Source organism: Schistocerca nitens, chromosome 3, assembly GCF_023898315.1.
Source record: "Schistocerca nitens isolate TAMUIC-IGC-003100 chromosome 3, iqSchNite1.1, whole genome shotgun sequence".
Taxonomy (NCBI): domain Eukaryota; kingdom Metazoa; phylum Arthropoda; class Insecta; order Orthoptera; family Acrididae; genus Schistocerca; species Schistocerca nitens.
Genome location: NC_064616.1, coordinates 77,720,979 through 77,865,157, shown reverse-complemented (window position 1 = coordinate 77,865,157; position 144,179 = coordinate 77,720,979). Strand labels below are relative to the sequence as shown.

The 144,179-nt window shown below is 39.9% G+C and overlaps 1 protein-coding gene across 1 annotated transcript; it reads left to right on the top strand.

Annotated features, from left to right (window-relative positions):
* Positions 1-28,474: 28,474 nt before the first annotated feature.
* On the top strand, positions 28,475-99,797 carry LOC126248039 (uncharacterized). The gene is made up of 5 exons (XM_049948660.1): positions 28,475-28,836; positions 29,614-29,730; positions 42,562-42,631; positions 94,898-94,972; positions 95,095-99,797. The coding sequence occupies exons 2-5, from the start codon at positions 29,614-29,616 to the stop codon at positions 98,241-98,243; spliced, it is 3,411 nt and encodes a 1,136-aa protein (XP_049804617.1). The 5' UTR covers positions 28,475-28,836; the 3' UTR covers positions 98,244-99,797.
* Positions 99,798-144,179: the final 44,382 nt, after the last annotated feature.

The window sequence follows — 144,179 nt, the reverse complement described above, 5'->3', positions numbered from 1 at the left end:
GCATCAATTAAACAATCAGAGGAAAACGAAATCTTAAGACAGCCACCAGAACAAGTACAAATAGAACACGAAGTGACACACATGTTAGATATAGAAGAAAAATTTCAGCTGACATATATAGAATACAAAGACACAAATACAGACATTAGACCATTCTTGCAAAGACCGCCAAATAACCCACAAGTCGAAACAACAATTAAAACTATCAACACAATCATACACAACATAATAAATGAAAACACAACTATGGAAGAGTTACAACTACTGGATTATATAGGAGCACTCACTACACTAAATATACACACCAGGCAGAGATCAGAACCAATCAACACACAGAAGAAACCCACAAAACCAGCATGGCAACACAGGCTACAGATCAGAATAGAAAAACTGAGAAAGGACATCGGACAGCTAACGCAATTTATAAGAAATGAAATGTCAGAAAAAAAACCAAAAAGGTTAGGTAAAATCTCACAACAAGAAGCGATAGAGCAATTAGATGAAATGAAACAGAAATTAAAAGCATTGGCCAAACGACTTAGAAGATACAAAAAAAGTGAAAATAGAAGGAAACAAAACCAAACATTCAATACAAACTAAAAGAAATTTTACCAGACAATAGATAACACACACATTAAAATAGACAATCCACCAAACATAACAGACATGGAACACTTCTGGAGCAACATATGGTCAAACCCGGTACAACATAACAGGCATGCACGGTGGATACAAGCAGAAACAGGCACATACAAGTTGATACCAGAAATGCCTGAAGTAAAAATTTTGCAACATGAAGTCACCCAAGCAATTAATTCTGCTCACAATTGGAAAGCCCCTGGAAAAGATAAAATAGCAAATTTCTGGCTAAAGAAGTTCACCTCAACACATTCACATCTAACTAAATTATTTAACAGTTACATTGCAGACCCATACACATTCCCTGATACACTTACACATGGAATAACTTATCTGAAACCTAAAGATCAAGCAGACACAGCAAACCCAGCAAAATATCGCCCCATAACATGCCTACCAACAATATACAAAATATTAACTTCAGTCATTACACAGAAATTAATGACACATACAACACAGAACAAAATTATAAATGAAGAACAAAAAGGCTGCTGCAAAGGAGCACGAGGATGTAAAGAGCAACTGATAATAGATGCAGAGGTGACATATCAAGCTAAAACTTAACAAAGGTCACTACACTATGCATACATTGATTACCAAAAAGCTTTTGATAGTGTACCCCACTCATGGTTACTACAAATATTGGAAATATACAAAGTAGATCCTAAATTGATACAGTTCCTAAACATAGTAATGAAAAATTGGAAAACTACACTTAATATCCAAACAAATTCAAATAATATCACATCACAGCCAATACAGATTAAGCGTGGAATATACCAAGGAGACTCATTAAGTCCTTTCTGGTTCTGCCTTGTCCTGAACCCACTATCCAACATGCTAAATAATACAAATTATGGATACAATATTACTGGAACATACCCACACAAAATCACACATTTGCTATACATGGATGATCTAAAACTACTGGCAGCAACAAATCAACAACTCAACCAATTACTAAAGATAACAGAAGTATTCAGCAATGATATAAATATGGCTTTTGGAACAGAAAAATGTAAGAAAAATAGCATAGTCAAGGGAAAACACACTAAACAAGAAGATTACATACTGGATAACCACAGCGACTGCTTAGAAGCGATGGAAAAAACAGATGCCTATAAATATCTAGGATACAGACAAAAAATAGGAATAGATAATACAAATACTAAAGAAGAACTAAAAGAAAAATATAGACAAAGACTAACAAAAATACTGAAAACAGAATTGACAGCAAGAAACAAGACAAAAGCTATAAATACTTATGCTATACCAATATTGACCTACTCATTTGGAGTAGTGAAATGGAGTAACACAGACCTAGAAGCGCTCAATACACTTACACTATCACAATGCCACAAATATAGAATACATCACATACATTCAGCAACAGAAAGATTCACATTAAGCAGAAAGGAAGGAGGAAGGGGATTTATCGACATAAAAAACCTACATTATGGACAGGTAGACAATTTAAGAAAATTCTTTGTAGAACGAGCAGAAACTAGCAAAATACACAAAGCAATCACTCATATAAATACATCGGCTACACCACTGCAATTTCATAACCACTTCTACAACCCTTTAGATCACATAACATCAACAGACACGAAGAAAATAAATTGGAAAAAGAAAACACTATATGGCAAGCACCCGTATCATTTAACACAGCCACACATCGATCAAGATGCATCCAACACATGGCTAAGAAAAGGCAATATATACAGTGAGACGGAAGGATTCATGATTGCAATACAGGATCAAACAATAAACACCAGATATTACAGCAAGCATATTATTAAAGATCCCAATACCACAACAGATAAATGCAGACTTTGCAAACAACAAATAGAAACAGTAGATCACATCACAAGCTGATGTACAATACTAGCAAATACAGAATACCCCAGAAGACATGACAATGTAACAAAAATAATACATCAACAGCTTGCCTTACAACATAAACTTATAAAACAACACGTTCCCACATACAAGTATGCACCACAAAGTGTACTGGAGAATGATGAATTCAAATTATGCTGGAACAGAACCATTATAACAGATAAAACAACACCACATAACAAACCTGACATACTCACCAATAAAGAGAGGAAATTAACACAACTAATCGAAATATCCATACCCAATACAACAAATATACAGAAGAAAACAGGAGAAAAAATTGAAAAATACATCCAACTGGCTGAGGAAGTCAAGGATATGTGGCATCAGGATAAAGTTGACATTATACCAATTATACTATAAACTACAGGAGTCATTCCACACAATATCCACCAGTACATCAATGCAATACAGCTACATCCAAACTTATATATACAACTACAGAAATCAGTAATTATTGATACATGTTCAATTACCCGAAAGTTCCTAAATGCAATATAACACATACCATACAGTTAAATGGAAGTGACGCTTGATCAAGGTCCGCGTCACTTTCCATTTTTAACCAGACTTAACGTCTGAGAAAGTAAAGAATAACAGTAATAATATGGTGGTGTTTAGAGTACAAATTAATTTGCAATATGAATGGAAAATGACTCGTTCCACATCATGACGATTTATCGTGCAAAATGATCTATGCAACATGAAAGTAACTAACTAACTAAGTACTAGATGTGAACATGAACGTAACGCTAACTCACTTTCACGAAACTTTGTTACTTCCTTGGATCATTTCTCTTACAGTTAGCTGTTAGTTCACAAAACAAGCTGCAAATGTCAGCGCTGTGGAGATTTCCTTCCACAACATTCCATTGAACAAGCTATACTGCTATTGGCTTGTGACAGAAGTAAAGGTCTGCCATACTGGAATTACATGATTTCTCCATAATCAATAGTTTTCAGTTTCCTTCACCTTTTTATCGATTTTTGCTGCTTTCCAGATGAGTACAATTTTAAAATAGTCTCAATATTACGTGTCCTAAGCCATAATTTGAAGGTATGGCGTATCAGGGAAGGATAGGCAGCCGGGTGGAACTATTATCGAAATGAAATATGATTCGAAAGCAAAATCATGTATGGTATTGAGGTATACCATACTATAGGATAGCTTCTCTGTACCTTCCCCTGTCCACTATACAACATCCCTATAACTGAGTAAAGAAACATTTTATGTTCGTTTACGAATATTACTCTATGCATTACGGTATGTCTAAAGTCACATTTCCACTCTCAATATAATGTTCCCTAAAGGTTCTGTCTTCTGGAATATTACTCTTATTTTCAGTGAATTTAACTGACCGCTAGAAATGTACTATTTATGGTTTATGTAAAATGTAACAGCCTAACCTTACTATTAAATAGATTATGCAAAAAGTTACAATTATATCCATGTAAGGTTAGCATGATTAAATTAACATAATTATTTAATAACACTTCGATTTCTAAAATATAAGTAAAAAACTTAACATGAAATATCAGGTCAGGTGAACAGGGCAAACAACACAATCTTTCACGCTAAGTACTGCAATTCCCTTGTTGCTATCAGTGTGACGAAAAGTTTTAAAAATTCCACATATTATATTCATCTTTTAAACCTCAAGTAAACATAGAAATTCTCGGCGACTGGTCAGTGACCCCAGGACACACAGCAACCACGTATTGTTATACCACTGAAAACAAGTCGAACTTACGTATTAGATATATTCGTGGGCATTCACAGAAATTTTTCCAGAAGGAGGTGTGGGTGGGCGGTGGGGGAGAGGGCAAGACTTCATATCTCCCGTTTTTTATATGAATAATCTGGACATTTTCGACACATATCATGTCAGAAGAGCTAAATAGTGCAGGCAGCGCAAAAAACCTATTATATCACAGAGAATTGACGATTATCCACTCAATATATGAATGAAAACTCTGTACCCCAATTCCTGTTGTGTGGGAGGCACTACAAATTTAACGCTGAGACGCTTTAAAGACGAAAGCATTAAAAGTGTTCAAGGTTTTAGTAATCATTCTCATGTTCAAACCAGGTTTTTTGTTTCAAGTTTGAGTGATCTCAGACGCCATAGTTCCACTCCACAGATATCGATAGAAGTTGATGTAAGTTGTCTGTACTACACCAAGCTGTGACCTCAGTAGAATCTGAGGTGTAGAGAAACCAGGAAAGAGACCTATGTCGCCACATTGAGAGGGGACGAAGCGTGTGCACAGAATAATGCGGCCGGTAGATGCGCAATCGGCAGGGCATTGGTGGGGAGAGCGGTAGTGGCGTGGCTTGCAGGTGGGTCCTATGCCAAGCGCTGGAGTGCAAGTGGTTAGTTTCTAAAAGTATTTCACTGAAAATGCAACAAAAGCAGCGATGTATTTTCGCCTGACTTGTTAAACATTTGTAACTTTCAGAGAAACGTCGCTAGTGGCGAATTTTAAGTAAAACCTACAATTCTCTTGTTGCCATGTTAAAATTTGCTTATTTTGTCACAATGCAGCAGAGTTTACAAATGGCTCTGAGCACTATGGGACTCAACTGCTGAGGTCATAAGTCCCCTAGAACTTAGAACTACTTAAACCTAACTAACCTAAGGGCATCACACACATCCATGCCCGAGGCAGGATTCGAACCCGCGACCGTAGCGGTCGCGCGGTTCCGGACTGTAGCGCCTAGAACCGCTTGGCCACTCCGGCCGGCAGGAGAGCTTACACGAAGTCACCTTACTGACATGTTATGCAGATGCAGTTGCGAGGGAATCCTGAAACAGTGGTTTATTAAGTGAAGAACGAAGGAGTAACGTCAATAGCTTATGAAAAATCACATTCTCGGAACAAAAATAAAGGTGTAGTGTCTTCATTTATGTTGCTACAAAACCCACAGCATTTCTCGTTTCACCAGCTATTGATGACCCTTAAAAATTACATTCTTTGATCGAAAAAGTCTGTAGTTAATTGAATAACACAGAAGACAATGAAATTGTGCATAATAGCCATATGGCAAAATACTCTCCTCTTTGGGTGCTATCATTTGTCAAAATATCATTTCGATATCTCAAACTGTTTATGAAATACGAGGAATGTTGTGGATATTTCATTCTGGCTAAATCGCTGGCGCGCGCGATATGCACCAAAATGAAAATCATAGCAACCCCTATTTTTCATTGTAAACTTTTTCGAATTTTGCGTGTGTCTTATGTAGGTGCAAATATCACAATAATTATAACCAATAACAAAATTATGGGCACATCATCATGAATCTGACGTATAAAGCTAAAAGTAACGCAAAAATGATTTTTTTAAATCGAATACTATCTGTAAAATCGTTTGAGAAAGAATGCAAGGCATGCGTCTCGATTTTGTCATCACTACGCGTTGCTGACAGGCCAAAAGTTGACAGACAGCGTTAGCTTCCCATTCCAAACAAATAAAGAAATTCGCCCAAGGCTTTAAACGAAAATTTGTCACTGCACATCAGTCACTGTATCCTGTGCAGACTCTAAGCTAGGGGATGTTATCTGTCTGCTACGCAGTGATGCCACTTTAGGTATGCATTCACACAGATAATCAGCAGCTGTGGTGTAAGTTACACTCGGAAGTAACAGGGTTGTGTGAAAGCATATTTTCACGTAGAAGAAGGTGTAATTATATGAATGGTGAACACTAACTTCACTTAACGAAGGTTTATTCAACACATGCACATACAAGTGCACGGAGCCGGCCGGAGTGGCCGTGCGGTTCTAGGCGCTACAGTCTGGAACCACGATACCGCTACGGTCGCAGATTCGAATCCTGCCTCGGGCATGGATGTGTGTGATGTCCTTAGGTTAGTTAGGTTTAAGTAGTTCTAAGTTCTAGGGGACTGATGACCTCAGAAGTTGAGTCCCATAGTGCTCAGAGCCATTTGAACCATTTTGAACAAGTGCACGGAGCGAACTGTCTCCAGCCAGAACACATACGTTATATATACAGCTACAGAACATTCCAGTGCAATGATTCTTGACATTTGTGGATACTTCCAGAATGTACTCGAACCGAATAACGAAATTAAAATTGTACAGCATAGGGAACTTTTGAACTCACGACCCTTGATGCAACAGTTTAGTACCATAACCGCTACACCACGGTGCTAATTGGCTTCTTCTCTAACAGTGCTCCCTCCTTAAGAGAACAGCGTCTCGGTGTTACGTCGTCCTAGTCTGGGAACGAGTCACTGGTCCTGTCCGACTCCCAACGACTGGTTCTCGCCCTGGCGGTGACCTTCTTAGAACTTCTTTTCCCGGTACGTTCACCTTTCGGCTTGTTGCCTGTCTCTGGAGTTTCGAATTTGTCCTGGGTTGCAGGATCCTTATAGGGCTTCATTCGAAGGACGAGGACCGTATCTCTGATCTTTCGTCGTCTTGTGTCGGGATCGAAATCTTCAACTTCATACGCAACATCAGACAACTGTTTTTCAACCTCATAAGGTCCAAAGTAGCGTCTGCGGAGCTTCTCAGAGAGACCAACCTTTAGAATAGGAGTGAGGAATCAGACGAGGTCGCCAGTCTGGTAGACAACAGGGCGGTGGCTCGAGTCATACCTTCGACGATCGCTTTCTTGAGCCTGCAGCGTTCGGAGTCGAGGTACCTGCCGAGCTTCCTCCGCTCTGGTTAACACCTGGCCGATGTAGTCGTCGTCCACGTCATCAGGATGTAACGGAAGCATAGTGTACATCGTCGTAGTCACCTCACGCTCATGCACCAGGAAAAATGGCGTAAATCCTGTTTTGTATTGTTTGGCGGTGTTGTAGGCAAACGTCACGAAAGGTAGCACCTCATCCCAGTTACTCTGCTCAACATTGACTAACATTGATAGCATGTCAGCCAAGGTCTTATTAAGGCGTTCATTATGCCTGTTAGTTTGCAGATGGTAGGCAGTAATCATGTGATGAGTAATGTTGCACAGACGGTTAATCTCTGTCACAAAATTCGATTGAGAAACTTTCCCCCGATCCGTAATTAACGACTTTGGGGCACCTTCTTTTAACACAATGTCTTCCACAATGAATATGGCTACCTCGGATGCTACGGCTGTTTTCACGGCTTTTGTAATGGCATAGCGCATCAGATAATCAGTGCAAACAATAATCCATCTATTGCCACATTAGACGTTGGAAATCGTCTGAGGAGGACAATCCCAATACGATGGAAAGGCGTTTCGGCTGGTGGAATTGGTATGAGTGAGCCAGGTGCTTTCTGAGGAACTGCCGTTCTCCTCTGGCAATCTCAACGGTGTGACACATAGTGATGGACACTCCGAAATACACCTGGCCAGAAAAATCTCTTGCGAATTCTGTCGTATGTCTTAATAAATCCTAATTGTCCAGCCTCAAGTGTGTCATGGAATTTCTGTAGAACATGTAAGCACATGTGTTTACAAATCTTTCCAAACAGATCGAAGTTTTTCTTGCAAAGTAAACCATTAACTACCTTGATTTGTTCTTTCACATCCTATGATTGATTTGAGGCAAGCATAATTTGAGATATCTTGACGTCCTGGAGTGCAGCCAGACTGTCACTATCTTCATCAAAGTCTTGATGGTCTTGTACAGGGTTTCTTGAGAGACAGTTGGCATCTTGGTGTTTTCTTCCACTTCTCTACACTATGGTAATGTCATACTCTTGAAGACGTAGTGGCCACCTGGTGACTGGTCCTGTTGGGTCTTTAAGACCTGTCAACCAACAAAGTGAATGATGGTCTGTAACAACTGTGAATGGCCTTCCATAGAGATACTGTCGAAACCTGCACATGGCCCAGATCACAGCAAGACATTCTCTTTCTGTAGTTAAATAGTTTCTCTCGGCTTTTGTAAGTGTCCTCGAAGCATAGGCTACAACCTTCTCTTTTCCATCCGAAATTTGCACCAGAACAGCACCGATCGCATGCCCGCTGGCATCTGTGTGTAGTTCTGTAGGTGCTCTCTCATCATACAGACCAAGTACAGGGTCAGTCGTCAGAGCTTTATGCAGCGCATCGAAGGAATCCTATTGAGCAGCACCCCAGATAAATTCAGCATCAGCTTTTAACAACACTTGGTGTGGCCTGGCTTTGATACAAAAGTCTTTGATAAAGCGATGGTAATAAGAACATGATTCGAAGAACCTTCTGACATCTCTAATACCTTTAGGAATAGGAAATTCTGTTCTAGATCTCACCTTTTCTGGATCTGACCGCATACCTTCGTTTGACGTAAGGTGTCCATGTATTTTTATTTCTTTTGCTCCAAAGAGACACTTTCTTGGATTAAGTTTCAGTCCGCCTTATTAGAGACACTTAAGAAAGTCCTTCAGTCTTTTTATATGTTCATCAAATGTCTCTAAGAACACTATAATGTCAGCAAATAACAGAGACACATCGTCCACGTCAGGTGCCTTAGAATATTATCCATCATCCGATCAAAAGTTGCTGGTGCATTACACAAACCAAACGGCATTACCTTAAACTCATACAGCCCCTCAGAGGTGATGAATGCAGTTTTCTCACGATAAGCCTCATCTACTTCGATTTGCCAGTATCCCGAGTACATGTCGACAGTTGAGAAAAACTTAGCCCCCTTCAGACAATCTAGTGTATCGTCAATTCGTGGAAGATGGTAAGTTATCTTATTAAGCTTCCTGTAATCAACACAAAAGCGCCAACAGCCATCCTTCTTCCTGACGAGGACCATTGGTGACGACCATGAGCTCTGCGAAGGGTGAATGATGTCATTGTTCATCATTTTCTCTACCACGTCGCGAATTATTTGACGTTCCGTTGCTGACACAGGGTATGCTCTCTGGCTTATTGGTTGATGGTCTCCAGTGCTAATCCGGTGCTTCACCATCGATTTGTCTAATTTGCTCTTCGCCTGTGGATTGAAGCATTCAGAGAACTCTTGAAGAATGGCAAGTAGCTAATTATGTTGTTCCTTAGTGAGATCGGGTGATAGTCGAGCTAGAAGATCTCGACTCGTAGTGGTAGCGCTAATTTCGCCCACAGACTCGGCATGGGAGGTTTCTATGACGCTCAGCTGTTCTTCAATTAACGGCTCAGCGTTTTCTACGCACATGCTTCTTGGAAGGATCTGCAGTTCTCGGCGACAGTTAACTATCCACAATTCACCGAATCCGTTCTTAAACGAGACGACAGAGGCTGGGATGACCAAGTTATGCTTCAGTGGTATGCTTCTCTTACATAGCACTACAAGATCCATGGAATGCTGCATGGCATGACACATGACAGTTACCTTTCTAGCGCTGACTGCAGGAATGATCACTTTTTCCAGCACACATGGCCTCCACACACTCGGATGAGTATCTTCTTACCCACAGTATCTCATCTCGTCTATCATAATCTTCGCGTGACCACAATCAATAATTGCCAGAGAAGCTTTAAAAAATTCCCATCCGAGAATGACATCATAACTACACTCTCGTAAGACAATGAATTCTAATGGCTGTGTATGACCACTTATACCCACACGAATGACACATCTTCCTGTAGGTTTTACACATTGCCCATTAGCCACCTTCAGCAGAGATGTTTTGTTGTCGACGAATACGGTTTTCTGCAACTGGTGACGGTACTTCTCCGAAATGACTGAATATGATGCTCCATAGTCCACAAGGTCTGGTCGACCATCCATGAGGATATCGACATAGTTTCCTATCATTTTTGTAGTAATCGACGACGGAGGATTTTTCTATTAGGCGGCCTCACCTCCAAGAAAGGTTGCAGCCTTTAATTTTCCAGGTTGCGGCGGCTAGGTGATCGGCTGGAGCTTCTAAACGGCGATGAAGACCTTGATCAGTTTGTTGGGGAGCTTCCTCTCCAGCGGCTAGGTTCTCGACCATAGCATACCACATGTCCCAGTCGTCCGCAGTGGAAAGATACCGGTTGGTTATCCTGGATCCTCCAGACGTCAGTCTTCCTTGATGCCCAAACCGGTTCCTTATGCGGCATTGTAGGAATGTAATTGCGCCTGCGTCTCGACTTTTTCACCATTTTAAAAGGAAATGAAGGACAAGAGATTGGGTTCATTGTCTGTTCCACGTTCTCCCTTATGAACTCTTGAAGCGTCTCGGTTTTTTGCTAGCCGTGCAATCCAAGTGCCCTCTGAACTTCCTCTCTCGCTATCTGACGATGAACACTTGCGAAATCAGTTGCTTCCTCCATCACAGACACCGATGCGACGTTTGGAAGCCGTTCAAACTTCTTGCGTGTAATTTTTTTGATGCATTGTCTCGATATACTGGTACCATTTTATGAAGTCGTCTGTTGTCGAAACCTCCTTCAGGAGTAGGGCTTGATACATGTCCTCAGCAACACCCTTCTTGAGAGGTGCAACCTATTCTTCCTCCTTCATTTTAGGATCCACTATTTTACACAGGTCCAAGATGTCTTGAATGCAGGATACTGTAGTTTCTCCTGGACACTGTGCTGTGCACTTTAGATTATCTTCAGCCTTGCAGTTCTGTAGTTGTGTGTCACCGAAACACTTGCGCAGTTCCGCCTGGAATACTTCTAAGGTTGTGAACTTCTCCTTGTTGCTCTCATAACATTGCTTGGCAGTGCCCTCCAAGTAGAAAAATACGTTAGCCAAACAGACGGTGTCATCCCATTTCTTAAATTTGGCTATACGCTCATATACCTTCAACCACTTGTTTTGATCATGGCTCGAACTCGGGTTTCTCGCAACGTAAACGGCGGCTCTGTCGTGGCCTGATGTGAGCCACTGAGTCGTCTATAATGTGCGTTATCACAAGTTACAATACCCAGCGTCTCCACCAGAATAATGTCACGTAGAAGAAGGTGTAATTAGATGAAAGACGAGCACTAACTTCACTTAATGAAGGTTTATTCAGCACTTGCACATACAAGAGCGGGGAGCGAGCTGCCTCCTGCCAGAACACATATACACTCCTGGAAATTGAAATAAGAACACCGTGAATTCATTGTCCCAGGTAGAGGAAACTTTATTGACACATTCCTGGGGTCAGATACATCACATGATCACACTGACAGAACCACAGGCACATAGACACAGGCAACAGAGCATGCACAATGTCGGCACTAGTACAGTGTATATCCACCTTTCGCAGCAATGCAGGCTGCTATTCTCCCATGGAGACGATCGTAGAGATGCTGGATGTAGTCCTGTGGAACGGCTTGCCATGCCATTTCCACCTGGCGCCTCAGTTGGACCAGCGTTCATGCTGGACGTGCAGACCGCGTGAGACGACGCTTCATCCAGTCCCAAACATGCTCAATGGGGGACAGATCCGGAGATCTTGCTGGCCAGGGTAGTTGACTTACACCTTCTAGAGCACGTTGGGTGGCACGGGATACATGCGGACGTGCATTGTCCTGTTGGAACAGCAAGTTCCCTTGCCGGTCTAGGAATGGTAGAACGATGGGTTCGATGACGGTTTGGATGTACCGTGCACTATTCAGTGTCCCCTCCACGATCACCAGTGGTGTACGGCCAGTGTAGGAGATCGCTCCCCACACCATGATGCCGGGTGTTGGCCCTGTGTGCCTCGGTCGTATGCAGTCCTGATTGTGGCGCTCACCTGCACGGCGCCAAACACGCATACGACCATCATTGGCACCAAGGCAGAAGCGACTCTCATCGCTGAAGACGACACGTCTCCATTCGTCCCTCCATTCACGCCTGTCGCGACACCACTGCAGGCGGGCTGCACGATGTTGGGGCGTGAGCGGAAGACGGCCTAACGGTGTGCGGGACCGTAGCCCAGCTTCATGGAGACGGTTGCGAATGGTCCTCGCCGATACCCCAGGAGCAACAGTGTCCCTAATTTGCTGGGAAGTGGAGGTGCGGTCCCCTACGGCACTGCGTAGGATCCTACGGTCTTGGCGTGCATCCGTGCGTCGCTGCGGTCCGGTCCCAGGTCGACGGGCACGTGCACCTTCCGCCGACCACTGGCGACAACATCGATGTACTGTGGAGACCTCACGCCCCACGTGTTGAGCAATTCGGCGGTACGTCCACCCGGCCTCCCGCATGCCCACTATACGCCCTCGCTCAAAGTCCGTCAACTGCACATACGGTTCACGTCCACGCTGTCGCGGCATGCTACCAGTGTTAAAGACTGCGATGGAGCTCCGTATGCCACGGCAAACTGGCTGACACTGACGGCGGCGGTGCACAAATGCTGCGCAGCTAGCGCCATTCGACGGCCAACACCGCGGTTCCTGGTGTGTCCGGTGTGCCGTGCGTGTGATCATTGCTTGTACAGCCCTCTCGCAGTGTCCGGAGCAAGTATGGTGGGTCTGACACACCGGTGTCAATGTGTTCTTTTTTCCATTTCCAGGAGTGTAGTATATATACAGCTACAGAACATTCCAGTACAATGATTCTTGACATTTGTGGATACTTCTAGAATGTACTCAAACCGAATATAGAAATTAAAATTCTACAGACCAGGTGAATTTTGAACTCACGATTCTTCATGCAACTGTTTAGTATCATAACCACTACACCACAGTGCTACTTGGCTTCTTCTGCGACAATCTCATAGAGTTGTTCATGTTCAAATACACTCGTTACACTAATTACTTTTGTGTTGACACACACAACATGCATTCGCCATGCTACTATAGTTCAAAAAATGGTTCAAATGGCTCTGAGCACTATGGGACTCAACTGCTGAGGTCATAAGTCCCCTAGAACTTAGAACTACTTAAACCTAACTAACCTAAGGACAACACACACATCCATGCCCGAGGCAGGATTCGAACCTGCGACCGTAGCGGTCGCGCGGTTCCAGACTGTAGCGCCTAGAAACGCTCGGCCACCAGCGGCCGGCGCTACTATAGTGGTACCACAGTTACATCACTGGAGTGGGCAGCAGTCGAAATGTAAAGATAGTCACCACAAAGTGTATTGACAACAAGTAGAGAGCCAAAGCTCAGCTTATCATTGCAATTTACTCTATTGTGCCACTTCTCATGGCTGCCAAACTTTGCAATCTAACACTCATTGCAGTCATTGTAAGGTTTCAATGGGCAAAATTTAATTTAATATTCGTTATAACTAATAACTGCAATATTTCAGTGTGAGCGACTTTAAACACACTTTAAAAAACAGAAAGCAGCTTCAGTTTTCGAGAGGGGTTGAAACCTCATCCCACCCACCGTATCCTGTATCTATACCCCTGCTAACAAATATTAAGAACAGTTTATTTTTACACAATCCTGTGCACTAGACCCAGTAATACTGAGGAAATGTTACTTGCATCTTACATCAGTGCTGGAATGAACCTTCAAAAAATTATTTGTGTATCAAAGAAGTTTTTTTAATACATACCACACAGTAATATTAAAATTATATTCCACAGTTCTGGAAACAGCAACGATATTTTGTAATTTGCAACCAACTGCAATGTGGTTAAGCTAATAATTATTCTGCTGCAGGCAATAAATAGCATTTTTTTAGAGATATAGTACATTGTGGAATAGTCTCTGAACAGTGGTGCTACGTTTTGTGGTACATTGGTCAGAAAATTTGTAGCCCATGATGCATAATTTATGGTAAGATGTTGTCATGTATTGGACATATTAAAATACTGTACCATAACTTTACATGCTGAAAACTCCCGGAAATGGTGTTAACCCCCAAGCCAGGGTAATATCAGTGGCCCCCAAAAGTTATTATTTTGTTGTTTTGGTTAAGTTCAGTCAATGTTATTTTTGCAGCAGTATCTTAAACTGTCCCCCACCTCAATAACATAAAGCAGAAGAATTCCTACTAAACGATCAGTTTGGCTTCAAACAAAGATATCCAAAGACACTCCAACTGTTGTGGCTTTCTAAAGAAGCCACAGAGATCGTACTCTGCCAGAAACTCCTTGGGATGTTATCCTCTGAAGTATACGTTCCTTGAATGAGGATGTGCGTTTTACACCTAAGGACTCTTCACGTCTGATAAATGGCAAAGACCTATCTCACAACAGACAATCTAATGTTAACTTGTTAAACAATTATCTTTTGTGTACCACAAGTCTGTGTTGGAACTGATTATTCTCACCCTGCACTCCAGCGACCATGTTATCCTGGTGCTTTCCTGTAGTTACTTTCTAGAACATAAACCTCGATATGCGCAAATCTTCTGCACATACATTGATGAGGTGAGCAGAAAATGGTCATCTGACATGAACAGGCTAAATGCTGTAGGAAATAATACTCTGCCTACCTCCACCTTAAGTAAACTATATCAGAATAACTGATGAAATTGTAGAAGTCAAGAAAATACCATAGAGCACAACTGCATATTCCAGCAAGTCAGTTGAAAGCTTCAGCATAACTTGGGGGTGGGGGGGGGGGATATGTCTAACAACATAAAAATTCCAAATTCATCAGTTTTGACAAATGATGTGCATACTGACTATTCAACAAGTAGAGCTTCCATGCCTTCCACATACACTGCTGCACTAACTTGTTCAGCACCTAGAGAATTCGATGCACCAAAATTAAGAAAATAAACTAAACCATCTCATAAGTATAACTAGGTAAAACAACATTTTCCACCTACAACCACGGAATGGCCACAAATGAGTACTGTAAAACACTTATTGAAAGAACCTTTAGAATATTTTGAACTACATTTTGACAGAAGAAAAATAGCTAAAAACACTTCATTTTCTCTTCATAGAAATTTCCAATTCTGTTCATCTTCACAGCATATTGATTGGTGTATTTCGCCATCATCCTAATTAAGCATGATGGTGAAACACACAAACCAATATGCTGTGAAGAGGAATAGACTTGGAGATTGCTCTGTAGAGAAAATGAAGTGTTTATTAGCTTTTTCCCTTTTTAGTGGTTATGTTGTCTTATGAAGGAAGACATGTATGTACGCAACATTTTTAGCCTCTAATGCAATATCCAAGGGTCGCTTCAAGTTCGTTACGTCAAATATTCACGTTTGCAACAACGATAAACTTAATGTTCATGACAGATTTTCTAAGGTTCGCCCCCTTTATAAGCATGAAAAATGAAGAGAACGTGCGTCTCACATGCAAAACCATTCAGTTGACGAAAATATGGTTTCTTATTTTGGGTGGCATGGGGCAAAACCACTACTTCGAGGCAAACCTATAAGATATGGGTTTAAGTTATGCTATGGAGTGCCAAGTAATGGATATCTGACATAGCTCGAACATCGGGATATATATATATATATATATATATATATATATATATATATATATATATATATATATATATATATATCCCGTGTGGGGTTGTTGCTACCCCCATCGGGCGCCTCCCCGGGTGGCGGATAGGGGAAAGCTTCCTAGATATAGGTGGTACTGGGGAAATGAAATGCCCAGGGCGGACCAAAAACCAATAAACCCAGTGGTGTCTGTTCAGCATCTGGCGGCCAGTGGCCAGCCTCTGTTCCTCTAGTTGAGGCGGCTGCACAAAATCTTCTCGAACTCAAAAATCGAGTCGTATACCTGTGGTCTCAACAGAGATCACCACAAAAACTAAAATTCAACTTGAACGCATGACGGAAAAGACGACCACAGAGTCACTACCCCAGGCACCAGTCGATAGACTGGATTCACCTGATCATCGGATTCTGGGGGATCAGGGACACCATGTGGAGAAGAATCGGAGCTTCTCAAAAACTCCTCACACTCTCAAAACGAAACGTAAAAAATTTATTGGTACAATTAATGTGAACACCCTCACTAAAACAGGCAAATTAAATCAACTTACCAACGCAATGGGAAAATTTAACCTGAAAATCACTGCACTGCAAGAGACAAGATTCACAGATGAAGGACACTTTAACACAGAGAACTACAGGATCTACAGGGGCAAACCTGCCATAAAAGTAAGAGACAAACTACCAGTTTTCGGAACAGGATTTGCCGTACACACTTCCGTACTCGACTCAGTTATTGACTTCACATCTCCCAATGAAAGAGTCTCCATCAGTAAAATCAGCTAATAAAGCATACACTCTGATCAATGTGCACGCCCCCACAAATCACCACAATAAAATCTACCCCGAAACAGTGGACAATTTCTGGGAAACACTAGAAGAAACAACAAATAAAGTACCTAGGCACCATGTGAAAATCTTAGTAGGCGATTTTAATGCACAATTAGGGAGGGAAAAAAATTTCAGAGTTAGCACTGGACCCCACACCAAACACAAACGTACCAACAAGAATGGTGAAAAACTAATCGACTTCTGCAGAAACTTTGGACTTAAAATAATGAGTACCCTGTTTCAAAAACCAGCACATAAATTAACCACATGGAGATCACCCAGTCTTAGACAGGGTGAATACCAAATAGACCATGTCGCAATTTCCAAAGAAAACATAAATGAAATTCAAAACATCAGAACCCGCAAAGGTGTCTTTGAATCAGATCATCATCTTCTCCAAATAAAAACAAAATTCCAACCCAACAGAGTGCTAAAAAGGCCACCCAAAAGTACCAAACCAGATCCGGAATATCTGCAACTCAACAAAGAAAAAAATCATCATGCAAATTAATCAAGAAAAATCAACAGACTGGATGAAACTAACAGAGAAAATTCAGGAAGCCCTCAAATTAGGACAACCCCCTCACAACAGGAAACATCACTGGTGGAATGCAACCTGTGATGAGGCAGTCGACAACCGAATAACTGCATGGAAAAAATTTAGCAGGCACAAAACTGAAGAAAACTGGGAGAACTTTCTTAAAACTCAAAAACAAACTTCAAAAATAATTAGAAAAGAAAAACGGGGATATGACAACAACAGACTCTCTGAAATCCAGCAGGATTTCAACAAAAATAATACAAGAAATTTTTATAAGACTTTCAGAGAAAACTTACAGGGATACCAAACGCCTAGCTTGTGCTTCAAGAAACCCGATGGCTCTTTGGAAACCAACACAAAAAATAACTGCAAAATCTTAGCCCAATATTTCAGTTCCCTCCTCAACTGCGAACCACCCCAAGAAAAACTTGTCTTCTCTTCTCCAGTATTCACACACCCAGACTCACATGCCCTGGATCTTGAAGAAATTATGGAGATCGTCAAGCAGTTGAAAAATAACAAAGCACCAGGAGAGGATGGGATCATTGCTGAGCTCTGGAAACTAAATGATCATATACTTATGCAGAAATTACACCATATAATGTCAGACATATGGATAACGGAGCAGATACCAGAGGACTGGAAATGCGCTCTAATTCACCCGCTATGCAAAAAGGGTGACAAGACAGACGTGAACAATTACAGAGGCATTTCCCTGCTCCCAGTCGCTTACAAAATCCTTTCCAAAGCGCTTTTAAACAGGATAGAATCCCAAGCAGATACACTAATTGGTGAATACCAGGCCGGAATCAGAAAAGGACGCTCATGTGCGGAACAGATCTGGTGCTTAAAGACAATATTACAATTGACGAAATGCAGAAACACAGTAGTTACATTCATCGACTTCAGGAAAGCATATGATTCAGTGGACCGTGGAACCCTGTTTAAAATCATGGAAGAATTTGGGACCGACCGAAAGACACGAAAAATCACAGAACAGACACTTAGAGGAACAACGGCCAAAGTGAAATTCACGGGCGAAGTATCAGAACCCTTCAAAATCAAATCTGGAGTCCGACAGGGGGACGGACTATCCCCAATCCTTTTCAATATTGTTCTAGAAAAGATAATCAGGGAATGGGAACCTCACGTAAAGGGTATCCAAATTGGTATCAAGAAAGAGAACCGAATTAAAGTCAAGTGCCTTGCTTTCGCTGACGATATTGCAATTATCACCAATAACAGAACAGAAGCGATTCACGCAGTGGAAAAACTACATGAAATTTCACAAAACACCGGACTACAGATATCTTATGAAAAAAAACAATATATGGAAGGGCAGCCGGAAAATAAATCCCCTTTAATAACATAATATAGTAAAATTGCACAAGTCTGCCATTTTAAATACCTCGGTGAAACTATACAGTCCTCAGGATTAAACCGAATTGCCAATGAACAAAGAATCACCAAGCTCCAGAAGACCTACAAGCTAACATGGACGCATTACAACAAGAAGTGCATTTCGACAGACGCAAAATTAAGGCACTATACAACAGTGATTCTTCCAGGAGCAATCTATGCAGCTGAAACAATGGTGATTGATTGTTATTCAAAAATTAAGGAAATAGAAAAGCAGGAAAGAAAAATTCTCAGGAAAATTTACGGTCCAATCAACAAAAATGGCATTTGGATGAAGAGATCACAAAACGAACTCTATAGAAAGATCAACGTAGTAACAGATGAAATCAGAAAGCGCCGAGCCAAATTTTATACACACATCTACAGGATGGAAGACTCCAGAAAAGCAAAGAAATTATTCAATATTATAACAAGGAATAAATGTGGCACAGAATGGCTGAAAGAAGTCCAGAGGGATCTACAGCAGATCAACATAAAAATCTCGAAGATCGCACCGAGTGCCGGCATAAAATCACAAGTGTGAAGTTTGGGGAAAGAACATCGCGTCAGCCTGGTAGACTCATTTACCACTACAATAAGTTTATGGGTGGATCTAATAAAGTTGGCCAAAATAATTTACTCTATAGACTACCTGTCAGCGTATAATGCTCTTTTGCAAGCTTGCGCCAAGCATAACATTCTCACAAACTAGCGTTACCCACTGGGAGGAATTTTAGTTGTTTGACTGTGTGTTTACCTAATGGATAGAGGGTATCGAACAGTAATTTCATATATATGGCAATCAATAGAAAACTTAACAGGCTTTACTTTGGGGGTAATGAAAGTAGAAGCGTGCATACAAATGAAACGGTCGTCAGCCTAATTAGGCATAATAATTTGAAACATTATGTTCAAGGAAATTGAATATGAGTAGCTAAAGTGACTTTCATTTACACTCCCTTTGATTAGTGCACTGGATACATATGACTACAGGGCGAACTAAGTTGTAGGTAGCAGTAGTTACCTTTTACACAAATCAGTAATCATAGGAAGATAAATGGTACCGAGCAAGGTGGCGCAGTGGTTAGCACACTGGACTCGCATTCGGGAGGACGACGGTTCAATCCCGTCTCCGGCCATCCTGATTTAGGTTTTCCGTGATTTCCCTAAATCGCTTCAGGCAAATGCCGGGATGGTTCCTTTGAAAGGGCACGGCCTATTTCCTTCCCCATCCTTCCCTCACCCGGGCTTGCACTCCGTCTCTAATGACCTCGTTGTCGACGGGACGTTAAACACTAATCTCCTCCTCCATAAATGGTACTTCCCTCTTAATAATAATAGTTACTATTGCTCAAAAATGGTTCAAATGGCTCTGAGCATTATGGGACTCAACTGCTGTGGTCATAAGTCCCCTAGAACTTAGAACTACTTAAACCTAACTAACCTAAGGACAGCACACAACACCCAGCCATCACGAGGCAGAGAAAATCCCTGACCCCGCCGGCAATCGAACCCGGGAACCCGGGCGTGGGAAACGAGAACGCTACCGCACGACCACGAGATGCGGGCAGTTACTATTGCAATCATTAATCAATACAGCACTGCGGTGTTACTATATGAAACACTGGACTAAAGTTGGGCATGAAAAGAGTTCTGACTTAACTAACATATAAATACCACAAATGAAATTAAATAATGCTACATATACTCTTTTTATAATCTCATTTATGGGAATGCATCGGATTGCTTTAGTAACAACAAATATCCCAATTATCTGTCTAATATGAGAAAAACTGCAATGGCCCCATAAACTGATACTGTTTCTCCAGGAAATTTTGTGATTATTTCAAAACCAAAGTGCAATTGACTATTACTGATTCATAACCTCACTTGGAATAGTTTATATTTTCCTCCTTTAAAGCAAATTACTCAAATAAAAAGCTCAATCAACCTAAGAAAATGCTAACAATCAGTGCTAAATTACGTTTCATGTAAGTTCAAGTTATGTGCCTTTTTCATCACCTGAGAAGCAGGTATTTTAGATAAAAACATTTACACCCTTTGGCACTGAACTTTTGGCCATTTAATACGAAACCAAATCACTATTTAGTTAGAAACAGGATAGTCGGTTTCTGCACATTTAGGATGGGATCCTGCATCGGTTCATGATTAGGATAACTTTAAGGTTCAAACACAGATTTATAGCACTTGAATTATTATTGAAAAAACACTCACACAAATATACTGGTCCATGCTATAATAAATATCACTGTTACTGAAATTGGCGGAGCAGTGGCGAAATAGTGGTGGCAAGCAACGTGGCAGCTAACTGCTCTCACACTCTTGATGTTGAAGTATCTTTACAATTTCTTCTTGGCGACGGATTTTTCTTGTTTTAGAGCCATTCCATAATACCAAGAGCACCATGAAACAGCCGAAACCACATCCGAGGCAAATTTCCATATAAATGGTTTCCAAATGATTCACTTGGCACCCTCGATGTTTATCGTACAATGGCTAGTCACTGACTGCATAGTGTTCTCACCAAGTAGCCGCCCAGATCGACCGCCAAAACCACCTTTTACCGTGCGCCAAGCCACTTCCGTAGTGGGGGAGGGGGGGGGGGGAAGGGGGGGAGGGGGGGAAGGGGGGGGAGGGGGGGGCTCCCTACAGCTATTAAACTTTACAAGACAAGTTCCATAAACATGAACCAGCTTCCAAAATATAAATTTTCCAATGTGAACAGACATATATCATGAAATTTCACCATTTTTAAACATCCTTTAGCATTTGAGATACATATATTACAAACTTTAACTTTCCTCTCACAAATCAATGACCTTAAATAGTAAAGAACAACCACTTCATAATCACAGATTTAGTTACATAGTATAACCTACTTACAATCGATATTGGTGTTAAAAGTGGTAAGAAATGGTACTTCCCCATTATTGTACTTTTTGTCAAAGTAGCTGAGCACAATGCATGGCAGGCTACAGGGAGGATGGTGATAAATTGGACCACAAAGCATTTCGCCGAAGAATCGTCACTGTAGTTCTGGAATCAAACTGCAGTGCTGGTATGTAAAGAGGAAGGCCACCTAAAATCGCAAAAATGATTCTAAATGTGAAAAGGTGGAACATTATGTCACAGATTTGCCTCTAGGTCCCATTCTGGAAAAAAATAAACAGTGTCACTATCTCCAATGTTGAAAAATCTGAACACTGTGCATTAAATGTAGTGTACCACTTGAAGTTTCTTGTCTCATACTGTCCTGTATCAAATAGTCAGACAGTGTTAATCTGATGCTTGAATAGAGACATTGTGTTAAGTGAACGTTAATTCAACTGAAGTCCTTCCAGAAGGATGGGTTATTTTTCAAAGCTATGCAAGCAAAAAGTGAAAAACTATTATATACACTTAACTTTTATTGTAACTGATGAATAAAAGTTTTCGTTAAAACGCAAATAAAAAATAATTCAGCCTTAACTAAGTTGATGTGACCAGTGCCTATGTTCGATGTCAAAATGCAGTAACCACTTACAGACTGCAGTTGGCAGCACTAGCAGTGAAAGATATAGAAATAATGTCAGTGGGCTGTGGAAAAAATTGGGGTCGTTGTCATAATTTGTAAGCAGAGTGATTTATCTGATGACTAAAAGGGGATGATCGTTGGTATTCAGCCCAAGGGTGGAAGGATTTGCGAAATGGTTGAGTTTATAAACCGTTCATGTGTTGCAGTGGTTGAAGTATACCATTCATGGCAAAATGGTGCTATTCAAAACTGGCGCTGAAGAAACTGTGATGCACAATGGGCCATAGGTGATATGGTTGAATGAAGTTTGTGGAGTTGTGTGTGGGCAAATAGAAGTGCAACCATTGAGCAACTGACCACCCAGATGGACCAAGAGGCTACTGACAGCGTCTCCTCAAAGAGCATTCAGCGAACATCTCTGCATATAGGCCTCCACAGAATATGCCTGATTCACGCACCCATGCTGACTGCTGTTCATCGGCGATGACTGCAACTGTGCGTTCACTGGGTGCCAACAGGTGGCCTTTTCTGATGAATCACTTTCTATGCTCCATCAGACAGATAGCTGTTGGCGTGTACGACGTGAAACGTCTGAAAGCAAACACCATGCAACAACTGGTCAGAGGAGGGAGTGTCATGGTCTGGGGAATATTTTTATGGTATTCCCTCCTCGTCATTCTGGAAGACGCAATGGAGCAACAGAAGTAGGTATCTATCCTTGGGGACCATATCAACCACCACATGCAGTTTGGTTTTCCTCAACGCAATGGCATCTACCAGCAGGACACTGCAATGTGTAACACAGATCACATTGTATGTGTGTCGTTCGAAGAGCACCAGGATGAGTTTACTGTACTCCCCTGGCCACCAAACTCCTTGGATTCAAACTCAATCGAAAAGCTGTGGGACCACCTCAATTGGGCTGTTCCCACTATGGTTCCTGATCCAAGAAACCTAGCGCAACTGCCCAGAGCACTGGCGTCAGCATGGATCCACACCCCTGTTGGTACCTTTCAGAACCTCATCGACTCTCCTGCACGTCTCACAGTGGTCTGCACTGCAAAATATGGTTATTCAGGCTTTTGACAGATGGCCACATTAACATGAGTGGACAGCGTAATATTACTCCCTAATGGAGAATGTTAATCAAATAAAAAACTTGAGGTTGTATAGTGTGTTTGTATCTATAAAATTAAACTATACATAAATGGTGATTGGAAACCTTACAAAGTTGGCTAGAATACATTAACTGGCAAAAGGCTGTGGTTCAGCTATTGAGTAACTATGCTCCAGAAAATTTTATTCGAAACCCCGACTTCCTGGTAGTATTGCTTCATGCTGACTGGTGTTAATAAGTGTAACAAAGTATAGAGTTGTTCCACAGACAGTTCAAAGCTACCATCTGAATCTATGTATTATTGACTATTGCTTTATCTTTCAATGAATCTCTAATTATACAGTACAAGCTGTGAAATGTTATCATTGCAAAATCTGAGTTTACAATTGTATGATATTTGAATCTCTTCCAAAATTTCATTTTATTGCACCTGTTCTCCAGTATATAAATGCTAAACTATAGTCACCTACATTTAGCATTCGTGTATATCACTCTTTCAATGATGTTATAATACATCATAATTGAATTTTCTAAATGGGTCAGTAGTTCATCAGTTTTATTAAACAATTATCTAATATTTTAATGTAATACATTAATTTAACACTTTCATTATGTATTTAATTATAGTTCCCAACTGCCAAAACCACACCTGGGAATAGCATCAATAAAAATCAAACCTATATATCTTTTTCTCTCACAACACAAAAGAGTCTTACCATGTCTGAAATTTAATTCATATACACGTCTTCCATTTGGCAATCAGTTACTCTAGGTCCCTGCATACACGTCTGCCTAGCCATCAAATTGTATAACACTGTACAAAAAGAAATTCAGCAGCTTTTTAAAAACTACGACTTGTGCAATACCCACAGGCACCGACGCAATAGGCCTGAGGGGGCCCGAACCCCATAAAAAATTCGTTTATGTAAGAGAATTATTAGTTATATTATGTTTTGTAAAATCACAAAATTATGTTGGAATTTTTTATTTTCCGTTTTTTGACAATAGTTACCTTTTAAAATATATTCAGTAATGAGTTAAAACAAATAATTATTATGGTAGTAAGCAGGTTAACTGAAAATGAGTGACGTGAATCATGATAGCGTTACAGTGGTGCGAGCACACTTAGAATTTGTCCCGGTGGGCGAACCTTCGGGGGAGGTCGGGCAACGGCATGTCAGTGTTGCTTCTGTGGCGACATCAAAAGGACTGGAACAGAAGCACCTGGAACACTCTGCCTCACGTTGCCTTGACCCATTAAGACATAATGATGCCGTGACTATATAAAACCCACCCTGCTGTCGCAGTTATTGAGTGTGGGTAGTTTTGTTCAGTGCATGCTGCAGACATGTTTAGTGTTCCAACTTTAGTGTCTAGTGGATTATTTTATATGACTACATTTTATTCGTTTACTTTAGTCTCTTAGTGTATTGTGAATTAAGTTTGCAGTGGATAAATTTGTTACCAAAAAGGCATGCTTGGAAGTTGATGACACTGCAAGTCAACCTCCAACAATTATTGTGTCATCAATTGCTTCGTCGTCTTCAGACGAGAACCATTCACAGCTGAAACCTGAACAGTCTGGTAAGGGAAGATCATTTCAGAAGTTTTGGTTGATCAGATATGCATGGTATAATATGAAGCATCTACCGAAAATGTGCTTTGCAAAGCCTGCAAAAAGGCAGATGTTAAAAATCTATTAGAATTTTCTTCAAAAAAAAGAAGATGTATTTACTTCAGTACAGTTTTCTAACTGGAAAAATGCTTTGGAAAATTTCCGTCTTCATGAAAATATATTTATGCATAAAGAAGGTGTTCTGAAACTAAATTCAATCAGTAATCTAAGTGTGGCCTCCCAATTGAATGAACAGTTAGATAGTGATATGAAGAAAGACCGTTTAGCTCTTAAGACAATTTTTACTACCGTGTAATTTCTATGCCGACAAGAACTAGCAGTTAGAGGACACAGAGATGTAAACTCAATTTTTTTTCAATTGTTGAAACTCCAAAAGAATGATATACCTGATTTCAAAGATTGGTTAGGACATTCGGGGTATAAGTGGACGTCCCATGATATTCAAAACGACATCATTGATCTACTAGGAAAGTCTGTGTTGAGAAAGGTATTGGCTTCAATCAAGAAGACAGAATATTTTTCTATTATGGTTGACAAAACAAGTGATTCTTCGATTCACAAACAAGTGTCGTTTTGTATTCGTACTGTCGATGATTCCTTAATCATCAATGAAGACTTTATTGGCTTATACAAGACCACGAACACTGAATTACAAACTCTGTTTAGGATTTTAAAAGACGTTTTTGCCCGTCTTGATTTGTCAATGGATAACTTAAGAGGACAGTGCTATGATGGTGCCTCGAATATGAGAGGCAACTTCAAAGGACTAAAAAAGTTAAGTTTGGATATAGAACCAAAAGCACGTTATGTGCACTGCACTGCTGACAGTTTAGACTTGGCAGTTGTAGACAGTCTCTGCACGTCTTACGTCTATGAGGATATTATGGCTTTAGCCAGGGACTTAATAAACACCGTAAGGGAATCCAACAAAAGGATGGGACTTTTCAAAAGAATATGCTGTGAGAGCAACAACGATCAAGGTGGACGATGAGCCCTTCGCTCAACTTGATGGACTATGTGAGCTTCTAATATCTTGACAATATTGAAAAACTTTGAAGAACTTCTAGAGTTTTTTGAAACATGTTCTGCAGAGGACAAAACAGAGGCACGTTACAAATGTGCAGGCTACCTTGAGTCAATGTTACAATTCAAGACTTATTTGTTTTTATGTCTTTATTGCCATGCAATGAACCCAGTACAGGGTGTCAATGAAAAAATTCAATGCCCTCATGTAAGTGTTGCCGATCTGGAAAAAATATATCAGGGCCTGATTTGTATATTGAATGGAAGGTGGATAGTTTTGAACACTTTTGGGAATTGTGTTTAGAAGAAAAACCTTCACAAGTTGATGATCCTATGCTTCATCGAAATCAAAGTATACTGAAGAAGTATGACAACAACGAAGCCAGCTCACCACACTCTTTCAAAATCCCAAAGGAATACTACAAAGCTACTTACATTGAAGTTTGTGAAATGGTGGAATCTTGAATTACTGAGCGGTTTGCTTCAACTGGACTCATACAGGTCATTGCAGTTGATCAAGAGTGCTTGCTTTTAGTAAACAGAGGTTGAAACAAATTTGGAAAGATCAACTGAGTTTTTCAAAAATGATCTAGACATTGAGAGACTGTTCTTACACTTCAATATTTTAGCCGATATTGCTAATGAGAAACAACAGGTCTTAAAAAAGATGTGTGATGTAAGAAAGTACATTACACAAGAGCCTGCAATTGGAGAAACGTTATTGCTAATGAGAAACAACAGGTCTTAAAAAAGATGTGTGATGTAAGAAAGTACATTACACAAGAGCCTGCAATTGGAGAAACGTTATGTGAAGTAGTAAAGTGCACTAAGGTTCTCCAAGTAGCTCCAATCATGAGTCCGCAGCTCATTGTCTTGTGGTCACTTTCTCGCTTCCCGAGCACGGGGCTCCAGGTTCGATTCCCAGCGGAGTCAGGGATTTTCACCTGCCTCTAGATGATTGGGTGTTTGTGTTGTGGACATCATTTCATGATCATTCATGAAAGTGCCGAGATTGGTCTGAGCAATGGTTGGGAATTCGTACTGGCGCTGATGACTGTACAGTTGAGCGCCTCGCAAACCAAATATAATCATCATCATCATCCAATCACAACACCAACAGCAGAACGGTCATTTAGCGCCCTTAGACATCTGAAGTCATATCTCTGATCAACAATAGGACAGAAGCGATTGCACAATTTGGCTGTTCTTCATGCCCACCGAGATGTTTTGGATGAATTGGATATCCGACCAGTCATCAACTTCTTCATATTCAGTAATCTAGTCAGATGGTCGACATTTGCACTTTTCTAAAGACGCTCTAGCCCTAACAATGGCATTTAGAGCAATATTAAAATAGTTATAAAATATAGAATTAAATACATACATAATGTTAAATTTTCAGTTTCGAAATATTGGTACTAGTATAGTACTATATTACTACATTACTATAGTACTGTATTTGTTATTTTCAAAAACTTAAATTTTTTTTAGTTTGTAAGATCCAATTAAAACCCGCTATTTACATACTTTTTGACTGAAAGTTTTAGGCATACTGTATTACCTTTATTAACTGTATTAAAGCATTAACTATGAGATATTGTTTTTATTTAATGAACCCCGAGCCTCATTCAAAGTAAGCTTAAATTAGCTCTTTCATTTATTAATCAAAGCGCTATTACTGTGTGACAGAAATATTTTATGTTTTATTCTTTTAATGATAGTTTAGGATTTATTTAAATATAATTTCAGTATTTACAGAGCTATATATTCACTGCTCTGTAATAGTCTATAAGCATGATTATTACCGTAAGTTAAATTAGCTTGCTACGAAAATACCGTGCGTGTTTATGTTTTGTTTCACTTTCGAAAGCCAAAAAATGTGTCAGGCTTGCAGAGTTTCCCGGAGTGTCGAGTTATCAAGAGTCCAGTTTTCGGGGTTCTAATGTTGATCATATGACTCTAAAATGCTTTAAAAACTTTAAAACTCACTATTTTTCATGTGAAATTTAGAAAACTTTCTGGGGCAGGACCCCCACTATGCCTCTTCCCCCTCCCCCTCCCCCAATATTTTTTATAAGTCGGCGCCGCTCATGATACCGTTTTCTTACGTTGTGGCTTGCCTGTAGTAGCACAAGGCGCACGCATCTAAATTCGTCTCATTTGCAAAAGCACTTGAATTAGTTTTACTAGGCCTAAGAATATGGAAACAAACATTTTGATTATGACACACTGTGGGGGGGGGGGGTGGTTCGACAAAATGATTCAACTACACACCTGTATATTCCCATTTGAGTGGGAAGAAACGGTCGGTAGCACATGGATTAATTTTGTTGTCATCGATGTGCATTTGTTGCCCGTGTGTGAAATTATTGAATACTGAACAAAATTCGACAAAAATTTCTGTTTCAACTCGTAACAGAAAGTCCGGTTTCATACACGATGCAAGATATGCAATTGCTAAAATAAATCTGTTCATTTCCGTGTTTCTTGACATGTTGTCGTGAGAGGGCTGCGATTCGGTTTTTAGTTGTCTCTGATCTTACACGCCCCATCGTACTTGTTGCAACCCTGTAGGTTATCGGCGGAGGGTAGACATTGTTGGTAGATTTTGATACCTGTGGCCGTGTTGTGTGAATGTGTGGCTACGCGAACCGCATAAACGAGTGAAAATGTTAGTTCAATACGTGTAGCCACTTATATGTGTTTATATACAAGTATGTTGAGAAAGCAGAACTGAGGAGGGTCGTAATAATACTTAGTGTATGTTACCAATGTACGATTTAAGCATTTTACGACTGATGACAATGTTATTAAATTATCGGACTTCATTGTGCCAGTTTTAATTATGTACTGCTACAGTTATTGTTGAAATTATAGTGCATCCACGTATAAATACTATTTGTGCCGCGTTCTATCCTACCAATAAAATCTTTTAAGCTGCATGCAGTTTTAAAAGGTGAGTGAAAAGATGTTATTTGTATAAGATTAGTATTTTCTATAGGGAGTAGAATCTAGGTAGAGTGTTTGGTAGTGATGCTTTTAGTTTTCATTTATACAGTTACTTTGTTCATGTATCCATTGCGGGACATGTTGTTTTAGTTGGGTAATTTTCAGCCCTGTCTCAAAAATAACATACCATCAATAACTTATAAAAAAAAGTCGTATGTGTGAATGTGAGGAAATTCTAACCTCAATGTCGAGTACGTGATTACTCGTATGTAGTGAATTCAATACAACCAGTGATTGATTTCAGAAGCTAACGTAAATTACACTTATCTTAGGTGCTAATGCTTTTCAGAGCTTTGCTTGCATGTAGGTTAGAGTACTTCAGAATCCCAGTGTTTTTTTTTTTTTTATCTGCCTCGCGTATTGTTAATGGGGCCATTGGATTTATATTTGTTCTGTCAAGTCGCATTTATTGTTAAATATTCTATCGTTAAGGAAGGAATTAGCAGCTCATGTAAGGACTTTTAGTCACTTTAAATAGTATCAGTTTTTGTTTTCTATGAAAGACGTTATACCTGCCATGTACATGTACAAATACATGATAGATGCCAAACGTAGTGCGGTAATTGAAGGCATTGTGGAATTATATTTACTTCAGTGTTTTACTAACGCATGAAGCTTGTGGAACATGGATTCTGCGGAAATGGAATATTAGGAACGATCTCATATGTTCAATATATCACATACATATGTTTGTGAAGTTGAGTTAGTTTTGTTTCATTTACAGATGGATTTGGGAGACTACGGATTGTGCCCAGTCTGCCTTGAGAATGGAGTCACCACTAAATTACTTTTTTTCCATCTGAACTTATCAGAGGCATGCTTAATGTGCCCGGATCCAAAAGTGAGTTATGTCATATATAACTGTTAGTTCCAGTAATGTATATCTATAAACTGTGAGTAACTAGTACCTGAAAGATAGCATTCCTTTACAATTATTACTGTCACAGGCTATGTGTATAGAAATGTCTCTTCTTAATAACAGTGTCAAAGAAAGCATTTGCATCCTGAACTCGAATTTGTTACGTAATTTACTAAACATTTAATAACTCTGTAAACACTGCTTTAATGCTGTTGCTATGACAGTGTCTTCTGCACCTTAGCAGCTGTGAAACTATCACTCTTAATGAAGAGTAGGTGGCGGGGGGGGGGGGGGTGGATGGCAGTGACACATGTATGCCATCTCACTTGAACACCCTCCCCCACCCTTAAACGCCTACTCATTCTAAGTGTGATAGTTCTACAATTGGTAGATGCAGAAGCGCTGTCAAAGTAACAGTGTTTCAGTTGTGTGTGCCACAAAGTTATTAAGTATTTAGTAATTAATGTAGCAAATTCCAATATAAAGTGTTTGGGGCATACATAAGTGTGCTTTATTGATTTTAACTTCTTTCGGTTTTAACTATGTGAAACTAGCCTTTGAATTCGTTTCATAAACTGTATTTCAAACTTACAGAAGCTTGAGTATTGTGTGTCAGTTAATTTTCATCACATTTTTACACCAACAGAAGTTGAAGTTTTGTGGTTTAATATGGTTTTTCTGATTAGTAGTATTTTAGCATGAAGCAGAGTGATATAATATGACTTGAAAGGTATAACATTAGTATAGAAAGGAGTCAGGTACATGGGTGCACATATATTCAACAACTTATCAGATGTGTAAAATCCCATGTAAATAATGTGGTGTTCAACTGAATTAATGAACTTAGTTGGACAACTCTTCCTACCCTATTGAAGAGAATCTTTAGCAAGCTCTAAAATTAAGGATTTTGGTTAAATTTTTTAGTTTATAGCTAGACTTATTTCTATTTCCCAGAGACCACTCTTAGTGGGATCTATGGAATATGACCAATGTAATGTATGTAAATTGCAGTTTAATTTCTCCATTCTATTTTAAAATGTGAGTTCTATTAATGACAAACTAATTTATAAGAAATTTGGTTAAAAATGCATGCTTTTTCGAAAAATGGTTTTAGAAGTGTCCGCCTGTGTGTTTGCTTATTTATTAATTTGCTTAGTGGATGCACTGAGAATGGATACATATTAGCAGCAGTTAATCTTGTGGAGTATAAACTGCAGCCTACTGCAATGTTATGTTGTTGGGACACCACCCTGAGCAGGTGCTCAGGATGTTTAATATTAAACTTCCAAATATTGTTGCTGCTTAAATGCCCTTTTAAACTGTCAATCACTGATCTGAGTGCAAATTTAAAGCTGAAATAGTTATTTTGCAGATCATAGTGTGTGTACAGTGCCTGCTGGTAGAAAGCATGATAGCCAACAATTATTGTTCCTTCAAGTATCTTGTGAGGTGGCAGTTAATCAAAACAAAGCTCATGGGGTAAATAAATGAGTAAATGGAAGTACTGCTATCAAATTTTGAATAATTATTTTTCTTGCAGTTCGTTTGTTATGTTATGTGAATTCTGCGATACCTACTGGTAGGGTCACAAATGAGAACTTTCAATTTTTGCCAAATTTGTTAGTGCTCTGGTTGACTGAATGCTTACCTGAGATTAGGAAAATGACTTATTTCTTAAGATTAAAATAGGGAGTCTGCAAGAAAGTGAGAATTATTGAGAAATTGGAGATGTTCACTTCACATTATATTGTATGTGTGGAAATGAGTTTACTGTGGCCCACACACTGGATTAAAAAGTTGTTCAGAAATACTATTTCTTTGAAGATATTTAAGAACTTGTCATAGTTTCTGTAATTTCATTTATAATTAAGAAATCGTGAGTAATTGTAAATGTTATGAATTTGGCTTTTTACCTACAGCACTGCACCAATGCTGACTTGTTCATTGTATCAAAATGATGCAGCTGTTCTGAGGTTGGAAATAGTGCTAGAATTGATTCAGGTGTGTTTGTGCTTTCCCTAGAAATTAATATTGACAGAGGAAAGTGACACTGATTTCCACTGCAGTTGAAATTACATTCATAGCTTACATAGTGTTTGTGACAATTATTGATAATATTGTAATTTCTTTGAAAGAAAATATAAAAATGTGCTAAAGGCGTATGTTTGAATTGCACCTATTATGCGGTACTTACTTTTAGGAGTGGGATTGAATTTCTCACCTGATCATCTTCCCTTAGATTATTGTGTTTCAAAATCAGTATAAGTAAATTAAACAAGGACATAATAATTCCCTGGTCTATTCTTATCCAGTTCTGCATGTGCTTAGCTAAAATGGCCTTAATTAAAACTAAGTCACATGTTCAGGCTGGTGGTTCTTCTGGAAAACCTAGAATTCCCAGGGAATTGCATTTCATCTGGAATAATCAGGGAATTTCAAGAATTTAATTGAAATGAGTTTTGTAAATCACAAATTCCAAGATACATAATATTTCAAAGTGCATTAATTATCTGAATATTGTTCATTATACATTATTGATGTTTAAAGAATGTGGTTATACTACTGCTTGTGCGAAAGCTCAGTTGAGAAGAAAGGAAATCATTTATTGTGATATACCCCCCCCCCCTTTCCCCTGCCATCCACTTGCCATTAATTTATCAGGAGCTTCCTAACACCACCTTCCTTCTCACACCTGCTTAGTGTTGGGAACAATTCTGAAATCTTGCATTGCTATACTAGTGTAGAGACTTGCTATTGCCATTCTCGTAAGTGTATGTGGATGGTTGTGTGTGGTATGTGGATGGTTGTGTGTAGTTTCCTGATGGTTGTGTGTAGTACGCGGATGGTTGTAATGAGTGCTTGTCCTGTGCTTATGCATAACTAATGAGTATGGAATGAAAAGAAAGGAAAGGGCAGTGAAATATGGTACAAGTGTGCACAACTTCTCTATGCAGTTGTTCTGAGATTGGAAAGAGTGCTATAACTGGGTTGTTGACAAAGTTGACACCCTTATCCTGGGGAGTGACTACAAAGTGTGGCATAACCTCATCAGATGAGTTAAACATAGACATTTCTTAGTTAACCTGGAATATTAGCAGAAGGTTCTGTGTTCCAGAAGATTATACTATCACTTCTCTTCATGCTACGGCCAAGTACTGCCAATAAAAATATTTTCCATCTGCAGGAGTTGAGCAGGCTAATCATGGATTGAGGGCTTGCTCTGCTATAGAGGCAGCAATAACTGCAATTTTGACAAGATAAGCACCCAGTTTTTGTTTGCAGGTTCCTTTTAACATAGTTAACATGAATAGCGAAATCCTGTTTTTGCAGCAGGAGTAAGAATTTAATTTGTATCTTTCTTTCATAGGTGGTAGTGATGTATGAGTAAGAAATTGGTTACCATGAGAAAGAAGTTTTACAACCATGTTTTTATAGGTGTTCAGGAAAAGTACCAGGCAAAACTAATAGAATATATCTCCATTCAAACTGATAATGGACTGGTAATATAACACTGATGAAACTGGATACTCTAAGAATCAGAATTTTCCACAAATTTGGTGGAAGACAGAGTAATGAGGAAACTGCTTGATTGTAGCCTAAAGAAATCATAATTTGTAAACAGTGGTGAAGTTAAAAGTATTATGTGATTTGCGAACCTTGCAGGACCAAGAGATTTATCAGATTAGGTTTTTGACTGGATCCAAAGCTTGATTAATTTGATATCAGTAAATAAAATTTTCAGCATTTATTGGTAACAATAAACCACATGTGATATGATTAACATTACTGTGAGAACTTTTGGAATAATGAAAGTGGTTCAGTACTGAACCTTACTATTCAGTCAGATAAAACTGACAAGTGCAGTTTGGACTTCTAGTAAAAGGGTGGTGCAGTCGGTGATAAAAGTGGCAGCAGAGGTCCACCTCCCCCTTTTTTTCCCCCTGTGTGTTACAAATGCTACTACATTGGAGAAACTGCTTTCAGTAAACCTATGCGCAAATTCAAATTCACCTGATTGTTGCTGTTGTTACATGAGATTAATGTTTGGGGAATATAAAAGAAAAAGAAACTAGGGTTCAACACATGTTGCATGACTGTTTTTGGAAAGTACAAGGTGTACAACTTTGTTTCCACAGTTTTTTCTCCAGAATTTGAGGCTTTAATGAAACAAATTGGTTACACATGTATCATTCAAAGTATTTTCCATCCCTGCCTGCTACTTTCTCCCATTTTCCAGACAGTGTACGAATCCCGCATCGAAAAAAAAAATTGTTCATCTTCTGAAGCAATCCACGAATTGATCCAATTTGTGACTTCTTCATGACATCGGAAGTGTTGGTCAACCAGGCCATTGATCTAAACAGGTGACAGTCAGAGGGAGCAATGTCTGGAGAATATGGCGGGTGGGGTAGGACTTCCCATTTTAATGTTTCCAAGTACATTTTGACCTCTTTTGCAACGTGGGGTCGAGCGTTGTGCTGCAAAATCACTTTATCGTGCCTCTTGCTGTATTGCGGTGGCCGTATCTTTTAATGCTCTCCTCAAATGCATTAATTGCATTCGATGATGAGCACCTGTGATTGTTTCACTTGGTTTTAACACCTCATAGTACATGATGCCGAGCTGGTCCCACCAAATGCAGAGCATGATCTTGGAGCTATGAATATTTGATTTGGCTGTTGATGTGGAAGCTTGGCCGGGATATCCCCCTGATTTTTTGTGTTTAGGGTTATCGTAATGAATCCATTTTTTGTCCCCGGTCACAATGCGATGCAGAAATCCCTTCCATTTTTGCCTCTGAAGCAACTGTTCACAAACACACAAATGCAGTTCAACGTCTCTTGGTTTCAGCTCACACGGGACCCAAGTTTGTTCTTTCTGAATCATGCCCATAGCCTTGAGATGTTTTGAAATGGCTTGCTGTGTCACTCCCACTATTTGTGTCAATTCTTCTTGAGCTTGACGTGAGTCTTCACTCAGCAATGTCTCCAATTCTGCATCTTCGAAAATATTCTCTCTTCCACCACTATGCTGGTCTAAGATGTTAAAATCACCGTTTTTGAAGTGTTGAAACCACTCACAACACGTTCTTTCACTAATAGCATCCTTACCATACGTACTTGAGAGCATTCGATGAGACTCGGCTGCTGTTTTCTTCATATTGAAACAAAACAGTAACACCTCCCACAAGTGATGAGAATTAGGCTTGTAAACTGATATTTTCAATTAAGAACAACTTTATGATGCAGACACAAATCAACTAATGTTTCAATGAGGTTATGTTGACCGAGGTCCAAGCTGACTGCCTGCCGTCTGTGATCTGTTTCTTTCGACCGCTACTTACCGTTGTGGCCACCTATCGTTAAACGGCGGAAGCAAACTTGTACACCTTGTATGTTCTCCGCATTTAAAAATAACCCCATTCATGCGTACTGCCTCTCTTCTAACAACTGCCACTGAAGTTGGGTGAGCATCATCATGGTGCTCAAACATTTATTAAATTAAAGGAATGTATGAAAAAGCACACAACTGTCCTTCAAATGTTCTGATTTAGATTTTCCATGATTTCCCTAAATCATGGAATAGGCATGGCTGACTTCCTTCCCTGTCCTTGACACAATCTGAGCTTGTGCTCCATCTCTAATGACCTAAATCCCAGTCTTCCTCCCTTCTTCAAATCTGCTATACATGGTGCTCTGAAATTCTCCTTACAAACTTTTAGGACTTGTAGACGTTACTGAGTAGAAAATATTTTGATTTGGAACCCATGTCTGGAAATGTACCATTTCCATGCTACAGCTATTTGAAGACAGTTTGGTAACGCAACCACTTTTAAATTTGTTAGGCATAACTCAGTACATGACTTTTTTCACAATTCCACTCATTAATAACTGAAAAAACAAAAAGGAAACTTAATCAGTTTCCACAAACACTGTTGTTTACTATAAACGTGTTTTGTCCTTTTCAAATGAGGGTAGCATTCTGATCCACTAAAGTAAGGTTCGTTATGGTGACCACCAGGTTCTGTGCACAGATTCTATCAATGAAAGATGATGTTCACACACTATCACACTTGGTGTCTCTGCAACCTGTCCTGTAGTGACCACAATTCATGTCACCACATCTTCTTCTGTCTCTACAGGAGTCTCATAAACTAAACTCTTCATTTGACCCCAGAGGAAAAAGTCCAATGGAGTCATATCCGTAGATAGAGGAGGCTGTGTGATTGGATTACCTTGGCCTTTCCGAACATGGGTTCCAATTCAAAATATTGTCTACTCGGTCCCCTCTAAAATTCCTAGAAGCTTGTAAGGGGCGATTTAAAGCACCATGTATGATCTAATAATCCTCCCTGGTAAGAGCCCCAGGCTTAACGATTAATACTACAGAACTGATTGAATGATGGTTGTTAATACAGGTTCTTGTTCCACCTTAAATCATGCCAGACTCAGATTCTTAAATATTTTATTGGTTCAGTAATGCAGGTCTTATTGCAACTTCCCTGTGCACTACAATCATATAGCTTTCCTGTAAGCTCATATTTTTTGACTAAGTAACATTATAGATATTTATTAAATTCTGTCAGGAATTTAAGAAACAAGACTCGGAACGTAGCAGCTGCTGCCTACTGCCTCATGAGTCATGTGGATGGTTGTCTTGAGCTTAATTCATGTGACATCAGCTGTTGAAATAGATGTTGGTTCCTACATATGAGATTTTCTCCCTCCTGAAAGGTCATTACATCTACATCTACATGGATACTCTGCAAATCACATTTAAATGCCTGGCAGAGGGTTCATTATATGTGGCTACAAACACTATTCATGAGCACTTATGACCTCAGCTGTTTTGTGCTCTAAAGCAACAACATAAGAACAAACACTATTCCAATATGCAACAACAGACTGCAATCAGCGATAGGCGTATTGTTATGTTCATCTGTCAGAGGATCTTTCATGTAAGTAGGAATGACTTGTGACTTTATCTGTCTCCTCACCTCAGAACTTGCATAGATAATAAGAGATTTGGGTTCCAGTTGTTAAGATTAAGTACATAAGGAGAACATAATAGTATTTTATGCTCACCTTAAACTTGCGTAACGGCTGCATGTTAGTCACACGTACAACCCTCGAGTTTTGTCTTGAACTATCTTGCCCATCAGCCGTGTGTGTGTGCTCCAGTGTAGAGAACTTGTGCAGTCATGGAATAGAAGCACATGCAAACACCAATAATTGCACATTATGTCATAGGGTACCTATTTGGCTGCTGTTCTCTACAATCTAATAAAGTACTTCTAATGAAGTATTTAAATACACCAAACCTTCCAGTAGCTATAAAACAAGCAACTAAAAGGGAGCTGTTGATATCTCCTCCTCCTCCTCCTTTGCCAGTTTTACTAAAAAACAAAAAAACAGGTTTTGAGTAGCTTCTGTTTAACCATTCGGATTTAAGTTATCCATGATTTCCCACCAATCAATAGAGGAAAATGTCAGGACTCTTTTTAAAAGCACTACAGCCCATTTCCTTTCCTGTCCTTGTCCTATCAGAGCTTTTGATGAACTTACCACTGATGGGTCATTGAACTCCAATATTCTTTCCTTATTTCCTTCCTTTCCATTGCAGAAGTGAAGGTGATTGGAAGAAAAAGCAAAGGAAATAAAAACTATTGGAACACAGGGTCACAAAGCACCTATGAATTTAGTGGGAGCATTCCTGGCAAGAAAATGCTTTAGAACCAGCAAATGTCATCTGCTTAGCACACTCCACCCCATTTCACCCTTGCCCACAGCTTTCCAGTACATTTGAAAAATTTGGGGAAAGACCTTAGCAATAGATATTCTGCAAGCTCTGTAGAAATGCTGATAGATTTGGGACTCCCTGTGAAATTAGATCTTGTAGTGCTGGTAAGAAACATACTTAAAATGTGATGATATTGAGTGTGAAGTGACTTTTCACGAATGACACTGTATATCAGTTCATTTTTGTAACAAGATTTGATGGCTGTTATAGAAATCTGGCCCACCTAATATTTGGGCCTTTCATGTGCACTTCGGTAAACTAGTGCACTGTGACTGTAACTGGCGTACCTTTATCTTCGTAGTAAGTTCTCAGGTATTTGCTGGGGCATTTAGTAAAGTTCCATTAAGAGAGACTTGGCCTTTGTTGCATGGTTATCATTTTCTTCAGTTTATAGATTTTGACTATTCTATGTACTGCTTGGTGGTGTGACGGAATTAATGCTGCCTGGTATGCCAAAATTTGTATGACTGCCCAGATATTAATCAAAATTGCAGTTGATCATAACCAGCATGTTTTTTTACTGTTGATTATTGCAGTCATATTATGAGATTGAAACACCACAAGATAAGCGTATATGTCCAGGAACTGCAACTTTGAATAATATTTTTTCAGTACATTATGAGATTAATTGAAGTTGGAAGTTAATTATTTTCTGTCAAGGTAGGCGGTGTCATAACCTGCTTTGCAGAGGTGGTGCAAGGACATTTTTCCGCATAAGCAAATTATGATGACCCCCTGCACACATTAAAGTGACAGTTTTTGCTACAAATTGTGACACACACACACACACACACACACACACACACACACACACACACACACACTTTATACAAATATTGAACACACTCATCTCAATGCCCCAAGCAGCTGCTACTGTGACATGTCCTGTGTAGAAATCTTAGTTCTGGTGTCTCTGGTGCCCCTCTTAGGTTTGGTACTCCAAGCAACGGCTTGTTACTTGGGCCTTAAATTGGTCCAGGTGCATTGTTAGTGGCTCAAGGCATAGATGGACCACTCATTATTTGCTGTGGCATGTTGGAGTTACTTGGTTGTAGGTATAAAGAGGATCCTCCTGTCCTTTGTAAGTTAGTGGTGATGTTTGGCAAAGATTTTACGTAAAAGAGAGGTGACTCGTTGTTCTGTGCATTTGGGGATGTGTGGTTAACACCCAATTGTCAAATTAATACCCTAATCGTCCTCCCTTTCAACTAAATTTCGATGGACTGGAACAGTTGTGATCCACTTTCAGAAATTGTAAAGCATATTTCAAATTGTAATACTGAAACTGTTAACCAGGGTGGCTACTTAGGAAAGACTGAATGTAATTTATATTTCAGGGATTTTATTTTTGTTTGAAATAAGTGATGGTTTAGAATGGATAATCTGTCTGCTGTGAAAGCTTTATTGTACACCTCATCATAGGTCAATTTTTCATGTTATGACAAATGCACCTACTGATTGGATAATTCACTATAGGTGATCCCTGTTCTGTATTAACTAGCTTGCTTGTGAAATAAAATGTCTCTGACTGATACTTTGTATCTGTCAGCAAGGCAGACACTTCATCATTGTTTCAACTGGCATTAGTTTTCTGCTTTATTACTCAGTGGTAAATATTGTGAACAGATTAAAAGTTTTTCCATGGTTACTCACCTCCATTTCTTGTAGCTAATCAGTTTGTAGAAACAGTGCTAATTTGTCATTTTTGGATGTACTAATTTGATGGAAAAGATGAATTTTTCAGACCATTCTAATTACTGCAAGGTCACGTATATGTAATTATACTTGGTGGCATCAAGCTGCCCCCTCAAAGAAATAGCGTTCTTACAAGGGAACTGTAAGAACTCGCCCGAAAATTTTTTTATACAGGAAGAATACGTCTAAAGAAACACAATGTCAAAATTTTATCTAAGACACAGAGTAAGTATAATTAGAAACTGTTGAAAATTGCCAGATTCCTAGTTTGCAAGGCATCTGGAGAAATGTATACCTTTGCTGTTGCTGTAGCAGATAGCACATGCGCAACATGGGAGGTACATATCCTTGACTGATGGCACATCAGTAAACAGATAACATGGCACTGTGATCATAATTTGTGAAGCAAATTTTGATTTTGGTTGATAGTTTATCAGAATCAGTTTTTCACAGTTACTGTGCGCTCGCATTTGCAATTCATTTCGTATCCATAATAATCAGCAGTTGCCTTTGTGGTATTGCTAAGTGTTAACAATGGAAATAAAACAACTAATTTTCTTCATGATTTCTTTGTTCATGCTTGCTAATAGCATCTATGTTTGTGCAGGTTTCAGAGTTTCTCAGTAATGGGGAATCCAGTTAGTGTTTACGACCTTGCAAAGATGAAATATGAAGTATGTGATATGCAACCGAAATCGTCTACGTCTCCAAAAGACCTAGATATGTATTATTTGTTAGTTAATTTCTTGGGCTTTCATTTAAATGATAGCGACATTTTGTTAGACATTGTGGAAACATTAGAACAAACAGGCACTAACTGATGATTCTGTGAATCGTGGTACAAATGGTGATTGTTGTGCAGATTAAAGTCTAGAACAAAAATAGAGAACCTTTCAAGCCTAAAGAAAACATATACAGTATTAGCTTTGTGTGAAAGAAAAGGCTATAATAGTTTTAGGGAACCAAAGAGAGAGAAAGCGCTTATACATAAACAGTGTACAAAGCTAGTGTCGTTTTGCAAAATCAGAACATGAGTTTTACAATGGAAGAAAGATTTACACAAAGTACGAAATATGTGCCTGAATGAAACTTGCAAAAGTGTAAAATAAACTATTTGCAAGATTTAGAGCTGCCCATGAAAGTCGGTGCATCGTTACCAAAGAAGATATCAGAGACTGGGTGCCCTTAATTGCAAGTGAGATGAGCATTACCGATTTCCAGGCTGCTTAGACCTGTTCAGACAGATTCAGGAAATTATATGGAAAAGGAAGTCACAAAATTATGAAGTTTACCTGGAATAAACATATAGAAGAGATGTCATTAATAGGTAATTCTATAGAAAAATTTGTAGCTGATTTGAAGACAGAGGTTCTTGTTATTCACTAAAATGCTGTGTGAAAGCCAGTCAGTCAGGTTTCGTTCAAATCACACTTAGTCATTTAAAGTGAAAAAGGGGGGGAGAGAGGGGGGGGGGGGAAGGAAAAACACACACACACACACACACACACACACACACACACACACACACACACACTTGCGCAGCCAATGAATGCTACGGCACATTCGTATACCTCAGTGGATACTTAAGGGACATAATGATGCATTGGTCTTTAGGATGACGACAAAAAGACTGTTAATGTAATTCAGATTCCAACCAGAAATGAAAGTATGTGTCAGCCCCCTGACAAGAAAAATTTTCAACAGTCTAAAGCAATTTTCACAAAATTGTTGGGTGATATAGTTTCATTAGTTCTTTGTCATTCCAGGTTTAGCAGTGGAACAATATTGTTAAACTTCTGTCACTTCTGCATTGTCAGTTTGTATCACCAATGTTATGAATTTGATGAAGTGTGCCTGGTATGTGCACAATATGCAGAACAATGGCCACAACCATTTCTTCCAGGTAAAATTAGTAATTACTGTGAAGTGCCTGAGTGCATTAATTTTTCTTTTATCAAATGTGCCTGGTATAGGCAAAATGTTTATTTTCATCATACAATAGACACTTTGCATTCTCGCGACAACTAGAGAGAATAACGAAGTGTTTCGGAGATACTTCAGGAACTCAAATGCGAATCCCTGGAGGGAAGATGACGTTCTTTTTGAGAAACACTATTGAGAAAATTTAGAGAACTGGCATTTGAAGCTGACTGCTGAATGAGTCTACTGCCACCAACATATATTACACATAAAGACCACAAGGATAAGATACAAGAAATTAGGGATCGCACAGAGGCATGTAGGTAGTCATTTTTCCGTCACTCTCTTTGCGAGTGGAACAGGAAAGGAAATGACTAGTACGCTCCTCCACACGCCGTATGGTGGTTTGCAGAGTATCTATGTAGGTGTAGAATAAAGAAGGAACTGTTTCATTGTCAGCAAAACATGCATTATTCAAAAATTATCATAAGAACTGTGCAACAGGAATTGTTATAAAATATTCAATGTCAACAAATTAAAGTCCCCTTTCCTTTCTTTCCTTTGATAGTCTGTTGTGTAACAAATTACAGCTGCAACAGTTTAGCTGTTGATATGAAGTGCAAGTTATTAAAAAATTAATGATTTGATACTCTTTTGTTATGTTTAAGTGCTTAAAATTCATGTGTGTGCACATTGGACTTCACTGCTGTGTCAGCTGATGGACAACATGAGATAGCACTTGGAAGTGCAATGTAGTACACAAAATTTTGTAATTATATGCTAATGGGCAGTTATTTTTATTATTTCTTGTAAATTATAAAACAATCCCACGCCTTCCTTATGGCATTCTTTTCGATCTTACTATCACGTAAAAGTAATGACTTGGACAGATTTTAATTGTGGATATTGGTGTTTTTTGTCTTTTACCTCAGAGAAGTTAACTGTCGAGTGGAGCTGACAGTTAGGGCTTCAGATGAATGCACTTTCATGCATGTTTCAGATTACAAAGAGTCTATGCCAACTACACCCTCCCACCCCTACCCCATCCCTGCCCCCCTCAGGTTCCTCATTGTCTTTCCATCAGTGTATGTGCATATTCTACAGTGGGGTACAGTGAACATTGTCATATGTAATGGTGTCATTCATAGTAAATTTTTTGGTGTAAAAATTCATTGGTTTCTTAACTGATACATATGGAAGTAATTCACTGAAAAGGTGAGCAGTATCTGATTAAAAACTGTGCTCTACATGGGCAACGATAAAGTCCAGACTCTCCCTTTGTTTGACACACATTGATTCCATAATGATAAATGGCACCTGCAGTCTGTAAGTTAATATTTTGGAACTTTTTAAAAATTATGGAATACATTACTTCATGTTATATCTGTTGGCTTTCAGTGCCCTTATCCACTGGTAGAGAATGGCGTGGAAGTAATTGTTCAAACAGGGAGGGAGAATCCAGCTTCAGGTATGTTGTGTGCAAAATATTATTATTTCTTCTTGTTTATACCCATCTTCCACAGTTACAGTTTACAATGATGAGGTTAAGAAATTCATTTGCATGCGCACAAATGTTTCAATATTTATGTCAAAGTATTGTGTGTTGTATTCTAAAATTTTGCAGAGTATTATTTCTTAATTTTATCTTAATAATAAGTACGCTGCCTTTAGTGTAATATGGTAAAATTACATTTTTTTTTAATATTGCAGAACATGATTTGGTACAAAAAGTGAAACTTGTCTCCTGATAAGGAATAATTAATCAGTTACATGCAGACAATTTTCCTAACCTCACATAGATATTAATGTGCCAATTTGCGAGAGACTACCTTCATTCTTTCTGTAACATACGACCAAAGCTTTTCTGTCGCTGTTAAGTTGTTTTGGAGCCACATATTAAGCTCTTATTTCTGACATTAATGTTAGTCCCTTTAATAGGAAAGTAGGCTTCAAAGGCTGTAGTTATTAGCTGTCTCTAATCGCATTAACAGTTAGTTGTACTTCTATTGCAAAGAAATGGGTTTTGTAAGGTAAGTTCCTAACTCTTTTAAGACTCATAGCTGTATATTGTCATTTTAAATTTCAATCAAATTCTGCCATAGCATATAATTCCTTTTAGCAGCTAAGGTATCGAAGTCCCTACAAGGAAAAAAAATTATCTCCAAATTTTACTTTTTTCTTTTGAATTAACATCTTTTATATGAACAGCTGGGTAGTATAGGTAGCTGACTTGCAGAATAATGGCCTGTGTACTGACAATAGATAACTATGAAAAAATAAAATTTGTCTACATGAACATGTCTCCTGATAAGGAATAATTAATCAGTTACATGCAGACAATTTTCCTAACCTCACATAGATATTAATGTGCCAATTTGCAAGAGACTACCTTCATTCTTTCATATTAAGCTCTTATTTCTGACATTAATGTTAGTCCCTTTAATAGGAAAGTAGGCTTCAAAGGCTGTAGTTATTAGCTGTCTCTAATCGCATTAACAGTTAGTTGTACTTCTATTGCAAAGAAATGGGTTTTGTAAGGTAAGTTCCTAACTCTTTTAACTCCAGTGTGACTGGAAGCCAGAAATAGTGATGTTTTCTGCTTGTTTCCTAATATACAGACTATATGTTCACTTAATTATATTTTTGTACCAGCTTCTGAATTTATAGATAACATATTCACTTCTATTCCCACACGTAATTTTAGAGTGTTAATAGCACAAAATTTGGCAATGGGTATAAGCTGCTCTGGTGGTGTTTCTCAACTTTAGAACTACGCAGGAACCAAATATACAGACTCACTAATACATTACTCAAATGGCAAGATGCAAACTACTCAGATTTAGAAAAACCTTCAAAAGAATAGTGTATGGCTGCAAAACAAGTTGCAGTATTGCTACTGGTGATCCACTTATAGTGAATACAACTTGTTTTTTGCCTCGTCTTAATTCGTTTCATGTACAGTACTTGTTACTGCATTTGTGGCGGAAGGTTTCTGTGGTGCTAATCGTGCATTAATTGTAAATAAATGGCCTGTACCCAATGAGGTATCACATGTCTGTACTTCAAATTTCCTTTATCACTCAAAATTTGTATATTGTGCAACCACATATGTAGTCTGCATGCTGGTCCAGGAATTGCAGCCTTACTCATTTCAGTGTAACAACAAAAGTGGTGGAACTGTTGGGCTCCATTAAGTGGGAATTTTCAAACAGAAGAATATCAGCCTTTTCCTCATTTAAAAATACTTCTAATTCCCTGGGGAAGTGCCAAAAAGTGTTTTGGTTCCACAGTTCACTTGTTTGACAGTGAATTAAATCAACTTTTCAACAGTAGACTGCATGCCAGTTTTTAAAATTGATCAGTTTTAATAGCAAATATAGTGAACCAGTGTCTGTGTAAGCAGTTGTTCAGTATGCTTAAAAGTATTAATACCAGTATGCAAGAAATTGGAGACTGCACACCACATTGCCTAATGACAGATACTTGAGAGATGAATACTTTGTCTTAAAAGATGCCTCAGATGTGGCCAACTGACTTGGCTTATTTGGCAGGTCACTTATGTATAACCTAAAATGTAAGATTCTAAGATATTTTGCCTTGTCACCCCTCCGCTTTTGAGAAAAAGACCCCTAAAGTTCATGACATGCAACTGACTCAAAATTGGTGAGCTCAAGAGATAACTGAAAATTGAACGTTGGGGCCAGCAAACATATATTTTCATTGAAATTGAGGAAAGAATCTTTGGGTTACTGCTTATGTAACTGTATGGTAAATGCCGTTGAACGAAAGTGGCACTGGCATAGTGCCCAAGGCACCTGGCGGGGAAGAAGAGAAGCTGTTTTCACTTCCAAATGCATTTTGCAGTTTCTTTTTTTTTTTCTGTTTCAAAATTGGTAGGCATAGGAGGTCACTAAGGCTAGTAAATCAATAAGCAATAATAACAAGGAGGAAAATAAATTTCTCAAATAACTTGGTTTAGTAAAAAATTAAAAATTAAATCATGGTTGCCTTATAATGGCTCTTTCACTTACTGTGTTACATGTCCTCAATTTCCTTCAAACAACTAGATGGATGGTGCTTGTGATAGAAACATTCAAAGCAAATATACTTGCAGCACAAAGAGCATCTAAGGAATGTAATCTTTAACTACATTTGGCAGAAAACAGACTTGATTAATATTTAAAAAATATTTCTTTCTTGGGAATTAATTGTGGTGTATATCACATACATGATAACATTGCCTGAGAAATCAGTGCTGAAAGTTGAACACACATTATACTGTGAATCATTATTATATCTGCGCAGTTCTGCAATTCGTGCTAGTTTCCAGGAGCAGATTGCAATTTTGAAGCCTTGAAATAAAGTTTATGACTTGGCTGTAATAGTAAACAACATACGTTTGGCGCACAGGTGTATGGTTTTGCGGTATCACTTCTACCGTGTAAATCTGTTGACCCTTGCCATTGATGAATGTGCTGTCATACATAACTGTATTAGTTTGTGCATCCCAGGAATCCAATATCGGACAAAATAATTGGCAACTTACGGTTTTAAGAAGGGGGAGGAGGGTGGGGATGGGGAGGAACTGCAGAAAGCATTTGGGACTAGCACAGAGGTTCTCTGTTCAGCTGCCAGATGCCTTGGTTCTACACCAGTGGCACTGCCTTGGTTGCTACACCAGTGGCACTTTCATTGTACAGGGTTTACCTTGTGATATGCATCAGACCTAAAAGTTTCTTCCCTTGATGTCTTTGAAAATATGTGTTAACGAACCCCATAAATAATGATGAAAAATTGCCACTTTTCAATTATATGTCAATCCCGTCAGTTTTAAGTTGTTTCTGTATCATGAACATTAGGGGTCATTTTCTCAAAAACAGTGGGGTGTTCAACCAAAATATCTTAGGAGCTTTCATTTTAGGTTTTACTCGAGCGACCTGCCAAATATGAGTTAAATTGGATGGCCACGTCTGATTCCTTCCCCTTGTTAGTGTAAAACAGCCCACAGAATATTATAATATAAACATTTAAATATGCAAACACAGTTGATATTTTCAACCTCCAGATTAATCAAATATAGAACAGAATTTTCGAACAAGATGTGAATGAAGACAGACAGCATTTATTTTGTTATTACTGTAGTTGTTATCAATATGAACAATGGTACTGTTTTAATCTTTTCTTCCTTACTCTGTTCCTGAGAGGCAACATCCTACCTTATTAAACCAGCATGTAACATTTTTCAACCAAATTGCGTAAAGCAACACTGTCTTTTAGAATGGAAAATAGAAAACTTAAAATTGTGATTGTTCATAGGTTTTGCTTCACTCTTGAAACCACATGCAGTTTGTTCAAATTAAAAAGAATCCTAGGAAATTATTGCTGTGTAAGCATTTTCTGTATATGGTTTGACCTGTTCCTACATATTCTAGTGAACAACTGGAACATCGCCTACCAGTTTTGTTGTAGCTGTTGAGCAGTCAGTATCAAGAAATACTGCAACAACCTTTTGCTGGACAATTTTTCTCAACGAATGTTGTAGGACCAGGGCTTTCAGGAAATGTCTCAAACACCTACAGGGGCTGAACAAAAATATGAAAACACTCAGAAATGTGTGCTTAAACATAAATGCACATGCTAATCAGCCTGCAGGTTACACTGTTATTTGATCGCGAACAGCACGTGTGCACTATCATCAATATGTTTCAAGTGTCAATTCTGGTCAGAACAGTGTAGTTGTCAGATCATTACTTCAGTACGTGGGAAAATTATTGGTGTGTGTGTGTGTGTGTGTGTGTGTGTGTGTGTGTGTGTGTGTGTGTGTGTGTGTGTGTATGGTGGGTGCTTCTATAACCAAAGTAGCCGAAGTGTTTGGCATTTCAAGAGGCACCAATTGAATATTTATACTGCATACAGGGAAAGTGGAAAAACATCAGCCACTAAGGCACCAACATGGATGAAAGTGTTTGTTGGCTGATTGTGATGGATGTCATCATTGAAGAGGATTGTGACAAAATATGAGGATGGCAGCTGCAAAAGTCACGTAACTTGAGTGTTAAACAGTTGTGAACCATGTCGGTGCGAAAATGACCTGAAGGGAGCTCCAGAAGCTGGGAATTGCAGGGCAAGCTGGAATTACAAAATTGCACACCAGTGACGCATATGCTCGTAACAGGAAAATGTGGTACCAAAGCTTTAAAACCTGCACTGTGAAGTAATGGAAACAGTCGTTTAGTTAGATGAGCCTTCTTTCACACATTTCCAACTTGACAGAGTTTACATCCCAAGAGTAAAATATGGTGGGGGTTGGGTGATGGTATGGGCAGCCATATTGTGATATTTCATGGGCCCCATGGTTATCCTGTGAGGTCACATTACTACCAAGAATTATGTGGCCATTTTGGCTCATTTTCTTGAGGACCATCCTATAGTACAGTGTTTGTTCCCTGGGGTTGTGATATTAAGTGGCCCATGATAGTCTAATTATTCCTAGGGATTGGTTGACATCTACCTTTGTTACATTACCCAAAAAGGCTAATGCCAAAACTTGTAATGATCACCGTACAATAAGCTTAATGAGTCACACCTTAAAGATATTTCTAAAAGTTATACACCAACGAATATACAAAAAAGTAGAAGAAGGTATAAGTGAAACACAATTGGGTTTTAGAAGTTCCCTCGGTACAAGAGAAGCATTGTTTGCTTTTAACATATTAGCGCAACGATGTATGGAGGTTAACCAGCCACTATATGTGTGCTTTCTGGATTATAATAAAGCATTTGACAAAGTTCGTCATGATCATCTCATAGAATTGTTAGAAAAGAAAACACTTGATAAGAAAGACATCCGCATTATATACAACCTCTACTACAATCAAACCGCAACCGTGAAGGTAGAAAATGAATTATCGAATGATATAGAAATAAAGAGGGGTGTGAGACAAGGTTGCGTTCTCTCACCCTTATTGTTTAATATGTATTCAGAAGACATAATCCAGACAGCTCTATCAGATGAAATAGCTGGCATTAAAGTGAATGGGCTAAACATTAACAATGTTAGGTTTGCTGATGACACTGTACTACTAGCTGGAAACCTCAAAGATCTACAATTACTTCTTGACAAAGTCGCAGAAAAAAGTGAAGAATTTGGCTTGACTCTTAACGTAAGCAAGACTAAGTTCATGGTGATATCTAAAACACACCAACAAGAAAATCTTACAAGCAATAGGGAAAGAGTCGATCAAGTACGTAAATTTAAATATCTCGGAACAATTGTAAATGAGGAGATTGAAAGCTCAGAAGAAATTAAATCGAGAATAGGACAGGCCAGAAGTATCTTTAATAAGATGAAAAATGCATTCTGTTCGAGAGACATTTGTTTAAACACAAAAATGAGGTTGCTAAGATGCTATGTATTCTCAAAATTATTATACGGAATGGAAGCGTGGACATTTAAAAAGAAGGACATGAACAGTTTAGAAGCTTTTGAACTGTGGGCATATAGAAGAATACTTAGAATTAGTTGGGTGTCGAGGATTACTAATCAAGATGTCCTAAGAAGAATGGGAAAGGAAAAAGAATTAATTAAAACTATTAAAGTAAGGAAGCTACAATATTTAGGCCATGTTATTAGGGGAGTAAATTACAAAATATTGCGAATAATACTAGAAGGGAAAATTTGTGGGAAGAGAACGAGGGGTAGAAGACGGACATCCTGGATTGACAATCTAAAAAATTGGTACAACTGTTCAACGTCAGAACTCCTTAGATCGGCCAAATCAAGATCAGAAATTGCCATGATGACAGCCAACCTTCTTAGAGGAGACGGCACATGAAGAAGAAGAATGATAGTCTAAAATGTAGGTACACTTCTGACATGACTTACAAGATGCAAAGTACCAACTTTGCTGGTAGCCAGTTCCAGTGTATGATTGCTGTAACATTACTGTGATTTTCTATGAAACTGAACAGCCACCTGTTGGGTATCAGTACTTAGACCTCCTGTCTGTGCCAAGACACTAATTCATGTATCTACTATCACAGTACCATCAACTACTTGCTCTCTGAAGAATAATTAAAGTGTCACATTAGTTTGTACACTGTTAACCATTCCATGGTACAGGGTGTGGTAGATAAGTAATGAGACTGGCCGCCGCGCGGCGCCCCAGTCGCTCGCAGGGCGGTCTCCACCTGTACGTCATGTGGTGGGGGATCTGAGCTAACAATAGAACCGGTTCGCAGTCGCGTCGGAGCTCTGGTGCAGTGAGGGTCGAGCTTCGCGTATTACGTTGTTTGTGTGCCCGTGACACTTGTGAAAACGCTGAAGATGGATCGCTCGATAGAACAGCAGTATGCAATCAAATTTTGCTTTCGCTTGGGCAAAACTGCTTCGGAAACTTTTGCTATGATTACGGAGGCCTGCAAAGAAGACTCCCTATCAAGAGCTCAAGTGTTCCGGTGGTTTAATGAATTTAAAAACGGGAGGGAATCCGTTGAAGACATGGAACGATCTGGACGCCCTTCAACGAGTCGTGTGGATGAAACGGTGGCCAAAGTGAAAGAACTGGACTCCGACCGTCGTTTAAGTCTCAAAATGATCGCCGATGAGGTCTCCGTGAATAAATTTACGGTTCACCAAATTGTTACGCAAGATTTGATGATGAGGAAAGTTTGCGCAAAATTGGTTTCCGAGTGCTCACCGCCGAACAAAAGCAACGAGTGGACGTTTGCCGTGAGATGTTGAATGATTTGGAAAATAATCCACACTTTTTAGACAACGTAGTAACAGGCGACGAATCGTGGACATTCCAGTACGACCCGGAGATGAAAGCCCAGAGCTCGGAGTGGCACACACCGGCATCCCCGCGGCCGAAGAAAGCAAGAATGTCAAAGTCCCGCATCAAGACAATGCTGATTCGACAAGCGGGGGTTAATTCACAAAGAGTTTGTCCCTCAGGGGAAGACTGTCAATGCCGAATTCTACAAAGAAGTCCTTCAGCGATTGCACAGAGCCGTCAAACGGAAGCGACAGGACCTTGCTCAACGCTGGCGTCTCCACCACGACAACGCTTCGGCGCACACAGCGTTCCTCGTGACCTCCTACTTGACCCGAATTGGAGTTGAAGTTTTGCCACAGCCACCATACAGCCCTGACTTGAGGCCACCTGATTTCTTCCTATTTCCGAAGGTCAAAAGATGCCTGAAGGGTCATCGTTTCGACGATATTCCGAACATCCAACGTGCTGTCTTGAAGGCACTATCTGGGATAACTCAAACGGACTACAGTGGGGCCTATGAAGCTTGGAAAACGCGCTGGCAACGTTGTGTCGACGCCCAAGGCGAGTACTTTGAAGAATATTAACATTTTGTACAAATTGGATCAATAAATTTGTTTTTCTAGACTGAGTCTCATTACTTATCTACCACACCCTGTATTCTCATTTAATGGAGTGGGGAGAGGGTGAGTAAAGAAAACCATCTACCATATTTACCTGATTATAAGATTATATAAGATATATTATAAGATTATAAGATTTTTTTTTCCAAATTCCTCATTCAAAAAATACGGAATCATCTTATATTTGCAGATTAAACTATTGCTGCTGAGGTCAACGTTCTTACATTGTTTCATAGATTAATATAGGGGTCGTCTTACATTTACAGATGCAGCTTTGGCTATTGACGTTTTGTATAAATTTATTTTGAACAATCCCAAGGGGTAGGGCATATCAAACAATACTTACATTCATCGGCCACACTTAGATGATTCACGGTCATCTCCTCTGTTGTGGTTCCCATTTGATGGTGGTCCACATTTTGCTGGACTGTCCAAATCTAGCTGCCCTACAGCAGACTCTTGATCTTCCTGACCTGCTACCCCTGGTATCAGGAGATGATGCCTCAGCGGCTGACTTAGTTTTACATTTTATTCATGAAGGGGGTTTTTACCACTCTCTTTAACTTAACCTTAGCAGTCCATTGAGGGGTTAGCAGAACACACTGTTGCCTCCTCTGCCCAGATTGGGCTGCGGTTGCCTGAGCTTGGTGGTCCACCCCGGCCCTCACCCATCCTGCTCTTTCACTCTTCCTCCCACCCTCTCATATGGTCTAATCGACTTGTTCATCTTATGTCTATCTGTGGTTCTTTTGCTGTGTCTATGCTGGTAGTCTTTCGTAGGCCATTTATGAGTGGGGCACATCTGGTAAGTGGTAGAAGGGGGGGGGGGGGAGTATATCCCCTCATTGCATTCTGCTTGTGGGGGCTCTGGCTGCTCCCTAGATAGGGCAGCTTGCCTGCCTTTGTCTCTATATCTCCTTTTTTTTCTTTTTTGTCCCTTACCTGGTCTTTGTTGACCTTTGGTAGACCTTGGGGTATCCTCCCTCTGGGTTATATGTGGTAGACCATCCCCGATACAGTCATGTAGACCTGTGTGTTCAAGGAAAAGGGACTGATGACATAGTAGTTTGGTCCCTTTAATCATCCAACCAACCAGGCAACCAACCAATACTTGTATTCGAATAGGATTGAGATTTCCCGATACACCGAAGTGCTCGGTACAGTATCAATCTTCCAAGAACAATCATGTGACATTTGTCTCACAGCATTAGTGCAAGGAATACGCGAGAAATAATAAACTAGCAACAACTACTACTTAATGCTCTGCTTAAAAATTGACAGTTTTGTGAAACATGGAAAGAAGTAACATTAAATTCCGACAACTTACTAACTTTTGTTGTATTTGAACAGGATTCGATAAATGATGTCATACATGTATTGGTACAGAATACATATGTTTTATGTTGCTTTTTAGGTGAAGGTAACTTTCAAAGGTGAAAATCTTGTCCATCAAAAACCATTACTTGATTCTGTCATTTTATTTGATTATGAGAAATTGATTTACCAAGTGGGTCGCATATGAGAAATTCGGTCAACGTACACGTTAGAATACCACAGAAAATTGTTACCAGCTGTTAATCTACTTTATAGCAAGATGGCGACATTCAGATGAAATGAGAAGGAAAGTTAATCTAGAAGAAATGGCTAACAAACTAAATAAATCATATTAAACTGACTGTAATTATTGCAAGAATAAATTACAGTGGAAAGACCCGCTATGGAGACGGTATGAACAAATGTCACTACATTGTAGGATGAGCAAAAGATCGATAATTGAACTGAATAGTGATTTCAGTCTTTTATTTATGCATTAGTTGCTGTTTGTACATAAAATTTGCACCTTGGAAGATATTGCTATCCACGTTTCCATGTTTCAATGTTGCTCAAGCATTGCACTACAGAAAGTTGGAAGGGGGACAGCAACCTAGCTTGGCTGAGAACTACGAACAGCACGGAGAGAGGAGTGTTGAGCAGGCAGAAATTTCGTTGTGCAGCCAACCATGGGAATGTATACAGCGTACTTTGGCTTTTTATGAACATCTACTGTATTTATAAACTCCAGTTTGCCTGAATCGAACTGACTTCGAAATTGGACAAATACTCAATAATAGCATACATGTCTGCAGGAGACGCTAAAGTCTGCATGGGGTCCAGTGGCATACTTATGTGTTTCGTACAGCAATGTTGTTGTCACTCACCATGAGGTATGAAAGAAATGGTTGGTGGTTTGTGAGCCACTGGTTCTACATGGCCAGTGGGAGAGCAGCAGGCAGACGACATGTTTGGAAGCTAGAGACAGTGTAACATTCTCACGTCAGTATAGAGGTGAACTCCGCTATGTGTTCAGGAAGAGAAAAAAAAAAAAGCCATTTTCTCGGGTCCCACAGTAACCTCAGAAATCGCAACATATTTGAAGAAACAGCCAAATATTTGTGACAACAGAAATGTAACTTTCACAGATGTCCTTTTAGGATGACGACATTGATGATTAAAAATAATGACAGGCTAAGTAAATGGAAAAAGGCAGTGAAGCTAGAAATTAACATAAACAATTTTTTTATTTTATTTCTCCTTGTATTAGCATTACACACAGTTAATGATGGCGTTAATTTACAAGTAATGTTAACATTCTGGACAGATCCTTTGCATCAGTAAAAAGTTTGTAATTTTGATTAGTTGGATATGTGTAAAAATTGTTCTCAAGGAGACACTTGAATAAAGAGGTTCGTCTTATATTCAGGGTGGTCTTATACTCGTGTAAATATGGTACATGTGGCTGCTGGCACAATAGGAAATTTCTTGATATTGTAAATTTAAGAATGTTGATTCTTCCAAACTCTCAAGATGGATGTCTCATTGTTACACATTTGCCATGTCAGCTCACAGCCAAGCAGTGTGAGGTAGTGAGGGGAATTACTGAAGATGTAACTACACTTTCATGAGTGTTTTGCTGTATAGCATATCAGATGTGTGCTGTTGTAACATGCAACTGTATAATGCCCTGGTTTGGTAAAGAACATAACTATAGTAAATAATAATAAAACACTTGCCATTTCACAACACACTCCAGTACTCTTTCTTTTCATTTTTCTTTTCTGAAAATATTAACCAAATCTCTGTAATGGGTAACTCTAATGTCTTATTGCTGGCAAATTTTAGGCTGGTTACTACTGCAGGGCCACAGCTAACTACTTTCCCATCATTGTCATACTATACCTGCAAGTGTGTAAATGCCTGCATATATGGATTATATTTTTTGTTCTTAAATACATGCCCAGTATCTCTTGTAAAAGTGATCCACAGATGAGTAAAATGTACTTCTACTAGTACATGTTCTCTGTATCTACCACCATGTAAAGTACTATGCAGTGAAATCACACTTGTTACTTACCTTCCTAACTGTTTCTCTTTAGAACATACCTTACACTACCTACACTAGTTGTCAAACTTTAGATGGCTTCTTCTTACTGGAAGGAAGAAGTTTAACATTCTGCAGAGTTTCATAGTCAGCTTAAATTAGGCTAACCAGATGGGAATTTGAATTCAAATCTTACTGAATTTGGTTTCATTGTCTTAAATACAGAGTAACTTTGCTCAGTATCATTAGAAGCATTGTCTTCTACCAAGGTAAGCAAACGCACGCTCTGTCACTGCTGTGTAGTCATTTTGTACAATTAATCTTTCATGATTGTCTCCTGTCCCTATAAACACTGCGGGAAGTGGCAATTAATTTTTAACCATATTGTTTCTGAATCTGCCCCAGTTGAGAGATGGTTCAGACTCTGAAGAAAGATGAAACAACTCGAGGCACTGCTGAGTGTGTCAAAGTATGTTTGAATCATGTTATCAATATGACTTGTAACACTACTACTGATTCCCTACTGAAATCTGGCTAGCTTCAATGGCAGCCTGTTAGCTACTGCACTTTGATCTCCCATTCACAATGTCATTAGAAGTGGTGCATAAACTCAGATGGTACAGTGTCTATTAATTAAAAAAAAAAGAACAGTTTCCAAAATTACTTGATGACAGTCCTGGCTGGCAGTGACAGTAATTCCAGCAAAATACTTACAAATTTAACATAATTTCAACAGAGCTTATCTGTAGGCATATTATTCATTGCTACAGTAAGAGGCTGCCTTCTGTCGTTCCCTGGAAGTCTCTTACACAGTCGCTGATTTCAAAGAATAGTTTTTGTTCAAGAACTGTCTTCTTTTTTTTTTTACCATTTTCAGTAATTTGACAGCATTAGTACACGCTACCTAAAATGCTGAGAGATCTTCAGTTGTTTATCTGCCCTTGATCATTCTGCCCCTGTTGTAAGTAATTATAAAATCAGGTTTTCTATATAAACAGCCCCTTTTAAGTGTTTATCTTGATCTGGAGTGAGCCTACTACGCTATTTGGTTGTCAGATAGCTCCATAAAATATATTTCATGGGGCTTGCACAGTCAGCCTTTTCCCAATATTGTTTTGAGCTCTGATGTCCTCTGACTGCTACAATAGAGAGCAGTGGTGCCCCTTAAGGCATTTAATATTGTACTGTCCACAACAGGGAAACAAAATGATTGCTCATAATTCATCACAAATTTTTTCTATATTTGAGTAGTCTTACAGATTTACACACAACATGTCATACAATGTAGAAAGTTATGTAGCTGTAAAACTGGCAAAATACAATAATAATAATAATAATAATAACAATAACTGTTTGGTAGATGCTTCTGTGCTACAAAGTGAAGAACACAGCTGTGGGCCCAACCAAGAAATGCACCATATGGACTAGCAGCAAAGTTCAATAAAAGATTTTAAGTTCTCATCTAAAAAAATTATCTTTTCAACTGTCCATATTGAATTTTTGAATTATTATATTTATACTATTGAATCAAAAGAATCCAGACACCGGTATGTAATGTGCAATTGGCACTAGATGTGATTTGTGTTTAATGTTGTTACCAAGCCTGCTAGGGCATATAAGGAGCATGAAAAGTATCAGATGTTTAGTGATCACTTTGAAGGGCATGCAGATACTTGATACTCTTGTCTCCATCGGGCTAGCTGTTCAAATAGTGCAGTATTCAGCTTTATGGACTTGTCATAAAGGTTCCACTTGACCATGTTGATCGCCGTATAGTGTGCCAAGTTCATCATAACCCAGTCACACGTGCACTTGCCATCTGAGAACAAGTACTGGAAACACTTTCAGAGTTCGTATCATCTTGTACTACTGGTCAGAGACTAACAGTAGCTGGACTAGGGAACGATCACCCTACACATAAGTTATTGCCAGGGTGCGATTTGTGCTTTTACCCGTGGGGGAGATGTCTTAGGGGGTTAGTAGAATTATACATGTTACTAGCTTGGACCGTGGCGTTATGCATGGTTAAAAAACTATTTATAAATAGATGTTAATGCCGAAACTCGCTATTCACGCATATGCACTATCAGAAAAGCCATCCCTTGTTATATCTTTAAAAGTACATTATAGGTAAAGCTTATTTACAAAATCATCTACATACAGGTATACAAGGGGAATTCAAAAAGTAGAGGCACATTTGTGAAAAGCTGTACTTTTTCTGATGATAGAAAACTGAAACATATTAATAGCATTAATAGTAAGACTTATTAAAAGCTTTCAGTGTTCGGCTTCACAAATTTAAATTGTATTTAAAATTTTACTCGAGTGCGTGGGAAATAAACATCCCAGGTTGGGATGCATAAACTAAAACCAGAGGAGGGGATGGTCTGATGCAGAGGGGGGGAAATCCCCCCCCATACCCCCCCCCCTGCAAATCGCACACTGGTTATTGCTGACACAACACAAACAGCTGCGTTTGTAGTGGTACTGTGAGCAGAAAGCATGGACTGCTGATGAATGGCGTAGCACTGTGTCCAGTGATGAACTGTAGTACTGCACTATCCTGGATAACTATCATGTGTGAGTATGGTGGAAATTCAATGAAAGGTTCCATTTTTCTAATCTTTTGGAGAGGCAGTGGTGGTACCCCTGGCATCATGCTGTGTGGAGCCATCATGTATGACTTCAGATCATATGTGGTAGTAATTAAGGGTACTTTGGCAGCGCAATGGTATGTCATGGACAGCTTGCACCCTTCTGTGTTATCTATCGTGTGATAGGATCGTAGTGCCATTCTTCAACAGGATAACTCTCATCCGTACATGATGCATATCTCTTTGAATTGTCTGCATGGTGTTGAGGTACACCAATGGCCGACAAGGTCCCCACATCTCTCCCCAATAGAACAAATAGGGGTTCGTATCAAAACAACTTGGTAGTGGGAGTGGAGAGAGGATACACCTGGGTGTGGACCTCATACAGAATGCCAGGTAAGAGGGAGAGGAGGATACATAAACCTAGTGCTAGCTACTAGTCATTCAGTTTGTCTGCACACCCTATGATGGGAATGTCATTGTTTGCCGAAGTATTTTGCCCATTGAGCACTGACAGCCTACTATTCGCCCATGAACTATTTTGTCATGAATTCCTCCAGAAGAAACTGAAGAATCACAGTACCATATCTAATAACAGATGTCCATGTCAGTTGTAGTTGATAATATTTGCAATGCAAATGCTATGTTTCTTACTTTGTTAGCTGGGTAATCAATGAGTACCTGCTAGCTCAAATTTGTATCCAAATTTAACTCTAAGAATTTGACCGAGTCAATTTCTTTTATGTGTTGATTCTTGTGAATAATCTAAATCTGCTTACATTTTGACCAGGGTTGTATTTGGAGGCTGACGAACTGGATAACTTCCCAGGGTGGCAGGTTTTAAGGGGTTGCAATATTTGTGTAAAATTTTATAAACAGCATGGGCCTCAAACAAGTTACTAAAATTTAAATCTCCTGCTCATGGGGGAAAATTAAATGATGCACATTAGCAATGAAGATTAGTTTCCACATCTTGTGCACATTCCTTAAATTTAAATCTCTCACTCGCTGGGGAAGATTAGCTAATGCACATGCATATTGTGTTGTTTATTCTTGTTATTACTAGCAGAGGTAAGAAATAATTTGGTATAGTGATGTTAATTAGTTTGTTTTTAACTTATGAGAGTGCTTTCATGAACATTTCATTTTCAGCTGATAGAATTGTTACAATGTGGTCAAAATGGTGTTGTACATCCACACCAGTATGACATTGTTAACTTTGGGGAGTCCATTGTTATGGATGGGAAAGTTGTAGTACATTCAAACTAATATAACAAAAGGTATAAATAGAAATTATTAAGATTGATTGATCATATAAATAGTTGTTTTATGTTCTCTTTAAATCAGAGTATAAGAAGTTTACTAAGTGAGCTGTTAATCATCCTTAAAACATCCGCAACAAGCATCGCAGAATGTTTCAGGTAAAGTTTTGAGTACATATGAAGTAAATATCCAAATTATCCATTAGTTATAGGTAGAGACTTTAATCTGGCATCCATTGACTGGGAAAATTATGCGTTTATCACAGGGGGCAGAAGCAAAGATTCATGAGAAGTTATTCTAGAAGCAATCTCAACATACAACCTTGAGCAATTGGTTAGAAAACCAACTTGAGATGGGAACATATTAGATATCTTGGCGACAAACAGACCTGATCTTTTTGAGGAAGTTAATCTAGAAGAAGGTATTAGCGACCATAATGTCGTCGTGGCTTTCATGTCAGTGGAAGTTGCAAAAAAGTCAAAGAAACAGCGTAGAGTTTGGAAAAGCAAATAAGTGTCATTAATGAATATCTTCATAGCTCCAAGCATTCACCGCGGGACACAAAGATATTGAGCATCTGTGGTCGGAATTTAAAGGTATTGTCCACTAGGTGCTAGAGAAGTATGTGCCTAGCAAAAATATAGGAGAGGGAAAGGATCCACCTTGGTACAACAAACATATTAGGAAGTTGCTGAGAAAGCAGAAAATTTTGCACAGTCGTTTTAAACGTAGGCACTGCCCTGCAGACAAACAGAAATTATGCGAAATGAAAGCAGCTGTCAGAAGGACAATGAGAGATTCTTTTAATGAATTTGAAAGCAATATTTTATATGCAGATACTAAAAATAACACCAAAAATGTTTGGTCATACGTAAAATCTATGAACGCTACAAATACCTTCTCTTGCTGACAGTACAGGTAATGTAACTGATGATGAGAAAAAGAAGGCCGAAATTCTAAACCTAGCTTTCAAAAACTCGTTTACGGTAGAGGACTGCAGCACTATTCCCCCCCCCCCCCCCCCCCCCCGCCCCTGAACGCTACAAATACCTTCTCTTGCTGACAGTACAGGTAATGTAACTGATGATGAGAAAAAGAAGGCCGAAATTCTAAACCTAGCTTTCAAAAACTCGTTTACGGTAGAGGACTGCAGCACTATTCCCCCCCCCCCCCCGCCCCTCCCCCCCCGCCCCCCTTTCATTTACCGAATAAATGCAAGGATGGCTGACATAGTGTTTAGTGTAACTGGGATTGTAAAACAGTTAAGATCCTTAGACGCCATGAAGGCATCTGGCCTAGATGGTATCCCTATAAGATTATATGTTGACTATGCTATAAATATAGCTCCATTCTTATCCATCATCTATCAGAGATCATTGGAACAGCTGAAAGTTCCACGGGTCTAGGAGGAGGCCCAGGTCATAGCAATCTATAAAAAGGCTAGAAAATCGGATGCACATAATTACTGGCCAATTTCACTGACATCAATTTGTTGTAGAATCATGGAACATATTTTGTGTTCAGACATAATGACCTTTCTAGACTCGGAGATCATCTGCAGAAACCAGCACATATTTAGGAAACAGCGGTCATGCGAGACACAGCTGCCCTCTTTGTGCATGATATAAAACAGGCTCCAGATATTGGCTCCCAGGTTGATGCCATATTTTCGACTTTTGAAATGCGTTAGACTCAGTTCTGCACTCTCACTTGCTCCAAAAAGTGTGCGCTTACAGTCTATCCGATGACATATGTGGTTGGATAGAAAGTTTTTTAAAAGGCAGGGAGCAGTATGTCGTCCTGAATAGGGTGACTTCAACAGAAACAAGCACAACTTCAGGTGTGCCCCATGGCAGCGTAATAGGTCTGCTGCTTTTTACGATTTACATAAATGATCTGGTTGATGGTAGTGACAGCGGCATTAGACTGTTTGCTGATGATGCTGTAGTGTACAGGAAAGTAATATCACACGAAAGTTGTGAACAAATCAATGAGGATTTGCAGAAAATAAATGCGCGGTGTAATGACTGGCAGTTATCTCTCAATATTAGTAAGTGTAACCTACTGCGTATAACAAGGCGAAAATCCCCATTAATGTAAGAGTACAAAATAATTGCCCAATCTTGGGAAGCGGTAACATCCGTCAAGTATCTGGATATGGCTATTCGAAATGGTCTCAAATGGAATGATCAGATTATACAAGTAACAGGTAAGGCGAACTCTAGATTGCGGTTTATTGGTAGAATCATGAAGCAATGCAGTCCTTCAACAAAGGAAATAGCTTAAAATACGTTAGTTCGACCAGTCTTAGAGTATTGTTCGCCTGTATGGGACCCTTACCAGTTGGGTCTGATTCAAGAGATTGAGAAGGCCCAAAGAAGAGCAGCAAGATTCATGACTGGTACATTTAGCCATTGTGAGAGCGTTACAAAACTCATAGAAAGTTTGAAGTGGGACACACTTGCAGTTAGACGGAGCGCTAAACGGAAGGGGCTGCTCACTAAATTCCAAAATACGATCTTCTCCAAGGATGTAGAGCATATATTATTACCATCCTCTTTCAAACTGCGCAGTGATCACCATTCAAAGGTAAGGAAAATTAGAGCTCGTACTGAGGCGTTCAGATAGTAGTTTTTCCCTCGCGCGATCCGCGAGTGGAACAGGGGGGGAATATGACTTCGGCGCGAATTGTGCCCTCTGCCACACACCACTTGGTGGCTAGCGGAGTATATATGTAGATATAGAAAATCTTGTCACGGGTGGGGCAGTAAATGAACATAGCATTGAATGCCCACCATTTTACAAGAACTCTGTGAATTATGCCATTGTTTTCTTTTGAAAACATTGAATTCACAATATGAAAGCAATAATTCTCTATGTGATGAAATTCCATAAAAATTGAAATCGAAGACAGTTACGGATGAGGCAAGGAATTGTCACAGGTGGTCTTATGTGAAGCGGAATCTGCTTTTACTAGTTAAAATTAATTTTATCATATTACAGGGAGATCCGGGAAAAACCCAGGAATTTTTTCATCCGGGAGAAAACCGGGAAAAACCCGGGAATCTTTCTGAATTCCGGGAATTTTTCATTGTTTGTTTTCAGTTAAATTTTTGTGATTTTGACTGGTAAGAACCAATACTCTGACAAAAAAATTTACTGTATCCCGCTTCTGCAGAATAATACTGCAGCAACAAAACATGAACGAGACAAAAGAACGAAAATAAAACTTAAGTCGCAAAGAAAATGCGCCATATACAACAACAAAACACAGTGCTCATACAAGCGTCTGCCAACAGCAAAGTGTGTCAAGGGCTTTAGGTTCAAATGGTTCAAATGGCTCTGAGCACTATGGGACTTAACATCTGAGGTCATCAGTCCCTAGAATTTAGAACTACTTAAACCTAACTAACCTAAGGACATCACGCACATCCATGCCCGAGGCAGGGTTCGAACCTGCGACCGTAGCGGTCGCGCGGTTCCAGACTGAAGCGCCTAGAACCGCTAGGCCACAGCGGCCGGCCAAAGGCTTTAGGAAGACTGCAGTGCTTCTTAACAACAAATTGCCTCCAACGAGCGTGACGTGACAGTTTTTTACATTAGAATCGTTTTAATGCAAGATCTTTTAATGTTTCACACGCACGAACATGCGGGCTTCCTGCTTCATCGTAGCTGCGCAAGTGCAGTGACACCTGTTATCTGGCGCTCTCTGGCAACTGCTGAAATGTACCTTTCTAATAGGTCACGGAAAAATATTGCGAATATTGCTTTGAAAAGCATTACTTTCAAAGTAAATTTCCTTTTATGTAAGATAAACTATGTGAAGAGTGTACGACGAATTTCTTAAATCACAGAGCGTTTGACTCTCATTTAAAAATCAACTCTTTGGGGACGTCCATATGAAGAGTTTCGAGCCCAGAAGATCAGACATTTATGTCGTTATTAAAAAATTTTACTGGCACATTTATGTGATGTATGACGCGCAAAAAAGATCAACAATATATGTGGAAGTTTAGCTTCTCTTGCAGCTTATTAATCTTAGAGACCAATATTGTATGTCATAGCTTTGCTTTTCTTGTAGCAGCAATTGTACATTAATTTAAGCCATTAATTTTTCGTATTTGTGTGTTCGCGCTACTTAAGAGTGATCTTGCTATTGGCTGACTACATCACGTGTCAAATGCTGTCATCAGCTGGCGAGATCATGTGACATGAGCTGTGACTGGCTTACAAAAGCGCGTCGCTATCTCGATTTTAATGCTTCAGAAAGTAACATGTGATTGGTGGAATTCGAATTTATACCTTCGTAACACGGAAATATGCAGTGTATATGTTGCTGCACATCGAGGATCTTTCCAAAACATGTTTTTTTCCCGAGTTTCATTTTCTAAACTGCCGGGAAATTTTACGCCGGTGTATAAAACCATAAACCATAAAAGGATTGATAAGTGCCGGGAAAAAGTATACTGCCACTTAACACAGAAAAAGTGTATTCTTACCCGGGAGAAAGTGTATTTTCACCCGGGAAATCCGGGAAAAATCCAGGAATTATTTTTCCTTGTCCATGTAGATACCCTGTATTAATTTATAGATGAATCAGTATTTCACATGTTTAGACCTCACTTCCAGTTGAAATAACCATGTAGGAAAGTTTTGATACCTATAAATAAGATAAATTTCAGTACAGTATTATTTTAAAGTCCTGAGTACCTAATTATTTAATTTAAAAAATGCACCACAAAAAAGCTATGCAGATTACTACTCATTCACTATCAAAACTGTCTAAATTTCCTAAAAATTCTTAACATAAATTGTTCCTGACATGTTCGCCATCTGGATTTGGGAGAATAGTAAGAAGTTGTTCAACAGCATTTCATATTTTTCTTAACAAGCCCTCAGTGTGATTGAAGCATACCTGTATTTTGCTGATATCCTTCTTGCAGCTTTAAACTGCAACTGTGTAAATGTTCTCGGCATGATCTTTTCAACAGCTGGTTCTGACCCTATAGCTTCTTCAAGATTTGTGTGTCTACAGGTTTTCAAAATATGGCTGTTCATCCTCATCTCAGAATATGTATATATGAGAGAATTTACACAAGGTGTAAGTTGAAAACTTGATGTCAATATCTGGATATTCTTGCGTTAAAAAAAAAGCTTCCTTTACTGACACATTCATGTAATCTTCCTGCAAGCTAATTTCCAAGTTGCTAGGTCTACAATAGGTTTTACACCCTTCATAAAAGGTAATAGCCTGCTAATTTTATCACTTGTGAAAAAGTTTTGTATTTTGAGCACATCATCACGTATAAGTGTACAAGATTAGGTTTTCTTATCTTCTAAGAAAATCTATTTGCAACCTTTTTTTGAGGCAGGTTTTCCCATACAAGCATTTTTATAACTGCTGATTTTTTTGAGAGGCTGGAAGGAAACATCATTTATATATATAGAAATTTATCTTCAGTTGGTACATATTTTTGTTTAAGCCTGCACTTCCTTTATGTTTTCCAATCTTTTCTAATCTATTCTTTCTTTTTCTTTACGGGTACTGTATTCACCGGCGTCATTGTGCAACTTTCATCGAAGTTGTCTCTTGTGCTTTGCTGACATTGTTTTTCCCATTTTCTAAATAAATAAGAAGTAAACTCTCTCTCAAATATATAAAACAAAGATGATGTGACTTACCAAATGAAAGTGCTGGCAGGTCGACAGACACACAAACGAACACAAACATACACACAAAATTCAAGCTTTCGCAACAAACTGTTGCCTCATCAGGAAAGAGGGAAGGAGAGGGAAAGACGAAAGGATGTGGGTTTTCAGGGAGAAGGTAAGGAGTCATTCCAATCCCGGGAGCGGAAAGACTTACCTTAGGGGGAAAAAAGGACGGGTATACACTCGCGCGCACACACACACACACATATCCATCCACACATATACAGACACAAGCAGACTATATATATATATATATATATATATATATATATATATATATATATATTGTCTGTCGACCTGCCAGCACTTTCATTTGGTAAGTCACATCATCTTTGTTTTTATATATATATTCCCATGGGTGGGGCACTAAATGCATAGCTGTTTTGTGAGTTAGCTGTATACAGTACTTAAGATATTAACTTTCTTTAAAAACTGAAGTTTGTCTGAAAGACAATGTTCTGCTCTTGAATCTTAATTGAAACAACTGTTACGGCTGCAGCACAAATTTTAGTAGTAGTAGAAAGTTCTAAAACTTGACGTTTTTATAAAATCGCAGAGAATTCAGGTGGAGAAGAAACACTCTACCCAAGTAAAATAGTAGAAGATGGAGAAGAAATTCCCCAAATAAAACCAAAGATGAAGGAAAAACACTTCCACCAAACAAAAGTGAAAATTGGAGGTCCGTCATTGTTGTGGAACATTTCACACCCAGTGCTGGTTCTTTTTTGGGGAAAAAACTGATAAACCTGGGACTATATCACAATGAATGGGATGAAAGAAAATAAAGTAATTTTTCAAAATTAAAATATCAGTTTATAAGTGGTACCACAAGAAGCTGCACTAGTGTTTTTTTCCTCCTCCTCCTCCTCCTCCAGAGAAAGCTGGCAAACAATGAAATTACTGATAGAGAGTATTTAATGTATGCAGAGAGCTGGGGAATATTATTTTGCCTGTCATGTACTCTGTTTGGGGGAACATGAGACTTGGCAGGACCTCATGGCTCAGACTGGGAGCACCCAGAGGTTATTGTATTTCATGAAAACAGTTCAAAGCACTGTTATCAGTAGTGAGCAGGAGGAGGAGGAGGAGGAGGAGGAGGCGGCTTTGCTCTGATCAGGGTAGATAGAAAGTTGTTCTCACCACTTGAAAATGAAGTGCAATATGGGCATAATGTGTTGGTTATTTCTGATGTGACGAAACTTTCTTTTTGAGGACTGCTTTTCCTTAGCGATGAAGTAAGATTTTCATAATGGTAAATTTTTAATGTGCAATGAAATAGTCTAAATCTGATCTATTTCTTGTTAGCCACGTCACAGTATAAGGTTTCTGGAAAGGGGAAAACCTTGTACCTGTCTTTTACAGCATATGAGGATGTAATAAAAACCGCGGGGAATAGAGTAGTTGAAATAGTGGCAGAAATTATTGCAGCTAAATATTTTGTAATTGTTGACTAAAGTCCTGGTATTGTGTACAATGATCAGTTAAGCTGTGTCTTACATTAGGTCAGTTTACTACTGGGATTAGCAGAAGAGGGATTTGTTGAATTTATATCCAATCCAAGACCTGATGGTCAGGACCCTGCAGATGCAGTCCTCCACTTACTTGAGACACATTGACTGGACATAAGGAATTGTAGAGAACACAGTTACAACAATGCACCAAATATGTCATTTATTTACTCCATCTTGCAAGCTAGGATCAAAGCTATCTCTCTCTCTCCTTATGCTTACTATATTCCTTGTTCAGTGTACACACTGAATTTCCTGGGTTCAAATTTAGCAAAATATTGTAACTGTGCAACATCATTTTTTGACATTTTGCAAGGAATTTTAATTTTTTTCAGCAGTTCTAATTAGTGATGGAGTCATTTGAGCACATTTTTCAGTAAAGACAACTTGACTGTTAAATTCCTCTCTACCAACCTCATTGTTTGCTAGAGAAGTAGCTTGCAGAACCTCAAACAAAATGATAGGCAATCATCAGATCACTGTTGTCAGTTTCTTCCCTGTTACTTCCTGAATTTCACTCGGCTATTGCTCCTGCAACTTAATTTCGTGCTGTCTGCCACTTTCCCAATGGATGTGAACCCTTTACCACCTTTGCTTTGTGCATGGGCCCGTGTTCCTCTTGGACTTAATTTGCTTCTTAAGGTCGCTACTCCAGCCTTGCTCTATTGCTGTAAGTTTCTTGACCTTTGCATGGGACTTTGTGATGGTACATTTGTGTACATTGATGACTCTCGGGCAGGCCGTGGTTTCAGGTGTGCCTTCGTCATTGGCATCAATGATTTTATCAGCTTCCAGAAAACTGCTCAGTATTTACAGTGGAGCTCTTTGCCCTGTATCAGACCACACAATACATCCAGCAACGCAGGCTTTTCAATTGTGTCATCTGCTCTAACTTTCTGTACCCTTCAGAACATCTGCGTGCTGTGGACTGTCTATCCCTTAGTGCAATGGGTTCAGGAAAGCTTCCACTTGATCACTCTTGATGGAGCCACTGCAATGTTAATGTGGGTCCCTGGTCATGTTGGTGTGGCGGGAAACGAGGCTGCTGCTGCTGCCAATGCTTCAGTCTTTGTACCTCGGCACACTAGTTCTTCCATTCCCTCCAATGATCTCTGGGTTGCTGTTTGCCAGCAGGTGGTGTCACTTTGGCATCACCACTGGTATTCACTTCATGGGAACAAGCTCCAGGGAATCAAACCTCTCCCAGTGACTTAGACAACATCGTCTTGGCCCTCTTGCTGAGAGATCATTTTGGCTAGGTTGTGTGTTAGCCATCGCCATTTGTTAAGTGGTGATCTCCCACCACTTTGTGCTCATTGCACTCAACCTTCGACAGTTCACCATTTCCTGAAGGAATGCCCTTTTCTCAACCACTTACATTCTCATAAATATTTGCTGTCTGAGTTATCAGCCGTTTTAGTGAATGGAGCTTGAGCTGTCGAACGCGTTTTACTTTTTATCCATTATAGCAATATGGCAAAGTACGTTTAATCTTTAGGTCAGGACCTCCATTGTCTTTATGGTGTATTTTATGGACCTTCCTCGAAGTCCCTATTTCTAGCTGTCTTTCCATCTGTTGATTGGGCTTAGCTTGTAGTTATTTTGCCTTCATGTTCTACGGTTCAGACGTGGGCACTTCTGACCTTAGTTGCTTTTGCGCCCTAAAATAAAACAAAACTAAACTAAACCGTTTTCAATAATTGGGAATGAGAGTGAAAAGTCTTAGTTGAAATCTGAAGCTACAGGCATAAAGAAGAAATTGTGTAGTTTGAAGACATCTTTTATGACTATTATAAGAACATGTAGTATCTGTTGTTTCGAACAAGTCTGAAAGAACAGGCACCATGCGGAATCCGCAATACTTTCACTCATCACCACTGATTCCACATATTAAGTCCTGATGCAACTCACATCAGTAGTTCCTTTCCTTCCCCCCCCCCCCCCCCCCCCCCCCATTCTTTTCAATCTATGCAATTTTATGCCCATAATTTGGAATTAAATTGTTGAAAGATTCAGTAGTGTAAGTTAACAATCACAAGCAGTAGACATTTTCATAGCCACTGTTCTGAAGTTGTACAATTCCGAAGGCTGGTTTCTTGGAAGAAATGAAAATAGGATTGAAGTTTTCAAGATCTCTGTCAGAAAAAATTTGAATCACTTTGTAATCTTAATAAAATTCAAGTGAAGTTATAACACTCCTGTCTGCTACTGCTATACCATAACCTGAAAGCTGGAAACAGGTTGTGAAATAAAACTATTTTATTAAAGCAATTATAGTACAACGCAACAGAGCAGTGTTACCCTCTGAGAGGAATTTTGTTATGTTGACCGTGTTGTACCTAATGGAGGTGGCTTATCGGAAAATGAAAGTCAGAATTACGTAAATGTTCGAACAGTAACAAACAAGATTTTTGCCTATCTACACTGTTGAAAGAAAAAGGAAAACGGTCGCCAGCCTAATTAGGCAAGAGAAAGATTAACGTTCTCGTTTAAGAAAGTAGGTATGCGTAACTTTAACGGACAAACACATCCTAGACTTGGCCACACGCGAGTGCAATGAACTCTGACACCTGCATATGTTAACGTTAAGGTTGGAACAAACAGCTAGAGCAGCACAAACTATTTGTAAAATTATAATAGATAACGAAACACACTATTACGTTCAGGGCTTATTCAAACTGAATGGTCTTTATAACGTTACTATTTATATTCACTGCAGAATCATTAATTGGATATAGGTTAAGTCTCTCTCAGTTAAATACTTTACTATTTAAAATGAAAGTTAATTGGAATCCACTGAAAGGTTGTTTCTCACTATCATTTGAAGAAAGAAATTATGATTTTCATAATTAATGGTCTTTCCGTTACTTGTTACCGAGCATTAACACAATAGACAAACTGTGGATCCAGTTATACTATTAATATGCACTTCCAATACACAAGAGAGACAAACACTTAGCAATCATGAACATATAATTTCCTACTATTGCAGTTTTCCACTTCTAATACAGCGAAACACAATGTTGACAAAATTGCAAGAAACTAACTCACCTTTTAGAATTTACTACAGATAGCAAGGTGATCATTTGCTAAGCAAAACTTTATAAGCCCCAGTCTTAAGAACTTTTAATTTTGCAGTTGGCAACAGCACTTTAATAAGCAGTTTTAATAGGAAAATTATTTTCAGCAAACAACATTTACTTTAACTCACTCTCTTGCCACATTAACTTTCTTTTTACTAAGTTCAAGAGGCATTAATTAGCAAAACACTGGTCTTTAATGTTCTTTCAGTAGGGACACTCGGTAATCACTTTAGTTCAAACGGAAAGGAACCTGAGAGGTGTTATGATAAGGAAATAAGGAAGGTAGGTACATAAATTCAGTTATAAGTTACCTTATATTTGTGCACACTAAAGCATCCAGTAAGCTGATCCTTCACTGTACATCATTATAGTATTACGTTACAGTGATTGCGCAACGTGGTGGCAACTGCATGTTGGTAGGTGGATTCGCAGGCAGAATTGCTGGACTCTGGCCCTTCTTGGTGGCGATGATGAATACCAAATCCAGAATCGTTCCAGCTATTTATCCATCCATCCGAGGCATTGGAAAGTAGCAGAAAAGCCCTCTCTCGGAACCAACACAATATGCAATTTTTACATGGCAGTGCACAGTTTCGTAGCTCGTCCCCGACTCGTAGCTTGTCCCCGACTAACTATCAGTTCCACCTTTTCTACATAGGCCAGCCACAATTTGCGCGCGCTACACAGTTCCGTTCCCGAGGGGAACCACAACAACTTTTACATACAGAATAACTAAGAACCCTAAGTGAGGATCAGCAGTTTACATAGCAGTAAACAAACATTTTCAATAAAACAGAACCTTTGCACATATTGACATTTCTACCAAAAATTATTCACACAGAAATTACAATTAAATACAGTAAGTTTTGTTCCCTCCAAATGGGACAAAGAATTTAAATAACAGATACACTACATTGCATAGAATCAAATCATGACATCAAAGTTTTAACAAAGAAAGGAGTATACAGTTTTATGTTATCGATTCAATCGCACACATTTACAGAAGCTCAACGATGTAATAGTAAACCAAAGCAAAAGACAAAATAAATCATTAGAGTATTAGATATATGGTGTTACAAAGTTCAGGATAACAAAAAAAAAAAAAAAAAAATCTTATGTGTCTGATCCTGACATTGAAGAAGCAAGTGATCAGATGAGATCCAGATATCCTCCCTTCTGATTCTGGATAAATTGATTGAAGAACTGAATGAATGAGAGTTTCTTCTTATAAGGACTCCTGTGAACTATTTGTGTTTTTGTCAGAGTTTAAGAAGCTAAGTCCACTTGAAATCCAGGCATGAGGAAGGTTACAGTTAAGATCTCTGCACTCATAATTTGTAGTTGATTGTTTACACTTCAAAAGCTACATCTCTTATGCAAGGAATGAAAATAGTCCTACTCTCTTCTGGAACTCTACAAGATGCTAAAAGGTAGCAACTTAAAGGTTTACCCAAATTTGAACACACACTATGCGGTCAAAAGTATCCGGATACACTCAAAAAACCTACATTTTTTTATATTGGGTGCATTGTGCTGCCACCTACTGCCACGTGCTCTATCAGTGACCTCAGTAGTCATTAGACATTGTGAGAGAGCAGAATGGGGTGCTCCGCAGAACTCACGGACTTCGAACATTGTCAGATGATTGGGTGTCACTTGTGTCATATGTCTGTAAGTGAGATTTCTGCATTCCTAAACATCCCCAGGTCCACTGTTTCCAATGTGTTAGTGAAGTGGAAACGTGAAGGGACACGTACAGCACAAAAAGCATACAGGCTGACCTCGTCTGTTGACTGACAGAGACCGCCGACAGTTGAAGAGGTTCGTAATGTGTAATAGACAGTTGTAGTGTGTAATAGGCAGACATCTATCCAGACCATCACACAGGAATTCCAAACTGCACCAGGATCCATTGCAAGTATTATGACAGTTAGGTGGGAGGTGAGAAAACTTGGATTTCATGGTCGAGCGACTGCTCATAAGCCACACATCGCACGGGTAAATGCCAAATGACGCTTCACTTGGTGTAAGGAGCGTAAACATTGGACAGTTGAGCAGTGGAAAAACATTGTGTGGAGTGACGAATCACGGTACACAATGTGGTGATTCAATGGCAGGGTGTGGGTACGGCGAATGCCCGGTGAACGTCATCTGCCAGTGTGTGTAGTGCCAACAGTAAAATTCAGAGGCAGTGGTGTTATGGTGTGGTCGTGTTTTTCATGGAGGGGGCTTGCACCCATTGTTGTATTGTGTGGCACTATCACAGCACAGGCCTACATTGATGTTTTAAGCACCTTCTTGATTCCCACTGTTGAAGAGCAATTCGGCTTTGGCGATTGCATCTTTCAACACGATTGAGCACCTGTTTATAGTGCACCGCCTGTGGCAGAGTGGTTACACGACAATAACATCCCTGTAATGGACTGGACTGCGCAGGGTCCTCACCTGAATCCTATAGAACATCTTTGGCATGTTTTGGAACGCCGACTTCGTGCCAGGCCTAACCGACCAACATAGATACCTCTCCTCAGTGCAGCACTCCATGAAGAATGAACTGCCATTCCCCAAGAAACCGTCCAGCACCTGATTGAACGTATGCCTGCAAGAGTGAAAGCTGTCATCAAGGCTAAGGGTGGACCAACACCATATTGAATTGCAGCATTACTGATGGAGGGCACCACAAACTTGTAAGTCATTTTCAGCCGGGTGTCCGGATACTTTTGATTGCATAGTGTAGCTCTTCAAATATACTACTCCTGTTTCCAATTGCTCATCAGAAAGGCCATTTTTTGCTGTAAAGCAAATAATTATTTAAGCACATCACAAAACAGGATAGTCTTAGTTATCTTGTTGTCATTGCTATTGTATCAGACTTGACAATTTTTGTTTTTGACCAAGGGCATCAGGAGTCCTAAATATATGTCTTATTTTGACTGTTTAGTTTTGAATTGCGTCTCTTGCGTCTTGATATGTTAAGATACAAGCGTCAATCCATACCAAGTGGTCCAAGAAAAAGACAATTGGTTGTTTGACCATCTCATAAAAATTTTATATTTGATGGGTGAATTCCCCAATGTTTAGTAGTCACAAAAATATTTTTTTTAAAGAAAATATTGTTTATTATTTTGAAATGGTGGCCATATTTGTTCCAGGCCGCATGAGTTTTTTCCTATTTGCAAGCATCTACATTTTTACAATTATTCAGTAGTGGATTGTCCTAAGCCTTTCAGATAAAATGCATTTAGTTCAACACACTCTGGGCTACCAATTATCATTATTATCACTTAGCTGAATGCATTCTTTAATATATTTGTAATAGTTCAAAGTTATCAGCCACAAATTAAAAAGCTCAGTTTTTGAACAGTAGTTTTCCAAAGAAAGATTAATTTCTCAGCTTTAATATTTTTTCTGCTATTACGGTGTATAGTATAGTTACTTTTTATATTGTTTTGATGATGAGCAACTTAGACTTAAAAAATACACTATTTTAAAAAAGCGATTTTTTAAAATTTTTCTATTTTGTGGGCTACAATATCTTTGTTGGGGGACCAGATAAAAATCTGAAAATTTCACAGTTGATAGACCTTTATGATATCAAACTTCAGTATAAATTTCAACTTTGAGATTCAATTGGAAGTTGTGGAAAAAAAATTACAAACATGATTTGAAAAGATGTTTAACATCTGCTATATCTAGGTACATGGAATAAAATTTCAGTTACAGTACATAATTTAATCATATCTATGATTACTTACTTTTTTTATTGAAAATAAGCCTACTAATTACATTATATTGTTATTTCTTTTTAGTACATCCCTCATTGAACATTTGAGAAATTTGTTCACTCAGAAATTTGTTCACTAAGTTCGCCCAGTGACAGTTGTAAATTCCATGGGAGACAGCTTCCTTAGTACATTTTTAAGTGGCATCCGACTTGATCCTTCTCAATTTTTTTAAAAGATATCCTTGATCCTGGAGGGTGATAAAATACATGATGTACATCTTTGTTTTGACAGTCAATATCATTAACTTCACCAATCCACCACTGTTCCTCGTAAACACAAGCCATTATGTCTTTATTTTGAAGAACCAGTTGTAAAAGTTTTCCACTCTGATGTTCACTATCAGCGAAGTTGATGTGATCTTACACTTCAGTAAGTTGTGTGAATTGGGTACAAAACAGTGAAAAGATAGTGCCTTTAATATTCTGACAAGTGTTGTACCTTTCCTTCAAGACTTCTTTTATTTCCTCACATTGTACAGAAACATAGGTAATTCCTGCGATATGTTTTTTACACAATTCAAACATTTCTTGAGGTGTAATGATATACGATTGTCATTGGTCCACTGTAGACTTGCTTTTGTGACAGCTCGCTCTGTTGTACCCCCGACACTATCACAAGCATTCTTCCCATGGCATGAAGCAAAAAAGTGCCATCCTACATCAAACCCAAAATCTTCTTTATGAAAGGAGATGTTAATAATTTTTTTGTTTGTTTTTATATTGACTTGCTGCCCCATCCGAAAAGAAAACCAGTTTTTTTATGGAAGGGTGGTGCTGTTTAATTTAGTTCTTTAATTTTAGTTGAAAAATGTGCACTGCTGTAGTGTTGTGTTCAAGGTAGTCACTTATGACACAAAAGCTGTGTCTCATTAGCTTATCATCATCTTTATAATAGAATACAAATGGATGAACTATGGCCTGTTTATTTACCTGGTGGTGCCCTTGTATTTCATCTTTAACAACAAAGGAATAATTTTCCAAAAAGTCAACAAGAACTAAGCACTCATCAGCTGTCAAGGTTTGCTTTTTGTCTTTCAAAAATTTACTTTGAGCTTTTGCAATAAAATGATGCATTTTCAGATTTTCAAGGCTATCCACCAACACTTCAGAATACTCTGCTTGTTATTTTATGACTGTCACCATTTCAGTTCTGCCTTGTCACCCATTGTTTGTATTTTATATTGTCAGGTATCAAATCGTCTTCTTCGGATTCTTCAAACCTGTCAAGTAAGGCTTGTTCGCCTGGACAATCTTCACATTTTCCCTTGATCATACAATTGCAACTATCAATATTGTATACCATAACTTCCAGAAGGTTTTTATAGCCAACTCTAGGATTGGGCCCATCTATCATCAACTTTACGTTCTGATGATACAAACAAACATAAACATTATGGGTGCCAGATGCCCCTGCTACAATACACCATCTTGGTCTCAACTCGCAAAACTTTGATCTTCCAATTTTAATGTCAGGATTTTCTTTTTTAAATTCAGTGAATAGTTCATTTAAATTATGCAATATTAACCTTTTTTGTCTTTGAATCTTAGAACCATTTTCTTTCACAGAAACACAGTAGCCGGCCGGAGTGGCCGTGCGGTTCTAGGCGCTACAGTCTGGAGCCGAGCGACCACTCCGGTCGCAGGTTCGAATCCTGCCTCGGGCATGGATGTGTGTGATGTCCTTAGGTTAGTTAGGTTTAATTAGTTCTAAGGTCTAGGCGACTGATGACCTCAGCAGTTAAGTCACATAGTGCTCAGAGCCATTTGAACCATTTTTGAAACACAGTATTTTTTGCCAGATATCAAACAGCTGTTACTGTCATCATCATAATACTTAATAACTTTATTGATTGTGTTTTCATCTACCAAATTAGATGCACTTTTCTTTTGTAATGCTGTTAAAATTCCTTGTTCTTTTACTAATTGCCTTGTTAACTTAACAAGACATTCTGACACATTAAATTCATCACTAATTTTTGATAGACTCCAAGAATTAGCCAGCAAACTGATAATCTTAATTTTAATTGAACTTTGTTTGAAGTACTGCATTTAGTTTTTAGTTTCTCTATCATATCATCTGATATTTGGTTGGTGAAGTTTTATAACTTCCATCTGTTTTAGTAAAAATTGTATTTTGAAATGAAACTTCCAAATTCTTTCGGACTGTAGCTGCCACTTTCTCAATTTTTGTATTCAAGGCACTTGGTCTTTTATTTTGACTTAGTTTTCTAATTTTACTAGTAGGCAATATATCCAGGATTTTACAAGCTGTATCTACTTTTTTAATGGTTGCTGATAAGTCACAGAATTATGTATCTGAGGTTTCACTATCCTTTCTCTTGTGAATTACAAACATCTTAGAATAACATGTTGGACACAATGATTTTCCTGGTATGAGATTGACAAATAGGATTTTGTTTTTAGAATAATGACCAAATGTTATTTGTTGCAGACCTTTTGTTATAGGTTTCTTATGTTTCTCAAAAGGGTCCATGCAAGACTGACCAAAAAGGTGATGAAATTGTTCTTCTTCACTGTAATCTTCGATTAAAGTAATGTCCTTAGGATACACTCCATACACACTTTTATGATGTGCTTCATTAATAATAACACCAACAGAACACTGAGACACCATTTTTCAACTGCACACTTCAAGAACTTCTAGCTAAATAAGTGTGAGTAGACAATTGTTGGTGAAAGGGGGAAGACAACAGACTTGTCTAGGCTTGCAGATGCAATTGTTAGCCTGCTGAAAAAATTACCTCAGCATTGTTTCAACAAATAATCATTAGCTAGTGTAATGTGGTGTGTTACATTATGCAATTGGTATACTTTATTTGATTAGCCTACCAGATATTGCAGATGTTAAAAAAATGTGTTTTTGACTCATGTTTGTAATCTTTTTCCAATAACTTCCAATTGAATCTCAAAGTTGAAATTTGTACTGAAGTTTGATATCATAAAGGTCTATTAACTGTGAAATTTTCAGATTTTTATCTGGTCCCCCAACAAAGATATTGCAGCCCACAAAATGAAAAAATTTAAAAGGATCAATTTTTTAAAATAGTGTATTTTTTAAGTATAAGTTGCTCACAATCAATACTCTATAAAAAGTAACTATACTATACATCGTAATAGCAGAGAAAAATATTAAAGCTGAGAAATTAATCTTTCTTTGGAAAACTACTGTTAAAAAACTGAGTTTTTTAATTTGTGGCTGATAACTTTGAACTGTTGCAAATATATTAAAGAGTACATTCAACTAGATGATAATGATGTTAGTTTGTAGCTCAGAGTGTGTTGGACTAAATGTATTTTATCTGAAAGGCTTAGGACAATCCACTATTGAATAATTGTAAAAAATGTAGATGCTTGCAAATACGAAAAAATGCGTGTGGCCTGGAACAAATATGGCCACCATTTCAAAATAATAAACAATAAATGTTTTTAAAAAATATTTTTGTGACTATTAAATGTTGGGGAATTCACCCACCAAATATAAAATTTTTCTGAGATGGTCAACCCACCAGTGCTGGACCACTTGGTATGGATTAACCCACAACCCATTTAGTGGAAACCACTTTTAAAGAACTGAGGAGAATGGTCAAAGATTTAGTGTTTTCTGAAGAATGATTTTCAGCTAACACATAACTATCATCTATGAACAGAACTGATGGGTAGCTGATATTTGATGGTAAATGGTTAACATAGGACACAAATAGGATTGGGTCTAGTATGGAGCCTTGTACACTGAGATATTATTTTCTAGTCAGAATAATAATGTACCCAATTTAAAGTAATGCAAAATCCTTGCATTCTGTTTGATAAGTAGGGTTTAAGCCATGCTATGTCATGGCCCCTAATGCCATTCTTCTCTCAAATACAAAGTTTTTAAATGTGCAAATTGTGGTTTACAGAATTAAAAAGCATATGTGATGTTTCGGGAGATTCATTCCTCCACTTTATTGCTCTTGTGTAATGATGGGCTTATTTTCTGAACAAAACTGTGTACTGCATATGGTATTCGTCCTTTGTTGAAAACCATACAGATTGTTTAGCATAATGGAATATTATGTGATGAAGTTTCATATTTGAGTTACAGAATCTTTTTCAGATATTTTAGATATGAATTTTTAGAATTACGATAGGATGATAATTTCCCATTATCTCCCATTTGATCCCCTTTTGCAAAGTGGTTTAACTTCTGCATGCTTCAATACCTCTGGTAAGCAGCCCTCTTCAAAATATTAATTACTTGAGATAGTGTATGTGCTTTTATGTTGTGTACTATTTTTATAATGTTAGTGGGTATCCCACACCAACCTGCAGAATTGTTGTTTTTTAATACTTAGATTACTTTTTTTACATCTTTCACGAAAATTTCTAAAAAGTTTGTAAGGTGTGCAGAGTTCTCGTCAAACATAGAGAGATTTAGTTTGTTGCGATAAACTGTTACACCGACATCAGATTTTGCTACATTTATAAATACTTTATTAAAGCACTCTGTTGTAACTTGTTTCTTTCTGTTACATTGTGTAGTTGTTACACTACCTCTTTCACATTACTGGTTGAAGAGGTTGATAAATACTTGCCGAGATGGGTGAAATCTATTGGGAAATCTTGCTGCATATGCCTTAGAAGAAAGCACTGTGTTCTTCCTACCCTCTCCATACGCTATGAGCATGCCAACTTTTTCTGCGTTGGTAAATCACATTGTCTACTCACTACCTAGTGCTTAGACTGTAACAGACTGACTAGCAAGTTGCAGTGCAGTCAAGGAACACACAAGCACAGTGTAAGCAAACAAAACAACACCTTATCCAGCAACTACACTGGTTGAATGGCATAAACAAATGCCGGAGTGGAAACTTTTAAAAATATAATATCTCGTAAACAACTTGCACTAAAATCTTAAAAGAAACATCACTGACCTTCTAATTTACCCTACTTTGTTTGTTAATGTCAGTAGGAATTACTCCATTTAAAAATGTGTATGTTTGCACAAAAATACATGAAATATTATTGTAATCTGTTTATTGGCTAACAGTACAAGCCGCTGGCTACCAATCTACTGTGTGAAAACTGCACATCAATAGCACTTTCCATTTCCACAATATTTGCAGTGCAAGTTTTAGGTGATTCGCCCTGTATAATTTTATATAGTCTAACATATTCAATTAAATCAGTATTTCTATTACATTTTAGTTCCCTGTGTAGGCGTATTTCCCTTACACTGGAAATTTTTGTGGGCTGGGTTATCCACTTTAATTTGTAGCTTTATTGCTCCAGGTTTTAGGTGGAAATTTTTATTAAAGACATCTAGGAACTATTAGGAATTTTTCAAAGTTTTTGTTAGTTGAGATACAATGATCAAAAGCCATTTTATCTAAATTAACAAGTTTTCTTTAGTGGAAGTTCCTACTCTTATGGGTTTTAACACTTGAAGTGTTTCTGTGTGTTGCAGTTCAGTGAACAATGCACATTGGTCTGAGATACCTAAAATTTACAAACATCTTCATATACATAATTAGTTAAAACATTGTCAGTGCTGGTTGCTGACAGGGCATTTTCTCTGGTAGATTTAAAGAACTTCAGTGCCATGTTACATTCAGGTTCACTGCTGAAAATTTTACTAGTATGGACACACATTAAATCAAGAATGAAATCCACATATTGATAATTATTGCCCCTTTGATGTAAAATGTTTCTTCGTCCTCAGCCTGCTGGCCACACACATGTACTCTGGTTATGGGCTCCATAATCCTACATTGACAAAAATGTAGACCTTGGTGGACAACTGACGTATTCATCAGATTCTGTGATCAATCACCACTGTTGCACAGTAGCAGCTGCCGGACTCTTGTTAAACAGTGTTTTCTCAGTGTTGGATATAGAGTATTTCATGTCTACTCACAGAATGTTTCAGTGTAAATTATGTGAAAATTTTAAACATTCATGCCCTCTGCAATTTGTTGTAATTTGGTATAATGTCCAGTAAAAAGACTCAAGATAAGACCCATTTTGTTGGCAGCACTGTCTCATTTTGAAAGTGGAAAAGAAAACATTCGCAGGCAGTGTGTGTGTGTGTAAAGATTACTATGATGGACCTCTGTCTCCCTTTACTATATGATCAGTGTCACTAGAACATGCTGACCTGCAGTAAAGGAAGGTGTGCACTATTTCGCAGATTCAGTTTTCATTATATTTCCAATTCAAATGGAAAAAATGTATGATAAAATTTAGATTTTTTTAATATGTTGTACTTTCCTGAGTGCATTATCCTGGTGTTTCTTGTGAGTCGTCATAGGATGGTGCACCCTCTCATTGCATGTCAAACTACATGCCAAACACATAAGGGCTGTGACATGTCACAGCACTCATAATTAGGAGTACAATTAAAATTGCAGCCGAGCCATCTGGATTTTATCGTGCCTCTCCTTGTTATTATTATTACGAAGAGACAACATTCCTTAAACAGGCTCTTGCTGTTTCCTTACCTCTTCCTTCTGTGACTGGACTAGTGCTCTAACAACTTCAGTGTCACTGATGTAAAGCCCTTAAGTATCATAGCCTCCTTCCTTTCTAATAAGAAAATAAGTGTTATTGTTGATCTGAGACTTATTGTTTTTAAGTCTCAACATACAGTGAGCCTGTTAAGTTGGATACTTGCAGTTTTCTGAATGGACGACTTATTTTCTTATATTTCCAGAAACTTATTGGTGACTCTTTGTGCCTTATTTGCACAACTCATTGCCAATCTCATTCTGGTTCCTCTATTTATTTACTGTTTGAGATTTGTGCAGATATAGACTAATCTACTAATTTCAAGCTTTGTTTGGCTAGTTATATTTTAGTTCTTGTATGAGGTTTATTCAAAAATGTGGATTTTTGTAGATATAAGTATGAGGTTCATTCAAACGAAACCTGGTCAGTGCGTCTACCTTTGCCTTACACGTAAGGTGGCACCTCGTAACTGCAGTTATGGTGACGTCATCTATTGGTAGAGAGACTGACACGTGCACACCATTTGATGTTGCATAGTGCCAGTGTGGTTTTACGCCGAAGAGAAGGTGGTCACACAAGTTATCATCCACTACTGAACATACAGGTGAGTAAGCTGTAACAATGAGAAGTGATTCCATTTTTGGCAGCTGAGGGAGTTGGAGGCTGTGAAATGTATCAACGGTTGAAGGCTGTGTACAGTGAGTACAGTCTGAGTCATTCAAGTGTTGTGGAATGGCACAAATGATTCCTTGAGGGGCACGAGTCACTGGAAGAAGATGCTTGTCCTGGTGTGGGGCGGCGGGTGGAATAATTGTTAATGTTCCTATTTTTTATTTAATGCTGTTGTTTGCCGTTCTCAACACTGGCTCTCTAACTACAATATTGGCAACCAGAAAGTGATTAGCAAAACGTGAAGCCTGTAATTAGAATTCCTAGTGCCCACTTCATCTGAGAAATACATTTAAATTACAGCTTTAGAGCTCTGAGGAATTAGGAGATTGTCTGGGATTCATAATCAAAAACCATTCTCTCTAAAATGTTCACTATATTCTGAAAGTCACAGACCAAAAAGAATCCACACAATCCAACTACCAGAGCAGTTCAGAGTCTAATGTGCTGATGCAACTATAACTGTTCAAATTAAATGTTTAAGTGAATGCTCGCCATAATTTGATGATAATGTTCATCAAACGCCACGCTAATAATGGTAGAATGTCTGTCCTGTGGTGGCACGTGAAAATACGACATACGCAAACTAAAGATAGATCATTAACGTCATCCCAAAATTAACACTTCACTCGAAAATGATTTCATGGTTACGCGTATCCCGAGTAACTTATTACTGCATCCGAGGCTGTTTATATCAACCATACAGACGCGACGCGACTCTCGGCACAGGTGGTGCGCTAATCGGCGTCTGGAGAGAACTGGGGCCTTCCTTTTCTCGCGCAGCATTCTTACATATAAAGCCGCGGTGCAGACGGCTAAGGGAACACCTGATCAAATCTGCTCTCCCGACTAGCCGCTGGGCTAGTAATGCACCACTTGAAGTTATCGAATAAATCATTGCTTCCTTTGCTGATGGCCGATGAAGCTTTAAATTTAATTGTGCAATCAGCACACACGTAAGTAATCATAATAAAAGTCTGACATGGCTAAGTCAAATATTTTGGGCGAGAGAATTAATTTAATTACACTACACGCAGTAGACGAGCTCTGAACTTGCTCTTTGGAGATACGCTATAGCTATAGTTTTATAGTTATTCTGTTGAAACTTCTCACATTTTTATGATTATAGTGGATCTCCCTTCTACTTAAATTTAAACATCCTAGCTTTATTTATTCGCCTACTTAATCTGTCTTGCTTCCTTAATTTCTAAGACAAAAACCAGAAAATCATGAAGTTCAACTAAAATTTTAATTTATGAGATCCAGAATACTGTTTCTACTAAATTATTATGCAAAAGGAATCTAAATATAAATTTTTAAGTTTCTAGCTCTTTTCTGTTGCGCCAATAATTTTTACAGAAAAACGTCCAAATTTCGAAAATGTTTAAAGCTATTGAATTGATATTCAACACACATTGATTTAGTATTACTCCTGACATGCTAGAAACGTTTCAGGTTATTTACTTCATTTTAAAGTATTGCGCAATATTTATGACGTCAGAGCTAGTTACAGCGGACTAGGCTGGCACACAGTGGAAAGACTGAAGTGAATTTTATAAGGCGTGAGTATGCTGCTTCCCTACACTGGGTAGGCTCATTGTGTCATCACACCGGAAATGGTTGCAGAAGTGAATGCTTTAGTCTTGGACAACTGCAGAATCACCGTAGACGAGATCCATCGGTTATATTAGCGTGGACGCTGCCCACACCATAATGCATCAACACTTGAACTTTGGAAAAATCTGCACACAGTGGGTTCACCAACTGACCGCCAAACAGTGCAATACTCGAATGGCGCTGTCTTTGAGTCCTCTGCAACATTATCATGAGGAGGAATACGGCTTTCTGTCACATATCATCACAGGTGATGAAACATGGTGTCACCATTTTGAACTGGAAAGCAAGCATCCGAGCAAGCCGTGTAAATGTGTGACTTCACCACATCCAAAGAAAACAAAGATCATGCACACCATTCTAATGATGTCATGATGTCCTTCTTCTTGACCGCAAGGGCCCACTGCTTGTCGAGTTCCTGGAACAGAAAACTACTATCAATGCCCAGCATTATCAAGCCACTTTACAGAACCTTAGCTGAGCCATCAAGTCGAAACGCCGAGGCATGTTGTCCAATGGTGGTATCCTCCTGCATGATAATGCCCTCCGCCCACACACGACCAATGCGTGAAGACGACATTGCAGCAGTTTCAGTGGGAAATGCGACCATATAGTCCCGACCTTTCACCGTGTGATTTTCATGTGTTTGCATCTATAAAACTAGCTACTTGCCGACATAGATTCACAACAGATGACGAAGTGTGTGAATGGGTCTAAGCCTGGATCCGACAGCAGCTTACTAGCTTCTTCAAGGATGGAATCGAATGGCTAGTGTCACAATGGAATAAATGTGCCAGCAGTTTTGGCGACTATTTTTGAGTATGTGTACTGTATATAACTACATTTTTGAGTTAGTAAAATTGTTACTGTTACTTTACACTAGTGACTGGGTTTCATTTGATTACCCCCTTATATATCTGTTCCTATACCTACACTGATTCATGTCTAAATTATGGTTCAGAATTTTTTGTAACTGTTCACTCATTAAATTTCGTGGCAGTAGATTAGGTGGAGGGGGGAAGGTAGCTGCTATTATGAACTGATATTCTTCTGCCATGACATTTCAGTAAGATAGCTCTGCCTGCTACCAACCATTTCTGCTGTGGATGCATTCTTGTTGGTCGTGCTCTTCTGGTGATGATGATGATGATGATGATGATGATGATGGTTGTTGTTATAGTTGTTATATCTTAGATAAAGCATAGGAAACACTTTGTGGTGCAGTTATTTTATGTTAAGTGCACTTTAGATACAAAAAATGAGGTCAGCAAATGAAGAAAAGAAACTTTATTGTTACACACATATACGTATATATAAAGGATGGGAGAAACGTGACTGGTGTACAAAGTACACTGGGGCGCGCGCGCGCGCGCACACACACACACACACACACACACACACACACACACACACACACACACACACGATAAAATGGCTTGATGACTGTAAATGTAGGTATACATATTAAAAACATAAATTCAGTTATGGTAAGTGTAATGCAAAGTGGCAAGTAGCACACTCGCAGAGGGTGGTGATTTTTACTTGAAAAGGACACCCCTTGCTGTGTTTGTTCTGTCTGTAACTGTTTGTTCTGTCTGTAACTGGGAGTTTTTGGACAACATCCATTTCAGAATTTAAAATAAAGCCTTTCTTTGTGTGTTTTAAAATTTGTATTAATCTGTGACAAAAATTGATTCCCTGCTCATCATGTTAACTGGTCTGGTAGTCACATACATGTACATAAAATGAATAAAGCTTTAAACTAGCCGAGATAAGAACCTCCATAATGTGACACTGTACTGTTTAACACCATTAATTACAGTTGGAATTATCAAATACAGGTAATATTCATGAATATTACACTGTGCAACTGGCTGAAGGTAGTTACAGGAAAGTAGGTTGACAAATTGGACACTGCTAACTATTCCTATTGATATTGAGATGTAAAGGGGGCCCAGGGCAGTGGACAGTGGTTCAGCTATCAAGGGAGTGACACTTAATGACATTAAACAATGAAATCTCCAGGTTGGAATAGCAACAATGTAAGGAAAAGGTAGATTGCTACTTACCGTAAAGATGACATGTTATGTTGCAGACAGGCACAATTAAAAGGCACACATTAGCTGTCAGCCAGCCTTTTTCAGAAAAAGAAAGAGAAGCACACACACACACACACACACACACACACACACACACACACACACACACACCACACACCACACACCATCTCCGGCATTTGTGGGAGTTCTGGTCTGAACTGCTGGAGGTGTCGATCATTGATGCATGAGGTATGCTTGCTTGTGTGAATGAATGGTGTCTGCTTCTCTTTTCCTGGTGAAGGCTTTGACCAAAAGCTAATGGGTAAGTCCCTTTTAATTGAGCTTATCTGCAACTTAACATGTCACCTTTATGGTAAGTAGCAATCTATCTTTTCCTTACCTGATAGCATTAGATGTTCCAGAGACTGAAACTGACAAGTTTTTATGAAGATTTGGATGATTGTAGTAGGAAGGGATTTTTGGGAGTGTTACGGTTTCAAGATATTTTTACATGACACTGAATGAGTTGGTTGTACAGATTTTTAGGACAGTACTGTTTTACTGTGTGTTAATTACATTATTCACAATCTCAGCAGACACTGTTGAGGCTCCACTCACATAATTGTATTGCTGCACTAAGGATAAAATGTTGTGAAATTTAGGATGAGAAATAAAAACTTGAGCCAAAGGAAAGGCACTCCACTGACAAAGTATTGGAAGTTATTCAATGATGTTATCTGAATACTTTGTTACAAAGTACCCATTATTGGTGGCAGCTCATTGCACGTCATTATGATTTATTCAGTTTGTTTAACCAATTACTTTTACGTGAAAATATCTTCACAACAGTGAAAAAGACAAGAAGATGCAGAGTAATGTGAAAATCCTCAGACAGGTGCGAAAGTACTGTGATCTATTATGAATGAAAACATTCACACCATTGGTGCATTCTTCCATTGCAGTCAGCGAAGCCATACGTGAGATACGTATTAGTCAAGTTTATCATCAGTAATCTTATCCATAATGCTGTGTATCACTGTTAATGTACAACTGACACCTCAAGAAAAACTAACCAGTGACTGAACTGAGCTTTGCAGAATGCAAGCTTGAGGGTTAAAAGTAATGGGGACATCGCTGTTAGCTGCACAAGTACCATAACAAGTTGTTTCCAAACAATACAAACAGTGCATACCGTCAAAATTTGCACTGATGTGCAGGTATTTTTGTTGCAGAGAAACTGCAGGAGGTGGTAAGGAATCAAATGAAATGCAGTTACTTTGCAATGAACCATTGTAGTCCATGGGGCCCATGTACCAAAACACCTACAAAAATATGACGGACACATCTCTGAAATTTTGTTAATGGAATTTATATTTTTCGCTGTAGTTAAGCCACAGGAAAAGTGATAATGTAATGTAATCTGGTGCTGGAGGAGAAAGAGATTATGGTAAAATATGAGAAAACAGTCTTCCCCTCCCCCTTGCCACTGCTCCCACCACCACCACCACCACCACCACCACCACTGCCAGTGCTGCTGTCACTACTACATACCTTGCAAATGCTGGGATATATTCTATGCTATTAAACGCCAGATTCATATATGTGCTGGCTGTGGTTTGAATCTGGACAGGCAGGACACATTTCTGTAACATAACTGTAGCAGATGTCAGTTATGATGTTTGTGTGATATGAACACATGCTTAAGCTATATTGAACATGATTAAAGGTGAATGAAATTAAACTCCTTAAACTTTTTCTTCCAAAGAAAATGATTTTCTCATTTACATCATCTGTAATTTGCTAATAAAAGTGTTAGGTATGCTGGAAGTTTTGATACACTCTATCTTAATTGTGATTATTAGAAACTCAGACCTTCACATATTTTTGGAGTACTCTCACTGATGTTCTTTACACTACAGTATACTCCCAAGCCACTGGAAGGCTTTGCCATGGGCTTTCTTGGGAGGCCCTTTGGTACATGCCATATGCAGATATTTTTAGCTGTTTCTGGAGACTCAGATTTACAGCTGAGGTTGGCATCTACTATGACGGAGGGGCAGAAATCATTCATAGCTTTATCGCAGTGATCGAATGGATGAGGAAGTTGTTTAACGTTGAGCTGCACACCAATTTAGAGTGGAGAGGTGTACATTTCATCCGTTGTGTCCACTGGGGTCCAAGGATAATCAGATTGCCAACGGTGCCTTCATCTTGGCCTTTGAGGGTGATACATTGCCCGAGAAGGGCAAGGTGGTGATCTACCGGTGTGATGTCAAGATTGCGGACGCCCATCACATCCCAGTACTCCATGTGCCCCGCCTCCCATCTGTGTCAGCTGCGGAGAGCGCCATTCGCCTTGCTCACCTGACTGCAGGATTCTCCAGAAAGAAAGGAAAATCATGAAGCACAAGACCCTGGACAGACTGAACTACACTGAGGCTAAGAGAAAATTCCAATGCCTGCATCCTGTGCGTATGACATTGTCTTAAGATGACGCTACTACAGGTCTGGCCCTATCAGCTCTGGCAACCCAGGTCACTTCTCAGAGCCGCAAGACTACACCTGTCCCCTTGATGGTGGGGGCCATTTCCCTCCCTGTTGCACCTGCACTAACTGCTTTGGGAGCAACACCCCTCCAACCATCGGGGACGTCCGTCCCCACTTCTAAGCTTGAGAAGTGTAAGTTTGCTTCGGCTTCTCTTGCTAGGAAGGGGTCCCTTGGGTCACTCCCTTCCCAGGTTTCTTTTAGTGGGAAAGACGATACCCCCCTGTGGCTGAAGAGCCCAAAAGCAGCTGTTCGTAGGGCTTAACGCCCATCCTCAGTCCTGGAGACTGAGCCAGTGAAGTCCTCCCAGCCAGGGAAATTCAAGGAGCAGCGAGAGAAATCCAAAAAGAAAACCCCTAAGACCAAGGAAATTGTAGCGGCACCCACACCACCACTACCTACAAGCTCTGCAGCTGAGGATGAGGTGGAGATTTTGGCGTCTGCTGAGGACCTACATCTCGCCAGACCCTCAGACATAGTGGATATAGACAGCTCAGGCAATAAATCGGTTGCAGTAGGTGACTGAGGCGTAAACTGCCTCACTGAATGTTCCGTGCCTTCCCAGTCTCATGATGTCATCCTCCAGTGGAAATGTGACGGTTTATTCCACCGCCTGTCTGAGCTACAGCAACTGTTAAGCTTTACACCTGCTATCTGCATTGCACTTTACCTTAATGATGGTCCACTCACTGTAGTGGAGGCATATCGATTCTTAGGACTGGTTTTAGACACTCGATTGACGTGGCTCCCTCATCTTCGTCAGCTCAAGCAGAAGTGCTGGCAGCACTTCAGTGCCCACTGTTGCCTGAGCACGCCAATAGGGGTGCAGATCGCTGCTGCAGCTCAACAGAGCCCTTGTCCAATCCCGAATTGACTATGGGAGTGTGGTTTATGGTTGAGCAGTGCCTCCAGCATTGCATTTACTCAACCCTGTGCACCACTGTGGGGTTCGATTAGCGACAAGCGAGTCCGGTGGTCAGTGTATTGGTGGAGGCTGGTGTCCCTCCACTACAAACCAGACGTGTGCAACTGCTTGCCAGTTACACAGCACACATTCATAGTTCCCCTGAGCATCCGAATAACTATCTCCTTTTCCCGCCCATGGCAGTCCATATCTCACATCGGCAGCCCTGATAGGGGCTAACAATTGCGGTTCGTGTGCGGTCCCTTTTCTCCGAACTGGAGTCCTTCCCTGTACCACCTATACTTGCGGTCCATTCACGTACGCCTCCATGGTGTACGCCTCGACCACAGCTTCGTCTGGACCTTTTGCATGGCCCTAAGGACTCAATTAACCCCGCCACTCTCTGCTATCGCTTCCTCTCGAATCTTGACGTGTTCAGTGGCTCTGAACTGGTTTACACAGACAGCTCAATGCCTGATGGTCACGTAGGCTTCGCATATGTTCATGGAGGACATGTTGAGCAGCACTCCTTGCCAGTTGGCTGCAGTGTTTTCACTGCAGAGCTGGCGGCCATATCTCGTGCTCTTGAGTACATCTGCTCGTGCCCTGACGAGTCATGCACAACAGTTTAATGACTGATGGTAATGTGGGCTTTGCATCTGTCCACAGAGGCCATATTGAACAGTATTTCTTGCCAAATGGCTGTAGTGTGTTCACTGCAGGGCTGGTAGCCATACCTCGTGCAGTTCAGTATATTCGTTGATGCCCCGAGGAATCGTTTCTTCTGTGTACTGACTCATTGAGCAGCCCACAAGCTATCGACCAGTGCTATCCTTGCCACCCTCTGGTACTGTCCATTCAGGAGTTCATCTATGCCTCGGAACAGTCTCGCCGTTCCGTGGTGTTGTGTGGACCTCAGGACACGTCCGAATCCCCAGCAACGAACTTGCCGACAGGCTGGCCAAACAAGCAACACGGAAACTGCTTCTGGAGATGGGCATCTCCAAAGCTGACCGGCATTCTGTCTTACACCGCAGGGTTTTCAGGCTTTGGGAGACGGAATGGCATGACAGTATGCACAATAAGCGGCATGTCATTAAGGAGACGTCGAATGTGTGGAAGGTTTTCATGCACTCCTCTCGCAGGGAATCAGTTGTCCTCTGCCAGCTCCACATTGGCCATACCTGGCTAATGCATGGTTACCTACTCCGTTGCGAGGAACCACCACAGTGTCGCTGTGACTCTCAAATGACAGTCATCCACCCCTTGCTGGACTGCCCGCTTGTAGCCACTCTGCGGCAGACTTTTAACTTTCCCAGCACCCTGCCTTCGGTGTTGGGCGACAGTGCCCCCATAGCAGCTTTAGTTTTACGTTTTATCCTTAAGAGTGGGTTTTATACTTCTATGTAGGTCTTAGCACGTGTCCTTTGTCCCTCCATGTCCTCCCACCATAGTGCTTTTAGGGTGGAGGTTTTAATGTGTTGCAGATGGGTTGTCTTTCCCTTTTTATTCTTGTGGTTGGTCAGCCACTGTAATCTGCTTTAATGTTTTACTCTCTTCGGTTTCTAGCATCTCTCTGTTGTTTTCTCATCCTCTTTTGTTCCTTTTAGTGTTTGTTGCCTTCCCTTCGTTCTTGTGGCTTTTCCTTTCCGTTTTGTGTTATATGTTTCGTCCATTTTATTCTCACACTTGTGGCATTGTTTTATTAGGAACAAGGGACCGATGACCTTGTAGTTAGGTCCCTTCTCCCGCCTTTAAACCAACCAACCAACCAAATTTTTCAACCTGACAATTACCTCCAAGGTCTCATAAACTACTGCTAATCCAATCCCAAGAGTAAACTAAATGTGTTGAAAGGTACATTGTTGAGCATGTTTCAGTTATCATATCTTTTAGACTTTACACTTGTTTTCTCCAGTATTGTTACTGGATGTGCCAACACTTACCTCAAAGAGTATTTGTCATATCTGAATTCATTAAATCAGCTGCAAAATGTTAAGGAAGATAGTGACCAAAAGCCTACTACAGATGTTTCCAATACTGATCTGCGTTCAGTCATACCTTACAATAATAATAAAAATCATACAGCAGACATGCTCCTTTAAGCAATTTGTACCCAAATCTGCCATGTGATGCAAAACAGATTCAGGACTAGTCGCCCACCAAGAAAATTGAGCAAGCTGAAACTCATTCAACTTGCTGATGATTGCTGCTGGCAGCTGACTTTCCTGAAAATTAATCTGTTAAAAAGAGCCAAGGAATTCTCAAAACTTGCAGAGTGACATTTGTAAAAAGATTAGTAAGTACACGTACCATTTGTTGATAAATTGTCTGAGAAATATATATAGTTAGTAATGCAGTGTGCCACCTAATCACACAGGGATCACGCTGCTGATGCCTGTGCCATTAACTCCCTACGTATGTCAAGGGGTAGTTGCCCATCCTCTGGGGCATCGGGATGATTCCCGGCAATGGCCATCCCGCCAGGTGGCCTTTGCTGCGGCTGGGTGGCGCGCGTGGGGATGGTCCCAGGTCGCAGTGGGGGAGGGGGGGGGGGAGACCAGCAGTCTCTAAGCGTTCACTAGCTCAATTAAACGCACAGAAGTATGACCCCAAATCGTTCCCCTCCCTGGCCCCACCATAGAGGAACTAAGGCTAAGGATGGCAGTGGATCTTATTTGCCCCGGTACCTTGTATGTTCGAAAGCTGATGGGAATCTTCCAGAAACCTCAGTTTTTTTGTTGAGCATTTAGAGGACAAGTTTGGGGGAGTGGAGGGGTTTTCCAAAATGAGATCTGGGTCAGTCTCGATCAAAACAGCATGGATGTTACTCACTTGTGACAAGCTGGGGGATGTTTCTGTAACAATTATGCGCCCCATAAGAGCTTAAATATGGTGCAGGGTATCATATTTCACAGGGACCTTCTTTTGCAATATGACAATGAGTTGAGTTGTGTGCCAATTTAGAGCAGTGAAGTGTACATTTCGTCCCGCGTGTCCACTGGGATCCAAGGAATAATCAGGTTGCCACCAGTGCCTTCATCTATTCCTTCGAGGCTGACACATTGCCCGAGAAGTTCAAGGTGATGGTCTAAAGCTATGATGGAAAGCCCCATATCACTCCGCGATGCAGTGCTTTAAGTGCTGGAAGTTCCGCCATATGTCTTCCCACTCTACTTTCAGCGTGACATGTTGAGATTGCAGACGCCCATCATATCCAAATACTCAATGTGCCCTGCCTCCCATCTGTGTCGACTGCGGAGAGCACCATTCGCCTTGCTCGCCAGCCTGCAGAATTCTCCAGAAAGAAAGGAAGGTCATGAAGTAAAAGACCCTGGACCGACTGACCTACACTGAGGCTAAGAGAAAATTTGAATGGCTGCATCCTGTATGTATGACATTGTCGTACACCATCGCTACTACAGTTTTGGTACCATCAGCTCTACCAACCAGTCACCTCTCAGAGCCGGAAGACTACACCTGACCCCTTGATGGTGGGGGGTGTTTCCCTTTCTGTTGCTCCCGCACCACCTACTTCGGGAGCAACACCCCCCCCCCCCCCCCCCAACACCCCCCAACCATTGGGGTCGTCTGTCCCCACTTCTAAACCGGAGAAGCGTAAGTCTTCTTCAGCTTCTCTCGCTAGGATGGGGTCCCGTGGGTAACTCCCTTCCCCGGTTTCTGGTAGTGGGAAAGATGACACCAGTCAGTGGTTGAAGAGCTCAAAAGCAACTGGTTGTAGAGCCTCACACTCATCCTCAGTCCCAGAGACTGAGCTAGTGAACTACTCCCAGCCAGGGAAACCCAAGGAAATTGCGGTGGAACCACACCACCGATACCTACAAGCTCTGCATCTAAGGATGGGGTGGAGATTCTGCATCTGCTTAGGACCTAGATCTTGCCAGACCCTCAGACACGATGGCTATAGACTGCTCAGGAAGTAAGTCGGTGGCAGCAGGTGACTCTGAGGTGTAAACTGCCTCATTCAATGTTCCATGCCTTCCCAGTCTCATGATGACATCATCCTCCAGTGGAATTGCGGTGGTTTTATCCACCACGTGGCTGAGCTATGGCAACTGTTCAGCTTTACACCTGCTGTCTGCATCGACCTCCAGAAAACTTGGTTCCTGGCAATGCAGACCCATGCCCTCCACGGCTATAAGGTGTATTATAGGAACCGTAGCGACTATGATCGGGTGTCAGGTGACGTTTGCGTTAATGTCCTAAACTCAGTCTGTAGTGACACTGTGCCCCATCAAACCCGTCTTGAAGCTGTGGCTGTCAGAATAAGGACTGCATAGGAATAACTGTCTGCAATGTATATCTTCCTCCAGATGATGCAGTACACCCTGAATGTATTAGCTGCACTGATTGACCAACCTCCTAAACCTTTCCTGCTTCTAGGAGATTTTATCGCCCATAACCTCTTGTGGGGTGGCACCATGTTTACTGGCTGAGGCAGAGATGTCGAAACTTTACTGTCTTAGTTTGCCCTCTGCCTCTTAAATACTGGGGCCGCCACAAATTTCAGTGTGGCTCATGGTAGTTACTCGACCATTGATTCATCAATTTGCAGTCCAGGACTTCTCCCATCTATCCATTGGAGAGCACATGACGACCTGTGTGGTAGTGACCTGTGTGGTAGTGACCTGTGTGGTAGTGACCTGTGTGGTAGTGACCTGTGTGGTAGTGACCACTTCCCCATCTTCCTGTCAATGCCCCGGCATCAGGCCCACGGGCACCTGCCCCGTTGGGCTTTAAACAAGGCGGACTGGGAAACTTTCACCTCTGCTGTAACCGTTGAATCTCCACAAACGGTAACATTGATGTGATGGTCGCACAAGTGACTACAACAATTGTTTCTGTGGCAGAAAATGCGATCCCTCGCTCTTTAGGGTTACCCCGGTGTAAGGCAGTCCCTTGGTGATTGTCAGAAGTCGCTGAAGCTGTTAAGGAGCATTGGCAAGCTTTACAGCGGCATAAGCGGCACCCTTACCTGGACTACCTCATAGCCTTTAAATGGTTCTGTGCCTGAATTCGCGAACTTATCAAATGACAGAAGCAGGAGTGTTGGGAGAGAGACGTCTTGACCGTTAGGGGCCATACATCACCTTCCCAAGTCTGGGCAAAGATCAAAAATGTTTTCAGGTACCAGACCCCAACAGGTGTTCCCAGTGTTACCACAAACGGAATGTTATATACCGATGCAAACGTGATTGCCGAGCACTTTGCCGAGCACTTTGCCGAGCACCTTGCCGAGCACCTTGCCGAGCACCTTGCCGAGCACCTTGCCGAGCACCTTGCCGAGCACCTTGCCGAGCACCTTGCCGAGCACCTTGCCGAGCACCTTGCCGAGCACCTTGCCGAGCACCTTGCCGAGCACCTTGCCGAGCACCTTGCCGAGCACCTTGCCGAGCACCTTGCCGAGCACCTTGCCGAGCACCTTGCCGAGCACCTGTGTTGGAGAATTACCCCCAGCCTTTCGCACTATCAAATGGCGGCGGGAAGGGATAGTCCTCTCATTCACTACATGCCACAGTGAATCCTATAACGCCTCATTTACAGAGTGGGAGCTCCTCGGTGCCCTTGCACATTGCCCCAACACAGCTCCTGGTCCTGATTGGTTCCACAGTTAGATGATTAAACATCTCTCATCTGACTACAAGTGACTATATCCTCATCATCTTCATCTGGATCTGATGCAATGGTGTCTTTCCATCGCAGTGGCAGGAGAGCACCATCATTCCGGTGCTCAAACCCAGTAAAAACCTGCTTGATGTGGATAGCTATCGGCCCATCAGCCTCACCAACGTTCTTTGGAAGCTGTTGGAATGTATGATGTGTCAGTGGTTGGGTTGGGTTCTGGAGTCACATGCCCTACTGGCTCCATGTCATGGTGGCTTTTGCCAGGGTTGCTCTACCACTGATAATCTTGTGTCCCTGGAGTCTGCCATCCAAGCAGTCTTTTCCAGACACCACACTTGGTTGCCATCTTTTTAGACTTACGTAAAGCGTACAACATGACCTGGAGACATCATATCCATGCCACATTGTGAGAGTGGGGTCTCGTGGGCCCGCTCCCGATTCTTATCCAAAACTTCCAGTCGTTTCATACTTTCCATGTCCAAGCTGGTGACTCCCATAGTTCTATTCATATCCAGGAGAATGGAGTCCTGCAGGGCTCTGTATTGAGTGTATCTTTATTTTTAGTTGCCATTAACGGTCTAGCAGCAGGTGTCGGCCCCTCCGTCTCACCTTCTCTGTATGCAGACTACTTCTGCATTTCATACTGCTGCTACAGTACTGGTGTTGCTGAGCTTCGCCTCCAGGGAGCCATCCACAAGGTGCAGTCATGGGCTCTAGCCCATGGATTACAGTTTTCCGCCATGAAGACGTGTTCGTGCATTTCTGTTGTGTCATACCATTTATCCGGAACCAGCACTTTACCTTAATGACGATCCACTCACTGTAGTGGAGACATATCGATTCTTAGGTCTGGTTTTCGACACTCGTTTGACTTTGCTTTCCTCATCTTCGTCAGCTTAAACCCAAGTGTTGGCAGCACCTCAATGCCCTCCGCTGCCTGAGCAACACCAATTGGGGTGCAGATTGCTCCATGCTGCTGCAGCTCTACAGAGCCCTTGTTGACTCCCGCCTTGACTATGGGAGTGTGATTTATGGTTTGGCAGCGCCCTCAGCATTGCGTTTGTTTGACCCGTTGCACCATTGCGAAGTTCGTCTACCGACAGCAGCTTATAGGTAGAGTACGGTGACAAGCGTACTGGTGGAGGTTGCAGTCCCTCTATAGATCAGACGTTCGCAAGTGCTCGCCAGTTACATTGCACACATTCGTAGCTCTCCTGAACATCCTAATTACCATCTTCTTTTCCCAACCATGGCGGTTCACCCCTGCATAGGTGGCCCACGTCAGGGCTAACGATTGTGGTTCACGTGCAATTGCTTCTGTCTGAACTGGAGTCCTTCCCTTCACCACCTCTCCTTGAAGTCCATTCACGTACACCTCCACAGTGTAGCTGTAGGCCAGAGCTTCACCTGGACCTTTCCTGTGACCCTAAGGACTCTGTTAACCCTGTGGCTCTCCGCTGTCACTTCCTCTAGATTGTTGAAGTGTTCTGGGGCTCTGAAGTAGTTTACACCAACAGTTTGATGACTGATGGTAATGTTGGCTTTGCCTTTGTCCACAGAGGCTATATTGAACAGCATTCCTTGCCCAATGGCTGCAGTGTATTCACTGCAGGACTGGTGGCCATATCTCGTGCACTTCAGTATATCCGTTGATGCCCCAAGGAATCGTTTCTTCTGTGGACTGACTCCTTGAGCAGCCTATAAGCTACTGACCAGTGCTACCCTCTCCATCCTTTGGTGGCGTCCAGCCAGGAGTCCATCTCTGCCCTGGACTGGTCCCATCGTTCAGTGGTGTTTGTGTGGATCCCAGGACACATCAGCATCCCAGGCAACAAACTTGCCGACAGGCTGGCCAAACAGGCTATGCGGAAACCGCTTCTGGAGATGGGCATCTCTGAACCTGGCCTGCGTTCTGACTTACGGTTTTTCCGCTTTGGGAGGCGGTATGGCATAACAGTATGCACAACAAAGTGCGTGTCATTAAGGAGACTACGAATGTGTGGAAGTCTTCCATGCGGGCCTCTCGCAGGGAATCAGTTGTCCTCTGCTGGCTCAGCATTGGCCTTGCTGGGGCGACCCACAATTGCCTCTTGCGCCGTGAAGACCTGTCTCAGTGTTGGTGTGGTGCCCGGTTGACAGTGGCCCATATTCTGGTGCACTGTCCCACTTTGACTGCCCAGCGACGAAATCTTGGTTTACCGTACTCATTGCCGCTCATTTTATCTGACAACGCCTCATTGGCTGATTTAGTTTTACGTTTTATTCATGAGGGTGGGTTTTATCATTTGATCTAAGCATGTCCTTTGTCCCTCTGTGTCCTCCACCCTAGTGCTTTTAGGGTGGAGGTTTTAATGTGTTGCAGAGAGGCTTGTGGTCGGCCAGCCACTGTATTCTGCTTTCTTGTTTTACTCTGATGTTTTCTTGTCCTCTTTTGTTCCTTTTAGTGTTTGTTGCCTTTCCTTCATTCTTGTGGTTTTTCCTTTCTTTCCATTCTGTGTTATATGTCTCGTCTGTTTTAGTCTTTCACTTTTCACATTGTTTTATTAGGAACAAGGGACCAATGACCTCGTAGTTTGGTCCTTTCCCCCTTCTTTTAAACCAACCAATCAACTAACCTATAACATGGCTGTCAGATGTGAGCAAAACAAAGTTTTCTGTTCTTGCAAAAGCAGAACAGACCTAATGGGCATAGGAATCACCAGTGCCTTCTGTTCTTGTAAGGGTCGTACTGTCCTAGACCAGGACTAGTCTCTTTACTAATTTCAGTGTAAGAAAAGAAAATAACAAGCAACATCCATAGAGAACAGCAAGAGTACACAAAGCATTCACTAGTGCTACAGCACCAGTTGTTTGCATTGGTTGACAGTGTTGTTTGTTGTTTTAACATGTGGTATTTCAGGCCTGATGATTAACAGTGTCTTACACAATCACAGATCGAAACATCCTGCACTTTAAGCTGCCATGATGAAGTTTCTGTATACTATAAGTAAAAGATAGGACTACAGCCTTGTGTGGATTTCATTAAAACATTTCACTTCATTTTATTAATAGTTTGTAATAATCTTGTTTCTGTCAGTTTGAGCGACTGAGTCTTTGGCGTATTTTTGTTTTCAGATGTAGATTTTCTTGCCTCGTGTGGCTCTGCCTCAGCCATTACTCCTCGTGGTCCACGATTACTGGAAAATTCAGGTATGAAAACTTAAGGAGTACTATGAATGAATGAATGTAATTCATACTCTACTTGTGCTAGAAATGTAACTTACATAACACATTTATGTATGACAGTTTTAATGGTGTAGTTCATTTTCCAGAAAATGCCTCGAGAGATGGAGCAGCTACAAGGAATGCTGATGTGTTTGACATTGAAGGATTGGATCTTGGCTCTTTAGACTTTGAGGAACAAGAACTTATTAAAATGATACAATCATTAGAAGTTGCTTGTGCAACTGCAGATGAAGAACTAATGAGCTGCAGGAATGCAGGAAAAACTCAAAGTAATCAGAAAATACAAATAAATGGATCTTCAGCACCACAATACTTTGAACCACAATCCTTTGACAAACTTAATACACCAGATCTAGGCTCAGAACAGCCCACCATCAAGGTGGTAGGTAATAACAAATTACCAGAGTGTTCTGGGGAGCAAGACTTGGAGAAAATAAAACAAACTGATATCAGCCCAGAACAGCTGCAGCCATCTGTCAGTGCTATGGAAAGTGTTTTACTGCATAACAACGATGTGGAGAACAAAGCAGCACTGCCTTGTGGTGCACAGAATACTGGAAAATCAAGACAGCCAAATGTTGGAACTGCACAGCATTCTTGTAAATTACCTGAGGAGCCAGTATCAACTAGCTGTCTCACTGAAGCTAAAGATTTGTGTTCTGATCGGATCACATTGGAAGAACTTCTTGGAAATGATTTTGAGAAATTTTTGAATGATTTAAATGTAGGTGATTTCCAAGATGTTATCTCATTTGATCAACAACCAGAGGAGGTCTTGTTGGAATGCTTAGAGATCCGCAAGGGTGATGATTCAGAAGTACAAGATAAAGAAGTGATGGAGAAAGATTTAAGCAGCAGTCTGCATGACCTTGATGCTGTTGAGGATGAATCAGATGTTGCAGACATTGATGACATAATATCAGAAAAGCTTAATGCAAAATACAAGTGTGATGAAATTAGTCCTGATTTTGATTTAGAACACGTGCTGCATTTTAAGTGTGGTAAAAAACAAGAATCCAGTGTTTCAGATTTCCAGGCTGAATCACTGTCTGAACAAAGTATTGAGCAGAAACTTGAGACAGTAAGACGACAAAAAGAACTTTTGTTATCTTCTAAGCCATGGAATAAATGTTTATATGGTGCTCCAGATGCTTGTAAAAATTTGAACTTTACTACATGTGGCAGTCACAGCATATCACAAAACACTCAGGCTTTGCTTTGTGAAAACAAAAGTCAACATCCAGGGTATACAACTGCTGAATTTAATGGGGCACATGTTTTCAAAAATGCCTCAAGAACAAATGTTTCTAGTGACAGCTTTCTGTCACAGAACCTACAGAGAAGACCCAGTGAGAGAGAACATAAGCTGTCACGTGGTACAGATGTGAAAGACATATTTCGTAACACACTGAATGCTAATTATACAAAAGCAAAGAGAATTCCCATGGCTCGAGCAACAGGAAGTGCAGCTAGTAAAGATAATGGTTCAAATTCAAGCACAAAGGACTCACGAAGCAGTGCTACTCCACGAATGGAGCAGAAAGAAACTTCAGCTGTTGCAAATCTTTTGAATTTGCTTATAAAAACGTCGTGTGCAGATTATAATGGCGATAAAACTGATGAATTGGAAGCTGTAGAAGCTCAGTTACTATCTCATTTTAAAAAGGCTCCCATAACCTATTGCAGACTGAACACCATAAAAGCAGCTTGTAAGCATGCTGCTAGTGTTGCTGCAGAAGGTAAACTAGCATCTAGAACTAATACAGATATATCTGCTGAGAACATTTTACAGCCTTTGCAAAAATCTGAATACAATCAGGCTACCACATCCTCATTTAACAGTGTTAAACCGACCAGAAATGGCAAAACACATGGTAGATCAACTAGAGGGCAGCTGTTTGCACAGACACAGAATCTGTTTAGAGAAATGGATGAAAAAAGAGCATTGAAATCAAAATGTTATACGCAAGGTACCTGCAGCAAAACTCGCAAAGAAAATAAAATATATCCAAATCCATTTTACCAAGAAGGAAGAGAGAACAATTCAGGTAAAGGAAGTAAATGCAGTCAGTGTGGAAAAGCAAAACGCCCACCCGGGGTTCTTCTGAAGAACCATTATCCAGCTCTTAACAGTTACAAATTTTGCTATAGCAGTGCCACAGAAAATGTTACAAACAATGTTCCACTTTCTTCCAAGAAATCTGAATGTGATCAGGCACCTTCTTCACTCACTTTGAAAACTGTTACACCTTCTAGTTCATCGTATAAAGTAGCAAAAGATAAAAGCACTATGACAGAAATGGACGACCAAATTAAAGCTTTTAAGTCAGGTAGCTGCAGCACAAGTAAAAATCAAAAGGAGGGTGAAACGAAATCCCCTGTAAACATATGTAAACTGGGAGGAAAGAGTCCTTTAAATGGCAAAGGGGGCAAATGCTGTCAGCCAGGAAAAGTAAAAAGCCCATCTGATGCTTGTTCAGCACATATTAACAAACAAGGTTTCGATCCTAACAACAGTACAGAAAATATCTCTAACAGTGTTTTGCTGGCCTCACGGAAGTCAGAAACCAGCCAAGTACCTACTACATGCTCAGTTAAAACTAGTAAAACATTAAGTAAATCCTGCAAAGCCACAAAAGAGAAAAGTACAATGGCTAATGAAAAGAAAGTGCCAAAATCAGATAATAATATCAAAGGTACATTTCATGACAGGTTTGAAGAAACTCAGTATAAATTTCATGGAGATGTTAACTCTCTGTGTGCTAAACATGCTGCAGCTGTTGGACTAAACAAAGGTTGCCAACAGGGGAAAATGAAAGGAACAGTAGTTCTTCAGAAAAATAGTTCTCAAATTGTTGACAATGGAACAAATAAAGGTAGTCCAAAGAAAGGACAGAAAACTGTGGCTGGCCCCAAAGGTGTAAACTTTCACAAAGAAATGAAGGGCGCACCACAGGCAATATCGACTTCAGATGTAGGAATAAACTCACAAGGAAATGGGAAATGCTTCATTACTGGCATTGAGACTACTGTGGGAAACACAGGTGATAGCAAACAGCGTACTGAAAATGAAGTTCCTTCTGTTTCTTCGCAGGATATGTGCACTGACATCAATAAAGGAGGAAGTGTGCCAAACAAAAAACTGAATGCAGCAGGTAGTACCAAACGCACAAGCAGGGCTAGAAGAAGAAAGACTAAGGAAGAAAGTAAAGGTCAAGAAGTGACTGCACAGTGAATCTATCTTGGGTACATTTGGTATTCCAAAGTAGCCAAAGATCAATGAAAATTTGAGACAAGGAAACATAGGACTACATTTGTTCATCGTTGAGTACTAATGAAGAACTAAAAAGGAAAATAAACTGTCTTCTCCTACTTGAAACTTAGTATTTTTGGTGCTACACATTTGGCTGGAGAGTGTTGGAATTGTAGCTGTAGCCATATGCTGTGATTGGAGAGATTGGGTAAGAGTGTGAATGTGAATTTTACAAGTTACGTTAAGTGTAATTTCACAGGCAGTAGACCATGGAAACGTGTAGCCACCCAGTTATAAGCTTTTAACTATTCTTTTTGAAAGATGTGTGTGGCTTAAGTATTTGGTAGCACACAGCATGAAGAGGAAGGCTGATATTCTTAGAAATGAGCAGTGCAGTAGTAGTTTGTGGCACAGTTATGAGTAATGACATTAAGTAAATGAATCTAAAGTAACAAATGTTGACGTCTTTTCGTGGGAAAAAAATTTCTGAACTTGCAAATCTCGTGTAGTGGTTTTGAGTGTATGGAAAGTGGGCCTATTTTAAGTTCCCACAGGATTAGAAGTGGTGTGTGTGTGTGTGTGTGTGTGTGTGTGTGTGTGTGTGTGTGTGTGTGTAAGTAAGATATTCTTAAGACTAAAGCATTGGTTAAATATTATTTTAACCAACTATAATTGGGAGACTGCTAATTAATGATAAAACAGATTTGTAGCATATGTTACCCTGAATTGTGACTTCATATTAATAACCCACTGTTGAATATTTTGGAGTCTTTGTTGCTGCTTCTTTATATCTCTGTGCTCTCTCTTCTGTTGTGGAAACAATCTTTCACCATTGTCAGCTGTCACAAAGCATGAAAGAAAATTTACTAACATCAAATCCACAGGGATGCAGATATGATGGCTAGCACTTATCTTCATGAGGCATAACTCCCAGCACCCTTGTCACATGAAAATAGTGTTTCTTAGCTGTCACAACCACAGATTCCTTCTTCAGTGCAGGGAAGAAGAAATAGTTGGAGCTAGAAGAGTGGGTAGGTATAAATAAGAATGAAGGTTGAGAGACAGACCCACCCCAGAGAAGGGAGGCAAAGATGAAGAACCATATGTTGGACAGGGGGACTGATGATATTAACAATAGACATTGTGCTACCTTCAGTTTAGTTATGAGACAAGGGAATGATGGTGCCATAAGTAAAGGTGAATAGAGATGAGAAAAGAAAATCAGCAGGTGAGAGGAAAAAAAAGAGTAAAATAGGGCTGGGAAGGAGAGAAATTAGATATAAAAAATTTAATAAGCACTAATGGGGGAGGCAGAGGTGGTAGTGTGAGAGCGTGTTTCAGAGTAATTTGTTCTTCCAGACTTCATTTAAATTGGTGTTGAGTGAGGAGATCCAAATGACCGATGCTGTAAAAGAGCCACTCGGGTATCCTGAGTCGTGTTGTAAAGTACGATTAAAAAACACGAATACACTCAGTCAAACAGTTTGTCTTGGAGGCATTCAGCACTGAATTACTGAGTAAGCAAGATTCTTGGTGACCTATTTCCCCCCCCCCCCCCCCCCCCCAACCATGTTCTCTTTTCTGCATGTGAGCTAGGAATACTGTCATGATTAATTTTTGTACCTCTCTTGTAACTGCTTTAGGAGTTGAGCCTCCTAAAGGTAAGTACTGCTTACACCATCTGTCACTTCTGAATGGAATTTTTCTTCTTATACCATTAGTCATTACCCAGAAAATTCAGCCTGTCAACTGTTAACTTTAAAATACAACTCATTGCTTAATGAGACATGCATTTTTACATCCCTTTGTTTGTAGCACTCTTCACTAACTGTGTTAGCAGCTTTTAATGATTGGAATTGGATCTTATCATTTTTATGGATGAACACATTTTCTTGATTTCTTTACCTAAACATGTTCACCACGTGTGTGGTGATTGGGGTGAATTTTTATTTTATTTTCTATAATAAAGTTGAAATATGAATAAGAGAGATAGAAAGACAAGGCACTACTTATCTTAGGGATGTACAACTCCTATTATTTTCAATTGAAATTTACAAAACTAGATGACAGCACTCCTAGCTTTAGGAAATAGATGTTCGTTCTGGCAGGAAAAAGTTATTCATTTGGTGGGAGGTTTGGTATGGGGTGGAGGGGGTGGGTATGTCACTCGCAACATACACTAAGAGGAATGCAGCCTATATAATGATGTTCAAATCCCTGTTCAGCCATCCAGATTTAGTAAAGATTATGGCTGATTTTCTTCCGTAATCTGAGTTTGTGCTACATCTGATGATATCGTTGACAGGATGTTGAGTTTGTGCTACATCTGATGATATCGTTGACAGGATGTTCAACAGTAATCTTCCTTCCTAGCTTCCATTTTTGTGTGATGAAAAGGTGAGGAAAAAGGTGGGCAAGTGGCCAAAGATAGTACGCTAGTAATTGCTGTTCCAGCTTGAGTTCAGAGACGAGGAAAGTTATGGATAGTGGAAAATTAAGATGGATTAGGAGAGGAAATAATGAGAAGTGAAAAGAGTATTATGATCTAGAATAGGAAGACATGACCACGTAGAAGCTGCATTGTGGCTACATAGTCAGTGACTACTTATTCAGTGATTAGTTCATATCATATGATCCTCTGTGTGTCCACCAGTCATACTGGATTACTAGGGCAAGCCATTGCATGTTATTACTGAACTGTGCCAGTGGCGGCAGTATGTTTATAAATGCTTGTGATGTTTAAAGATTCATGGCATGTAATGACAAAGGCTCATCCTACAAAGCCAGCATGACTGATTACATTGAACATATGATGTTCAAGCTATCAAAACTAAGTCATTGAATGGATAGTTGTATAGCAGCTTCTTAGCAGCCATGTCTTTCTTTTTCAAATACTCTGAAGCCGTGGAGCACCACTTACACAAAGTAATGCAAAATATTTTTGGTCATGTCATCAGTTGTCTGACTGATCTGATGTGGCCTGCCATGACATTATCTCTGTGCCAGCCTCTTAATATCAAAGTAGCACTTATACCCAAATTCTTCAATTATTTGTTAATATATTCAAATCACAACCTTCCTCTACAGTTTTTACCCTCTCCAGCTCCCTGTAGTACCATGGAAGTTATCCCCAGGTATCTTTAACACATGCCTTATTGTGCTTGCTCCTTCTTGTCAGTGTTTTCCACATGTTCCTATCCTTATGTCAGTTCTGTGTGGAACCTCCTGATTTCTTATCAGTCCATCTGATTTTCAGCATCATTCTGTAGCATATATCAAACACTTGGATTCTCTTCTTCTCAGCTTCCCCCCCAGTCCATGATTAACTTTTGTACAGTGCTGTGTGCCAGACCTAGTCTCAGAAATTTCTTCCTCAAATTAAGATCGCTGTTGGATATTAGGAGCCTTCTTTTATCTGGCAGTGCTCTCTTCACCTGTGCTAGTCTGCTTTTATGTCCTGGCTTTGTCCACCGTGGGCAGTTTTGCTGCCAAGGCAGCAAGGTAGCTACATTGGCAACAAAATTCCGCTACTTCCTCTACTTTTTAGTCCCCATAGTTGATGTTAATTTGATCACTAATCTGATTTCTGCTACGCTTAACCACTTTAGTCGTTTTTCAGTTTACTCTGTCTGTATTCTGTGAGCAGTAGACTGTTCATTTCATTCAGTGTGTCCTGTAATTCTTTCTAGCTTCCAGTGAGAACAGCAATGCCGTCAGCAAGTTCTATCATTGATCTTCTTTCACCCCAAGTTTTAATTCCATTCGTAAACACTCCTTTAATTTCCATCAGTGCATTGTCAATGTACAGATTGAACAGTCAGTGGGGGTGGCAGCATCATTGTCTTACACACTTTTTAATCAGAGCACTTCATTATTGGTGTCTCATTCTTAGTGTTCCTTCTTCAGTCTTGTAGATATTGTGTATTATCCATCTTTCCTTATAGCTTACGCCGAATTTTCTGAGAATTTCAAACATCTTACATCACTTCGCATTGTTGAACAATTTTTTTATGTCAACAAATTCTATGAAGATCGTGCGTCAATAATCAAGCACAATGTCAGAACTGCCTCTCTGGAACCTTTACCTTCCCTATAGCCAAACAGTTAGTCATGTAATAGATCCGTAATTTTCTTTTATCATTCTTCTATAAATTATTATTGTCACCAGCTTTGATGCATGAGCTGTTAAGCTGATTGTATGATAGTTTTCCCACTTGTATGTCTTTGGTATCTTTGGATTGTGTAGATGATAGTTTTCTCAAGTTGGATGGTATGTTTCCAGTCTCATATTCTTATACACCAACTTGAATAGTCATTTGCTTGCCACTAACCCCAATGATTTCAGAAATTCCGAAGGAATGTTGGCTGTATCTTCAATCTTATTTGATCACCAGTCTTCTAAAGCTCTGTTAAACTCTGACCGTAATACTTTATCGTCTGTTTCATCCACATTGACTTCCTATTCTTCTTCTATCATGCCGCCACCTCTTTAAAAGCTTTCAATGTATTCTTTCCACTTATTGGCTCTCACTTCTGTATGTAACAGTAGAATTCTTCTTGCACTCTTAATGCTGACTCCTTTGCTTCTAATTTCACCGAATGACTTTTCTGTGTGCTTGAATCTGCCTTGATGACCATTTCTCTTTGTTTATTCACATTTTACATGCAGCCATTTCAGCTTAGTTTCCCAGAACCTCTTATTTATTGCATTTTAAGTGAGAAATATTGCTGTAGTTCTATTTTATCATGGACATTTTTGTACTTCCTTTTTGCATAAATCAATTTAAGTATTCCTCCAGTTAGCCACGGCTCCTTTGTACTTCCCTTCCTTGCACAATAGTTGTCTGTTGAACTTTCGTGATTGCCATTTGTAGAAATGTCCAATTACAGAACAGTAGATAGATATCAACAAAGAGAAATAAAAGATATCAACAAAGAGAAATAAAAGGTATTAGGAGGCAGAGAAAACTGAAGTGGGAGAGTGAAATGAAGGGGGAGAGGAGGAGGAGGAGGAGGAGGAGGAGGAGGAGGAGGAAGAGGAAGAAGAAGAAGACGGTGGTGGAGGGTCCAGTGGGTAAAGAAATCATGAATTATTTGTATTTTTGCAAATATAGACAAATTCCTTCCCAATAATTAACTGATGAATTGAAGTTAGATCCAAATAAATATTGATTCATTCATTGTATTTAAAAATTTTGGCACTGGTGACAGATTCAAGAAACCAAATTATAGTCTTAATTGCTGTTGATGCCTGTCACATGCCATATGTGACATTGCCACAGCAGCTGTCCTTTGACCCTAATTTAAACAGCAAGTGAGCTTGCAGCGGTTGCAGAATGGATTGTTATCAGCTGTGGTTGGTGACAGACTGTGGGCAGGCCTCAATAATGTACAGCCCATGTACTTTGCACGTTTTGAACACTGCAAGTGATCTGGAGTTTTGTTGTGGCACATAGGCATCAGCAGACTGTTCGCAGGTGGTGGTGAGAGGTCTGACTGGAGGAACTTGGTTTCAAGTCATGAAGTTTTCATCTAAGAAGTAATTTCAATCAGACTATAGCTTGAACAGTTTATGGTAATGTTCGAGTGGTTAAGTGTCAAGTATGTGGCAGAGAGTAGAATGAAAGAAGTCTTATCTTCTTTACTAGCAGTGATAACTGAATTTTTGTATCTGACACCACTGAATTTTGTAAACACATACTAGTTAGCAATTTTAATGTATAATAATTTGAAGTAAATGTGAATGTGTGTGACATAATATACAGCATAAAATCCAGTTGTATTGCTATACTTAATCTAGTGTTAGATAGCTTTCTACCTCTTACTTTCTTCATTCTTTGACAACCACCTTCATCACATGTTCTTTCTTATCTTGTATAAGACATATGCATGTAGAGGTAATGGCATAAAGACTTTTTGTGGGGCATTTTACATGACAGTAAACTGTTTATATAGTAAACCTTACATATTATGTTTCCCATGAGAAGAATTCATAAGCCATTAAGTATAAATACCTATTGAGAAAGGTTTTAATTGGCATGGGTAACTGTCAGAATATTCAAAATACAAACATTATCTGTCCACACTTACCTAAAGTGTGTTAAAAATAACATTTTTAAATAGAAAATTTTCACTTAATGTAACAACCATTACTCATTGTTTAAATGAACTCTGTGACAGTTTTTCTTCAGTATTCCAAGACTAAGTGTAAAAATTATTACACATATTTCATTGGTACTAATTTGTGCAGAAAACAGATATAGGAGCATTTCAAGCCTGTTACTACAACAAGGTATTGAAAAGATACAGCAAATTGTATCAGCTTAATGAAGGAGTGATGTTGGTATACTAATGGCACTTACTGTGGCTTCAGCTCTCCATTTGTTACACAGTGTAGTAATTGTATAAACCGTGAACAGTTTGGATCCATTATTAACACATACCTGATCTTTGGGAGCCACTGAGATTTTACATTTATAATTTGTGTAGCAGCTGTCTTCTTGTTTAACAGTCTAATCAGAATTTTTATGTTGCGTGAATTATTATATTATGGTGAAATTTTATTTGAAACAGTGCCTGCTGTAACTTTCTTTTGGAAGTAGTAACCAGTTTCGTGTATCTATGTCCACATTAGCAGATTACATTCATGGCTGTTAGTCTCTTCTGTTAACAGATGTAATCTCATGCTGTACTGTGTGAAACATCTTAGTGATTAACGTTACTCTCCATGCTGAAATTAAAGCAAAGAGAATGGTTTATGTGAAAGGTTACTTATTGGCAGGCAAGAAAAGTTGAAGTGGTACACTGACTTCTGATGTGCATACCAGTTTTTGACTATGCCCTTCCCCCTCTCCCCTATGCATGTGAACACTTCGTAATTTATAAAAAATTTGAGGCTATGTGCTTTGAAGCAAGCAATGTTGGCCATAGGTGCCCGAAACCTGTTAAGTTTTGAATAACTGAGAAATTTTGTACAGTTGGTCTGTTTGTGCTTTACTCCATCATTATACAGGGTGTTAGGGATTTAGGGATGTATGTACATATGTTTTGATGATTGGGACCTTAATATTTAGCCACTTCAGTGTGTTAGTTGTTTTTTCTGTGTCTGTTTTCCAACAAACACATTACATAATTTACTACCTTATGTCAACCTGATGTATTCTGCACAATAACCACACTGTGAAATGGATTACACATGTCAGTACAGGCTATCTATTTTGTGTCCACACTTCAGTACCCGACCTGCTACCCAGGGGAAAAGAAACAGTAATGGCTTTCTTGTGCCACAAGTAACTGGAGTAATTGGTGGTACTAACCAACCTAAAAATGCTCTACTCGCAATATATACAATTATTAGTTTGCAAATTAAGTAAATACTGATTTAATGTTCAGTACACTGTCCTCGGTAATTAACAGAAATATCTGTACTTACACCCCTAACACCCTGTATATGGTAGATACCACCACAGAAGTTCAGCACAATTAAAATTATATTGATAATTACTTGCTTCATGTTTATTCTTAAAACACTTGATTTATTTTATATTGCTATTCCAGTCCTTTTGTTATGCCCATGTTGACTGCATTATAGTGACAGACTGTGTCTGACTAGTACTGGGTGCCACTGAAGCTTAATATAACATTTAAACAGATTGTATATTTGCTGCTGCCTGCACAATTGACTGTTTAATGAGTAGTAGTTTCAGTGTGTGTAATTGTTGTCTCCTTGCTCATTTGTTTTGAACATCTGGCAGCTATTTCATCATTAAACATTCCAGTTGCCATTTGCTGTAACATAATATATCCTGTTTCTCTTGTGAAATAACAGTAGTACCCTCTGGCTTAAGTTGTATTCCTTCTGGTGGTTGTGTGTTTTCCCGGGAAAGAGGCTTCTTGAATGCCAGTAGGGCATGTTGCCAGGTAGTTGCAGCAACCCAACTCTCAGTATTTTGGCAGCAGTCCACTGATGTGATGGCACTGGCCTGGGAAAAGCTGAAAGTTTAGATGTGTGTGTCTTATGATCCTCTAGGTTTTTCCTTTTGGTAGAGTGTTCTAATAGATACTGAAGCACAGCTCTTTTCTTAAGATTGTCAATTCAAGTAGCTGTTGCCCAGCATTAGTTAAACCCAGTATCCAGTAGATTTGTTAAATTGTAAAACATTTGTTTGTGGATATTTTATGTAATATATTTCTTTGATGCTATTAACTGCTGTATTCTGATACAGTTGCTGTGCCTCAGTGATGTACAAAATTGTATAAGTGGTAACTGTTTGTTTCATAGTAATATTGTGTGTTATATGTTCCTTTAGCATTGTAAAAATCATCTGTTCTTATATGTGAAGAATACTCAGCACCTATGTCTTACAGAAAAGTATTTCATGTAATAAGTTTTAATGCACTGTAATGAAAAATGAAAAAGTATAGATCCCCTCACATTTCTTTGGTAATTAATATTGTAACCGTCTGAGAACCAAAAACTGTTGCTGACAAATTGTGGTGAATATGCTTATACATCTAAATGTGTAAAAATAATAATCATTACTGGAAATAAAGACATATTTCCTCTTACATCTTGACAGTTTTGTCTCTTATAACTTCCACAATTTCTCTACACAAAAAGAAATTATTTGGAGAATGTATACAAGGTTTTGTTAAGTAAGTGACAAAATTATACTTCATGTGCGACAGAGGCTGTCCAGCTCTTGGCGCTGTTGTGCTCTGTATAAGAAGTGAACAGAACAACATTGGAGTAGATATGCATAAATTTCTCATGAGTCAGTTTTGAATTCTGTATAAATACTGAAAGGATGTAAGGGTGCTGTCATAAGAGCACACGCACAAGACTAACAGGTGCTTTCATCTGTGGACACGGCAATTTTATTTTCACTCTTCCATTGTTGATGTTCATTTATGACTCTTTTTTAATCTGAAAATTAAAGTAGTTGACAAAACTAAAATCTATATAATGCACTAACATAGTACCTGAATTTAAAGCTGAAAACTCTATGTATGTGTGGAACTTTGCATAACATTTTCTTGCTAACAATTTAAAATTAATGTTGCTGTTAACCACCCACAATTTCAAACCCTATAAAGACATACAGATACACCACTGTCGCATCAGATCATGAAAGGAAGCAATGAAATCTTATGGTATACAATTTTTTTTTCATTACATCACCAAAGAAATTCTGTTTTTATCCTCTCCCATTTCATTCGTATGGAAAGAACATTAGTTACCAAGATAAAACTGTTCACATTGCCAATAACTTTAAAGGTAGCATTATTAGTAACTAGGACTGTCAGTTTGTAGTACTTCAATTGCTGTGGATTTAAATTCTCTGAGGCAAGAAAGCAATGCATTTCCATATTCCTAAATTTCTGGTTCAAGGATGGAGATTAGGTTCCCAGATAAGACTTGAAGACTTCTTAAGTAATGAAATCCATTATGTTGTGCTGGATGGCAAGTGTTCGTCAAAGATGAGGGTATAACCAGGAGTGCACCAAGGAAATGTAATAGGACCACTCTTATTGTCTACGTACATAAACGATCTTATGGACAGGATGAGCCACATTCTGTGGCTGTTTGCTGCTGATGCTGTGTTGTATGGTCAGGTAAAGTCGTTGCACAACTAGGAGGATACTAAATGAGCAGGACAAAATTTCAATTTGGCGTGATGAATGGCAGCTTGGTCTAAATGTAGAAAAACGTAAGTTAATGCAGATGAATAACAAAAGCAACAACCGAATATTCAAATACAGCATCAGTAGTGTCCTGCTTGACACAGTCGTGGCTATTAACTATTTAGGCATAAAATTGCAAAACGATATGAAATGGAATCAGCACATAAGCACAGTAGTAGGAAAAGTGAAAGCCCACTTCTATTTCATGAAAGAATTTAGGAAAATGTAGCTCATCCATAAAGGAGACAGTGTATAGAACATGAGTTTTACCCTGTTTTGAGTACTGCTTTTGGATTCCCATCAGGTCATATTAAAGGAAGACATTGAAGCATTTCACAAGTGTGCTGCTAGATTTCTTACTCATAGATTCGATCAATACACGAGTATTGCAGATATCCTTTGTGAACTCAGATGGGAATCCGTGGTGGGAAAGACACGCACATTTTAATAATTATGAATGGGTAACTGCTTTGCAATCAATATGCTTCCAGGAAATGGTATTCGTATAAAGGGAATGTTTGGCAGGATGTAGCATGTTCTAACTACGTAAGTGTTATCACACTGATGACGAAGATAATTTTGAAGTATGTTTATAGAGGCTGGTTTCGTGTGAAGCACATTGTAAAAATTAAAGCAAAATGAAATGGGATTACAGCTAACATCAGACTTAAAACTTAAATTTATTTCAGTGTTGTTATTCATCTTTTGATGTTTAGCTCTTCTTATTGACTGTGCTTGCTGAGAAAAACTGGGGAGAAACTCCACCTTGTGCAAGACACCGTTTATGGTTTTGTTATTACCCAAGCATGTTTCAGCACTTGCTGTTATCTTCTGTCTTTTGTTTATTTTCCATCTGAAATATTATTTTACATGTAAACCTATTGTGCCCCCACCCTCTCCCGTGAACCATTGACCTTGCCGGTGGTGGGGAGGCTTGCGTGCCTCAGCAATACAGATAGCTGTACCGTAGGTGCAACCACAATGGAGGGGTATTCGTTGAGAGGCCAGACAAACATGTGGTTCCTGAAGAGGGGCAGCAACCTTTCCAGTAGTTGCAGGTGCAACAGTCTTTATCATTGACTGATCTGGCCTTGTAACATCAATCAAAATGGCCTTCCTGTGCTGGTACCGCGAACGGCTGAAAGCAAGGGGAAACTACAGCCGTAATTTTTCCCGAGGGCATGCAGCTTAACTGTATGGTTAAATGATGATGGCGTCATCTTGGATAAGATATTCTAGAGGTAAAATAGTCCCCCATTTGGATATCTGGGCAGGGACTACTCGGGAGGACATTGTTATCAGGAGAAACAAAACTGAAATTCTGCGGATCAGAGCATGGAATGTCGGATCCCTTAACTGGGCAGGTAGGTTAGAAAATTTAAAAAGGGAAATGGATAGATTAAAGTTAGATATAGTGAGAATTAGTGAAGTTCGGTGGCAGGAGGAGCAGGACCTCTGGTCAGTTGAATACAGGGTTACAAACACACAATCAAATAGTGGTAATGCAGGAGTAGGTTCAATAATGAATATAGGTGTCTGTGTATGTGCGGATGGATGTGTGTGTGTGTGTGTGTGTGTGTGTGTGTGTGTGTGTGTGTGTGTGTGTGGATGTGTGTGTGTGAAAGTGTATACCTGTCCTTTTTTCCGTCTCCCTTAAAACCCACATCCTTTCGTCTTTCCCTCTCCTTCCCTCTTTCCTGATGAGGCAGCAGTTTGTTGCGAAAGCTTGAATTTCGTGTGTATGTTTGTGTTTGTTTGTGTGTCTATCGACCTGCCAGCACTTTCGTTCGGTAAGTCACATCGTCTGTGTTTATATATATATGGAAACATTCCATGTGGGAAAAATGATACATATATATGGTGCATGTAAGCTATTATAAACAGCATAGTGAACACATTATTGTAGCCAAGATAGACACGATGACCACCCCTACCACAGTAGTACAAGTATATATGCCAACTAGCTCCAGATAACAGAGATTGTAGAAATGTGTGTGATAAAAGAAATTATTCAGATAGTGAAGGGAGATGAAAATTTAATACTCGTGGGGGACTGTAATTCGATAGTAGGAAAAGGAAGAGAGGGAAAAGCAGTAGGTGAATATGGAATGGGGGTAAGGAATGCAAGAGGAAGCCACCTGGTAGAATTTTGCACAGAGCATAACTTAATCTTAGTTAACACTTGGTTTAAGAATCGTGAAAGCAGGTTGTATATGTGGAATAGGCCTGGAGACCCTGGAAGGTTTCAGATTCAATATATAATGGTAAGACAGAGATTTAGGAACCAGGTTTTAAATTGTAAGACATTTCCAGGGGCAGATGTGGACTCTGACCACAATCTATTGGTTATGAACTGTAGATTAAAACTGAAGAAACTGCAAAAAGGTAGGAATTTAAGATGGGACCTCGATTAACTGAAAGAACAGGGGAAAGAAATATAGTAGCAGAAGAAAGGGTAGCTTTCAGAGATGAAATAGTGAAGGCAGCAGAGGATCAAGTAGGTAAAAAAGATGACTAGTAGAAATCCTTGGGTAACAGAAGAGATATTGGTTTTAATTGATGAAAGGAGAAAACTTAGAAATGCAGTAAAAGAAGCAGGCAAAAAAGGAGTACAAACGTATCAAAAGTGACATAGACAGGAAATGCAAAATGGCTAAGCACAGGAATGGCTAGAGGATAAATGTAAGGATGTAGAAGCATAAACCCCAAGGGTAAGATAGATACTGCCTACAGGAAAATTAAAGAGACCTTCAGAGAAAAGACGACGACTTGTAGGAATATCAAGAACTCAGATGGAAAAGCAGTACTAAGCAAAGAAGGGAAAGCAGAAAGGTGGAAGGAGTATATAGAGGGTCTGTACAAGGGTGATGTACTTGAGGGCAATGTTATGTAGATGGAAGAAGACATAGATGAAGGTGAAATGGGAGACATGATACTGCGTGAAGAGTTTGACAGAGCACTGAAAAACCGAAGTTGAAACAAGGCCCCGGGAGTAGACATCATTCCATCAGAGCTACTGATAGCCTTGGGAGAGCCAGCCATGACAAAACTCTTACCATCTGGTGAGCAAGATGTATGAGACAGGCTAAATACCCTAAGACTTCGAGGAGAATGTAATAATTCCTATCCCAAAGAAATCAGGTGTCCACAGATGTGAAAATTACCGAACTATCAGTTTAATAAGTCACGACTGCAAAATATTAACATGAATTCTGTACAGACAAATGGAAAAACTGATAGAAGCCAACCTTGGGGAAGATCAGTTTGGATTCCGTTGAAATGTTGGAACATTTACTGGTCCTATGACTTATCTTAGAAGATAAATCAAGGCAAAACTATGTTTCTGGCATCTGTAGACTTAGAGAAAGCTTTTGACAGTGTTGACTGGAATACTCTTTCAAATTATGAAGATGGCAGGGGTCAAATACAGGGAGTGAAAGGCTGTTTCCAATTTGTGTAGAAACTAGATGGCAGTTATGAGTGGAGGGGCGTGAAAGGGAAGCAATAGTTGCGAAGGTAGTGAGACAGGGTTGTAGCCTACCCCTGATGTTATTCAATCTATATATTGAGCAAGCAGTAAAGAAAACGAAAGAAAAATTCAGAGTAGGAGTTAAAATCCATCGTGACAAAATAAAAACTTTGAGGTTTGCTGATGACATTGTAATTCTGCCAGAGACAGCAAACGACCTGGAAGAGCAGTTGAATGGAATGAACAGTGTCTTCAAAGGAGGATGTAAGATGAGCATCAAGAAAAGCAAAACGAGGACAATGGAATGTAGTCGAATTAGATCAGGGGATGCTGCGGTAATTAGATTAGGAAATGATACCCTTAAAGTAGTTGATGAGTTTTGCTATTTGGGGAGCAAAAGAACTGATGATGGTCGAAGTAGAGAGGATATAAAATGTAGACTGGCAATGGCAAGGAAAGCGTTTCTGAAGAAGAGAAGTTTAACATCGAGTATAGATTTGTGTGTCAGGAAGTCTTTTCTGAAAGTATATGTAAAGTGTAGCCATGTATGAAAGTGAAACATGGAAAATAAATAGTTTAGACAAGAAGAGAATAGAAGCTTTCAAAATGTGGTGCTACAGAAGAATGCTGAAGATTAGATGGGTAGATCACATAACTAATGATGAGGTACTGCATTGAATTGGGGAGGAGTTTGTGGCACAACTTGACTAGAAGAAGGGATCGGTTGGTAGGACATGTTCAGAAGCATGAAGGGATCACCAATTTAGTATTGGAGGGCAGTGTGAAGGGTAAAAATCACAGAGGGAGACCAAGAGATGAATACACTAAGCAGATTCAGAAGGATGTAGGTTGCAGTAGGTACTGGGAGAAGAAGCAACTTGCAAAGGATAGAGTGGCATTGAGAGCTGCATCAAACCACACCCACCACCACCTATTGTGTAGGTTATGAATGTTGGTTAAAAGGTATTTCCATTCCTAAAGGAATTTTAAGTAGGTGTCAAATAATGTAAGTTATTTGACACCTAATTGTCATTCTTAATACGTGTGAATACCATTCACCCAAAATCTATAAAACCTACAAAAGAGGTTAAGATTTAAAATAATTTTTCTGAAAGAACATAAACTAATATACCACAGAGCATAGCACAATAAGCACTGAAACATCTTTGGATAATAACAAAACTACAAAATGGTGTCTTACATAAGGCAGAATTTTTCTTCAGTTTTCTGTTATTGTTTCTGTTGATGTGATATAAGTGTAATGTGTTCCTTACATCCCAGAAAAACTACACACAGGTATGCTTGTGTGTATCGGGAAAACGTGTTTCAGAATATTGCAGCAAAACTTCAAATCAAGGAGTGTCATGGTGTGGAATTCCTTATTCTATATGCTAATAAAACTTAACTGCTATTACAGGTGCAATACAATGCCATGTATATAAAAAAAAATTTGTTGCTTTTAACTAGAAAGTTTCAATACACTGCTGGAAAGACCTACTTCACTTTTTCTGTGATAGATGCATAGTTATGAACTACAGATTGAAACTGAAGAAACGGCATAAAGATAGGAAGAGCGATTATAAGATGCACACTAACAAAAGGAATACAAGGGTAATGGAATCTAATCTACTTACATGAGGTGACATCAGGGGATTAGATTAAGGAAATAGATGAAAATGTAGAATTTTGCTATCTGGGCAGGAAAATAACATGATGATCATAGTAAAGGAGATGTAAAATGCAGGCTGGCAATAGCAATATATGCATTTCTGAAGATATGTATTTGGAGTGTAGCCTTGTATGGAAGTAAAATACTGATACACAGTTTTAAAAACTGTGAGAGAATAGAAGCTTTTGAAATGTGATGCTACATAATAATGTTGAAGATTAAACTGATAGTTCAGATAACTAATGAGGAGGTATTGAACTGAATAAGGGACAAAATAAGTCTTTGGAAAAACTAGACTAAAAGATGTGTAGACAGGACACAATGTGAGGCATCAAGGAATAGTTAAATTTCTTAATGGATTTAAGTTTGGGGAAGAAGAGGGGGAAAGCTAAAATTATAGAGAGACACCAATATCTGAATATAGTAAGCAAGTACAAGTAAATGTCTGTTGCAGTAGTTATGCAGAGATGAAGCAGTTTGCAGGTTTCTTTAGCAAGCTAAATGTAATAAATATTTAGCATTCCTGCTGCTACTATGACAACATTATCATCATAGGCATTCGCCTTTTTTCAGATACTTCTTATTTTCGGGCACAGTACAAGAAAAGCCAGTGTAGATGAAAAAGTAAAAAAAGTTTAGTTTTCAAACATTGTGATTTCTGTTGGACATGCCGTCCGTGGATGGAGCTACTTTTTCTATGCTGTTTTCACATTCTGTGCATTTAACTGTTTGGGACTGTTGTAGTAGCTTAAGGGAATGGGAAAATGTACAAAGTACCACCAGCAATGCACAGATTTTCTTAACCAGTAAAAAATTAGTGTTACAGTGCAGTCTATTAATATTGCTTTTTCCATTCACTTTATGGCACACTGTTGTGCATAGCATTAAGGAGTGGAAGTCTTTGGCTGTAGTGCTATTTTATCACACTTTGTGTGCATATAGACATTTCCAGTCATTAGGGGGTACTCCTGTATCAGCTACTTGTCGCATTAAATAAGAAACAGTGCTATTATTCATCACGTGATGTCTTTGCTGCCTCTTAGCCTTCACATAAAAGTTAATTGCAATTCTTCTTAAGAAACAACTCCTTAAAAAAGTGATAGATTACAGTAGTGCCCAGCCTCAACCCCCATAGTTTCTTGTTGATAATGACAGATTCTTTATGCTTTTCAGTCATTAAGCAGAATGGCCATTTCTTGATGAATTTTGCTTTGGAGGAAAAATGTCTTACTCTTCAGATTTCTTCTTCACCATGAGATGAGATAAACTGTAGTGTGTAATATGCCATATGTAACTGAAGTATAGGGTAAGGCTTGATACGACATGCCTGTGAGTAATACATTTGCGGAAGACAGTGACACTCGGCTAGTTAGTTTCGTGACCCAGGAATCATTTGCACAATAAATCACTATGACATGGAAAATCACACTGTGACACAGTATCTGTGTTTATAGTGCACAAGCTCAGAAGCAGTTTGATTTATATCATTATGAATGGTTTCACAAATGACATAAACACACAATGAGACAGATGAACAGAAATAAGCTTTATCCAAAGAAAAAAATTAAACTAAAGTTACTGTGAAATTCGATGTTCCCTGGACATCACAAAAGATGGGACATGATTTTTAATAGTGTGTGTGATCATCACGGATGGCAATGCGTGCTCTCCAGCACACTCCCTTGCTGACCACAAGATTTGTAAGTAGTTCTTGTGGTAGGCTGTTCTGTACCTCCACCATTGTGACTGACAACTGCTGGATTGTTGTTAGTCCATGTGAGCATGCTGCAATACATATTCCCAACCCATCCCCCATGTGCTGTATGGGCGTTGTTGGAGGTGGGTGGGGAAGGGGGGGGATGGGCAATCTTGTCCATTCACGGAATATCCTCTTGTTCCAAGGGCAGCTCCACCTGCACATTTTGATGCAGTCACGCATTGTCATCCACAGAAGTGCAGTCAGGGCTGAATGGACCCCTGAAAAGACAGACATGGAGAAGGAGTACAGTCTCTCAATAATGTTGACTGGTGAGTGTCCCATGTCGAAAGATTTGGAGGTCAGTACAGCCATGCAACTTTAGCTCCTTACACCATAACACTTAGAGCACCAAAAAGATCTTCTTTGACAGTGTTTTTGGGTGCATTACGTATTCCTACCTCTCACTGTATATGGGTGTGTAATGCACCCAGAAACATTGTTGAACATGATTGCTTTGGTGGTCCAGGTGTTATAATTTGCAGAAGAACAGTGTTACATGGGCCTACTGACCTTCAAATCTTTAATCATGGTACAGAAGTTGGTCAACATTAGTGTGACACTGTACACCTTCCCCACATGCATCTCTTCAGGAATGGATTTGGCATGACTTCAGTTTCATGAATGACAAATGCACAACCATATCAAACAGCGTAGGTGGAGAAGCTCTAGGAATGAGAGGATATTCAGCGAATGGGATGACCTTGTTCCCCCAGCTTAAATCCCATCGAGCATGTGTGGATGCTTTGGGGAAGACCTATTGCAAGTTGTACAAATGCACAAAGTAGCATGAAGCAGTTGTCAACTGTGCTGTTGGAGGAATGGTATGCTCTACCAAAGAACTTCATACCAATCCTGTGGCCAGTATTTGGACACATTGCAGAGCATGCATTGCCATTCATGGTGTTCACAAATGCTATTAAGGACCATGTCCCGTATTTTTGTAATATCCAGTGGGCCATCAGTTATAGCCATGACTTCAGTGTAATTATTGTCTTTGAATAAAAGTATTATTTCTGTTCATCTCATTATATATTTCGTTAGTTGCCTTCTGTACTACACTCTAGCAGTTCCTCCTATGTATGGTCAAAGTTTTATTGAGGTATGTTTTTTGTCAGTGACACATCATGCGAAAGTGTTCCATTGAAGCAACATAAAAGTGAAGGGGCAGTTTCTCAGCAAGATAAGCTATTTATCCCCCCCATGAACCATGGACCTTGCCTTTGGCGGGGAGGCTTGCGTGCCTCAGCAATACAGATAGCTGTAGCGTAGGCGCAACCACAATGGAGGAGGGGTATTTGTTGAGAGGCCAGACAAACGTGTGGTTCCTGAAGAGGGCCAGCAGCCTATTCAGTAGTTGCAGGGGCATCAGTCTGGATGATTGATCTAGCCCTGTAACACTAACCAAAACGGCCTTGCTGTTGTGGTACTGCGAACGGCTGAAAGCAAGGGGAAACTACAGCCGTAATTTTTCCCGAGGGCATGCAGCTTTACTGTATGATTCAATGATGATGTCATCCTCTTGGATAAAATATTCCGGAGGTAAAATAGTCCCCCATTCGGATCTCCAGGCGGGGACTACTCAAGAGGACGTCGTTATCAAGAGAAAGAAAACTGGCGTTCTACGGATCGGAGCGTGGAATGTCAGATCCCTTAATCGGGCAGGTAGGTTAGAAAATTTAAAAAGGGAAATGGATACGTTAAAGTTAGATATAGTGGGAATTAGTGAAGTTCGGTGGCAGGAGGAACAAGACTTTTGGTCAGGTGAATACAGTGTTATAAACACAAAATCAAATTGGGGTAATGCAGGAGTAGGTTTAATAATGAATAAAAAAATAGGAATACGGGTAAGCTACCACAAACAGCATAGTGAACGCATTATTGTGGCCAAGATAGACACAAAGCCCACGCCTACTACAGTAGTACAAATTTATATGCCAACTAGCTCTGCAGATGATGATCAAGAAATTGATGAAATGTATGATGAGATAAAAGAAATTATTCAGGTAGTGAAGGGAGACGAAAATTTAATAGCCATGGGTGACTGGAATTCGACAGTAGGAAAAGGAAGAGTAGGAAACGTAGTAGGTGAATATGGATTGGGGCTAAGAAATGAAAGAGGAAGCCGCCTGGTAGAATTTTGCACAGAGCATAACTTAATGATAGCTGACACTTGGTTCAAGAATCATGATAGAAGGTATACGTGGAAGAACCCTGGAGATACTAAAAGGTTTCAGATAGATTATATAATGGTAAGACAGAGATTTAGGAACCAGATTTTAAATTGCAAGACATTTCCAGGGGCAGATGTGGACTCTGACCACAATCTATTGGTTATGAACTGTAGATTAAAATTGAAGAAATTGCAAAAAGGTGGGATTTTAAGGAGATGGGACCTAGATAAACTGAAAGAACCAGAGGTTGTAGAGAGTTTCAGGGAGAGCATAATGGAACAATTGACAGGAATGGGGGAAAGAAATACAGTAGAAGAACAATGGGTAGCTTTGAGGAATGAAATAGTGAAGGCAGCAGAGGATGAAGTAGGTAAAAAGACGAGGGCTAGTAGAAATCCTTGGGTAACAGAAGAGATACTGAATTTAATTGATGAAAGGAGAAAATACAAAAATGCAGTAAGTAAAGCAGGTAAAAAGGAATACAAACGTCTCAAAAATGAGATCGACAGGAAGTGCAAAATGGCTAAGCAGGGATGGCTAGAGAACAAATGTAAGGATGTAGAGGCATATATCACTAGGGTAAGATAGATACTGCCTACAGGAAAATTAGAGAGACCTTTGGAGAAAAGAGAACCACTTGCATGAATATCAAGAGCTCAGATGGAAACCCAGTTCTAAGCAAAGAAGGGAAAGCAGAAAGGTGGAAGGAGTATATAGAGGGTCTATACAGGGGCGATGTTCTTGAATACAACATTATGGAAATGGAAGAGGAGGTAGATGAAGATGAAATGGGAGATATGATACTGCGTGAAGAGTTTTGACAGAGCACTGAAAGACCTAAGCCGAAACAAGGCCCCGGAGTAGACAACATTCCATTAGAACTACTGACAGTCTTGGGAGAGCCAGGCCTAATAAAATTCTACCATCTAGTGAGCAAGATGTATGAGACAGGCGAAATTCCCTCAGACTTCCAGAAGAATATAGTAATTCCAATCCCAAAGAAAGCAGGTGTTCACAGATGTGAAAATTACCAGTCACAACTGCAAAATACTGATGCGAATTCCTTCCAGACGAATGGAAAAACTGGTAGAAGCCGACCTCGGGGAAGATCAGTTTGGATTCCGTAAAAATGTTGGAACATGTGAGGCAATACTGACCCTGCGACTTATCTTAGAAGAAAGATTAAGGAAAGGCAAACCTACGTTTCTAACATTTGTAGACTTAGAGAAGAAAGCTTTTGACAATGTTGACTGGAATACTCTCTTTCAAATTCTAAAGGTGGCAGGGGTAAAATACAGGGAGCAAAAGGCTATTTACAATTTGTACAGAAACCAGATGGCAGTTATAAGAGTCGAGGGACATGAAAGGGAAGCAGTGGTTGGGAAGGGAGTAAGACAGGGTTGTAGCCTCTCCCCAATGTTATTCAATCTGTATATTGAGCAAGCAGTGAACGAAACAAAAGAAAAATTCGGAGTAGGTATTAAAGTCCATGGAGAAGAAATAAAAACGTTGAGGTTCGCCGATGACATTGTAATTCTGTCAGAGACGGCAAAGGACTTGGAAGAGCAGTTGAAAGGAATGGACAGTGTCTTGAAAGGAGGATATAAGATGAACATCAACAAAAGCAAAACGAGGATAATGGAATGTAGTCGAATTAAGTCGGGTGATGCTGTGGGAATTAGATTAGGAAATGAGACGCTTAAATTAGTAAATGAGTTTTGCTATTTGGGGAGCAAAATAACTGATGATGGTCGAATTAGAGAGGATATAAAATGTAGACTGGCAATGGCAAGGAAAGCGTTTCTGAAGAAGAGAAATTTGTTAACATCGAGTGTAGATTAAAGTGTCAGGAAGTCATTTCTGAAAGTACTGGGTGATCAAAAAGTCAGTATAAATTTGAAAACTGAATAAATCACGGAATAATGTAGATAGAGAAGTACAAATTGGCACACATGCTTGGAATGACATGGGGTTTTATTAGAACCAAAAAAATACAAAAGTTCAAAAAATGTCTGACAGATGGCGCTTCATCTGATCAGAATAGCAATAATAACATAGTAAGACAAAGCAAAGATGATGTTCTTTACAGGAAATGCTCAATATGTCCACCATCATTCCTCAACAGTAGCTGTAGTCGAGGAATAGTGTTGTGAACAGCACTGTAAAGCATGTCTGGAGGCATTGGTGTCGGATGTCTTTCAGCATCCCTAGAGATGTCAGTCGATCACAATACACTTGCGACTTCAGGTAACCCCAAAGCCAATAATCGCACGGACTGAGGTCTCGGGACCTGGGAGGCCAAGCATGACGAAAGTGGCGGCTGAGCACACGATCATCACCAAACGACGCGCGCAAGAGATCTTTCACGCGTCTAGCGATATGGGGTGGAGCGCCATCCTGCATAAACATCATACGTTCCAGCAGGTGCTTATCAGCCAAGCTGGGGACGGTGCGATTCTGTAACATATCGGCGTACCTCTCACCTGTCACGGTAGCAGTTACAAAACCAGAATCACGAATTTCCTCGAAGAAAAAAGGCTCGATAACGGTAGATGTGGTAAATCCAACCCATACCATGACTTTCTCGTTGTGCAATGGAGTTTCCACGACAGTCGTAAGATTTTCGGTAGACCAAATTCTGCAGTTGTGGGCATCGACAGACCCTCTGAGCGTGAAATGAGCTTCGTCGGTCCACAACACGTTCCACAACCAATCGTCATCTTCCGCCATCTTTTGCAATGCCAACGACGCAAATGCCCTCCTCTTCACTAAATCGCCAGGTAACAGTTCATGACACCGATGGATTTTGTACGGATAGCATCGAAGGGTATGCCTCAGTGCCAGCCGAAGAGTAGTGTATGGAATGCCGGTGCGATGTGCGACTGCACGAACGCTGACTTCCCCGTGCATAGACGAACGCGCTACAGTCTCCATTTCTTCCTGAACTGTCGAAGCAGCATTGCACATTGTGCTCGGTCGGCCACTACGGGGTCTATCGTCTAAACAACCCTGGCTTCGAGCTTCTAAATCATTCTCGCCACAGCTTCATTTGTCAACGGACCTTTACCCGTTCAAATCCCCTTCCTAAGGCGATAGGATCGTAACGCTGAACTAGCACATTCCCCAATTCTGATAATACAGCTTCACTAAAAGCGCCTTTTCAGGTAACTTCAACATGCTGCGATTGCTGGCGCATCTGGTTCTCTCTCTCATTACAGCTCCTTTTATACACTATTGTCATGCACAGTCACTCACGTTTTGCTGTCCAGCGCCATCTGTCGGACATTTTGTGAACTTTTGTATTTTTTTGGTTCTAATAAAACCCCATGTCATTCCAAGCATGTGTGCCAATTTGTACTTCTCTATCTACAATATTCTGTTGTTTATTAAGTTTTCAAATTTGTACTGACTTTTTGATCACCCGGTATTTGTATGGAGTGTAGCCATGTATGGAAGTGAAACATGGACGATAAATAGTTTAGACAAGAAGAGAATAGAAGCTTTCGAAAGGTGGTGCTACAGAAGAATGTTGAAGATTAGATGGGTAGATCACATAACTAATGAGGAGGTATTGAATAGAATTGGGGAGAAGAGGAGATCGTGGCACAACTTGACTAGAAGAAGGGATCGGTTGGTAGGACATGTTCTGAGGCATCAGGGGATCACCAATTTGGTACTGGAGGGCAGTGTGGAGGGTAAAAATCATAGAGGGAGACCAAGAGATGAATACACTAAGCAGATTCAGAAGGATGTAGGCTGCAGTAGGTACTGGGAGATGGAGGAGCTTGCACAGGATAGAGTAGCATGGAGAGCTGCATCAAACAAGTCTCAGGACTGAAGACCACAACAACAACAACAAGATATTCTTGTCTGCTCCTACGACATACCCAAACACCACGAGCACCTGGACAGAGGAGTGGCCATTCTCAAACTAGAAAAATGGATCACTGTGAAGCCGAAATTGAATTCTTAGGGCGCACCCGTCTCCTCTTGTGACCCCTACCTGAGAAAGTCCATGCAATCTTTGAATTTCCATGGCCCACAACATATAAGAGTCTCACAGATTGCTAGGCATGTCTAATTTCTTTTGTGGTTTCCTTAAAAATACGTCCTCTTTTCAGGGGCCTCTCACTGCCATATTGCAAGGCAACTGAACAATGAGTCCCAAATCCATGCAATGGTGGACACCACATATGATGGCAGTTTCGAGAGCACTAACAAGGGAATCTCCCCATCGTACCGCCCTCAGATTTAGTTATACGTTGGCACAGTGGATAGGCCTTGAAAAACTGAACACAGATCAATCGAGAAAACAGGAAGAAGTTGTGTGGAGCTATAAAAAAATAAGCAAAATATACAAACTTAGTCCATGTGGAAGATAGACAACATGAAGGAAAGTATGAGCTTAGGAGCGCCGTGGTCTCGTGGTTAGCGTGAGCAGCTGCGGAACGAGAGGTCATTGGTTCAAGTCGTCCCTCGAGTGAAAAGTTTAATTTTTTATTTCCAGGCACTCACACATAATCAACTTCGCTGTCCAAAATTCCAGGACATGTTCAGATTTGCTTGGACATATGCAGGATTTGATGGTCTATACCCAGAAAAATATGAAAACGTTAAAAACATATGTTTTGACAGAGCACAGGGAAAACTGTGCGACTGTGAAACTGTTGCATTCATTTGCTGCAGTTTATGTGACAAACTCTTATGTTGTTGTCACTTTTTTGGGAGTGATTATCACATCCACAAGAAAACCTAAATCGGGCAAGGCAGAAGAATCTTTTTACTCATTCGCCAAGTGTACAAGTTAGGTGCGTCGACAACATATTCCTGTCATGTGACGCACATGCCGTCACCAGTGTCATATAGAATATATCAGAAATGTTTTCCTGTGGAGGAATTGGTTGACCTATGAATTTGTGATCAAATGTTCTCGGTTCCCATTGGAGAGGCACGTCCTTTCGTCTACTAATCGCACGGTTTTGCGGTGCAGTCACAAAACACAGACACTAAACTTATTACAGTGAACAGAGACGTCAATGAACGAACGGACAGATCATAACTTTGCGAAAATAAAGAAAGTAAAAACTTTCACTCGAGGGTAGATTTGAACCAAGGATCTCTCGTTCCACAGCTGCTCACGCTAACCGCGGGACCACAGCGCTACTAAGCCCACACTATCCTTTATGTTGCATATCATACGCATGGACTACTCAGTTTGTATATTTTGTTTATTTTTTTCATAGTTCCACACAACTTCTTCCTATTTTCTCGATTGAGCTGTGTTCAGTTTTTCAAGGCCTATCCACTGTGCCAACTTATAACTAAATCTGAGGGGGGTGCGATGGGGAGGTTCCCTTGTAAGTATGAGCTCCCCAATATGGCCCTCCTGTCACACCCAGCAACTCTCCCCCTCTCGCTGTTGCGAGTCAATGTGCGATCAGTGTGGTCTTTCAACAGCACTTTGGGCCCGCTGGCACCTGCTGACCTTCTCTTTGGCTAAGCTGTCGGAGCTTTAGCACTGATGGGCCATGTTCAATCTGAAACTGCTTGCCATCTGTGAGGCAATGAAGTACTTCTGCCCTTCTGTTGAGGGGTACCTTTTCACTGTCTTTACTGATGATCACCCTCTTATGACAGAGTTTTGTCAGAAAGATGCTTCCCAAAATTTTTCCCAGTAGTTCATTTACCATGAGTATGTGGTTTAGTTTCCTGCTGGTATATGCCATGTAGTTGGCATTGATAACATCGTTGCTTACTGCCCCAGCCACTCCTGCGCCCTCAGCCCTCTGTTAGATTATGAGGCCCTTGCAGAAGCTCAGTACTGACCCCACACTAGCTCAATTACATCAGAACCGGTATTTCGACCATTTCCTCCAGCACCACCAGGTCCATTGCCCAGACCTACACATTTGGTGTAATATTCTTTCTGACTCTGTGCTCACCGATGGCTCCAAAGACCACGACCGCCCCCTTCCATCTGCAAACCAGCTTTTGACTGCCTGCGTGACATGGGATGCCTCCATATCCATGCATCCGCTGCCCTTGTCCAGGAATGTTTTGTCTGGCCCAGCATCCAATTGGATTGTCACACTTGGGTCTGCACCTGTGTCCTGTGCCAGTGTGCTAAACTGGTTCTTGTGTTTGTGTGCCTGTTGCTCCATTTCCCCCCTGTTGAGCACTGATCTGTCCATGGTCACATCGTCATCATCATCGTCTTTGTCCCAGTGCCATCCTGATGTGGCTGCCACTTTTCACAATGATAGACTATTTTTATTTAATTTTACACATCTAGTTCTATAGGACCAAAATGAGGATCAAAACTCCATGGTCATGGAGCGTGTCAGTACCTGAAAAGTAATGATAGATAAAATAAAATGTTTATGAATCCTAAAAAGATGACAAGCTACAAGTTTTTTAAACAAGATCAATGATATAACACGGGAATCAGCTTAATTTTTTGAGGAACTCCTCAACAGAATAGGAGTGACCCATGAGGAAACTCTTCAGTTTAGGTTTGAAAGTACATGGATTACTGCTAAGATTTTTGAATTGTTGGGGTAGCTTATTGAAAATGGATGCAGCACAATACTGCATGCCTTTCTGCACAAGAATCAAGGAGCTGCAATCCAAATAGAGATTGGATTTCTGCCTAGTATTAACCAAGTGAAAGCTGCTAATTCTTGGGAATAAGCTGATACTATTAAAGATTATATATATTGAGAGGTCCATGTAGAATACACAGACAAATGAACAGGCGTCGACAAAAGGTTCACAAACTTACACCATATATTGCCTGTATTTCTGAGCCACAAATACATTTTGAGAATGGGAAGAGTTACCCCAAAATATAATGCAATACGCCATAAGTGAATGAAAATAAGCAAAGTAGATTACTATTCATGTTGAGCTATCACTTACTTCAGCTGTTCTGATAGTAAAAATGACAGCATTAAGTCTTTGAACAAGATCCTGAACATAGGCTTTCCACAACAGTTTGCTGTCAATGTGAACACCTACAAATTTGAACTGTTCAGTCTCACTAATCATATGCCTGTTCTGTGTAATTAAAATGTCAGGTTTTGTTGAACTGTGGGGTAGAAACTCTAAAGACTGAGTCTTACTGTGATTTAGTGTTAAGTTATTTTCTACAAATATGGCTAAGTACAGGGATAACATGTGCAGCACAGTACTTTATCATTCTGCTAGGTACTCCATCATATCCATCTAGTATTAAAGGTGATTCTAAAATATTTACGTTCCCTGATGACACTAGCTTGGTAGTAAAAGAGTCCTTCGTTTTCAGTTAAATTATTGGCTCAATCTCCCTCCTTGTCAGTATTGCGGAGGAGTATTTTAGATATCAGTCTTGGAAAGCCATTTTCCAATAGAGTTATATGATTCCCTGTATAAATGCAAGCTTTTATTTAATTCACCATCTATGGTCAGAAAGTGATTTTTAAATACTGTTCATCTATCTGACTTATCAGTAACAGAAACATTTTTACTAAGTACTGGTTTTATATCCTCAACCTTGTGCTGCTGACCTGACACTTCCTTCATGACTCTCCCCGCTACTACCAGTGTCCCAACTTACATCCAGCAGCTTCAGGACTGTATGACTTATCTACGAGTGACACTTCTGAGGCACGCAATCGAAACTTGCCAGCCCCCATACTGCTTCGATACTCGGATCCTCAGCTCACTTTACAACAAAATGACAAAACTTTAACTGTGTGTCTCTGTGGTGTGCCTCACTTGTGTCCATTGAAAGGTTAAAGCCAACTTATGTGCTAACCCTCAACGACGCCCATATGTTGCTGACAGTTGAGGTATCCCTGTCCACCGCTGTTGGCACTGCTGCTGCCACACCTGTGCTGCCAGTGTTACCACAGTTACAACTCAAGCTTGTTGTCATGTATCATCTGTTGAAACAGTTTTGTCAAAAGCCAGTGTTTAAGTTGTTATTCGGTGTTGAAAACTAAGAATTTTTGCATAGCTTGGCATTTGTGCTCGATCAGTTGAAGCAGAAGTGTATAAACATAAACTGTACTTTGCTTCTGTGAGACCTGGAGGGAAAATAACAATTTAGGGCATCGGTGTTGATGGTAATGTGTAAGTGTTTCCTGCAAATAAGAAAGGAAGAAATAACTGTAGGCAAACACATGCCACTAGTATTGATAGAAATAAATTAGTGGTTTACACAACAACGTTAACTCCCGATTATTGCTCGAACTTATCTAGGAGAAGGAACATCAAGAAAGAAACAGTTTTGATAATGTACAGCATAAGAAAAGAAGATGGCCAGGCTGTACCCATATGTGCCCCCCCAACATTTCAAGCAACATCAAATATGTCCAAAGACAAACTTTCAAAATGAATAAGATCTGGAGAAAAAGAATCAATCAATAGCAGACCACAGGTTGCAGAAGCTTCGTGCTAAGGTGTTCTACCACTAATGAAGGATGAAAATCCATGTGCCTATAGTATGTTTTGATATACAACAGAATTAGCCAATTCCAAAGCTCTCCATAGGTGATGTATTCTATTCGAAACAGAATTGCTTTTTATGCTTGGCTAGAAACAGGAGGACTGAAAGGATGCTACCAAGTAGCCTTTGCTCTATTGGATTTTCTCAGAAACCTTGAGGCTTCCCAGCCAGAAAATGGCCCAAATGAAATTGATTTATTTTCTGTCCCCTCTACTAGTTAAAATAGAAATACAGTATGATGTGCACACTAATGACCTTCATGGAAGAAAGCAGACAATTTAGTAAGCTGGTACATTATTTCCCTGTTCGTGGTCACAGCTATAATCCTGAAAGTGCTTGGTACAGTAGATGGAAAAAAAGGAAGATATTCTTTCATTGGCTGAATACTGTAAAGTGCACAAACAATATGGCACTGTCAAGATACTAAATAAAGATTAGGAAGCAAAGGATCTCAAGTCCAGTGCCCTAAAACCCTTATGATCTAAATTATCTTCAAAAATAGCTGCTCAGTGAGTGATGTCTTATACAAAGTCTAAAAAGAAGGTATTATTGTCTGTCCTGCAAAGCTTGTGATATGTAAATCCAAATCTGCAGCCAGGAAGTGAGGAAAGGAGCCATCTTGGAAAAGAATAATGTGGTCAGTAAGGGAAAGGACAACTTAAGTCTTAAAACTTAGAAGACATTTTAACATTCTAGAAGGAGCATAAGGACATTGTTGAAAGTGATCAATAGAGTGTTTGTTTAGTATTGTATTTCAATAGAATTTGTTGCTATTTTGCACTTCTGCTTATCAAATCTGTATGGAAAGTATAATACTAAAGTCTTATGTTATAGTACATTATTTATTTCTGTACAAAATGAACAATAATGTAGCTTTCTTTGTAGTTAATGTCACAAATAAAAAAGAAATGGGAAAAACCAACCTGAGTGGGTATGTACAAGATGTCCCAGGTCCTGAACAGGAGTAATTTTTATTATTTAAATTTTACAAAAAGTCCACCTATTCAGCCGATGCAACAACTGATCTGTTCATGCCACAATAGGCCGAATCATTATTAACAAAGTCACCTTGCCAATTAAATCATGTCACCAGCTCACCTGACTGGTGAGACAGGTGTTTCAAAGCTGTGACCAAAAAATCTCTCTCTTCCATTCCGAGCCTTTGTCTAGAGTAGATGCTAAATGTCGTAGTTCCTTCATCCCTGAATTTTTCCTTCTTCTTTGAGGTGGGTCTGGGACCACTGAAATTTTATCACGTTGTCCTTGGAATCCTTGCCATATAATTGCCATGAACAAATAAACTGATATGGTTTCTTTCTCTAAGCCTGAGTACCATATATTAATTACAAGCCCATGCCACTTTTCAATCCTGACTTCCTCTCCAAAGGGGTGTACACACTGGTGTCAGAAGTGAGTTTTTGGCTTTGAGATGCTGCTTCAAATTAATAAGCCAAGACCATTGTTCGGGACCATCCGGCTGGAAGGTGTAATGCAATGGACAAGTGCTTAGCATATTCGGTCCATGTTGCCTGTCCCCCTCTAACCAAAGCCACTGTCGCTGCACCTGGGTGAGGCAGACTGACCTCGCACATTGCCTGTGCTGCCTTCACACAGGGCCGCATTGTGGGTACAATGACCCAGCTCTGTCACAATGTCAGGCTTCAACATTGTGTTGCTGCCCAATACTGCTATGTCATTTGTCAGTCAACTGAAACATGAGCTTTGCTTTGAGGGAGAAAACATTGCTGGGATCCAATGCGGCCTGAAACATCACTGAGAGCTACCACTGAGGACTTCTTGTTTGTTTTAATGTATATGGTTCAAAGCAATGCCCACCACCAGATCCCAGGGACAATTGGAGATGGGTCGTGATGAGAAAGCATGGCTTTGAACAACTCCAGGTGGAGAATAAAGATTTGCAAAGGTGTCTTAATGAAGCACTAGTAAATGCAACCCTGCAAAGCAGCACTGTGCCTGCAGCTAGCCTCACTTTCAAACACCTGGTTCCATCCTGTCCTGTAATTGATGTTGGAATGATTTCACTGGTTCCCACATTTGCAGATAAACCAGGTGAAAATGTCTACACTTTCATACAAAATATAACACATGTAGGGAAACTGTCCACATGGAGTGACAAAGTGTTGGTAAGAGTTACCAACCTTAACTTGCAAGGAGAGGCACGTGCTTATGTAAATTCCATGGAAGAGCACAGAAATACCAAGGTATTTGATGTCCTTTCAAAAGGGCTAGTGGATAGATATGGGGATAAGCACTGTGTTAGCTATTATAGGGAACAACTTTCCATACCCCCCCCCCCCCCGCCCCCCTATGTACCAACTTGGAAGTGATAGTGGTTCGAGTGCAAATGACTCCAGCAATCACCATTTGCAATGTCTTCCTCCCTCCAGGTAGCCCACTTCCTTACATTGCACTGTCTACCTTAAACCAGCAACTCCCTCCTCCATTTCTCCTCCTTGGAGACTTCATGCCTTTCATCCACTGTGGGGGAGTGTCACTTCAATGGGTAGGGGTATCCTAATTGACCAACTTATCATGGACCTCGATTTGTGTCTCCTCAATGATCATTCCCCTACCCATTCAGTGCCAGTCATGGCACCTTCTCTACCATCGATCTCACAATCTCCTCCCCTGCTCTCGTGGCTTCCCTACATTGGTCATTCCATGATGACCTTTGTGACAGTGACCACTTTCCAGTGATTCTATTGTTCCCCTGCTGCAGCCAGACAGACAGGCCCCCACGTTGGGCACTCTGCAGGGCCAATCGGCCTTTATTTACATCTGCTGTGAACTTTGACACCTCCCTCTCGAGTTCCATTGATGTAGTCATGCAAGGCATCTCTGCCACTATTCTTCATGCTGCTGGCACATTGCTGTCCCCCTATCCACAGATCCCCCTCATCATCGACTGGTACCGTGGTAGACCAAGGATGTTCCAGTTGCTGTCCAGGACTGCCAACGGGCACTGCAGTGATTTAAGCGACACTCTTCAAAGACCTACCTCCTCTCTTTTAAGCGTCTCCGTACTAATTCTCGTTACCTTATTAAGCAGAGTAAAAAGGAACACTGGGATAGATGTGTTTCCTCCATGGGGACACATGCCTGTTCATCGCAGGTTTGATCCGAGCTCACTAGCCTTCTGGGCGACCAGCGATAGTCAACTGTCGAGGGTCTGAAACTCCAAGGTGCTCTGTGCAGTGATCCATTGGTCCTCGCAGAACACCTCGTGACACACTTTGCGATGGCATCGTCATCCTTTTCCTACCCCACTACCTTTCTCCAGCAGAAACACATAGTTGAACAGACCCCTCACTGTTTCATCCCACACCATGTTGAGCCGTATAATGCACTCTTCACTGAATGGGAATTGGTGCAGGCACTTAGCTCTTCACGAGACATAGCCCCAGGCCCGGATTCCATCCACAACCAGATGATCCAACACTTAGACGTTCTCCAGAGGCAACAGCTCCTCAGGGTCTTCAACCACATTTGGCTCACGGGTGGTTTTCTGTCACAATGGCGAGATGGTGTAGTGATCACTGTCCTTAAGCCCAGGAAAAACCCAACGTCTCTAGACAGCAGCCACCCAATTCGCCTGATGAATGTACTTGGTAGATTGCTCAAAAGGATGGTCAGCTTCAGATTATGTTGGGTACTCGAATCTCGGGGCCTCTTGTCCCCATATCATTGTGGCTTCCAGGCAGGGCGAGCTCCAACTGACCATTTACTCTGGAATCAGCCATCTGACAGGCTTTTACTCACCGCCGGCACCTTGTCACCGTCTTCTTTGACCTACATAAGGAGTATGGCATTGCATGGTGCCATCACATTTTAGTTACTCTCCATGTCTGGGGCTTCCATAGTCCCCTTTTGATTTTTATCCACAAGTTTTTATCTCACTGGCTCTTCTGTGATCGAATTGGCACTTCACTCAGCGCCCCTCAGACTCACAAGAATGGTATCCCACAGGGTTCTGTGCTAAGTGTTCCTCATTGCCGTCAATGGGTTTGTGACCTCTGTTGGGCCTCTGCCTACCCCGGCATTGTACATTGACGATTTTTGCATCTGGTGCAGCTCGCACTCAGTAGCATCTGCAGAGCACCAGCTCCAAGGCACCATACACTGGGCCTCTGAGTGGGCCACTGCCCATGGCTTCCAGTTTTCTCCCATTGTCATTGACCCACAGTACATCCTGATCCAGAATTTTATTTAGGCAACCAGCTCCTTGATGTTGTAGCACAGTCCTGTTTCTTGGGCCTTATTTTTTATAACAAGCAGACGTGGATGCCCCACATTCGCCACCTAAAGACTATGTGTATGCGGAAGCTTAATGCTCTCCGCCTCCTGGCCCACACATCTTGGGGTGCAGATCATTCCACTCTTCTCCCTCTTTACCATGCTCTGGTCTTGTCCAGACTAGATTATGATAGTCAGGTTTATGGCTCAGCAGCTCCTTCCACTTTGAAACTCCTTGACCCTGTCCATCATTGTGGGATGCGTCTGGCTACTGGTGCCTTTCACACTAGTTGTGTTGATAGTCTCCTCACAGAAGCAGGGATTACCCCTCTACGCATCCGACAGAGCCAATTCCTTGTTTCTTATGCAATCGCCGTTTGCCAGTTCCCTGACCGTTCTCTGTACCCTGTGGTCTTCGCCAATGAGGGGTGTCTCCCTCCTAACACCCGCACGTGTGGGATTGCCAGTTGGCATGCATCTCTCTTCCATCTGCTGGGATGTCCATCTCCACTCATTGGACTGTAAGAAATGTGAAAGCGTATCCCACCTTCTTGATTATCTTAGAACCATCAGTGTAAAAGATGGTGGCACCCTTGATGCTCCCATATCCCCCCCCCCCCCCCCCCCCTTGGATGGTGCCTTGACCTCGGATTAGGACCGACCTATTCCAGGGTCCTAAGGTCTCTGTCGCTCCTATGGTTTACCAGGGTCTTGTATGTGCCATCTTTGCAGAGTTCCAGGGTGCCACCATCTTTTACACTAATGGTTCTAAGACAATCGATAAGGTGGGATACACTTCCACATTTCCTATTGACTTTGAACACCATTTATTGCTGGGATCATGTAGTGTGTTCACAGTAGAGCTTCTAGCCATTCACAGGGCCCCCCTTTTTGTGTCTCCCTCCACAGTATTTTAATTTGTTCAGACTCCATGAGCAGCCTGCAGGCTATCGACCAATGCTACTCTCATCACCCTTTGGTCTCTGCTATCCGTGACCTTCTCTCTGCCCTTGAGCATGCCGCTTGTTCAGTTGTCTTCCTCTGGGCCCCAAGTCATGTGGGCATCCCAGGGAATGAACTGACTGACCGTGTGACTAGAGAAGCAGATACTTGCCCCCCCCCCCCCCCCCCATTTCCTTTCATGCCACGGATATGCGGATCTAAGTCAAATCTCTCTTTGCCCAAAAGTGGAATGCCATCTGGAGCACTACTGCTCATAGTAATAAACTCCGCAAAATCAAGGGGTCTACTGCAGTTTTGCGCTCTTCCTTCCACTCCTCTCAGAAGTCCACTATTTTATGCCGTTTATGCATTGGTTATACCCGGCTCAGCCATTGTTTCCGCCTATGTAATGACCCACCTCCACTATGTGGTTGTGGAGCCAGACTGACGATATCTCACATATTGGTGGAATGTCCCCTTTTTTCGGCCCTTCGTGTTAAGTATAGCCTTCCCGATTCCTTAAATTTAATATTAGCAGATGATCCATGGATGGTTGAACTGGCCCTCAGTTTCCTTTGTGAAAGTGGCTTTTATTTCCAGGTATAAGGTTCTACTTTAGTCTTGGAGCAGGGGCAGGTTGGTTGTGGTTGGAACTTCTTTTGCAGTCTTCTTGGTCTGTGTCCCATGATGGTCCCCTTTTTTCCAATTTTTTTTAGATTTGGTCTCATCTTTTATGCCTTTACTGTGTGTTTTTAATGATCGTTATGACCTCGTCATTTGGCCCCATAACCCATCTCAATCAATCAGTCAACCAACTTTCCACCCAATACCAAACCTCCAGAGAGAATTTAGTTCACTTTGCTGACCAAATATGAGCTGTGTGCTGTTATACACATGTACTAGGGGCAAGTAATAAAAGGAATGATGTACTACTCAGTGAAGCTGAAGGTTGCAGTGTAGATGTACTTATTCGTGGGATTGGCCCACAGATAGGTGCTGAGGTAAAGTGTGCTTTGCAGAGCACACTAAGTAAAGCTGTATGACTTGCATTTTTATGTGAGGAATCATGGCAATTTGTCCAGTCTCTCACCAGGATAAACCTTGCTAAACATGCATTCATTGCCGAAGTGCGCTGTGCTCATTGAAAATGCCCAGGTCACAAGCCTCCTGAGTGTTTGGCACCAGTATGCACCTATTGTAGAAAGACTGGACACATGAGAGCAAACTGTTGATCTTAAAAGCATTGCTCAGCTGATCAGATTGGTTACAGAGGTGCACAAAGGAATGTGAATATGGGAAATTCATATGGGAGTGGTTCTGCCACTAACCCATGCCTTCTACAAAGAGAATCTAGTAAGAGAGGTAGGACTCGCTGAGGTGGCAAATGTAACTTTGCAAGGTAAAATCAATGATAAACAGTCTACCTTTATTATAGATACAGATGCACACGTAAGTGTTTTGTTCGTCAAATCTACTCGTGGTTGAGAATTAAAACTGCCGCATTGTGGACCGAGGGAATTGGGAAAAAAGGTTATTTATCCAATATGTTTTCAATATGTGGAAATGGAAATAGGTGGAAGGAAGTATCAGTTCCTATTTGAAGTGGTTTGGAAGCATGGCCATGAGCTTGATGCTATTTTAGGCAATGATTTCCTGCACCATTTTCAAGGTGTATTAACTTCAGAAAACAAGAAGTCCAAAGTGGGGGAAATGTCCACTATTTTGGCAATGTCCCCACTATAAGAATGTGAGGTAGTCCAGACTGAATGAGCACATTCCAACAACCCCTTGAACCATGTACCACATCACTGAAGTTAAACTGGTAAAACTGTTTGGACAGAAGAGAATGAAAATGTTTTTAAGAGTAGATATTTTCCTGATGGGTCCAGTAACAAGAACTGTAGTTTTAGATGATAAATGCATGCATGTGAATTGCAGCTTGTCTCGAATGAATATGGCTGAAGAGTGTACATTTTTGCCAGTGAGCCTAGTTAATTTTGGAAGCAGATGTAAAAAATTCCCCAGGGTACCATACTTGCCAAAGTGCATGAAGTAAATACTGATCAGATAACAGCATATCAAGAAAATAAACAGCCTGAAAGAACAGTTTACATAAACTCTATGTCAGTTGCATCACTTGTAAAAGTGGAAATTGAGAAGAAACTTGAACACTTGGGTAAAGAAGATCAGTATGTATTGTACTCCATTCTAGACAAATCTGCAGGTTTGTTTCAACAAAAGAAAGAAATTCTGGCAACCTCCTTAAAATGCCATGAGATTCCTACAGCCGATGCTAGGTCTATAGCTCAGAACCCTTATCACTTGCATGCAGCCCATAGCAGAGAAAAATATTTCACATTTCCTAGAAGCAGGAGTAATTTAACCTTCATTCAGCACCTGGTCTTCACCTATAGTGATTGTACCAAAGAAAACCAGTAATGAAGAAAAGGCCTGTTGCAATTTTGTAGATAAGTGAGTGGTCAACAAGGCCACAAAACTGGACACTTGCCCCTTCCAAGGACTGATGACACTTTGGATCACCTTGGCAAATGCAAATTCACCAGCACCTTAGACATGCTCTCTGGCTACAATCAAATTCATATATCTCCAAAAGATTGGGGAAAGACAGTTTTGTGGTGCTCTTTGGGTATCATGAGAACCTAAGGATGCCCTGTGGCCTCCAAAATGCTCCTGCTCCATTTCAGCATTTTGCTGATTTACTTTTATGAAGTTTAAAACTGATCGTGTGTCTAATACACAGTACTTGGCTGACATATCTGTCTTTTCAAGTGTGATAGAACATGCAGAACGTCTGAAAAACTTGCTAACTTGTGTCAATGAAGCTAATCTAAATTTTAAATTATGAAAGTGCTGTTTTGTATAGTAACAAGTGTGTTGTATAGGTAACATAACTGCACTAGGTGGTGTATGACCACATCCGCCGTTAATAAATGCAGTGAACAGTTTTCCAGTGCCGAGGAATGTTAAAGAAATGCAACCATTTCTCAGATTAACAAATTACTATTGTTGTGTTGTGGAAAACAGTGCAGTCACCACAAAACCACTCACAAAATTACTAAAGAAGGGAACCCCTTCTGTTTGGCCAGCCGATTGTGAGTATGCCATTTTTAAACTTAAAGAAGCTCATACAAGTTCATCTGTCTTGGCTTATCTGGATTTTGCACTACCTTTCATTTTGTCGTGTGATGCTAGCGACGTAGCTGTTGGCAGCATTTTGTGCCAAATACAAGATGGTAAAGAAAAACCGATTCGTTGCACATCACATCAGCTGAATCAAGCTGAACAAAATTACTACACTACTGAAAAAGAAGTTCTGTAACTTGTATTTGGCACTCATTACTTTTGATGTTAAAGGATCCAGCAGCAGACTTGTTACATGGGCCTTAAAATTAGTGAATATGCCCACATAGTCAAATGCAATCCTGGCAAGTTAAATCAGATTGCAGATTCCTTGAGTAGGAAAATTAAGATCCTGCAAGTGGATGAGGTGCTTGTTGAGGAATTAAAAAGGTCACAAAAGTCTGATGCTGAGTGTAAGAAATGCGCTACCTCACCAGATTTTTTTCACAAGAGATTACATTTTATATAAGAAAACACCTCTTGAAGAGTGGATAGATGTGCAAACAGTCTCTTTGATAACATAGGGCAGGCATGCAAAATGGGAAAAGCGCTATGTAAGTGCACATCGAAAGTCATTATTGGTGGCCAGAGTGAAATAAAGATGTAGAAGAATACATTCAAAATTGTCTCTGTACTAAGAGAGTGCAAGCATCAAGACCAAAAATAGCTCTTCTAACTTTGCCTGAGGTTGTAGGGCCTTTCCAGATCCTATCACTCAATTTAATCAGACCATTTCCCACCACAGCCAAAAATAGCAGATATGTTTTATGTGTCACTGAGAATTACTCTTGATATTTTATGATACCTATTGAAGAAATTACTGCTGAGACAGTTGCTGAAAGCGTTTTGTTAGTCATTTAGTTTCACCATTTGGAAGTACAGAGGGTTCTATAACAGACTAAGGAGCAAATTTTATGTCCAATGTTATGGTGCTGGTGTGTCAACTACTTACAGTAAAGAAGTGTGGAACTACACAATTTGACCCTGAGAGTAATGCCAGGATTTAATGCAATCACCAAACAGATGTAAAAATATTGTCTTATCACATGAACTGCCCACCCACATATTCGGTTAGGCTATTGGCATATGTAATTTCATTGCACAACATCATGATATGCAAAGAAACAGGGATGAGTCCCTTTGAGATTGTTTATCACTGCAAAATGTGCTCCCCAGTGGAGATAGAGAAGTTGCTGCCTACAATAAATTCCAGCAAAGTGAAGCACCTGGCTAAAAGATTAAAGTTTACTTGGAAGAGAGATTAGCAGAACAGTGCAGCTATGATACAGAGGCAACAAGCTCTGTTGTCAAAAGAATGCTAGTATGCTGCTATACCATATAGGAGATCATATAATGTTATGACAAACTGTTGTGAAACCTGGCAGATCAAAGAAATTTATGTGCCTCTGAAATGGACCATTTCAGCTAATGCGTTTCATGTCATTTGTCAATGCCAAGTTACAGCTCCCAGATCAAAAGATTGTGGTTTATTTTGATTGCTTACCCAAATATAAAGATAGCAATATATCATCTCTTGTTATGGACCCATCAAAGCTCAGAAAGAACTGTTCAGCACAAAAGTCAATGCACAATAAAACTGTTATACAGCAACCAATGAGTTCATATCACTATTATTTACGTTTTACTTCTCCATACAACTTATGGTCTAGGGACTGAGAATAAATTTTATTGTATGTCTTAGGTGGGAGTAGAGTTAGTATTTTCTATGTCAGTCTATTGTTTATCCATGTTGATGATGACTGGTCTTTCACCTCAGTCAGTCCCTGGTAGCTTGAATATTTTGCTTAAGTGTTGCATTTGTGCCGTTCTTGTAAAGTTGCATCTGTGCCTTATAATTTTTTAAACTTGTTAGTTTAACATCACTACTGCCTATACAACACTTCTTTCCCACTGGACTGTTGTTATGGACAACAGACTGTCCATTATGGACATCTGGATTTCATCAAACAATGCCAGCTACACAGCTTTTGTCTGCTGTGTGTCACCATGTGTTCTAATGTGGTTGTACTTCAGTTCCACATGACTTGCAAGCCCTGTGCAACTAATGTGTCACTACTTTTACATTTGTATGTTACACGCTCTCTGTTATCCAAAAATGAACTGGTATCCCGTTTCCAGCCTCGTTTCACTCTTTTACGTATTCCTCTATATTTTAGTATCTGCCTCTACTATTGAACGATTTTGTCATATGTCTGCATTATTTTACTATGCTGAGACATTGTCACCACATAGTTTTTGCCATTGCCTGGTTTGTTGAAGTTATCTACAAAGTTCAAAGAATTTGAAAACTTGCACAAAAAGTGAAGACCACAAGCAATCATCATCAAGAGGACTGCCGCGTTGTTTTGAAGGACTCTGCAGAAATAAAATCCTACTCTCCACCAAAGTGAACCACCTGTTGTTCAACCACCACTGAATAAATGCAACCCAGCACCACTCCATGTGTAGACATCAGTGATGCAATTCATAGTTGCCTGTGCACTCCATTCCTTCTTTGAACATATTGGAGACAGTTTCTCATATGGAACAAATTCGACTGGTTCCTGAATTAAAGCAACCATTGTTCTGTGGCATAAGACTAGTTGTATGCCATCCCGTATCCCATTCTGGTTTCACCTGTGCAATCAAATTAAAATTCCACTTCCCATACTTATGAAGGAATGTTCCATATTAGCGGACTTCTGTTCAAAACATTCTGTTACTATATCAAGGGTTATGAATCTCAGTTCTCTGCATAGTTGAAAGAAACTTTGAGTGCCACTATCAAACCATTCCTGTTATTCATCCCAGAGTTGAAAGTCTCTCTCAGTGCATGTCCTACCTAATCAGTTCTTCTGGATACTAACAACACTGAATTTTTCAAGTCCTTGGATTAGTTGATGGTAAAGGAACATCCTTATATCACTAGATTGAGCATCCACTCATATCACAGAATTCTACTATATTTTACTTAATATAACTGTTCCTGCAATGACTCCCACTGTGCTTACTATTCTAATACTGAGTGTGACTATATACTGATGTTTCACAAGCAATTTACTTTGTAGAACACATACAGCCACTTCACCTGTCCATGTGCCTTGACCAAGTTACAGCACAAAAGTTAAGATGACTTTTATTCTCCTAATGTCATGAGCTGTAATTTTATAATCTCGCTTAGGATTGTTTTCTTTAATTAAAACTATTATTTTGTATTTGTCTTATGAATTTCTTGCTTTTATGGCTTTCAAACAGTAGTCCTATATTATTGTGCTTATTTGTTCATCTGATATTGTTTTATTGCCAAGGGTTATTTTTACACTCTTATCTGTTCAGTTTAACTGGACTTATTTACCTTACTTTTCCAATCAAGTAAATTTGGATTGAAGAAATAACCCTTCAGGTGTTCGTTGTAAATGATTTATTATTTATTTATAAGATACATCAATACAATGAGAAGCAACATGTTTTAGTGTTGTCATTTAATAGTTCCATTAGTCAAACATCTCTAATTATGTGATTCTGGTTGATGCTCAGTAAGTTTTAATCAAGTAGCTGACTTGATTCCTTCTGCACATGAATATATTTTTAGTTTGTTTACTGGCTCAATTAGATAGTTACAATGTTACTTAGATGACATAATCAGTTGTGGTACCAAACTTGAAATAAATTTGACTTAAAATCCTCAGTGATTAAGTTAATGCTAGAAATCAATCATTCACTTCCTTCATTAATAAATAAAAGCAAAAAAAAAAAAAAAATTTAAAAACTCAACCTGTAAAAATGCATTGATTATTTTTACATTGTATTCTAATTGTTGTCATACAAGTGTTTTAGTTGCTTGTACTTCTCAAAGGTGTGTCTGAAACCACCTTCAGTTACGTTTGTAACATTGCCACAGTCACAGTCCTTTGTTGACAAATGTATACATTGCACAGTGACATAACAATTATTCTCACAGTCCAAGTATGAATTGTTAAATGAAATTAAAATATTGCATTGTTAAATGAAAATCAGACATTTTTATCCTGTATATTTACAGCCCCCCTGAGACTGTAGGGTTCACCCAAGGTTGTCACTTTCAGGGAGAGGGGAGGAGATGTACAAGGTGCCCCATGCCTGAACATGAGTAATTCCTATTATTTAAATTTTACAAAGTGTCTGCCTATTTCATCCATCACCTTACAGCTGACGCGACAACAATTGAATGGTTCATGCTGATATAGGTTGAATCATCATCAGCAAAGCAACCTTGCCAATAAAATTACGTTGCCATATCACCTGAATGGTGAGACTGAGAGCTCTTGGAGCTGCAACCAAAAAATATCTCTTTTCTGTTCCAAGCTACTGCTCAAAGTAGATGCTAAATGGTTTAGTTCCTTCATCTTTGAATTTTCCCTTCTCCTTCAAGAGTGGTATGGGGCTATAGGAGTTATCTTCTGTCATCCTCCTGGCAATCCTCACCATGGTATCCCCATGAACATATAAACCAATATGGTTTCTTTTTCTAAACCTGAGCACCATGTATTAATTACAAGCCCACGCCGGTTTCCAATCCTGACTACACATCTGAGGGGGTGTACATGTATATTAACAAAACATTTAACTTCCATCTGTACATTTATCGACTTTTGAAAAAGCTTGGAAACTTTGTCCCTCTATTATGAAATAAATAACAAAAATTTTAGAAATGTCAAACACACAGTCAGAATTGTGCCTACAAAAGGTGTGTACATTTGAAATTATCTTGTTTATGAAATTCAAATTTCACTATGATATGCACTTCCCTCTTTTATAGATCTGTGAACTGAAGAGTGAGCAGGTAAGTTCAAATGGTTCAAATGGCTCTGAGCACTATGGGACATAACATCTGAGGTCATCAGACCCCTAGAACGTAGAACCAATTAAACCTAACTAACCTAAGGACATGACACACATCCATGCCCGAGGCAGGATTTGAACCTGCAATCGTAGCAATCGCGCGGTTCTGGACCGAAGCACCTAGAACCGCTCGGCCACAACGGCTGGCGAGCAGGTAAGTCCCCACTCTCTCTCTACCCCATTAAGTCACAAAAAGCCACTGCAGGGTATTTCACAAAGTTATTTTGACCCTTCCACAGCTGAATGTAATCCCAGAGGGGGGGGGGGGGGGGTGGTTCATTTCCACAAAGTGTGTTAACACTACACTGAATACACACCTGAGTTTCTAATAATACGGACACAAGATAAACATAAGGACACATTTTATGTAAATCTATGAACACTGCTAGAGGGGAAATTGATTCTTAGTTATCATGTACAGCTGTTGTAGTGTTCCTCCAGGAAAGATGATAAGTGTTCATGGAAAAGGGATTGTATTGGTAAATGATGTGGCGACTGACTGCTTTCTGTCAGTGGCCTATTGTAAAATCATGTAAACATATTTTAGTCACTTGGTGGTGAGTTAATGAATGATGAGAAAGTCACTGAACTTCTGTCACCATTACTTGTGTTAAAGATAGACTGCATAAATTTCTTCCATTAAGGAATTGCTGGTCCTTGTAGAGTGAGCTGCTCTGAGTGGAGCCACTTACCACACATCCACAGTATATCTTGCAAGGTGGCTGTGTCAATATCTCTGATGGAATACGACTAATTGTGTTCAAATTGATATCAGTAATCTGCTGTAATGATTTGCTTGACTTATGTTGGTATATCTGAAGTTCCATAACACCTAAATAACCTACTTCTAGTGCAGAGACAGCAAATTTGAGCCTTTGAACATCTTCAGATGTTGAGAGAGCCTAGGCGAGGTGATGCATTCAGTACTACTCATCCTGTGAAAAGTATTCCAGCTGCTGATAGTGGACACAGTGAAATCAACGTTACTGAAAACATATTGCCAGCATGTTACACTTAGGATGAATTCTTCAATGCGATAATTGACAGCTCCAGCTGTGGAGTGTTTTTACAGAGCAGCTAATTAGCTGTACTAGATGTATTATATGGCACTTAGTAGCTAATTAACAGCTGCAAATAAATACTCACTTAGTAAACTGAAAATAACTCCACTATATAAACACAAGCTCAGGGAAGTTCTTTTGTTTATTTACATGAGAGAAGTGAACAGGAAATGCTGGGAGGTATGGTTTGTCTGTAAGCTGATAAGTGAGCAGTGCTCATGGTGAGGAATGTTACCTTTGCTGGAAGATGTCACAGCTGCCATAAAATATGACTAAGAATCAATTTCCTTCTAACAGTGTAGAACAGTGCACAGAGATTTACTTAGATTGTGCCCATATGTGTTTCTTGTGTGAGTATTGTTAGTAATTCATATGTGTAATCCATGTAATGTTAATGCACTTAGTGCAAAATAAACACTCCCATCATGTCTGCACACTGCATTGCCAATGATTCATGAGGCAAGCTGTGGAAGGGTCGGTATAGCTTTGTGGAATATCCTGCAGTTGCTTTTTGTGGCATGATCCAGTAGAGAAAAAGGCAAATAACCTACTCGCTCTTCAGTTTCCAGACCTGTGACAGAAGGAAGTGCATGACCACAATCCAGTGTCCAGCCTTCCCTTATGCTTCTAACCTCCATCTTACCCACCCCTTACCACCCTGTTACACCCCCAGAACACAATTTATTCATTAAAGCCATTAATACAGTTGTACTGTTTTTAGCTGTGGTACACATATTTAATATTTTTTCTTATACCATTTTTGTACCATTAAAACACTATTTTCAATAACTTTCATTTTTATGTCCCCTGCAGCATGGAGACTATTATTCCCAAAGAAAAATGGATAGAACTTTTGTAAAAAAATTTAATGTAGTTTAATTTTGTATAGAAAAAATTTTGACTAGAAGCAACCGTTGTCAAGATATTAAAGAATAACAGAAAGAGGTGAACTTTAAACACCTCTCTACCCCCACACTGAGACCCCACCAGTTAGCTTTTTTAGTATGTTGTTCTTGACCCCCCCCTCCTCATACCGCTGTACGCTATACAAAAATTTGTGACTACATGAATTTTTTCCCTTTTATTTCTTTGTTGACTGGACTACAATGGCAGAACTTTACAATGATGATGTTTTTCTTGTTTCCCTACCACATTTACCACTAAATGCTTCAGTGTACTTCACACCAGAAGGTGGAAGGTGATGTTTGCAGGAACTTCTGTGACAAAGAAATTACTTCTTGTTGGTGATAATGAAGCTCATTTTTGTCCTTAATCCCCACCATCATGTTCCCAATGTAAGTGTTACTTCAGATAGAGTAACCCTTTTTGGAAGAAGTGAAGTAATCAGTTAGCCCAAGTGAGAGGGATTCTTGATCTGACTATGTTGTTAAAATTCCGTTATTACAGTAGGTAAGGTTTCAAGGTTACAAGTTCTGACTTTATTCAGAAAAGAGTTTCGCCTCACGATAAACTTGCTCTAAAGGAACTGTACCCATGAAAAGACCAAGTCTTTACACAGAGATGGTGACCTACAAGTGCTGTTCCATCTGCTTTAAATGAAACCATCACTGCTAAATGAACACGCACCCATGACATGAGATCTCATGACATGACAAGCAGAAGTCCCTAGCTTAATGGCTAGGATACCATCATCTGTGTTGCAACTACTGCAGATAACTCTCTTAACCTGCCCTGGCTGATACTACCTTCAACTTCCTACTCTGATTGCAATAGACCTGTGAAAGTGTCCTGCTTCCGAGTTTTATTCAGACCCTCCCCCCCTTCGCCCCCCTCCCCCCCTCCTACCACCACCACCATGGCATGATTTCAAAGGGCCCTCACCATCTCATTACTTCTAATTGTGCGCTATGCTTCAGAGACTGAGTGGGAGGAGTGAGACATCTGTCATTAAATCATGTCTTAGTCCTGCTGTAGGCTCTTCATGAAATATAGGTGCCCCTTCCAAAGACTCTCTTCCTTTATCCCTTTCTTACCCTTTCTGCTTGTCTGCAGTTATATCACTCTTGTTTTTGCAGCTTATAGTGTTATCACTATACTTGACCATCACCACCCTGGTGCCTCTGGTCTGTGTTCCCTGATGTGTTTAGGAGCCTCTGGCATTTTATGTAACCTACTTCCAAAATCCAGGTGACCACTATCTCTCGTCTCATAACTTTTGCTTTGTTATGTCGCATGACTTGGCAATTTTCTGTGGGTACTACGCTACTACCTAATACTGTTTGTGGTTTCCCCACAATTATACTTGAAAATCTTACCATCTAAAACATTTTCAAATTTAGAATCCATATCAGCATCCACATTTATCACTTAATCATAGTACCCTGTCTGAGAGGGACAGCAATTGCAGAATAATTGGTCTGTGGAGTTATCTCATTTGGTCTCTAAGTAATACATCAGAAATCAGAGCTAGTACTTTTATCTGTTGCTAGGTCTCAGCAGCTGCTGGACTTTCAGAATACCTTAATTTTATCTCAACAGAGAACCATCAATTCCATTCAGTGCTTCACTGAGTTCCTTACACTCAAAACTGCACTTGCATTCATTTGGCTCTAAGCACCTTAAATCTTATCAACTGAGTGCAGGACCCTTTGTAAACTGAGTAATTCCTGTATACTTCAGTGACTGCAGTCTGAATGTTTGGTTGGCAGATTTCAAAAGAAACTTTTGATTTTTTGAAAGTATACTAGGCATTTATTTCAGTCATTTTCTTCCAGTGCTGACCTTTTTTTTTCAGTGCTCTTTGATCGGTAATATTTGGTTACTTTTGAATAATCAAAAGACATAAGTCAAAAGTTATTGTTTACATAAGAATGAACCTTATTGTTTTATGCTCGTTATATTTCTATTCTCTTTTGTTCTTTTAACATAATAACATTCAAAGCAAAGCAAAAATTATTGTGTTGTAGAAAATATTTTGTTCCACTGGCTGACTTTACTTGCACAAAGTAATAGAAAGAGTTGAAAAATATGTACTTGGAGTGTACTGTCACTTTATTGAAAACCTTTGAATCTTAACGTCATCTACTGTGTCATTACTGGAAAATATTTTTAGAGTGGTTTATGTAAAATGGTTTTCTTTTTCTTTTTTTCACAGTGAAGTAATTGGGGTTAACCCCAGTAGTGTTAATGCATATGCCTGCACTGTATATCACTTCAGCTCTTGATAGTACAGACACCATAAGTCACATTATTCATAAAACTATTGGCACTTTGGTGTTACATGTGACAGACTGTGTTGAAGATGTGGTTTTCAGCAGCACTTGTGAAATTCACATACAGCAACCTTTAATGTTTACCTAGGTCATTAGCAATACACCAATAGTGCAAGTGCACTGAACACCAACATAATTTAATATTCTGGAACTGAAGGATACTTAATCACAAAATTTGCATTTTTTACAACAAAATCTTGAGATTTGAAATTTTTGTGCTATGGTGTATTATTGTTGTTCATAATCTGAATGTAATCAACAAAAACTCTGCTCATACTTAATTAAGTATACAATATAAATATTCCACAGTTAAAGGAGACCACTAACTGATAAGAAGAAGTGTTGAATTGTCAATAGGCCCACACAAAAGAAAGGCAAACTTAGTAGCTTTTGGACTTAACCTTTGACATGCTACAATAAAATACACACACACACACACACACACACACACACAGCCCTTACGTGGTGCCAGCTAGACTAGCAGTGCCAATGCTATTGCAGCAAGACTGGTTGTAGTGGGTGTAGTATCAGGTGGGTGTGTAGAGGGAGAGGGAGGCAGGAGGCAGGGAGAGGGACTGGGGTTGGATGGCTAGCAGCTCGGAGGGAGGCAGCTGATTCACCGGCTATGAATGCGGGAGGGAGGGTGGCAAGTATATGGGCTGCTACAATTGTAACGGCTGGTGGAAGTGGTGCATGCTGAAGGTGATGTTGGGACATGAATTGGAAGGGAATGACAGGATGGAGAAAGGGGAAATTGTTGGATGTAGGGTGCAGGGACAGTGGGTTACCTGAGATTGAGTCCAGGACAATTACAGGGCCGGCCGGTGTGGCCGTGCGGTTAAAGGCGCTTCAGTCTGGAACCGCGTGACCGCTACGGTCGCAGGTTCGAATCCTGCCTCGGGCATGGATGTGTGTGATGTCCTTAGGTTAGTTAGGTTTAATTAGTTCTAAGTTCTAGGCGACTGATGACCTCAGAAGTTAAGTCGCATAGTGCTCAGAGCCATTTTTGACAATTACAGGAATGGAGGACATGTTTAATAACAACTCATTTCTGTGTAGTTCAGAAAAATTGATGGTGGATGGAAGGATTCTGATCACTTGGGTTGCAAAGCAGCCATTGTAATAGAGCATGTTGTGCCCACCCACCTGATACTCTACACCCACTA

Excerpts from the sequence above, each read along its gene's own strand:
- LOC126248039 (XM_049948660.1), top strand. The coding sequence starts at position 29,614 with ATGGATTTGGGAGACTACGGATTGTGCCCAGTCTGCCTTGAGAATGGA. Across the intron at positions 29,731-42,561 it reads TAATGTGCCCGGATCCAAAA|TGCCCTTATCCACTGGTAGA; the intron begins GTGAGTTATGTC and ends GTTGGCTTTCAG. Across the intron at positions 94,973-95,094 it reads ACGATTACTGGAAAATTCAG|AAAATGCCTCGAGAGATGGA; the intron begins GTATGAAAACTT and ends TTCATTTTCCAG.